The sequence below is a fragment of the Atractosteus spatula genome, chromosome 24 (assembly GCF_055471065.1).
Source record: "Atractosteus spatula isolate fAtrSpa1 chromosome 24, fAtrSpa1.hap1, whole genome shotgun sequence".
NCBI lineage: Eukaryota > Metazoa > Chordata > Actinopteri > Semionotiformes > Lepisosteidae > Atractosteus > Atractosteus spatula.
In genome coordinates, this window is record NC_142729.1 from 10,100,980 (window position 1) to 10,211,205 (window position 110,226).

Here is a 110,226-nt window from a genome sequence, read left to right on the forward strand (position 1 = left end):
ATTGTCAGTCAGGGGCATCTCAGGTATCGCCAGACAAAAATTTCATTACGAGCAAAATCCGTTGCTTGTGCACACAGAATGTACGAGTCGCACTATCTAGCTAGATTGTGTCACATGACACTGGCCACAAGTGTTTCATGTTTCTATGAGTGGACATTTAGTGAGTTTTTTGTTACATGATCACAATTAAGAGGTTTTTAAATTGTGAGTAAAAAACGTGAAGAACAGGAAGCCTAGTTCTAAAGAGAAACAGAAATGCAAGTACAGAAAGTATGACGACAGTTTTTTGAATTTCGGTTTCACATGCACAATTGTGGACACTAAAGAATGTCCTCAGTGTGTTGTCTGCCTTAAAGTGTTGGCTGTTGAGAGCATGCTCCCCAATAAATTGAAGCATCAATTGGAAACTGTTCACAGTAGTTTAATAAGGAAGCCTCATGAGTATTTTTCGTGCAAGTTTAATGACTGAACAAAAAGCTGCTTTTTCTAACCAAACTACAGTCCCCAGGAAAGTTCTTTTATCATCATACAAAGTAGCGTACCAAGTGGCACAATGCAAAAAATCTCATACTATTAAAATACCAAGGAATAAGTAACAGAGCTCTTTGAATTCTGCTTCCCTTTGCAATATCCTGTCTTTGTGAAGCTGGGTTTTCAGCACTTGCGGTTATCAAATCCAAGTTCAGATCAAGAGTCAATGTTGAGAAGGAGATATACGTTGCCATTCCAAAAATGCTACCCAGTATGCTACCAATTCTTTGGTGAATTATGTTAACATAATTTATTAAACAAGCCCACTTAGCCATTAAGAGGCACAAACAAAAATAAATTGTATTTCTCTTTTTTAAAAAAACATTGATGTTAGATGTTTTTATTTAGTCATTTTACCAAGATGTTGACTATTTTTTTTCAAATTGCTTGCACATTCAAATAATTTCAATAAAATGTGTTGCCAAGTATTTTTACTATTTTGATCAAGTCTATTGGATTTGAAAATGATTAAAACTAATAAAAATTGGATCAACTTTGTTTTTATTTTGACCCATCATTTCCTTTTCCAATGTATAATATTTTGTAAAGTATTGCACTGCCGTAGAACTTATTTTTGACACAGGGGAGGCATGTTGAAAATATGACAGGTCAAGGGAGGCATTGACCCAAAACATTTGGGAACCCCTGCTTTACCAATTTGATTCACCAGTTAGAGTGGGTCCATCGTACTGTGAGGGAACCTGCGAAAAAATGAGTGGATCGAAGAAGCAGAAAGTTGACAGTGAATGAAGAGCGTGCATATAAAATTGCTAAATAAAGTAAGCTGCTCTCTGAAGGGGAGCTTTTGAAAGAGTGTATGATAGAAACCATAGATATTCTTTGTCCAGAGAGCAAGAACAAATTTGAGAAAATAAGTTTATCAAAATAAAAAATAAGTGAAGACTTGGCTTGTGTGTTGAATGTCAAGTTTTATTCAGTTCTTATTTTTTTATATTTAAAATATTTTTTTCTCTCAGGTTAGCATTTTCCTTGAGCTAATAAGCCTATGTTGGATTCTAAACTTATATAGTGCATATAAGTGCATATATATAGTGCATATATACATAGGCTATCTGTAACAGCAGTGTGAAGTGGCCCGCTTTACAGTTTCAAAATTTGATGTGGCCCTTGGGCCAAAAAAGTTTGCCCACCCCTGGTTTAGATAGTTAAAAAAACACTTATTCGTTATCAGCTTAGAATCTCTGTGTATGCTGTACGTTTTTTTTTTAATTTTTAAATGTTTTGAACACTTTATTTTTGTAAACATAACACGTACGGGAAAATCACTTTCTCCTGTCTTCCTGTGGTGTGAAGCAGATCAGCAGGTCGCTGAGAAAATTGCCCCCCGCCCACAGAGCTCCGTTAGAGAAGAGGCAGAACTGAGAGAGGGAGGAGGAATGGAGCTCAGCGAGACAGAATGAGCCATCTGCAGCCTGGAGTGCTTACAGCACCGAGCGCATCTGCCTAAAATTAATCAAGCAACATAAATCATTTCTTTTAACTTCAAAATTTTAATTGGCATTAAAATAGCTTTCTCACCATTTAGTTTTATTTTTGAAACCATCGTTAAACAAAGCAGGTGCTTTTTGTACTTCCTCGTGACATTACACATGACAAAATTATACATTTTAAATGATTTTAATACATTTTAGAACAGTTTCATTTATACAAATACCACAAGCGATTCTCAATTGTATTTCTGAATGTTATGTCACACTTAGTTCAAATTTTCCTATACATCTAAATAAGAACGTCAGGTGTTAGCATGAACTATTAGTCATCAATAATTAATATGAACAATTTCAATGTAATAAATTGCTGCCCCTTTTCCATATCTTGAAAAAAATATTAATTTACAAGACTTTGTTCAAATATACATTAAATCTGACAATCAGAAAATAAATCAAATACAAAATTTAAAAATAAAGAAAAATGAGGATAAAATATAATAGGGTTAAATATAATTTAAAATATTTTTCTAATTATTACCTAAAGAATTACCTAGTATTACCTAAAGAATAGGGTTGGACACTGGTTAGCATGCTTTTTGTATCTTTTTTCAGAAATACAACAGGAGCACCAGAAGTCTCAGTGGCTTTCAAAATTAAATTATCATGGGTTTCCTCAGGTGATCTGATTTCCTCTCGTAGTCCAAACATACTGGCAGGTTAATAGGCTTCTGGATAAATTTGCCCTGGTGTGAATGTGTGTGTTTGTGTTGTGTGTCTGCCCTGTGATGGACTGGCGTTATGTCCAGGCTAGTTTGTTATTTAAACAAATTGCCTCTAAATATGAACATCTTAAGATGCTGGCTCCGTGGATCATCTGCATCTAACACACAGTTCAATGCTAGCTACTATACTACACAAAATCTAAAATATGTATTAATGTATTAATCTAAAATAATTTATGTTTAACACATTTTGATTAATTTATGATTAAAATATGCATGTTCACATGTTCTTTTGTAACACACGGCTATCTGTGATTGTTTTCTATATTTAAGCTTTTGCAAGTGTTTGTGCATTCCTTTTCTGCACTACGTCTGGTTCAGGTGCAATATGGACATACAGAAGAACCAGCAGTACCTTTCTACTGGAAAAACTGAAAATACATGTTCAACCCCATTAGTACCAGCTGAACCCAGAGTGAACCCAGTTTACGCAGTCAGTGTACACAGTCAGTCCAAATCCACATCCCTGCAGTGATGCCTTCATATAGACAAACTGTTCATACACATTCACCCACCCTAAATACAGAAAGACACTTATTACTGAAATTGTATGAGGGAGCAGAGCCTATCCCAGCAATCCATGGGCACAAGACAGGTACAATCGGGACGGGACTCCAGTCCATCACAGGACACACACTCACACCAGATTTAATTTTCCCAGAAGCCCATAATCTACCAACATGATTGTGGGAGGAAGCTGGAGTACCTGGTGGAAACACATGTAAACATGAAGAGAATATAAAAACCTCATGCAGATACAGTAGCATCCCAGAACTGAATCCAGGGTCCTAGTGCTGTTGGGCAGCAATACTAACCAGTGTGCTAGCATGCCGTCTTCCTAGGAATTAACTACACAAAATAAAAACTTGCATGTACGCAATATACAATTTTATTAAGACAAAATGTGCATGGAAAACCAACAGAACTAATTATATATTTAAGAGACAATCTTTTTTAATTCTAGAGATTAGAAACAAACTCATACTCATCCAATTACACACTGTCCAGACCCAGAGCAGGAGAGAGACCTGTCTCTACCTTCCACATATACTAGAGCACAATTGAAACACAGCCCTTCACACAGTCTGCCCAGAGGGGTTTGATCAGCAGGTCTGCAGTCTGTGGTGTTTGATGAACATCTGGAGGAGTTTGTTCTGTCTCTTTAAAGACAAAGAATTCTGCCACCTTGCTCCATTTAGGAATCTTCTTCAATGTTTAGCTTGTACATCCCCATGTTCTGTAAGAACAAAAAAACACAATGAAGGGATCTAAAAATTGAACTCTTGCAAATTGTCATTGTTTTATTATTATTGTTATTTATTTAGATTCAATTCAATTCAACTTTATTGTCATTAAACTTACACAGGTGCATAGTATAATGAAAAGTGTTTCTCATTAGTCACTCAGGTGCATTATATAAATAGGACAGAAGATAAGACAATAGACAGTAACACAATAGCAATAACAGTAAAATGTAATAACATAACATAAATAACATGTAATCAAGTAATCAAAACTGTGCAAAATTCCGCAAACAGAGAAAATATAACAGGACAAAAACATTGCAAGGTAATGCTTGGAACAGTGCAAAAATAGTATGGTTAAAAATAGTATGGTTAATTATTAAATATTAAATATTATTACGACCGGTACAGTTTTACTAGGCTATCGAGGGGACAGGACAATTTCGGCTTACATGTGTGTGTAGTGGTGTGGGAGTACAGTCATTGTGGGTACAGGAAGACGTTAGGAGAGATCATAGTATGGTGGGGAAGTATGGAAGGGGAAGTATAGTATGGAAGGGAAACTCTGGGGAAGAAGCTATTTTGGGGTCTAGTTGTGTGCGACTGGAGATTTGTGCATGACAGTGTTTATGGCTAATAATATTAATGCTTAAATCACATTATATTATGTCAGAGTACATGTATTCAGAAGCCACTGTCACAACTCTTCCAACAGACACTAAAACCAAGGACTGGAGAAATGGAAATGTAGTGCTAATCCATGTGATGGATAACAAAACTAAACCAAGCAATTATAGACCAATAAAGTCTGATTTTTATTACATGGAAGGACAAATTATAAAAAACTAAACTAGAAAACTAAACTACATGGAAAAGTCAACAGGGATTTAGAGAAGGTAGGTCTTACATAACCAAGCTTGGTAGTTCTTAACAAGCAACAATAGTAATTAACAAACAATGCATAGAGTATGATACCGTGTATTTACATTTTCAGAAGATTTTTAATAAAGTTCAATATAAAATATTTATTCTCAAATTACAGGCAAAGAGAATGTGTGTTTGTATTGAGAATTATTTAATAAATAGAGAAAGGAAATAAGATAAGAGTCAAACTGCAGTGATGTCATTATTGGAGTACCACAGAGATCTGTACTAGGACCACTGCTCTTCTTAATTTATACCAATGATCTCTTCATTATACCAAATTAGTTGGATTAGCAAACCCTGTGGAATCATCAAACAAAATTAAAAACATTAGAAATTAATGGACAAACACCTGGCAGATTGTGGTTGTTTGTTGTTATGTTTGGCAGATACTGTTGTGAAGAGAATGATTGAGCCAGATGGACAACAGACAAGAGAAAGAAAGAGACAAAGTAAAAGATGAGCAAGAGAGTGAGGAGCTGGATTAAACATGTCAGTCAAGGACATGAGAGGGGAAGCTTTTCTTACAAGATCAAGTATCTTATATTTCTCATCACAGTTGTGTTTGATGTGTTTGGATCTGTAGCCCTGTGTGGAACTGAATCCCACTTGCTCCCAATCAATATCATGATCCCTCCTGCAATATTGATCCACACCATCTAAAAGGGGAACTGCAGTCCCAAATTCTTAGACTGGGTTTTAAATATCCGTAACAAAATAAACTGATAGTATCTTAAAATTTCTAATTTCAAATTAAGTACACAATCATGAACTCTGTGGAAGTACTGCATGGTTGCCATGTTGTCGAAAGCAGACGAGAATCAGCTGGTCTCACCAAGGGCGAGAGCAAGATTTTGGGCAAATTGTGCCATAAACCCTGCCATTCCTGCTCACTAGTTGCTGCAAGTGAACAAAAAATGAAATGAAAATAAATATGAGTGTGTTTTAGTTGGTTGGCAGGTTTCTTTTTTGCAATACTTAAAGGAAACTAAAACATGTTGTCTTGTGTGTGTCGGTTTAATGAAATTATTTAGAATTAACATAGTAGCAAAACTGACTTGGCCTAGAGCATGCCTCATTCTGAATCACAGACAATGATGGCAATATGGCACTACACATACATTGACACTTCATCTGTTTTGTGATGTAAACTGGAGATTTTAATGATACATGTTAACTTGTACTTGGTAGTTTCCTTATGATTTGAAATGCACTCATCATTGCAGATTCATTATAATCCCAAAATGTAAAAAAAGCATCGTAGTTCCCCTTTAATATACAGATCAAGCCATTGAAAAAGTGCAGAGTATGCTGCGTCAAAACACGGTGAGCGTGGCGCATCATACCAGTACGATGCATTACTGGGGAGGATTGGGAGGCTAGAGGCACTCCTGAAAATGCAGAGGAAGGAGACAGTATGTTCCGGCAGTCAAACAGTTGAGCAGCTGTCTCCTGATAAGTGCCTCTCCCCGCCGCGCAGGTTGCAATGCCTGGCAGAAGCTCTGCCCCCCACAGAGCACACACCGCCTCAGGACACTCCATCCCGGCCTCTCCGCTCACCACCGCGCAGGAATTTGTTGATGCTGTCCCCGCTGTCTATCTCCCCCCAGGAAGCACCGTTCACAGAGCGGAATTCACAGACGCCAGTGGGATGAATAATTCTCCCAGATATCCAACTGCTACCCATCACTCAGGAGATGGAGGGGGGGTTGTACTTGCAGTGCATCGGCAGAGACGGGAAAGCAAGAGCCGACCGCTACGCCGCCCTCGTGTTTCGATATCTTGTGACTTTTGAAATTTACTGGGGGTGGACAACGTCTGTAAATTTCGATGGGTCCAGAGGCAAAAGTGCCTTGCCTTGCAATCTCCGGGGAAACCATTAGTCGCATGGTGAATTGGAGATTCTCAACTCTTACTTCGTGCGACTGGAAAAGAATTCGTGATCGGATCAACAAAATGCTTCGTACAAGGAGGCGCTCTTTTCCTCTAGTCTAACAGTCTGTCCACAAACAAAACATTCCTGTTAGACAAGAGGAATTGAAAAAAAAACAATTTTGTCAATGGAAACCGGTGTGTGTGTCTCTCTCTGCTGGATGTCCCTCTCACTCCCTGCTGAATGAATAAAAGCATTTTATTAAAAACGCGTTTGCGTTTGTCTGGTATTTACTTTGGTCCCTTTTAACTGTTTTTCGATCTACTGTATTGCTTTGAGATGCCACTTTTAAAGGTGATATGTAAAATAAAGTTTTTTATTATTGTTATAGAGGAACATGATCAGATTTTCACTGGTTCAGAAAAAAAGATCTAAAGTGCTACACCTAACATTCTTAATTCGATATATTTAAAGCAGTGAACTACTGTAGGTGTAACATAACATTCAGAAATACAATCAAGAATAGTTTTGTGGTGTTTGTTTAGATGAAACGTTCCTAAAACGCATAACGTAACAAAATTAAAGACGATTAAAATCTGTAATCTTTCCACTTGTACCGTATGTCATCGGAAAGTTTCTGCTTTGTGTAAGGATGATACCAAAAAAGTAATCTTAAGTGGTGAGAAAGCTGTGCTCAATGTATTTAAGGGACTTAAAAGTAAAAGGAGATGCTTCATATTGCTTGACTAATTTTAAAAACTAGGTTATAAATGCAGACGCTCCCTCGGTGCCGCGCCGGGTGTAAATATCAAAATATACATTCGTCCCGGGCACAGGCCGAAGAGCGCCCGGCTGGGGTGCGCAGGGAAGGGCAGGACACTAGTTTAGGAAGGCGTACAGTCTGGGCAGGTATAGATTACACTTTTCTAAAACGTATTACAATCTAATCCTTCCACGTTTGATCCCAAAATCCCAAGAAATATAAATCTAAACTGGTAGAAAGCTATGCTGAAAGTTTATTAAGATACTTAGAAGACAAAGATACTGTATCAACTTATGTTGCATTAGCCTGATTATGATTAAAAAAACACATATAATTAAACACGCGTTTGCGATTTAAATCAGAACACGATTTAAATCAATATAAATGTTTATATTGTAACGCATCCTGTCCAGCCTCCATTTCTCCTATAAAAATTTACTCTGTTGCACACACACACACAATAGAAGAAGGAAGCAGAAGCAGGGACCGTTGTCAGAAGGGAAGAAGGTGACTATTCATTGTTATCAAAAATGACTTAGAATCGATCATGTTGCGATATTTTGAAATATAAAAGTCAATTGATTGTCCATGATATCGCTATTCTATTTTTTCGAAGAAATGTTTGTTAAAAGAAAAGTCCAGCACCAGCGGGATTTGAACACACAACCTGCAAGTTGTTAGCCAGGCACGTAGACCAGTAGGCTACAGGACAACTCACATGATAGGGAGGCGAAACAGCCCTACGCAGCCCTGTCGCAGTACACGAATATAATCATATCGTTATTAAATTCTTTACTGTGGATACGCGATTCCATATTATATTAGCAGAAAAGCTTAAAACTACCACTTTTTCACACGCTATTTTACATGCTAGTTAAATACTTCGATGCTTAAAATCGTTAGGGAGAAATGGAATACCGGTGTGTATTTTTCCTTTAAAGTACCGATTCCTGGAATCTGACTGGCTGACACCCTTCTGAAGTGGTAACATGAAATCTGGTATACGGAAAAGAAAGCATTGATAAAAAAAAGCCTGGATTCTCATGTATCTCATACAAGTATCTTTTAATATAGTCTTTGCTGTGCTCTTGAGGATCCTTGTGGTATTTTGAGCTCTAGTTGAATGATAAGTGTCGGATTTTAAATCATTTTCGTAGTTAGAAATTATGAAACGTCCTGTTAAAAGCAAGGGAGTTTTTATGCCCTTTGAAGTAAAACAAAATGCCTGTATGGCTTGGACAGATTCCAAGTGCTTGTACAAATGTGCTAAAGAAATTTTACTTTGAGTATACAGCTTGTCCAAAGTCATCCATTATTAATACTATTAGTAATATCTTCGGTAAAGGCTTTGATGCATAAATATTTCTGATAAAGGTAGGTTGTGTACTTTTGTCCAACTGAGCAATCTTGCTTTCATAAAATATACCAACATTTTAATGACTGAAGATTAACATGCTGTAATACACTGTTCAAAATTAGAGGCTCAAATGTTGTACATGAGAGGTTAAGCTCCCCCTGGCGGTTTTACAAGGTGACGCCGGATAGTTTCCGGCAGAGCGTCAAATGACGCGCGATTAACCATGTGACACTGCGTGACACCGCGTGATACCGCGACACGCCCACCGGGGTATGCCGCAAAATAACTCACCCATTTTGAATGGCTGCATCTGTACATGGGTTCTGGTTTTAATGTGCTTGTTCTAACATTATTAAGTTTACATTCTATACTTCATAAAAAGTTATAACGTTTTATCCTTTTCTAAGAATAAGTAGTAAAAACACCACTTGCTGTTACTGTTAAAAAAAGTTGCTGTTACTGATTTAATACAACTTGATAGTAATATTAATATGGAGCCGTGTAACTAAGCAGCTAAAATATATTGGAAACATATTTTGGACATTTTGGCATTCATTTTTTTTAAAGCTTGTATTGTTCTTATAGTGGTGATGGAGAACATACTGTACAGTATGTGAAACCGTACCATGACAGTGAAGATGTGTTACAAGTAAGCCAGTGACTGTTGTTTACTATGATGAGACGAGGTTGTGTAACTCTGCGGAAATTATTGTGTACACTGAAGAGTTATAGAGCAGACACGTTGTGAATCGCCTCATACACTTGTTAAAATGTTCCAATTTTGATGCGATACGAAATATATTATTAATAGTTGTAATAATGAATGACCTTGGACAGGCTATAAGCTCAAAGTATTACCGTGGTCCACCTTCTTTGTAACTGTCTGCATCAGTTTAACTCATTCACCCGTGATTACGCGAAGACATTATGCCTGCTCATTTCAGCTACAGCTGAAGTTGTTAAGCAGCGCATTGGTGTATTGGGTTAGGCGTGTGCCTTGTATGCTGGAAGTCGGGGGTTCAAACTAGCTCTCCCTATGAGCTTTCTTTTAACAAATAAACAATTCTTTGAAAAACTAAAATAGGAAATATTGTAGACACTATATTGGCATTTTTGATATTTCGAAATATCACAACACTTTTTTAAACTAAGTGATTAATTAATAACAAATAATCATTTCAAACTGTTTGTATTTTAAAATTGTATTTTGTTCAGGGTGATTGGTCACTCACTGTTTTCACAACCTTCAGTTGTTACACCCCACTGTTTGTTATGTAAAATAGACAGTTCTGTTGTCATTGTTGCTCTATAACATAAGGCAACCAGTATTCAAATGTCCTGTTTTCTTAACACTATTTTTTCTGTACCGTAGCTTTAAAACTTGAACAACTTGCCACATGCATACAGCGTGATGTTGTATAGTTTTAAAGCCACTACAGTATAGCTTGTGGGAAATATATTTATTTGTCCTGCATCAAAGTTAACTCGTTCAGAGTGCCCTAAATTACAAATTCCAAACGTTTCATTTTGTCTATTGCTACAATAATCGACAGCAATGTTATTAAAACATGACACGTGATGGTTTTGTGTTTAAGCATTTCTTAATGGAAATCTTTAAATTAAACAAGGGAGGGGTGTCACGGCTGTAGTCCCTCCCCCTTAAGGGCGCTCCAGCCCTTTCATTTCGGACTTGATTTTGTGCACCTGTCCCCTGTTTCAGCCTGTTCCCAGTCCTCCTTAAAAGCCAGGTGCTGACATTAATCCGGGCTCTGCATCTGATCTCCGTATCATGCGAGTCCAGGACCTGGAAGCGCCTGGTCCCGTTAAGGTTTTATTCTCTGTTCCTGTTCCCTCCTCCGCCGGTTCTGACCCGGTTCTAGTTTTTATCTAGTTTGTTTTGGATGGACCGCCCGGTTTTGGACTTTTGCTTTCATTTGGATTCCCCCCTTGGATTTCCTCCCGGATTGTTTGCCTCAGTCACACCTCTCCCAAACACCAGCGGACCAAGGACACGGCCCCTGTTTTGATGCCCGTTTCCTGCATGGCTTTTCCCCCAGTGTTTCCTCACTACTCCAGATTGTGTCATCCGCATAGGGTCTCGAAAGAACTGTTTCCTTTCAATGGGGGAATGGTTATTTTTTTTTACAACTGCAGTAATCGGAGAACATCATATCATCACGATGGGCAAACGTTTTTTTTATTTTTAAAAATTAAATAAAAAATAAGATACAATGACTTGTTCCTGACTAACTCAAACATTGTGTGACTTTAAAAGCTGTAAGAAATGGTTTAGAAAGTTAAAAAACACTGATGATTGAATGATTGAATATCTCTTGATAGTAATATTAATATGGAGTCGTGTAACTAAGCAGCTAAAATATCACAAGGGGGACATTTTGGAAACATTTGACGTTCGTTTATTAAAAACATATATCTATTATCCTTATAGTAGCAATAGGCAATGGACTGTCATTTAGTGCGCTGAACCCAAGTGGTTCAAACCCCGATCAGAGAATTACTTTGTTTCTTACATAGCCGAATATATACAAAATGGTCCACTATTATAGCTTGTTGTTGGCTACGGTGTGAGTGTATTTGGATGAATTATTATAAGTGATGGTTTCGTGATTTAGGATTTCTTTAAGTTAAAGGAGGGAAAAAAGAGGGCTGTACTGTCACCGTGCTGCAAGGAGCTTGTACCATCTGTATGCCTGCCGTTCGTTACAATATAAATGACCGCGGACGAGCTGTAAACTGAAGAGTTAGAGAAAACACGTTGAGTCTTTTCTTTTCAGCTTGGAATTTAACCTTTACAGCAATACTTTGGCTATATTTTTTACATAGCTTGATGAGTAAAAACAGATTGGATTAATAACTGGAGTAAGAAAAGAAATTTCCCACGTACTTTGAAACCATACGGCTTTGGAACAGCGAGCGACGAGACCCGGCTGGGAGGGGGGGTGGTATTTTGCTTTTATTGCGTGAACTGTATTCGCCACAATACTATAATGAGTCCCTGAGGCATACCGTTCAAATTTCGGAATTATAAAAAAAAAAACCTTTGTTGAGTTTGCATGAGAGACAAAAGTACCTTTTGAGAAGTTGTGTACTGCTTGCAAAGAAGCTGATTTTGACAACTAATTTTGCTTGAAGAATTTTAAATTTGTCTGTACTGTAGCTTTATTTAATTGAGCAGAAAGTCACCTTGCTCTTACAAGCGGCTCTGTTAAGCAGAGTTTGTGTTAACACATAACTCCCTTTGAAATAGTTTTAATCAACTTGGTCTGTCGGTGAAAAAAATGACCGCGGGCACTCCCCCCTGTGCGAGGTGACAATGTGGGAAACAGGTTTTTTATTTTACTGGGAGTGTGCACATTGAGTGAGCACTGGGGCGTACAGTGAGACTAACAGAGTGAGATTACTGAGATGGATAGTTTTAGTAAATATGTTGACAAATATCTGAATTTTTGCAAGATCAAATTGTATCCAGCTGTGAATCAGCTACGTGACCTTGCCCCTGTGAAATTGTGGGGAAAAAGGTTTAGTGAGCAGTGTAGTGACATTAGAGTGTTTTAATACACTGTACAGTATAGCAGTATAAAGCAAGTATGTATTTCTTTAATGTTTGCTATTCTTACATTTTGTGTTCAGTTTGCTTTTGTGTTAGCTGGTGGGCAAACGTTCGAGGTGAAAATTCTTCCACAGGGAGTGTACCTTTAAAGCAGAGAAGACCGCACCAAACATTTTGGCTTTGTATGTCGCTCAAGCCATTTCTCTTTGACACTTTCTTTAGTCATAGAGATGAGTAGATGCCTCCCCCTTCCCTCTGCCTTCCTCACCTGTTCCCATTTTTAACCATTCTGTGTCAGAATCACAGCGGGTGAAAGAGAGTAGGGAGAGACAGAAAAAAGGTGAACCCTGGTGTTTGGATAGTCAGATTCAACATATGTTTGAACACAGTCTTACAAATTAATGTTTTTACAAGATGTGGAAGTGCAGCAATTTATCACAGTGTGAATTTAAATACAAATTATTGATTACTAATAGTTTATGCACCTGAAGCCTGACTTTATTAGATGTATATAAAATATTGAACTGTGACATAACAGTCAGAAATGGAATCGGCGCCGCCCCTTCTCTGACTGAGCTCAGTGGGCCGTGCACTGTTTTCTCAACCACCTGCTAATTCGTTTCAAACCACGGGAAGACAGGATAATGTGATTGTACTGTATCTGTAAGAAATGTGTGTTGCGTTTACAAAATTAAAGTGTTTAAGATGTTTAATTAAAAAGTTATAAAAAACACACGTCTTACACAAAAGAGAAACAAGGAAGAAAAATCACCCGATTTTTGTGGATTTCGTTTTTTATGGGTTTTAAAACCATGCAATATCTATTCGAGGCACACGTTATTCTTTCTTATTTTTGATTTTCTTAAAATTAAAAGAATCGGTTGCCTATCGGGCCACACAATATTCTGTTATATTTTTATGTTTTTGAGAGACTTCAGAAGGTTTCAACCGATGCATAAAAAATACAGCATAATATCTTCTCGCGTTATGAAGTCACTTGCACCTGGGATCCGCTTTATTCAAACTAAAGTTTCTAAAAATACAACTATGTACTAGATATTGTTTAAATAAAAGCTGTGACATTTTTCACAAATCGCGATCTTAAAACCTGTAGTTTGTTATTGACATCGTTAACATCGTGTCTCATAAATGGGTATTTTAATAAATGAAGCTTATGAAAACCGAAGAAGAAAATGACTCTGAAAAAGATACAAGAAATTATTATTATTATTAAATTAATACTGTTAATAATGACCAGACACATTATTATAGTTTCAGTGGTATTTTTAATACCGCTTTGTTATTCTCGTTTCTTATTTACAATATATACAATTTCATTTTAAGGCTTGAGGCATCTGTTAAATTGCCCCACTAAATAAAGTGTTTTGAATTAAACCGGTTGAACAGTTGACAATAATCACATTTGATAATTCACGTTTTTATTTCATTATCAATATAACTTAATATGGGATATGTTATAATATATATACAAAACAACATGTTATTATAGTGTACATAATACTTCATCATGCATGGATTAGTCAAATTAAAAATAAAACCTGTTTACAAAGAAAATGGATTACAGTTATACTACCAGCTATATAAATACATATATTTAGATCCTTAAATTAATATCGTTATTAATTTCTTTAGATAAGCGATTCCATATTATATTCCCTATTTAGCGGATTCTGAAAAGTATAGTTTTTTACTGTGATAACGAGCGCAAGTATTCATAGAAAAGGTTAATCTCTTAACTCACTTAAGTTTGAACATGTTGTGATATTTAGAAATATCAACAAATTCAATAGTGTTGATAATATTTACATTTTAGTTTTTCAAAGAAATGTTTATTTGTTAAAAGAAAACTCATGGTGAGAGGTGGGTGTGAACCCCTGATCTCTAGCATGTAAGTCAGATGCTTAATCCATTACACCGACGTACCACTTGGCACTTTAAGCTACTGTATAACTAAACAGGGGTGAGTTTCCTGAAAACGATGAATCTTAGAGACTAACGAGCAACTTTACAATGTACGTACGTAACGTACATGCTACTTTTTCGTGCGTTTCCCAAAACCCCTCTTAATCAGTCATTTAACGAGCGAGTATAAAGTACTTCTTTGTTAACCCCGCCCCTGAAGTCGCTTAGCAAAAAGCATCACAAGTCGATTGAAAAACAATCGATTGACAATACTTTCATTATATGGTGTCGGTTTTGGTCCTTCAGTGGGATTAAACAAAGTTGTGAAAAGGAATATGAAGTAAACATGACATCATAATTTAACAACCATTTCAGCGAAAGCGTATAGATAGGCACAAAATGGGACACTTATTGTTTCTAAGAGAAAAGAAAATAAATGACTGACATGTCGTAAAAGAAAACCAAGTTTAACTGCGTAGACAGTGTATGCATCCTGTACAACATCTTTGATTTAAAGCGATATCTTTTGTTATGCTGCCATCATTAAGAACCACAGTGTTTCATGAGAAAATACTGCTGTTATTTAAAGTTGTTGGGTGTGTTGGAACTCCATTTTAATTGGTCTTATTAACATGACATCTGGAAAAATTAACTACTAAGCTTGGCACGTGTCACTCAACAAGTACAGGACCTATAATGACATTTAAAAACAAGTAGGTCTAAGCTTTACCGTCAACAATCAAGACAGAACATAAAACAGTATTCGAACTTTAAATATTGTATCGACCGCGGTTTTCGATACGGAATGGAGCAGGCGTGGGACTCAGGGAATGGGGTTGAACAACACATTTATTAACTCGAATCAGGAAAGGTACACACACAGGGACAGGGGTTACAGCGCTGCACCTACACTAACACACACACACACAAAGGGAAGAGACTGTATCTCATCCTCTGTCCCACTATATACAGTCCGGTAGTCCCTAGGTGCTGTTCTCAGCCCGCCCTGCGTGGCGCTACATTCTAATACATGTTACATGTTTCACGTTCTTTATGGAATTTAAATACAATTTAAACCCCACCCCAAAAGTAATAAAAGAGGGATTATTAAAACATTTGACTTATGAATATGAAATTTACCCAAGATGACTAATAAATTCATTACTATGTAAATAAATGTTCTTTTTTCGAATTTCCTCTTATATACAACAAAATATCAAAATCCTTAATATAAAATCTTAGTATTCTATATTTCCAGAAAATTCACATGACATGAATTGAATGTGCTCTGTCTGGCGATCTCTGTCGCTAAGGTTGGCGCAAGAGGTAGCAAGTTTAAGAAGCACTTAGTGATTAACGAGTGATTCGGGAAGCACGTAGATTACGAAGGATTTAACGTTCTACTTTAGTTACGATAGGTTTTGGGAAACACTCGTAAATTAACAATCGATCTTAAGAGCGAGTTTACGATGTTCTTAGCGCTACAATGCTTTTGGGAAACTTACCTCAGGGCAGGCAAAAAGTTTCCAAGTAATCGCGGGTGAATGAGTGAAATTGATGCAGATGTTTACAAAGAAAGTGTACTACTGTGATAATTTAAGCTATATGAATGTAATTATATTGTTATTGTTTTCTTTAGATATGCGATTCCATATTATATTCCCTATTAATCAAATTCTAAAAAGTATGCGTTTTGTATGGCGATAACGAGCACAAATATTCATAGAAAAGAATAAAACATTATAACTCTTTATGACATATATAAACTTAACATAGTCAGAAGGAGCAAGTAAAAACTTTTCCAAAATAACCATAGTATGTAACCGAATGAAAGACTCTGAGGCTTAAAATGTTTAGGGAGAAATGGAATACTGGTGTGTATTTTTTTATTTAAACTACCAATACCAGCCCTATACAGTTTACATAATATGTTTATGTTCCTAAATTAATATAATTTACAGTATGACCTTCAGATGCGTTATGCTCCTCTTCTTTTTATGCTCAGCTACTAAAATTTCCCATTAGTTGTAAAATTCTATATTAATATTCAATATTAAGCGGATTTAAACATGCACAGTAAAGAGATTTAATTAAGCAATCGTTTCACTAACAACCAATGCACCACGAGTGCCACCTGTCGGTCATTTTGGCCAGCCAATCACGTACTGCGATATAATGCGTAGAACTGCAGACAATTTCGCATGGTACGGGGTTGTACCATGCATTTTGAATGACTGCATCTGTAAGTGGAATGGTTGAAAATGTTAACAAACCTTGGCATTTAAAAGATGTAAAACTATTTTGTGTTGTACATGATGAGTGTGTGGAAATAAACAATGTACCGCCATTATCCATTCTTGTGAGATACTGTGACTGAGATGGAATTTGAGAAGAGCTGTGCTGCCCAAAACCATTGTATGGAAGATGTAGCTAAAATGCTTATTTATCATTTTGAGGAAAGAGGAAATGACAGAAATGAAATATTTTCTGTGACGACAGACAGTGCCCCTGCCATGGTAGGAAAACGGATGTGATATATGATAAATCTTTCTAGTATTTCTCCAAAGCATGGATGTCAAGTCACTCAAAGCACTGGGGTTTAAGCCTCTAGGTACAGAAAACACATTTGCTGTTTTCCAGGGACAATCCTGCATGTCTGACAACTACTTTGTATCTAAGGTACTTTTTGGACCTTCTTCCTGAAATGTAACTTAGTTGTTTAAAATGTTAATGCTGTGTTTAACTTAAAGCTTTAATAGCTTGGATGAATGGCAGCTCCTCAGCAAAATGATGAAGAAGTATCCATCTAAATTAAAACATTACATTTTATAGCTAATATAACTCAAGGTATTATGAAAATAAGAAATTGCTACAATGTTAATAAATTAAACACATATAAAATAATTTGTAATGTGAAGTCATTTTGAGGGTTTGAGACATATAGAATGGAACCCTGACTTTAAACCAGTTAAAAGAGGAATGGTTATTCAGGTGCTTAAGATTATACTCTCAGCTAATATAAATGCATTGTAGAATTTAAACTCCATCAACATCACTGTACATAAACAATTATCCAATTCAGGGTCACAGTTACCCAGAGCCTGTCCCAAGAAGCACTGGATACAAGGCAAGATTGAACCCTGGACAGGATGTCAGTCCATCAAAGGGCACACACTCATACCAGTGCCAGCTTTCCCAGAAGTCTATTAACCTGCCAGCACGTTTGTGGACTGTGGGAGAAACCTGGAACACCTCACAAACATGAAGAGAACATACAAACTCCACACAGACAGCACCCCAGATTCAAAAGAGATTCAAAGATGAGAGATAAACAAATTAAGAAATATTGCAAATCTAACTCACTTCCATAGCTACTTCCTTTCAGATGTATATAAAATATTAGAAAGAATGGAGGAATATAAGAGATAAGGGTAAGATTCAAGTGGTAAATGGAGGCTGGCACTCCCATAGCAAAAGAGGAATCTAAAAATATTCAAACCTGCATAAATCCAATAATTCACCTTCCTGGAGAGAATCAATAAAAACTGGTTAAACCTGCACAGACCTAGTGTTCAAATCTGCAAGGACTATATGATTGAAATTTCTAGAAGAAAATTCCCTACAGAATTAAAAATCAACAACATATACTTTACATATTTTAAAAAAATGGGAAAGGTTGTGTTTTGACCATCTCAGTTATCAGATGTTTACAAAGAGCCCAAAGACAAGAACTTGTATAAAATTAGACAAAAAAATACTTTTTATATGTCACCCTTCTTTTTTGTTTTGTATTTTCTAGCTGTTACATTTTGATGCATGTGAAAAACAGAATGCTGTGAGACTTAACATATCTAAAAAAAACAATAAAAAGAAATCACCAGTGTTCACTTACTCTAGTTTTGTTAATTTACAGTTGGGATCCCTCTGAGCTGCAGATAGCAGTTCCACTCCTGAATCCCCCAGGTTATTGAAACTCAGATCCAGCTCTCTCAGACTGGAGTGTTGAGACTGAAGAGCAGAGGCCAGATCTTCACAATATCCCTCTGTTAGTCCACAGAACCTCATACTGCAGACAAAAAGACAGGAGCACAGCTGAACATCTGCACAGCTCATCCACATCCTTCTTTCCAAATCTTCACTCCAACACCCAGCTCAGCAGTAATATACAACATCATGTCATTATCATCGCAGAGTATCCATGGATGAGGATGATGAAGATAACAGCTGCTTCAAATTCTGGATTCCAGAAGGAAGAAGAAAGATTAGAAAAAACTGTCAGCAAGGGAGACAGTGGGAAACAGGGAGACACACAGAGCTACAATGGTTGGAATAGGAAAATAGAATAAAAGACTTTGACTTTTAGCCATAATAGAAATTGCTTCACATTTTATGGTGTCTTGTTAAAGTTATACCTTTGGTTGTTATTCTTCACATGGTGTAATTAATACAAAATATAAATTAACAACACTGGAGTTAGAGAACTGGAGATTTTGATTGCTATTTGTAGATGTGTTGAGGAAAACAACACTCTCTTTTGAAGAAAATAAATAATTTAAACAAAAACAAACAAGATTATAACTATAACAACACGTAATCAAAATGTGAACCAATAAACAATCTCAATCAAAATCTGGCAGAGGAATCGACCGTGTGACCGCATCCACTTTGTACAAGTCAGGAAACTGAACCTCAGTACAAAACAGCAGGTCAAGAGAGAGCAAGTCTGTATGAACCAGAATTCTGCCTCAGACTTTGTCTGCCACAGGGGAAATCTTTAGACTTGGGATCCATCTGTACATTTCACTTGAATACCATTAATATTAATACAGTTGGACTCCATTGTCAATAGAGTACTGTACATTAGTTCTGTTAAAATTACTATTATAATGTGTGAGAGAGAGTCAATTATGTTTGAGAAAACAAATCAACTTTATTAGGGAGGCAGAGGTGCACATTTGTATTCCAATTGGGAGGGGAAAGACAAAGAAAAGACCCTCCCCCGACAAATTAGCTAACTAAAAAAACAACTAGATAGGCTAGAACCGGAAAGGTGATCGTGCCTAACAATGAGGCCGTACCAAAAAAAAAGTCTTCCACCTCCTACTCATATCTACACTAACTAACCAAACCAAAAGCAAAGAAGAAAAGCACATAACATGTTTTTCCCCATCCCTAAAACATACCACTCAACTAACCTCATTCACCGTCTCTGATCTCTCACTATTCCCCCTTTTGCAGTCTCATTGTCCCCTTTTAAATGCTTGTGCCTCATTTGCTTAATTCAATATCTTAATTGACAGCACCCAGAGAAAAAGGAGAAAACAATTAGGGAAAAAAATAACTCTCCAGCTGAGGACCATAACAACCATTGATATAGATTCCAGGTTAGTTAGAAAACTAACCACATTTCTCCATGATACTGTGACGTCAAAGTGGTAGTGACCCCAACAAACAGTCGTGTCCACCACTCTAGACACACCCCTTACAGCCTGCTGGAGAACGTTTTCACATTTTTTGCAACCACTCTCCTTCAAGAATGGTGATGTGCTCACTCCCTCATGGCACCAGAGCATGGGGCACACATCCTCAGAGACCTCTGGGTCCCTGTCTCAAAGACTCTCAGGCCCTGAGTCTCCAGCTCACTGACTCCACTGGCCTTTCTATCGGATGTCCTCTGAGATCATAATGTAGGTCCCTCACCGAGCCAAGCCCTTCTGTCGCAGATTCCTGGACTCACTGAGCCTCACCTCTCACACGCCCTCCGGCTGGTCCCTTTCAGGGAGATGGCACCCTCTCCTCCGAGTCACCACAAGCAGCGTCCTGCTCTTTCCCTGATCTGGAGCCTCCTGCTCCCACATGACTCTCACTGGTCCCCTCACGGCCAGTCAGCGCTCCGACTTCCAGGTCCACCTCCAGCCTCTGACATCCTCACTTGAAGCCACCAGACTAAGTCACACACACAGTCTCCAGAGACTCACTCCCGCACTCAGACCTCTCACATTAACAACCCCGAGTCTCTCTTCATCACATCCCACTTGTGCTGAGACTCAACACACTTTCCATTATAAAAAACAAATACACAACCTCCCTGGCTCCTCACTCTGATGCCACTCTGTGTATAAGCTGCACAGGTCTGGCTTGTCAGTGTCACTCCCAGTAGTTTACTGATAATAATAATGGACATTTTCATAATTTTATTTTAATTTTATTTTTTATTTTGAAAGGCTAAGAAAACCTTGTCAGTTCAGTAACATCACCAATTGTACTGATGGAAATACAAATCAAGGCTACTAAGTTTACAGAAAAAGTGAAAGAGGTGTGTGACAGCTGTGGTGTATGAAATGAGGGTGTGTGCTATGCCTACTTATTGCTCATACATTTCAGGCACCTCAAACCTCTCAAAAAGGCCACATATTGGAAGAAATTGTGGACTACAAAGAAAAAAAAAAGTGGATTGCAAACTCTGATCTTTAAGAAATTTATAACTGAGCTGCCAGAAGATAACATCTTACTATTTGCTTATAAAACTATGACTGTGTGTCTATAACTGCCCATAAGTATCTGTATAATTTTAGATTTTGAAAAGGTTTTGAGACCCTTGGACCTGGCTTTATAAAACCTTCATGCAGAATGTGCTGTCTTTGTTCCCCCAGTTTCAGTAGAAGACACTGGAGTAGCACTGGAAAAGCACTGGAAAAAAATCTGGGTATTTTCATGAGCTTCAACTTTAGAAAATTGACTTTTAAAGAATGACAATCAAACCCCATTGTTTTGTACCCAATTACAGTGTGGTGCCTAGTGGAAAGACATATTAAAATCAGAGTACATGGGGCTCACACTGTCCAGTTTTTCATAAAAACTTGTATTTTATCTGATGGATGCCAGTTTCTTTTTCTTCAATTGTTGAATAAGGGAAATAACATTTGCATCTGCCATTGTTAGGGATAATATACAATTTTTTTCATTCTTTGTTACTTCCCTCTGCTGTGTGTTTTTATGGGGTTACCTGGGACATGGAGCTCTGGGTCAACCCTTATGTAAGATAATAGATGCAGGGGACACAGCTTAGTGAATAGTGTCCTCATGTTACTCTTTGTTACTTAGATCCTGATATAAATCTTTAAGGATCTATAACACCTGGAAATTGATGTGTCGCTCATGGATACACTTCTCATTGGACACTATTTGGAATGATTTAAATTTTGCTTTGAGAAATCCCAATCACCAGCTGATCCATTTTAACTTAATTCCTAGGACAACATCTATTGTCTTGGAGTCAGTTTCAATGCATATTACTGATTCCCCAAAGTGCACACTGTGTTCCCAGGGAGTCATAGGCACACTCTCTCCTGTAGTCTGGGAAAGCACTGATATTTTAGAGTTTTGGGGAAAGGTGTGTGCAACACTGTCCACACTGTTGAAGCAGAGTGCTCCTTACTCCCCTCTGGTCTTATTGCTGAATAACCACTTCTATACTGACTGAGCAGCACTACAGAAAAGGGTCTAGCTGGCATTACTGCTGTGAAGACAGTGATTGAGACAGATGGAAAACAGACAAGAGAAAGAAAGAGGCAAAGTTAAAGAGGAACAAGAGAGTGAGGAGCAAGTTTAAACCTGCGAGACACGAAAATGAGAGGGGAAGCTTTTCTTACAAGATCAGGCATCTTATATTTCTCATCACAGTTTTATTACGGGGAAGGTGAGACACAGTGGGATGAAGAAGACTGTAGAAAGATGTGTCTGAATACAGAGCACTGAGTGGAACTTTTCTTTCTATTTAATTCCCACTTGCTCCTAATCAAAATCATGACCCCACCTGCAATATTGATCCACACCTCACTCAGAGGTTCCAAGCTCTCAGACAGGGTTTTAACTCTTGGTATCAAAGTAGTATTGCAAAATTCTGCAAATTTCAGTTCAAAATCATGAACTAAGTGAAAGTACTGCATGGTTGCCATGTTGGTGAAGGAAGATGAGAATCTGCTGGTCTCACCCCTGGCGAGAGCAAGAGTTTGCGAGGATTGTGATATAAATCTGGCCCTTCCTGCTCACTAGTCAACGTAAGCAAACAAGAAGCCAAAACTTGAAAATGAATATGAGTGTGTTTTAGTTGGTTGGCAGATTGTTCTTTTTTTCAATACTGTATGGCCTGCTTGCTGTGAAGATTAAAGATCTCTCCAAGCCCATTGTTTCTCATTTCACCTCTGACGGCCACGACCACTCTAATCTCTCCGTCTGTATTCTCAAAGACGGTTTTCCGAATTCATACATCAGAAAGACTACCGAAACCAAAATGATTCTGCAGCTAGGATCACACCTTCTCCCTTCTCTTAACGACAGACTACTGTTCTTTTAAATTTTCTCCATTCATTTGAAGTTTCATTTCACACCTCTCTACACCTATTCTGACTTCACACCTCTTGATTGGCCTCTCTTTCTGTCCCCTGCTCCCGCCTCTCACTCCTCCTGCCTCCCAGCCTTTGCTCTCCCGCTACATTACCTTTGCCTACTGCCTTGTGTCTATCACACCTGAAGAAGGCTCCATGGCCGAAACGTTGTGTTCTCTTTCTTCTTTTTTTCAGCATGGAATAAACCTATTACTTGTGACTATATATTATGTGCTTGGAAAGATTGGACATGCTGACATAACACTGATGAAAGTGTACATACAGTATACACGTACACTACATTGCGGACAGTATATGTACGTGGTGTAAGTGTATATGAAGAAGGACACATCTTAATGTGCAAAGTTATTGGCAGGTGATGTTACAGGAATACCTGTAATTATTTGAAGAGGATTCAATCTAATAGACTCTTAGACTTATGGAGAACAGTAAACCCTAATGTTGAAGACTTGTCATGTTATTCTATATCATGTGGAAAGCTTTCTAGCAGGATGTGACACAACTGAGGCTCCAGCATCTGCTGCACACTAAAACATAAATTAATTTTAATCATAATTAATCAGGTTATTTTTTACAACTTACAAGTCACCTCCAATATCTTCTAAAACAAACCATGAGACCGAAACAGACAAAAAGTTTTCTTTCACCGTAGTACAGCATTTTTACTACAGATGCTGTTATCATAAACCGATAATAACAATGATCTCACACACCAAAATGCAACCTAAAAATCAAAAGCTGATGAAAACATATAAAATTAGACAATAATTAATAAGAATTGATTACACTTATATCACTTTTCTGGACACTCCACTCAAAGCTCTTTACAGATAATGGGGATCCCCTTAACCACCACCAATATACAACCTCCATCTGGATGATGCACCAGTACGCTCACAACACACCAGCTCTCAGTGAGGAGGAGAACAGGGTGATGAAGCCAATTCATAGATGGGGAGTATTAGGAGGCTATGATAGCTAAAGTTAAATGGGAAAATTGGCCAAGATGCCAGGGTAATAACCCTACTCTTTTCGAGAAACACCCTGGTATTTTAATGACCACAGACAGACCTTGGTTTTACATCTCATTCAAAGGATAGAGCCTGATTACAGTATAGTCTCCCCGTCACTATACTTGGGCATTAGAATACATACACATTGTGGGGTGAGCGCACCCTACTGGCCCCACTAACACCACTTCCAGCAGCAACCTTAGTTTTTTCCAGGAGGTCTCCCATCCAGGTACTGGTCAGGGTCACACCCGCTGAGCTTCAGTGAGCTGCCAGTTGTGATTTGCAGGGTTATATGGCTGCTGGCATATTCACTGGCATAATCTCAGCCATAGATGTTATGTGCACTGAGAAACAGGTAACACGCCCGCTAAACCATTGGGTCAATGGAAACCCAAAGAGTACATTTGTTTGGCTGACCACTACAACCAAGTCTGAAAAAAGTCTGAAAAAAGGGGATCTAATTGGTTCAAATTGCTGTCATTCATTATTGACCATTTAGAGCCCTAGGAGACATCACTGCCTCTGTAACATGACTCAGGAAAGAAAAACAAAACCTCAGCAACCGGTTTGTTTACTTAGCAACCAGGGGTCATCTATTGTCAACAACTCACCCCTGCTGATAAGCTGGCAGTGAAAAGCAATTAAAACTCCTCAAGCACTGCCCAGAGGATTAGTTCAAGTTCACGTTTATTTGAACAGTATACAGTAGAATGAAATGATATTCCTCCTGGTCCACGATCCAAATATAGGCAGGAGAGACAGGACACTGACATAGACAATGTAGATAGGATTGTAGTCAGGATACACATAGCGCAAAGTGCAGATAGTGCAAATTACAAGGCAATACATAATACAATATACACAACACACTGGGGGAGGGGGGTTATATAGTAATATAGCAGTAACTATTATAGCTTTTCATATTTTTGAATAATAATTCTGGATATGTGAACATTATCATTCCAGGTCCTGTATTCACAAAGATTATGTAATTGTATTTATATTTTCAAATTCATCTTGATGTTTTATCCAAGCTAGTACACATATGGTAACGTCTGCATTTTTAGCTGTCTGACAAGGCTACAACGTGAAAAATTGATCTTTTGAAAACCAAGAAAAAAATATTTTTGGTTTTTTTCATTCTGCATATATCTACCTGTTGAGAGGACACAGTAAGACATATAGTATAAGAAATCTAAGACTTCTACTGTATACTGTATAGTTCTACTGTATAATTATATTTTGTAATTGCAGAGTTATTATAAACTGTTTGAGAGGACATCATTCCAGGTGGAAATTGACTATTTGGCTAAACTAAATTCTTCTAAATTCTTCAAACACAAAAACCGAAATGAAAAATACGTGGATCCAGAAAAAGCATTTGACAGGGTATTACAACCTTTTGTATTTAAAACTTGTAGGTTTTCACAATGTTTTTTTTATATATACAACCAAAAGCACAAGAACAGGCTAATAGTATTCTGTCAGAGAGCTTAAATTCATACAGGTGAACAAGATGAGGAGATGCTTGTCACCACTGATTTATTCTATCAGAGCATAAGACAACACAAGGATACAGAGGGAGGTGATATAGCAGGAGGAACACACAATCAGGCTCTTTATAAAAATGAGATGTTATTATATACAGCCGAAATTCAACAACTTTTCCTGTTCTCACAGATGTAATCACAGACTACAGCAACTTGTCAGAATAGGGATTAATTCTGAAGCAATGTTAGTGGGGAATCTATATCCCTGGAGGTCAAAAACAAATTTAATTTCCAATAGGAGTGGGATAAGATAAGATGTTGAGCACTTTCAATACCCAGAAACCTATAGAACACATTAAAATGTAAGTAAGAGGTGCTAGAAAATCAACTCAAGCAAGACTTCAATAGATGGAAACTGTTGCTTGTCTCATTCCTGAGAAGGATGAAGACAGCAAGAATGAAGGTACTTCCAGGATTTCTGTCTTGTTCCAGACCTTCCTTATGCGTCTCAATGACCATTACAAAAACATCTATTTTATGTGGTTTAAAGTCAGGGTCCCATGCTATTGTGACCATCGCAGTTCCGTACGGGCTCGTGGCCTCTGCCGCTCCACCCCACCAGTTCGTCCTGCAACACTTGGGGCACGAAGCCGGGTCTCCAGCGTTATGCAACAGGGAACCAGCCATATGAGCTAAAGGAGACCTCCCTCAGCCCAGCCGGCTGAGGTCCCTGCTACGCGCAGGGAGGGCAATGACGTCACCATGTCCGAACTAGATCCGCTACACTATTTCTATAAACTCATCAAAATTACTATTTCTTTCTTTTTTTCAGAATACAACTTCTTTTCTATGTGATTACTGTATTTAAATTGCAGAATTTATTTTCAGAATGCATTGCTTTGTTCTGCTGGAAGCAAGCAGGGCAGGCAAGCGAAAGTGAAACTAGAGACGCAATCGAAAAGGCAGGGGTTGAGCTGAGAGGAACTGATTAAAGCACAAGGGAGAGTCTGAAAGAGAGTCTTTAACATGCAGGGTTCAAAGCACAGGGATCAGTCCAAGATGTGGTCAAACAGGCAAAGTCAAAGTACAGAGACAGAGGAGAAAACACTGGGGAAATTCAAAGCTGAGAAGAAGTAAATGAGACTCTAAGATAAGAGATTAAAAAATTGATAAATTTTGCATACCTAACTTATTTCCATAGCTATATCCTTTCAGATGTGTATAAAATATCAGAATATACAGGAGGAATACAAGAGTAAGACACAGGTGAAAAAAGGAGGTTGGCACTTCCACAGCAATTGAAGAATCTAATACCATTCAAATCTACATAAATCCAGCAATCCCCATTCATGGAGAGAATATGAGTAAAAAGTTTATATTAAATATTGAAAGAAACACCAATTACAAACAAAATATTATAAATTTGGAATCACAAATTGTTGGACGAATTGCAAGGAAAACCTGGCATATTATAAACACCTTTTGGTATGAAAATAAACTGGTGAAAAAGTATTAAAGAAATATAAAAAAAACCTCATTAGGAGTCCTTTTATTTCTTGGTCAAACACCAGATGAACTGCCTTCAGAGAAAGGAAGATACTTGTTTAGAACTGTCAGAACTGCAGCCATAAAATGAATCACTAGAAACTAGTTAAAGCTGGAAAGACCTTGTGTTCAAATGAAGAAGGACTCTGTGAATGAAATCTCATGAAGAATATTACTCACAGAATTATAAATCAACAACAACATACTGTATACACATGTAAAAAAGATGGGCGAAATGGGAAAGATTGCATGTCGAGTCTCTCAGTAATGAGATATTAACAAAGAAGCCACAAACAAGAACTTGTATAAAATTGCACAGCAGTTTTTTTGTCTTTCTAGATGCCCCCCTTCTTTTTTGTTCCTTACTTCCTATGTATTTCTTTTCTAATGCATGGGAAAAACGGAATGTTGTGTGTCTCAGGATACCTAAATAAAACAATAAAAAACTAAGAAACTAAGAAAACACTGACCTCAGTGTTGTTATTTTACAGTTGGGATCCCTCAGAGCTGCAGACAACAGTTTCACTCCTGAATCCCCCAGGTTATTATGACCCAGATCCAGCTCTCTCAGACTGGAGTGTTGAGACTGAAGAGCAGAGGCCAGATCTTCACAGCATCTCTCTGTTAGTTTACAGCTCCACATCCTGCAGACAAAAAGACAGGAGCACAGCTGAACATCTGCACAGCTCATCCACACCTTTCTGTTTAAGTCTTCACTACAACACCCAGCTCAGCAGTAATATACAACATCATGTCATTATCATCTCAGAGTGTCCATGGAGGAGGATGATGAAGATAATTGCTGCTTCAAAAGGGGGTCCAGAAGGAAGAAGAAACTGTCAGGAAGGGAGACAGTGGGAAACAGGGAGACACACAGAGTTACAATGAAAAGGAAAACAGAAAGAAAGACTTTGAATTTTAACCATAATAAAAATTGCTTCACAAATATTAGTATATTTTATTATTATGTTATCTTCTTACAGTTATTTTAATTAGTTATAGGGTTGTTGTTGTTTTCTTCAAATTAATCTCAATGTAAATTACCAACACTGGAGTAAGTGAACTGGAGATTTTATTATTATTGTTTGTAGATATGTTGAGAAAAACAACATTCCCATTTGAAGAAAAAAACAACAACAAGGGTTTTAAGTATAACAACACATAAAATAAAAATAATAAACAATAATAATGTTAAGCAATAAACAGCATACAGTACACAAACACAACCCCTGTGACTACACATACTCCCACATGTAATATAGTCAAAACACACCGACACCTTCAAACAAGAATCTCTACAATTTAAATGGAGGCACCATGGGCGACTGATTTTTTATTAAGAAAAAAAACAATGAATTGAATAACTTAGGAATTACATGACTTTTAAAAGCTATTAAAAACAGGTTTAGTTAAAAAACACTTTTTATGCGCATTAAAACGGATGATTTTTCTTCCTCGTGAACAGCTTGGAAACTTACGCTGTAAATTACTTTCTAATCAAACATTTAAAACACTTGAATTTCATAAACACAAAGAAAAAAAAATATATTCTACTATTTTCCTATGGTATGAAGCAGATCAGTAGGTCTTTTTTTCCCCAATCAGAGGCTGGGAAAATAGCTTCCCGCCCACTGCTCTGTGTCAGAGAAGCGGCGGCACTGAGAGAGGGAGGAGGCGCGGAGCTCTGTAATACAGAATGAGCCGTCTGCAGCCTGGAACGCTTAAGGCACAGATCGCGTCTGCCTATATAACTTAGTTTTTAAAATTAAGCAACGTAAATCATTTCCTTTGACTTCTAAGTCCTTTAATTATCAGTAAGGAGAACTACTTTCTCACCAATTATATTGATTTTTTAAACCATTGGTAAACAAAGCGGGATCTTATTGTACTTCCTAATGACATGACATGTGGAAAGATTATAGTTTTTAATTGCCTTTAGGTTTTTATAAATTTTAGCAAAGTGTCATCAAAACAAATACCACAAAACTATTCTCGATTGTATTTCTGAATGTAACGTCGAACTTTCTGGGGTACAGTATGTGTGGAGTTTGCATGTTCTCTCTGGGTTCATGTGGGTTTTCTCCAAGTACTCTACAGGTACCTACATACTGGTAGGGTTAATTGGCTTATGCAAATACTGGCCCTGGTGTGAGTGTGTGTGTATCTGTTTGTCTATCCTGTGATGTACAGTATTCTGTGTATTCTGGGTGTATTCAGCCTTGCGTCCGTTGCTTGCTGGGATAGGCTTCAGCTCCCCTGTACTTGATAAAGAGATTAGAATTATATATAGATTATAAAAAATATTTTATAGTGCTGGCTTAACAAAACAGCTTTTCTACTTCTCTGGCACATCAGTATCCATAACTAGTCTGTAAACAAATTGCCTCTTAATATAAATATCTTCAGATGCTGGCTCTGGATCAGCATCAGCTATGTTTGCCCATTCCTTCAATTTATGTGCACCCTACACACAGTTGAACGCTAGCAATTTCACAAAATCTAAAATACAATCCTCATTTCAGTATCTATGTAAACATACAGTCTGTTAACTTTATCATCTTCCTCTGCAGTCTGTAACATCTCCTGTCCATTTGTCAAAAGTATGCCTAACCCTTGTAGCGACAATGCTTGTTAATAAGACAGAATTAAGTGTTGCGGTGCTTTCCCAAATGAGGCCTCATCTCTCTGTTCATCTCTGTGGTGCAGCCACAGAGAAACTATTCATGCAGGCTGATTTAAAGATGTTTTCTTTTGATAAGGGACAGCTCCCAAAGGGGGATGCACTTAGCTAAGCCTGGCTATCATGATCAATGGTCATCCATTGGCGCCTATCTGTCTAGGGAGTGCCAGATGGATATCTGGACTGCCTTCCTAGGTGTCAGGAGTAAATGACTCATATCTCACCTTGATCAACCAATCAGGGACTGGTAGGGCCGAGTAACCCACGTGGGACTCTGATGCCCATGGAACTTTAAGCCAATGAACGAGCTGAAGTTCCTCCAGGTAAAAACAGGCAAAACAGAGCTCCAAGAGAATTCTGTGAACTTTTTCGGACAATTCAAAGGAGAATTCCAGGGCAGGACGGCCCAGGAGCAAAAGGCTCCCAAGGGCAGGACATTCTCGCAGCGCGCCTCCTGACCATCCTGAGACTCAGCCCGGACAACCACGGAACGGCCAGTGTGTCCAAGTGCCAGAACTTTGCTTTGTTCTAAGAGTCGAGAGCGGAGGTTGCCAGAGAGTAACCAGAGGATCCACCCAAGGTTAGCACCAGCAGGAAGCCTCGTGAACAGGTCGGAACTGTGGACAGCTGAATCACTATTCAGAACTAGCGCTTCATCAGGAACGAACCGGTCCTCTTCCTGACCTGCTGTGACCCACAGTTATCTTTTCTCCTGTGCACAAACTTTGCTAGTTAAAGCCAACACTAACTAGCCGGTCAGAGAGCGTCAGCAGCGCACCGTTGCAAGCCGCACAGCACAGCCTGGCACGGTGCCAGAGAGCCCGCAGGAGATCTGAATCCCCAGAGATTGGATGAGTATTCAACTTCAATGCATTACAGCTCGAGAATTCAATTGTTATCCCAACCAGTTGATATCAATTTAATTCCTAAGAGTTATGTACTTGTTTTCAGTATCTAATGTAGAAGTTGTAACCAAGTTCACTTTATGAAACGGTCTAAATGAATGATATACTGAACGTATGTCCTCTTGATATATGTAACTCTTTGTAACTGACTGAATATATATATCTTTTGTATTCTGATAACCCTCTCGATAAGATCTGTTAGGTTTACATGCATATTCTTTGTATTAATGTAATCCTCGTGTATTAGTACCTGTGTGTGTGCGTTGTTTGAGTTATGTCGCATGGTTGGATTCTAAAGCCATTAAAAGAATCATTTTGTGATTTACGGCTACAATTAATAATTGTCCCTGTAAATGCCCAAACCCTACAGAACTGGTGCCTTCAGAGAGCACACTACACCCTCTAAGGAAGTGTCCTTGTTATCAGTTGAAGTAAGAGACAAGATGTAAAAAGGGTTAATAACTTAAGTCAGTTCTGCCTGAAAATTAGACTTCTAAGCAACAGGGGTTTATGGCAGGAAAGGGGGTTAACTGATAAGGATTCCAGATGCGAGCAAGGAACCCCCTGGGGGCATAATCTTAAACTGACCATTTGGCCAGGGCCTCTTAACTGGCCAAATACCATGACCCCCCCCCCCCTTTATTGTTCCTTGCATGCAATAAACTCATCTGTTTAACTTCATCTCGGGATCCAGAACCTTATTCTTTCTGTTACAACACAGTGTATTCCTCAACTTTCCCCAAATTATCTTTTTCCTAAATACATCTTTAGTCTTAACATGCTCCATGAGAACTTACTTCTAACCTGTGCCTTTTCATCTAACAATGGCCACAAACAATCTTTGTCTAATTTTACTGTACCTGCCATTTTTTTGCAGCCTGCAGATAACACTTTCAGTTATTCTAGATGAAACCTTTTCTACTATTTTGAGAAACTGAAAATCCCATTGTAATTTTCATCCCTGTCCCAACTCCTCTTCATTCTTCATTTCAACTATACTGTTACTACTGTACAGGAAGTTTCAGGTCCACATTCCAGCTTCTCGGTTGTTCATTTATTTCTTCCTCACTGTCCAAAGCTCCTTTTACTTTCTTAACTCTACTGCTAGTAGATATTTTATCCATACATCCTCCCTTGCTTCTTTTTCAACCTTTCAACTTCAGTGTCTGCAACCTGGCATCTCTTATTCTAGCCATACCTTGAATATCCCTATACCTTGCATTTATTTCTAATATACCTGTATGCTGTTATTTTGCATACAGTATGTTGGTTTTTTTGCAAGAGCTCTTCAGACACGCTGTTACTAGCCTGCAAATAACTCCTAATTCTTTGTACCCTGCAATAACTCAGCCTAACTTAAATCCTCAAAAACTGCTTGTATTAATTGGTTTAAATCACAAACATCATATGTAAATACCAGCCATGTGGCATTAAAAAAAGCTGCATTATGGAATATCACACTGATTAAGCTTCTTTTAAAGAGAACTAGAGAAACCAAAATGGCTTCTTTTTCTAAATTTGATCTCTGCACATCTTGTTCAGGGTAATTAAATCCACACCGAGCAATCTCCAATATGTTCAGAATTTGACAGCTAGAATCCTGACCAGGTCGCAAGCAAACAATCACATTACACCTGTCTTCGAGTCCTTGCACTGACTTCCTATCAGGTTTCGAGTCAAAATCAAAATCCTCATCCTCATTCAGTACCTGTCTAGCTTATTACCTGTCTACTCCCCACCTTGCAACCTTTGTCCCTCTGACTCTGGTCCTCAAGAACATCTACATTCTGTGGGTGACAGGGCCTTCACTAGCTACACCCCAGGGCTTTGGATTTGTATCCCCAGTGATATCAGAGTCACTCACCCTGAGTGCATTGAAATCTAACCTCAAAACCTTTCTTTTTAGAAAGGCTGTTTTTTAGTGTCTGTATCTGCTTCATTTTCTAACTTCGGTAGCACTTCTAACTGCTTGTCTTTCTTATTTGTATTTACTTTGTAACTTGTGGTCCTTATAACTGTTTTTACACCTGCTATATTGTTTTGAGATACTTGGATATGTGCTATATTAAATTAAGTTTCTTGTTATTGTTATAGAGAAACATGATCAGATTTTCCCTGGTTCAGAAAAAAATAGGGTCTAAACTATACTGGTTTGTCACTCACACCCTGTTTGCTAAATGACTTTGCATACTGATCTGATCAATCTTACTGTACATATTTTCTGAGCTTTCCCCATCCTGTTAGATTTATAATTATAATCTTTTTCTCAAAAAGATTAATTTTTAAATATCTGTTTTCACTGTTATCATCTACCACCAACACAGTGACAAAATATATACTAATCTTTACTTGACAGCTGCCGAGTCCTAAATTCATCCTGCTACCAACATTGAATAAAAAATCTTTAGATCTCTATATTTATTTATTTTTTTAGTGGTTCCATTAGTAACAGGCTAAATTACTTTCTTTGAAAAATGTCTTTTATGTGTTGCAAACAAAACTGACTTGCTTTAACACAATATATTTACAAAACATTTCCCCTCACGATCTACCTGAATGCTCAACTATTTGAGAAGCCTTCCATGAAACTATGTTTGCTACTAATTCATATATTGTAAGGCTTTCTGATAAAATTACTGTTTTTCATATGTGTTAATTTTCTGACTCTTTCTGACCCATCAAACCTTCATTCTCACCCTGCCAGAAATGCACCTGATTATTCAAGCCCCTCACTCTCTGCCAAATCTGCATCATGTTTACATGTTCTTTGTAATACATGGCTTTCTGTGATTTTTTGTATATCTAAGGTTTTGCAAGTGTCCCTGCATCCCTCTTCTGCACTATGTCTGGTCATGGCTTTTTTCTGTTTGCTTATTTCAAAGTAACAATAAGCAAGGCTTATTAAATATAGGAGTTAAGTTTGCTGCTCCCTTGCCAGTCTCTCTCTCCCTCATCTTAGTGGTGTTGGACACAGAGAGGCCATTCCATTTGGTTCAGATTTAAAGTGTTTTTCTATCTTATAGAGTTTCCTGATATGGAACAACTCCCAAGGCTGAAATTCTCCATCCATCCTAATAAATGGTCATTCTGGCGCCTTACTGTCTGGGAGATTCCTTGGGAGAGTCTCATCCCAGATTGTTTAAAACCCAAATGTCAGAAAGCATGGTTACTCATCCTCCACCTCGATCAGCCAATCAGGAACTGGTAGGGCAGGGTAACCCCACGTGGGTCTAGAATGCCCGCAAAACTTTCAACCAATGAACAACCATAGTTTCTCCAGGAAGGAGCCCCTCCAGGACATTCTCAGACTCAGCTCGGACAATCACATGACGGCCAGTGTGTCCGAGTGCCAGGACTTTACTTTGTTCTAAGAGTCGAGATCGGAGGTCGCCTGCGCGTAACCAAAGGATCCGCCTGAGATTAGCCCAGCAGAAAGCCTCGTGAACCGCTGATACCCCACCGTGAATGCTCGCCTGATCAACGAGTGAACTACGGTCGGAACTGTCGACAGCTGAATCTCAGTATTCAGGACTAGAGCTACAAATGGAATGACCGGTCTTCTTCCTGTATAAAAAGTGTGACTTGCTCGCACTCGCAGTCACTTTTCATGTACACAAACTCTGCTAATTAAGCCAGGACTAACTAGCCGGTCTTCAGAGAGCCCACTGCCAGTGCACCGCAGCAGGAATCTCTCCCTCCTTCTCCCACACCTCACACCAGGACTGCCTGGCACCAGGCCAGAGGATGCCAATTGGACGCAGCAATAGCCTGTCGGTGTTCCTTTGCATCTGCGGGAGATCTGAATCCAGATAAATTGGATGAGTGTTCAACATTCTGCATTATAGCTTGAGAATTCAATTGTTACCTCAACCCCAGTTGATATCAGTTTAATTCCTAGGATTGACGTACTTGCTTTTAAGTATCTAGTGTAGAAGTTGTAATCAAAGCTCATTAATGAAACAGTATAAATGACTGGTATACTGAATGTATGTCTCTTGATTTGTTACTCTTCGTGATTGATTTTTTACCTTATGTATTCTGCTAACCCTCACTCTTAAAATCTGTTATGTTTATATGCACATTTTATATATTAATAATGTATTCTCGTGTATTAGTATCTGTGTGTGTGCTGCTGAGTTATTCCGCAAATAATCATTTTGTGACTTACTGCTACAATTAATAATTGTCCCAGTAAATGCACAAAACCCCTACAACCAGATCAATTTCTAAAACTTTTTGTATTTATATCTCTAACACTTAAATGTCCTAAATTTTCATTTGCCATAATTCTTTAGACTGAATTTTAGTTTGAGCCTTAAAAAGCTTAAGGTTTCTCTATCTTTTTTTCTTGTCCTACAGAGCTCTTTAATTGTGAAGTTTCCAGCATGTTTACATTAATCTATGTACATTTTAAACTGTTATTACTAATTACCAAATTACTGTATTATGGCTTAATTCACCCTTTCCTGAACTTTTATGGCAAGCAGTGTTGGTGCTGTCTCTGGTGCAATCTTTTGCAGCTGAAATTTCACTGTTTAAAAGAATAAGAAATTAGATTGCTCATAAATCCAATCACTTATTCCCATGGTTCTCAAACTGTGGTACGCGTACCATTGCTGGTATGTGACATGCCCCCAGGTGGTACGCCAGATGACCCTGGAAATTTGTTGTGTGCACTGACAAATTGGGTCAGGTTCTAATATTTTCTATTTCAATAAAAAGAGTGTCAAATACCCAGCCTACGTACTACGATACAATTCGTGCTTGTACTTGAGTGCCACTATGTGATTCTATACCATTGTATCGGAACGCATGTTATGAACGTAAGTGACCACTTGTATTTAAAAAAGTTATCTTCAGCAAATAGGGAGGTAGGAGAATGTGTGTGATTTTGGAACAATGTCAATCTTGTGAGCACAGGAAAGCGTAATAGATAACAGTAAAATATTTAAGGACTGTTCTAGGTTAATTTGAGAAAAATACACGAGCGTTTCTGTGTTTCGCTCCCATCCGCATGAAATAAAACTTCTTTTAAATTCTGAGACCGACTCCTGAAACAGAAAAGGGGGAAATGCAAGCTTGCGGATTGCTAAAGCAGGTAAGCCCCACACTATTGGTGAAGAACTTTGTTTACTGTTGGCAAAAGAGCTGTCAAATATTATGTGTGGAGATTGTAGCGGCGAGGCTTTATAATAAGGCAGAATTAAGTGTTTCTGAGCTTCCCAAATGAGGCCCCATTTCTCTGTTCATCTCTGTGGTGCAGCCACAGAGAGACCATTAGTGCAGGGTGATTTAAGGTTTCCTAGGACAGCTCCCAAAGGGGGATGCACTTAGCTAAGCCTGGCTATCATGATCAATGGTCATCCATTGGCGCCTATCTGTCTAGGGAGTGCCAGTTGGACATCTGGACTGCATTCCTGAGTGTCAGGAGTAAGTGACTCATATCTCACCTTGATCAACCAATCAGGGACTGGTAGGGCCGAGTAACCCACGTGGGACTCTGATGCCCATGGAACTTTCAGCCAATCAATGAGCTGAAGTTCCTTCAGGTAAAAACAGGCAAAACAGAGAGCCTGAGAGATTCAGGGAGATTCAACAAGATTCAGATTCAGTAAGATTCTGGAGAGGATTCTGTGGACTGTTCTAAAGGGAATTCAAAGGAGAATTCCAGGGCAGGATGGCCCAGGAGCAGAAGGCTCCCAAGGGCAGGACATTCTCGCAGCGCGCCTCCTGACCATCCTGAGACTCAGCCCGGACAACCACGGAACGGCCAGTGTGTCCGAGTGCCAGAACTTTCCTTTGTTCTAAGAGTCTAGAGTGGAGGTTGCCAGAGAGTAACCAGCAGCAGGCCTCGTGAACAGATCGGAACTGTGGACAGCTGAATCACTATTCAGAACTAGTCTTCATCAGGAACGAACCGGTCCTCTTCTTGACTTGCTGGGACCCACAGTCATCTTTTCTCCTGTGCACAAACTTTGCTAGTTAAAGCCAACAGTGAGCATCAGCAGCGCACCGTCGCAAGCCGCACAGCACAGCCTGGCACGGAGACAGAGAGCGCGGATTGGACAGCAACAGCCTGCAACTGTTTCTTTGTGCCCGCAGGAGATCTGAATCCCCAGAAATTGGATGAGTATTCAACTTCAATGCATTACAGCTCGAGAATTCAATTGTTATCCAAACCAGTTGATATCAATTTAATTCCTAAGAGTTATGTACTTGTTTTGAGTATCTAATGTAGAAGTTATAACCAAGTTCATTTGCGAAACGGTCTAAATGAATGATATACTGAACGTATGTCCTCTTGATGTATAACTCTTCGTAACTGATTGAATATATACCTTTTGTATTCTGATAACCCTCTCAATAAGATCTGTTAGGTTTATATGCATATTCTATGTATTAATAAATGTATCCTCGTGTATTAGTACCTGTGTGTGCGCGTTGTTTGAGTTATGTCGCGTGGTTGGATTCTAAAGCCATCAAAAGAATCAACTTTGTGATTAAGTGCTACAATTAATAATTGTCTCAGTAAATGCCCAAACCCTACAGAACTGGTGCCTTCAGAGAGCCACTATGATTACATATTTGGCGTCCCTGAACCGGTTTTTCCCTACATTATTTGGCGTCCCTGGCACGGGCGTGGCAAGACTGAAATGAGTCAACCAAGCGGAATAATTCAATATAAAACGCCGCGGGTTTCATACACGACAATACAGTGTGCTGAAAGCCGAAAAAAAAAGTTCCACTTGCTCTTTAAGCAGTGCTTGATTGTTTTGTGATTGTTTTGCGATCTACCGGGTTGATTGCATACTTGATCTTGTGGTTTTCTATGGTAAAACTGTGATTTCGTACTTAAAAGTAATACTCTTTAAGTTTAACGATGGTTGCTAAAATGTCTGAATTCGAGTCGCTATTAAGCACTCTCTCTAGCAGCGACAGGTCTGACCACGATCTCTTCCATATCTCCCTCAGCGGAGAAGCTAGGAGGATAAATCTCCATTCTCTGAGAGAGCTAGCGAAGGACATAGAGAGATTTGACCCCGCAGTGTCAGAGAATAATATCGAGAGTTATATTCAGGACCTCAGGTATACCCTGCAGTACCTGCCAAACGCCACAGAACAGGAGAAAGTGTTTCTGGTCAGGAAAACTACCAGCAGAGCTGTACATGAGTGGATGGCTATGCAGATGAAAGAAGTCTGTAATGACTTTGAGGAGCTGTGTCAAGCACTTATCGAAGAATACAGTGCGTTTATTGACCCGACTGCCGCGATAGCTGGCGCCCTTAACATTAAGCACGAGAGAGCAGAGTCCCCTCGCGAATATTACGAGAGACTTAGACAAACTTATTTTGCAGGGCGAAATTATGAGGGTTGCGAAGAGAACACACATTTCAAGGGTTTATTCATTGCGAATCTCCACCCGTCAGTCAGAAAGATGATCTTAATGCATACAGATGCACAGACCATGAAAATGACTGATATTAAGAGATTCGCGCAGAAAGCCTGGGAGTATGATGTCCAAAGTCGCTCTGAGCAAAAAGCGGCTAAAGCGACTGTGTTCGCCGTCAGAGCCAGCAGGGTTAACTCCCTCCTGCTCGAAGGAGCACAGGCTCCTGAGCTGGCTAAGCCCCGTTCCAAAGCATGCACACAGGACCGCACCCAGCGTCCTAAGTGTCATGAGAACACCGGGGGAGGGAAAGGGCTAGATAAAGCTGAACAAAAGGATTCAGTAGCCACCCGCCTGGCCAGGCTTGAACAAGCTTTATTAGGAAAGGGACAACCGCTCCCCAAGGCTGCCGGAAGCCTGAATGAGCTGATACTCTCCACTGGAGGAGGCGGAGACCCGCCCCCTCTCCCTCCCTCAGTCTATCTGATTGAGCGGGAGGGTTCCTGCCTGGATGAGGCCAGCCACTCCCAAGCGAGTGCTGACTCCACCCCTGAAGTCACAGAGCAGGCAGTAAAACACAGAGGAAAAGCAGGAAGCTTTTACCTCAAGGCTGCCATGGGAGATGTCTTACACAGTGAGACACTGATTGACACTGAGGTTGAAAGGTGTTTGATGTCACACGGCAAGCTCAAACGGGTAGAAAAAGAAAAGGGTATGCGACTCAGAGTGGAACCTTTGGTGGATCGCCAGAAAGGCAAAGTGTGGAAACAGGTCAAGGCTCCTAAGCCTTCTGTACAGAAGGAAAGGGGGGCCAAGAGGCAGACTGTGCTCACACAGTGCCCACCGAACACAGAAGCCTATGTGAAGATTCCTTCTGTTCCCTCTGGACAAGAAATAAAAATATTTCCTTGTTCCCCAGATATACAGGGAAGTCATGTCCCGGCTGAGGTCACAACAGCCTCCATGCCACAGGAGCGGTGCTCTGAGCAGCCGCCTGATCCACCAGGTAAAGCACACACCTTTTACATCCCTAAAGAGGAGCAGATCTCCCCACCTGGCGATGAAAAGGAGCTTTCCCTGTGCACCCTGGCACCCAAGAGGGGTCAGGACCACCACCCCGCAGGGGTGGAAGGGATCCAGATGGCAGGAGAGCAGGTTGGTGATGTAGCCCTCACCCTTAGCCATGAGAGGTCCTCTATTAGTGAGGATCTGCTTGAGCAGCTGTCACAGGGCCACCGCCAGGTGCCCCTGGTGCAACATTCACAGGTTAGACAGGAGGTCCAGCTGGACACTGAGACGACTGCGCTGTGGACACACCTGATCCCAGATGCCGATTCCCTCTGCTGTGACCCAGGGAACCTGCAGTCAGGTAACATTATTTCTCACAACTACCAAGTAGTGAGTGAGACTGACCTGATTGTTCCTGCCTCGACAGCAGGGTTTCCAACACACCCAGTCCCCCAGAAGGGACAGGGAATGAAAGCCGAGCCGGTTTTCTTACAGCCACCAGCTCAGTCTGTCAGTCTGAGTCTGACCAACAGTGGTTCACCCAGACTGGAGCTGGATGGTCAAGCCACCCGCCTGCCAGTGCAGGACATCGCAAAGAGGGGTGTCAGAATCCCCGCCTGCACTGACATGGGCCTGGTGGGTGATAGTAAGTTCAAAGACAATGAACTAGCTATCCCAATGCTTGGGCAGCTCCCTGAACCCCTAGCGAGGGAAGGAGGGAGCGAGCAGGTGTCTTACACCCACGCCCAGCTAACGATTGTAAACATGCCGATAGAGGGATTCCTCAATCAGGAAGTGTGCAGGGTGGACCTGAACAGTGAGAATGGGATAACAATCCCAGATCACTCAGGTGCTCCAGATGACCACTCAGCCGAGGGTCAGGCATGCTCCACCGCTGCACCGCCCCCTGCAGGTTTCAAAGAGCAAAGGCATGAACAAATCGAAAAAGCAGATGCCCTGGAAAAGGAGGAGCAGCATCAGCAGCTGCGTCAGATCTCCCCAGATTTCCAGGATGTTGGTGCCCAAGATGCCACATGGCATACTGAGAAAGACACCATGTACACGCTGCGCCAGCTTAGAAAGACAACAGTCACTCAGAAGGAGATGACTGGGGTCAGCCACCCGAAAAGACTTTTGGGAGGACTGATTGCTGCCGCCACTGTTGTACGTTTGCTTTTTCTGGTAGGTTTGTTTGTTACTGGCACTCTCACCCTGACTGCCCCAAGAAGGCAGGTGTCAGAGATACCAGAGGATAGTGACAGACTGTATCAACAGCAGCAAAAGTTGGAAAGCTTAAGGAAAACCCTACAGGCAACTTCCTATGCAACAGGGTTAAACCTTATTCCCCAAACAGTGGACATGATTGTTGGTGTTATACAGTGGGTTTATGCTTGTGTGCAACAGGCCAGAATGTTGACACAAGACCTGTTAAGGGAGTTTAGTGCCACTGTAGCCAGTCTAACCATGGCACATTCCCAAACCCACTTGATTCCACTCTTCTCAGTAGAGGAGTATGTGACATTAACCCCATCGTTCATAGCTCACCCAGAAGGCAAACCGAGATTGAATTCGGTTCCAAATCTTGAGATGGGTATGGCTACCAAAGCTATCCATTGGCTGTGTCTAAACGATTCACCAATGAAGGGTGTAAAGCTACTAACGAGCAGAGGGAGGTTAATGGACCCCATGAAGAGCAGGTGGGAAGTAAATGGCTGGTCAGCACACCACATTTAACTGTCAGTATGACTTGTGACAGGCATGATACAGCTACCACAAGGCAGCTACCTCATCAAACAGTTTCCTGTAAGTTCCCGAGGAGGCCATAGTACAGCTTGAACTTAATACTGTACGGTCTGGAACCAGACAATATAAGACCAAACTTGAGGTCTTGGATGCCTTCAGGTGCCACACTATTGAATTGGATAGAAATCCAAGAAACAGTAAGCCCTGAAGAGGTACAGGTAGTTGAGTTTGCTTTAATGGAACAAACATCCAAACCACCCTAGCAGATACCCAACACAGGTGTTGTGGTTTATCGGGGGGCTGGGAACAGGAACTGTTGTTATTGTAACACTACTGCCAGGTAGCTGGATCATGACTGACAGTGTACTCTGAATGATGTACTCTCACATCAAGATGTACTCTGGGTAGCATGAATGAGTCAAAGGTAGCATGTCAAAAGAAAGGAAGTGACTTCTCCCCAAATATCTACCACAGAGGTATCAGATATTGACAGTGAACTTCCTGATGTGTAATTCCTAGACTTAGATAATGTCTCCTACCGTGTTTATACATACTCCAGATGTTATTCATCCTGTTTGTATCCAATGCTGGTTCCGGTATGAATTCTCGAGGAGTAATGTAGACATTTAAGGTTAATGTTCTAATGGCAAGGGACATCACTTAACTCTGTTTTGTTTTGAAGGCAACAACGCCTCAGGACCTTGTGACCTTCAAAAAGGGGGGATATGTAGCGGCGAGGCTTAATAATAAGGCAGAATTAAGTGTTTCTGAGCTTCCCAAATGAGGCCCCATTTCTCTGTTCATCTCTGTGGTGCAGCCACAGAGAGACCATTAGTGCAGGGTGATTTAAGGTTTCCTAGGACAGCTCCCAAAGGGGGATGCACTTAGCTAAGCCTGGCTATCATGATCAATGGTCATCCATTGGCGCCTATCTGTCTAGGGAGTGCCAGATGGACATCTGGACTGCATTCCTGAGTGTCAGGAGTAAGTGACTCATATCTCACCTTGATCAACCAATCAGGGACTGGTAGGGCCGAGTAACCCACGTGGGACTCTGATGCCCATGGAACTTTCAGCCAATCAACGAGCTGAAGTTCCTTCAGGTAAAAACAGGCAACACAGAGAGCCTGGAAGATTCAGTAAGATTCAGTGGAGAATTTTGCGGACTTTTCTAAAGGGATTCAGAGGAGGATTCTGTGGACAATTCTAAAGGGAATTCAAAGGAGAATTCCAGGGCAGGATGGCCCAGGAGCAGAAGGCTCCCAAGGGCAGGACATTCTCGCAGCGCGCCTCCTGACCATCCTGAGACTCAGCCCGGACAACCACGGAACGGCCAGTGTGTCCGAGTGCCAGAACTTTCCTTTGTTCTAAGAGTCTAGAGTGGAGGTTGCCAGAGAGTAACCAGCAGCAGGCCTCGTGAACAGATCGGAACTGTGGACAGCTGAATCACTATTCAGAACTAGTCTTCATCAGGAACGAACCGGTCCTCTTCTTGACTTGCTGGGACCCACAGTCATCTTTTCTCCTGTGCACAAACTTTGCTAGTTAAAGCCAACAGTGAGCATCAGCAGCGCACCGTCGCAAGCCGCACAGCACAGCCTGGCACGGAGACAGAGAGCGCGGATTGGACAGCAACAGCCTGCAACTGTTTCTTTGTGCCCGCAGGAGATCTGAATCCCCAGAAATTGGATGAGTATTCAACTTCAATGCATTACAGCTCGAGAATTCAATTGTTATCCAAACCAGTTGATATCAATTTAATTCCTAAGAGTTATGTACTTGTTTTGAGTATCTAATGTAGAAGTTATAACCAAGTTCATTTGCGAAACGGTCTAAATGAATGATATACTGAACGTATGTCCTCTTGATGTGTAACTCTTCGTAACTGATTGAATATATACCTTTTGTATTCTGATAACCCTCTCAATAAGATCTGTTAGGTTTATATGCATATTCTATGTATTAATAAATGTATCCTCATGTATTAGTACCTGTGTGTGTGCGTTGTTTGAGTTATGTCGCGTGGTTGGATTCTAAAGCCATCAAAAGAATCAACTTTGTGATTTACTGCTACAATTAATAATTGTCTGAGTAAATGCCCAAACCCTACAGAACTGGTGCCTTCAGAGAGCCACTATGATTACATATTTGGCGTCCCTGAACCGGTTTTTCCCTACAAGATAAAGCTGCTAAACAGCTCGACCTGCTGCCCCTTTCGAATGACACTGTCACTCGTAGAATTATTGATATGGCAGATGATGTCAAAAGTATGCTGATAGAGCTCATTAAGATGAGCAAATGCTTTTCAATGCAATTAGATGAGTCTGTAGATGCCATTGATTTGGCCAATTTGCTCGTTTACGTTAGATATGATTTTTAAGGCACGTCCCATGAGTACTTTCTGTTCCGTAAGCCGCTACCACCAAAAACTACAGGAGAGCACATATTTTAGCTTCTGAATGAATTTATCGAAGAGAATGGCATCGACTGGAAAAAATGCATCGGAGTTTGTACAGACGGTACTAGAGTGATGACAGGCAGACACAGCGGTTAGTTGCACAAATTAGAGAGAGAGAGTGCTCCAGATATGAAGTGGACGCACTGCAGCATCCACTGCGAGGCCTTGGCTGTCAAGCAAATGCCAGAGGATTTAAAAACTGTTAGACTCTGCTGTCAAAGTTGTGAATTGTATCAAGGCTCAACCAAGGAATTCACATCTGCTTTGCTCCACTAAACAGGCTCATCCCTCTCACTGAAATGGTAAGTGCTCAGTGCTATTTTTATTATACAGTGTTGTGAAAAAGTGTTTGCCCCCTTCCTGATTTCTTATTTTTTTGCATGTTTGTCACACTGAAATGTTTCAGATCATTAAACAAATTGAAATATTAGACAAAGATAACACAAGTAAACACAAAATGCAGTTTTTAAATGAAGGTTTTTATTATTAAGGGAAAAAAAATCCAAACCTACATGACCCTGTGTGAAAAAGTGATTGCCCCCTAAACCTAATAACTGGTTGGGCCACCCTTAGCAGCAACAACTGCAATCAAGCGTTTGCGATAACTGGCAATGAGTCTTTTACAGCGCTGTGGAGGAATTTTGGCCCACTCATCTTTGCAGAATTGTTGTAATTCAGCCACATTGGAGGGTTTTCGAGCCTTAACCGCTTTTTTAAGGTCATGCCACAACATCTCAATCGGATTCAGGTCAGGACTTTGACTAGGCCACTCCAAAGTCTTCATTTTGTTTTTCTTAAACCATTCATCATTGTCCTGCTGCAGAACCCAAGTGCACTTCAGCTTGAGGTCACGAACAGATGGCCGGACATTCTCCTTCAGGATTTTTTGGTAGACAGTAGAATTCATGGTTCCATTTACCACAGCAAGTCTTCCAGGTCCTGAAGCAGCAAAACAGCCCCAGAACATCACACTACCACCACCATATTTTACTGTTGGTATGATGTTCCTTTTCTGAAATGCTGTGTTACTTTTATGCCAGATGAAATGGAACACACACCTTCCAAAAAGTTCAACTTTTGTCTCGTCAGTCCACAGAGTATTTTCCCGAAGGTCTTGGGGATCATCAAGATGTTTTCTGGCAAAACTGAGACGAACCTTTATGTTCTTTTTGCTCAGCAGTGATTTTCGTCTTGGAACTCTGCCATGCAGGCCATTTTTGCCCAGTCTCTTTCTTATGGTGGAGTCATGAACACTGACCTTAACTGAGGCAAGTGAAGCTTGCAGTTCTTTGGATGTTGTTGTGGGTTTTTTTCTGACCTCTTGGATGAGTCGTCGCTGCGCTCTTGGGGTAATTTTGGTCGGCCGGCCACTCCTGGGATGGTTCACCACTGTTCCATGTTTTCGCCATTTGTGGATAATGGCTCTCACTGTGGTTCGCTGGAGTCCCAAAGCTTTAGAAATGGCTTTATAACCTTTCCCAGACTGATAAATCTCAATTACTCTGTTTCTCATTTGTTCCTGAATTTCTTTGGATCACAGCATGATGTCTAGCTTTTGAGGATCTTTTGGTCTACTTCACTTTGTCAGGCAGGTCCTATTTAAGTGATTTCTTGATTGAGAACAGGTGTGGCAGTAATCAGGCCTGGGTGTGGCTAGAGAAATTGAACTCAGCTTTCCAAAGATGTGATAAACCACAGTTGATTTATATTTTAACAGGGTGGGCAATCACTTTTTCACACAGGGCCATGTAGGTTTTTTTCCCTTAATAATAAAAACCTTCATTTAAAAACTGCATTTTCTGTTTACTTGTGTTATCTTTGTCTAATATTTCAATTTATTTGATGATCTGAAACATTTCAGTGTGACAAACATGCAAAAAAAAAAGAAATCAGGAAGGGGGCAAACACTTTTTCACACCACTGTATGTGTATGTGAGTGTGTGCGCGCATGCGTGCTCATGTTGGTCACTGAGATTTTCTGTGGTTCCTATGAGAAGAAGACTTAGTAGTTAAAGTAGGTGGTAGTTGGATGCTTTGGTTTGATCAGGGGTGGTACTTGGTCCAAAATGTTTGAGAACCACTAACTTACTCTATATTCTATATAACACAAAGTAATTGCTCTCTGAAAATGCTATTTTTCTTGTTTGTTTTGGAGACCTTGATCGATACTGATTTACGATGTCAAAACCCATTTATTTTCTATTGGTACAGATGCAGCCATTCAAAGTGCGCGGCACAGACACGTACCGCTGGTAATTGGCTACGCCATCGTGATTGGTTGACTGACAGGGGCACTCGTGGTGCGTTGGTCGGTTGTAGAAAGATTTAAATGTCTTTACTGTGCCCGTTTTAGTATTGAATATTTATATGGAATTTTACCACTGAAGGGAAATCTTAGTAGCTGAGCATAAAAAGAATAGGAGCATAACGCGTGCGAAGGCCATAAACAATATTAATTTTGGAACATAAACATACAGTATTACAGTATATGGCTGGTCTCAGTACTTTAAAGAAAAAATACACACCAGTATTCCATTTCTCCCTAAACATTTTAAGCATCAAAGTCTTTAACTAACATGTGAAATAACGTGTATAAAAAGTGGTAGTTTTAAGCTTTTCTGTGTATACGCTCGATACCGGAGCCAACAAGCATACTTTTAGAATTTGATTAATAGGAAATATAATATGTAATCGCGTATCTAAAGAAATTAATAACAATATAATGATATTAATGTACTACAACACAATAGTACACGCTGTACAATGTCTGTTGATACTGTTTGTGTAGGGCTGTTTCACCATTCCTTATGTGACCTTGTGGGTGGTACTGTGGTCTAGGTGCCTGACTCATAAACCACAGGTTGGGTGTTCTCTAGCTGGAGCCATGACTTTTCTTTTAACAAACATTTCTTTAAAAAAAAATAGCAATGTTATGGACAATTAATTGACTTTTTATATTTCTAAATATTACAACATGTTTGAATTTAAGTCATTTTTTCAAATCAATCAGCAATTGATTTAAAGACGATCTGTCAAAGCGCAATGAAACCTATTACTTGATTCTTATGGACGCCCGGTTCCACCACGGATTTAAAAAAAAAAAACATGCAATCGCGTATCTAAAGAAATAACAGTATAAGTATGTTCATGCACAAACAGTATGTTACAGTATTAGTTTGGGTGTCTCCTCTTGCCAGAAAGCTCTAAATTGCATTTTGAGTGCGGTTTTTGACTTTTTTTAAATTACAACCCATAAATAAAGCTGACTTAGACTTTTAATTATTTTAAACTGTATTACAGCAGCACAATGCACAATGCAACGTAAATCGCTACCTTTGTCTTCTGCGTAATAATGTTCACCTCTCTGTCCAGCAAATGTATTAATGGTTTTTAATTATCATACTTTTATGGTACATGACTTTGCTAAAATGTATTTAAAAATAAAAACGATTACAAACGCCAGCAGGGAGAGAGAGAGACACACACAGTTTTTCATCGTCAAAAAGTAATTGTTTTTTACTTTGTCAGCACCCAGACAAACGCAAACGCGTTTTTAATAAAATGCTTTTATTCATTCTTAATTAAACTCACATTCCCGAATGCCCCCCGCCCCACTCAACAATCTTAGGAAGAATACGAAACAGCCTGTTAATAAAATTGTTGCAATTTTGTTCGGTCAGTTCTTCCTCCCATAATTTGTAGATCGCATTGATCAGTTCTTGCTTTGTGCTGGGTTTAGCAGTTTTCTGAACATAGTCTTTCAGCGAATGCCAAACCATCTCTATCGGATTTAAATCTGGGGATTCGGCTGGAGTTTTCACCCAGTTCACTCCTTCTGCTATAAGCCTCGCCCTTGCTGCTGTGTGTTTCGGATCGTTGTCTTGAAAGAGACAGTGCCTTGATCCAAAGTGCTCCCTGATATATGGGGTGGCATGCTGTTTCACCACGACTTCCTCGAAGAATTCACGATCCATAATTCCTTTGAAAATAAGAAGTGGTCCCGGGCCTCTTCTAGATATACCCCCCCAGACGTGAACCTTCAGTGGATGTTTGGGCTTTGGCTTGTCCATATATCTCCCCTTTTTACAAAATGACATAGTTGAAAACGTGTCTCTACCTACTGCTACTCGAGCATGGAATGGTTAAAGATGGCGAAAAGTCAGGCACCCAGAGGTGGGGGGTGCGTCTTTCCGCCTCCATAACATTAGCAAGTTAAAAAAAAATTGCGCCGAAAAGCCGGGCGTAACAATTGTTTCCTTTTTCTGATCACTCACTGTTTGGATACTCATCTCACCTGCCCTGTTCTTTGTTTCCTTGTTATTTGCTGTGTATGCCTGCTGCGATCCACTCCTGCCCTCACACCTAAAGAAGACTATTTTACATTTCTATGTGCGGTCCATAGTGCAATTAACCCTTGTTAATACATTTGCGGACTTTTGAAAGTCTGTGCTGTCCTTTGAAAGCGAGATGATCTCTGGTTCTTTGACAAAACAAGGCTCCCAAGATAATGTGAAAAAGACACAAAACCTGTTTTTATAGCTTTTAAAGTCGTGCAATGTGTAAGCAGGAACACATCATTATATCTTATATATGAAAAATACATAATATAGCTCCCAAACAAACGCAAACGTGTTTTTAATAAAATGTTTTTATTCATTCATAATCTAACTTGCATAACTCACATTCCCAAGTGCCCCCCACCCCGTCTAACAATTTTAGGAAGACTAAGGAAGGACTAAGGAAGTTGTCATCTGTTGTTGAAGCTCTGTGAGCTCGGTGACTTTGAGACCACTTGTTATCCCAAGTTATTTGAATCACCACAATTCAAATAGAGAAAAAAGAGCTGACTGACAAGATTTAAGATGTGGCTGTCAATGTTAGATTAAAAAAAACACATTGCCTGACGTTAGTTACATTGCTTGAAAAATAATTTTATTTAGAGAGACTGGATAAGTAATTCAAGTGTTTTTTAACTTCCTGAAAAACAAGTAATAATTTAACAATATGTGCAAATGTTTTATGATATGTCGCTGTTGTGAATGTCTGTAGAGTGAATCTTATTTGCCTGTCTTGACTGGTGGAACTCATCCAGCTGTGTCTGGATATCTTGGTCAAAGTGTGTATTGTCTGTTTAGGGTTCTGTAGCATTCCACATGGCTGGACAGCTTGTTCCCCCCTCCCGCCCCTCTCTGTGTAAGTAGAGCCTCCTGTCCTGGCTGCTGGAGCTCATACAGCTGTGTCTGGAGAGAATCCAGGGTATCAGCTCAACCACACGGCTGGGCAGCTTGTTCTCCCCTCCCGCCCCTCTCTGTGTACAGTAGAGCCTCCTGTCCTGACTGGTGGAGCTCATACAGCTGTGTCTGGAGAGAATCAGCTTGTGAGCACTCTGTGATTAAATTAATTCTCATTATATTATCATTCCCACTGTGCATAACAAGGAAGATTAATAAACACAGGGTTGTTTAATGACAATCTATTGTATATCTCATGGCTAAATAGTCAAGTCTAGCCAAAAGAGAAAACATCGACTTTATTTAAACCAAAGCGAAAGTATTAATGGTTTTTAATTACCATACTTTTATGGTACATGACTTTGTTAAAATGTGTTTAAAAATAAAAACGATTGCAATTGGCTCGCCTGTAGCTTTTTCACGAAACCTCCTAGGGTAACGAAATTCTTGTGTTGTACAGCTTTTCAGATAAATATACAGTATTTATTGCTTATGCCTGAAATTGGAGCTGCTCGCTGCGCGGTGAATAGCGACTAATAAGCAGTGAAAACATTTGTCTATCTTTCTGTGGGGAGAAGGGAATCTGATCTGATCTGCAATCACTAGAAGACTCGCCCCCTTCTACTTTGAAAATACCTGTGAAACCGGTTTAATTTGTCACAGCCAGCACTCCCGCAGAGAGTGATTAAAAACCATGCTGCGCAACTCCTATTTGGCATTTTAGTTATGGAGGCGGAAAGACGCACCCCCGACCTCTGGGTGCCTGACCTGTCGCCATCTTTAACCATTCCGTATTCGAGTCGCAGTAGGTAGAGACACGTACGAAAAAAAGTTCATTCCAGCTACTATATATATATATTTTTGTGGTAAGAGGGAGCAAAACACAAGTATTTACTGCTAATAATTAGTGTACGATTTAAAGTTGAAATTCTGAGCCTAAATATAAAGTTAAAATATCGACAAACGAAGCAATGTAGGAAACGCGCACACAGAAATACACAGAAAATAAATCCGTTCTGACATCTTAAATCAGTTTCGATCAAGGTCTTCAAAACGAACACGAAAAAGAGCATTTTCAGAGAGCAATTACGCTGTGTTTATGCAGAATAAGTGATTAGATTTATGAGCAATCTAATTTCTTATTCGTTTAAAACAGTGAAACAGCTGCAAAAGATCAAGGTAGCGATTTACGTTGCATTGTGCATTGTGCTGCTGTAATACAGTTTAAAATAATTAAAAGTCTAAACAGTACCAGCCTTATTTATGGGTTTGTGTTTGTGCATGAACATAGTTACAGTATACTGTTATTTCTTTAGATACGCGATTGCATGTTTTTTTTTTAAGCCCTGGCAGGACCAGGCGTAAGAATGAGTCCATAAGAATCAAGTAATAGGTTTCATTGCTCTTTGACAGATCGCTTTGACAGAAACCAAATTTCCCAAATTTAATATGTGCTTTTCTATATTTATTGTCAATTAATTGTCCATAATATTGCTATTCTATTTTTTCAAAGAAATGTTTGTTAAAATAAAAGTCACAGCGCTGGCTGGATTTGAACAAATCTAGTCGGGCACCTAGACCACAGTACCACCCACAAGGTCACATGAGAAGTGGTGAAACAGCCCTACACAAACAGTATCAACAGACATTGTACAGCGTATACTATTCTTGTGTATATAATTATATCGTTATTAATTTCTTTAGTGACGTGATTCCATATTATATTCCCTATTAATCAAATTCTAAAAGTATGCTTGTTGACTCCCGTATCGAGTGTATTCACAGAAAAGATTAAAACTATCACTTTTTATACACATGTTATTTCACATGTTAGTTAAATGGAATACTGGTGTGTATTTTTTCTTTAAAGTACTGAGATCAGCCATATACTGTAATACTGTATGTTTATGTTCCAAAATTAATATCGTTTATGGCCTTCACACGCGTTATGCTTCTATTCTTTTTATGCTCAGGCACTAAGATTTCCCTTCAGTGGTAAAATTTTTATATAAATATTCAATACTTAAACAGGCACAGTAAAGACATTAAATATAAATATACATACTGTATACAGTACAGTTTTGCATACAGCAATATGTTTATGTTCCTAAATCAATATCAATATCTTTAAAGTACTGAGATCAGCCATATACTGTAATACTGTTTGTTTATGTTCCAAAATTAATATCGTTTATGGCCTTCACACGCGTTATGCTTCTATTCTTTTTATGCTCAGGCACTAAGATTTCCCTTCAGTGGTAAAATTTTTATATAAATATTCAATACTTAAACAGGCACAGTAAAGACATTAAATATAAATATACATACTGTATACAGTACAGTTTTGCATACAGCAATATGTTTATGTTCCTAAATCAATATCTTTTATGAGCATGTGAAAGGCATGGTGAATCAGAGATTCTCAAAAATTACTGTACTTTGCGTGATTGGAAACAAATGCGTGATTGGATCAACGAAATGCTGTGGTGTTACTTTTACAAAGACGGTCAATGAAAAAAGGAATGTGGACCAGGGCAATACTTTGAGTTTACAGCTTGTCCAAGGTAATTAATTATAAATACCATTAGTAATATCTTCGGTAAAGACTTTGATGGCGACAGCTCAAACATGAGAGGTTGAGCTTTATTAGCTCCACCTTGCGGAAATTCCGGATACTATTATTTTACTTGCGGTACCACATGGTATTATGCGGAACTATGCGAGAATTTACGGTATTAATACCGTAACTTGCAGTACACCGCGTCAAGCGCACCACAAAATAATGCGGTATCGCCCGCTTGTTTTGAATGGCTGCATCTGTACATGTCAGTGTCAGATCTGTGGGAGGCTGCATCTTTGAACACACTCCAGTCTGTGCACTCAAAACAATCCTGAAGCATTGATTCTGCCTCTTTGGTCCATGTTTTTACAGTTATAACTGATGCCTTGGTGCGTATGAGAAGTTGTCTGTAGGCTGGGAGTAGGAACAATGTGGTCAGATTGTCCAAGAGGGGGGTGAGGTACTGCTTTGTAAGCACCGGGTACGTTAGTATAAACATGGTCTAGTGTGTTGTTTACTCTGGTGGGGCAGTCAATGTGTTGGTGGGAGCTAGGCAGGATTTCCCTGATTAAAATCGCCTGCAATAATTAAAACACCATCAGCGTGTGCTGATTCTTTTTTACTAATAGCTTTGGATAGCGTTTTGACTGCTTCCTTAGCATTAGTGTTAGGAGGTATGTATACAGCGGTAATAATGACCGAAGTTAATTCCCTTGGTAAATAGAAGGGTCAGCATTTTACCATAAAAAATTTCTAAAGCGGGTGAGCAGTGGCTCTGGCTTTCCCATCTACAGTATGCTGATGCACTGCAAGTCCCCGTCACCCCCTTTTTGATTTAAATCACAAACACGTGTTTAATTAAATGTCTTTATTGATTCACAATCTGACAAATGCAACGTAAATCATTGTCTTTGTCTTCTAAGTATCTTAATAAACTTTCAGAGTAGCTTTCTCCCCGTTTAGATTTATTTTTCTTGGAATCAAACGTGGAAAAATTAGATTGTAATTGTTTTTATTTTTTAAATACATTTTAGAAAAGTGTAATCTATACTAAAAAGCTGTATTTATTTAATACCACTTGATAGTTATATTAAAAGAGATAAGAATTCAAGTTGATACAGTTTAGACTTTTAATGATTTTAAACTGTATTACAGCATTGTACACATTAAACAAGGCGGTCTATTTTATAAAAGCAAGATTGTTCAGTTGGACAGTATAAAGCAAGTATGATTTTAATATTTGTAATCGCTATTCTCTAACATCCCAATGTTAATGCGACACTGAAGATATTATTAATAACCTTTTAAATCTGAGGGGAGATCTAAAGGGATCCACACGGTAGTGGTCCATGCTTGAAATTCAGAGGGAAAGACGGCGACGTCACAGTGCAGGCGAGCAAACACACCCTCTAATGTCAGACGTATGCGTTATATATATATTTAGATCTTTGAATTAATATCGTTATTGATTTCTTTAGCCTCACAGCATTGTCCAATAAGACTCTTCTTGTGTCTAATTTTTAGTTAAGCAGGACTTGAGCTACAGACCATAAAAAAACAGGATTAACTTTTTTCACATATTGATGATAATGATATCAGTAACAGCTTGAAACTATCCGTTGTTATTAATAAATGACTTAGATTCGAACATGTTGTGATATTGAGAAATATAAAAAAGTCAATAGAGTGCCCATAATATTGCTATTTTAGTTTTTCAAGGAAATGTTTGTTCAAAAAAAAAACCCGTGGCAATAGCTGGATTTGAACACCCGACCTCTCGCTTATAAGTCGGGCACTTAAACCATCACGCTACTGATACCATCACATGACAAGCAGTGAAACAGCTGTACACATATCAATAGATGTGTATATTCTACTGTTTGTGCTACAGTACATGAATATACTGTAATTATACAATTATTAATTTCTTTAGATATGCGATTCCATATTATATTCCCTATTAATCAAATTCTAAAAGTATGCTTCTGTTTACTCCGGTATCGAGCGCATTTGCAGAATAGCTTAAAACTATCACTTTTCTCACAAAGTACTGTACACTCTATAAACATACAGTAACATGGTCAGAAGGAGCAAGGAGCACGTAAAAACGTTTCCAAAATAACCACATGTAGAACTTTGATGCTTAAAATGTTTAGGGAGAAATGGAATTCATTAAAATACCAAGACCAGTAATGTAATGTAAAGCCTTTACTTTACATTACTGTATGTCTTGTAAGATGGGGCACAGACTACAGAGTTGGAGCCACTCAGAGTGGGCAGCAAAAGTCTTTCCTGCTTCAAGCTCATGGTAGCATATCACAGTATCACTCATGACACCGGTCTTAATGCATAGTAACAGTCTGGGGTTTTCTGGATGACCATAATGTTAGGCCTCTGAAATGCCTTGTTTGTAAATACTGTATATTAAGTAACTTCTGTGTTGTATGTTGTGTAGTATAGTTTGCGTTTTGTCTTTATAATAAATATTTGTTTTAACCAAGTGCGCCTGGTTTATTACTCCTCTTAACAAAGCTGTACCAGAGAACAAATAACTAATGTGCCTCTAATTATACCAGCCGCTCGGGTATATGGCTAGAAAATCACTTACAAGTTGGGGGGTCATGAGTAATTATTTCACTGATTGACTAAACTGCTTGGTCAATTGCTAATTTTAACCATTTTCATAACCCCCATTCTCTACATTCTAACTAACCAATGAAACACTTTTCCCGAGGCTGTGACGTTGTAAAACGAAAATGGTGAAACAAAGAGGCAGAAAACACACCGTTAACACAATGAATGGGAGCATTTTTTTTGCATTCAAATCTACAATGCTAGCGTCTGTGCGAAAAACAACACTTGAAAACTGCACATAAAACGTAAGATGTGGACTTTCCCGCTAAAAGTGAGTTAACGAAAAAAAAAGTGGAAAAATTAAACTCTTAACTAGCAGCAGTCAGTCTTCACAAGGCCTAATACAAGAGGGAAAGCAGCAATCATTGCATCATTCTGTACAGATGCAGCCATTCAAAACAAGCGGGGTATGCTGCAGTACAACCCTGTGGGCGTGTTGCTGTATGTCGCAGTATTCCGCAGTATACCGTATGCAAATTAGATTATGTTAATAGTATCTGGAATCACCTTGTGAAAGCGGCAGGTGGAGCTAATAAAGCTTAACCTCTCCTGTACAGCATTTGAGCTGCTCCACATTTTTTGTAACCGTCTTTGTAAACGAAATACAATATGGAATCGCATATCTAAAGAAATTAATAACAATATAATTATATTCATGTACTGTTGCACAAACAGTAGTAAAAAACTTTCCATTGATATGTGTACTTCTGTTTCAGTGTTTGGTGCATACCTGTGTCTGTGGCATGATGGTTTAAGTGACTGACTTTATATTTCTAAATATTACAACATGTTCGAAGCTAAGTCGTTTATTAATAACAACGAATAATTTCCAACTGCTACTGATATTATAACTGACTAAATATTATCAACACAATATTGAATTTTTTGGTCTTTCTAAATATCACAAAGCGTTCAAAGTGAGTTTAGTGATTACCATTAATACTTAAGCTCGTTATCACAGTAAAAGAAACTCATACTTTTCAGAATCTAATTATTTAAGCAATAAGGCACGAGAGGCCATGCTATATCATGGATATAGTCACAGTTAAAAGGTGTTATTAGGCCCGACGCGATGCAGAGGGCCGGCAAGCCTTTTAACTGTAACTATATCCACGATATAGCACAGGCCTTGAGTGCCTTATTGCTTTTATTAAACGGTCCCCAAATATGCGATTGCTGTTTAGAATTAATTTTTTTTTAAAAAATTTATTTAACACGAAAATCAAGCTGTTTACGTTCCTTGTTTTTTGTTTATTTCTTTAGCACATTTATTTGAACATTTCCATCGATTGTACAAGCACTGAAAAACTGTCCAATCCCTAGCTCATCCGGGATTTTCTTTTTCGCTGTGGCGCTGGTCTGTGTCTTCTAGGATATAACACCAGCAATTTGCAATATGGAATCATGTACCTAAAGAAATTAATAATGATATTAACTTAAGAATCTAAATATATGTATCCATATAGCTGGTAGTATTACTGTATTCCACTTTTTTTAAACTTGTTTTGTTAACACCTGAATCGCAGCGGGTGAGAGAAAAAAAATGGATTCCGATTTTTGTAATGTTCTGTAGCTCAAATCCTGCTTAACTAAAAATTAGACACAAGAAGAGTATTATAGGACAATGTTGTGGGCTCTGGCGGAATTTCACTGAAAACTGAAGAGTTATAGAGGAGACATGTTGTGTATCGCCTCTTTTTACACTTGTAAAAAAAAGCATAACAATGTTAATGCGACACGGAAGATTCCCCCCCCGGCTCAGCAATCTTAGGAAGAACAATTAATAAAATGGATGTTTTGGCTCTTCAGTGGATGTTTTGACTTTGGCTTGTTCACATATCTCCCCTTTTTATAAAACAACATGGTTGAAAACTGTTCTAGGGCCACTGTTGTTTCATCAGTGAAAAGTACATCATGAAATGCCTCTTCCTGTTCAATCCATTGAAAAAAAAAAAGGAGCATAAAGCGTCTGATGGTCATAAATGATATTAATTTTGGAACAGCATCAGAGATATATTTTTTAACTGCACTGCATCGGAGAGAATCAGTATAGCTTCTGGGAAATACATTTTTCCTGCATCAAAGTTTAACTCGTTCAGAGCGCCCTACATTACAAACTCAAATCGTTTCATTTTGAGCTGAGAATTAATAACGCCAATGTAAACGTTGTATTTACAATTTGTTGATAATAAAAATGTTAAGTTCTCTAAAGCTTTCTCAGTCAAGTATGATAATTTACCTAGGGAGCTGTGTAAGCATGCGTAGGCAGCAAAAGACCAGCTAAACTGGGAAGAAAGTGCTTTCAGAGAAAATGTTTCAGGTGTGAAGAATACAGATCACCAGTTCAATTTCAGCATAAACCTGTCCCCACACACCCTGCCCCCACTGCGATTAGAATATACACAAAGCACTGAAATCTTTAGAGTAGATGATCAGGTGTTTCGCAGACGTAGGCATAGTTTAATACAGGTGGGTAGCCGCGTACAGCCAGATGCTGTACAATGTATCGTGTTGATTTCCCGTTTCTTTTCATCTTAATTTTTGGTGTGAGAGAGTCTTTGTGATTTTGACCATAGTCCGTCTCCTTACCAAAGCTATAGGGCAGTAAGTTGTCTGTACCGACATGTGGTACAGATAAACGTGTACTATACTGATTAACTAATACTTGGGAAGAAACACTAATCTTTTTAGAACACAGACAACACAATATGCCAGGAAATGTGTTAGATGCATTAGCAAGTTAAAGCAATTCCATTGAAAAGCCGGGCGTGATAATTGTTTTCTTCCTTGATTTGCTGATCTGTAAGGCCGTTGGCGCAGTGAATTTGAATTCTGTCTTGCATTGTCAGATTGTGAAAAATAAACGTATTTTATGAAACACACGTTTGCGATTTTAATCAAGATGGGGGTAATGGGGTCTCTCTATTACACTCTCCTTTATAAAATTAACATGAAATAAAACAAACTAAATTATGGCCAGCAGCCATATCACCCTGCAACTCACAACTGGCAACCCACTGAAGATAAGCAGGTGTGAGTCTGGTCAGTACCTGGATGGGAGACCTCCTGGGAAAAACTAAGGTTGCTGCTGGAAGTGGTGTTAGTGGAGTCCATGTGCAGTCCATGTGGGTCCTAATGCCCCAGTATAGTGATGGAGACACTATACTGAAAACAGGCGCCGTCCTTCGGATGAGAGGTAAAACCAAGGTCCTGACTCTCTGTGGTCATTAAAAATCCCAGGGCGTTTCTCAAAAAGAGTAGGGGTGTAACCCCGGCGTCCTGGCCAAATTTCCCATTGGCCCTTACCAATCATGGCCTCCTAATAATCCCCATCTATAAAAAAATTGGCTTCATGTCTCTGCTCTCCTCCCCACTGATAGCTGGTGTGTGGTGAGCGTTCTGGCGCACTATGGCTGCTGCACATTGGTGGTGGAGGGGAGTCCCCATTACCTGTAAAGCGCTTTGAGTGTAGTGTCTAGAAAAGCGCTATATAAGTGTCAGCAATTATATTATTATTATTAAATATAAGATACAATCTACAGACATGTAAAAATATATCATAAAACATTTACATATACTGTTAAATTATTACTTTAAATGTATACTTTAAATTACTGTAAATATATTACTTTATTTTATATAGCACCTTTAAAAGTGGCATCTAAAAGCAATACAGGATTCTGGCTGTCAAATTCTGAACATATTGGAGATTGCTCAATGTGGATTTAAATAACCCAGTGGACAGGATGTGCATTTATTAATTCTATTGAAAAAAAGCCTTTCTTGATTTCTCTAGTTTCTAGTTCCTCTATGTTCCCTTTAAAATAAACTTTTATTCCACAATGCCGTGTACTACATGGCCAGTAGGCAAACTAAAGGGAAATTTCAGTAGCTGAGCATAAAAAGAAGAGAAGCATAAAGCGTGTGATGGTCATAAACAATATTAATTTAGGAACATAAACATATTATGTAAACTGTATATTGGTATGACGTAGTGAGTTGCGTGCAGTACGGGTGTGTACCTTGCACTTTGAATGGCTGCATCTGTATGTGCCACATCCTGGCTAAACACAAAAAGTCATTCAGGGATCAAAAAGTAATAACTGCTGAATAACCTGAATGTTGAGCTGCAGGGACAAAATAAAATGTCAACATGATCAGCAGAGTCTAAACATTAAAAAAAAATTACAAGTGTTCTGTAGTAAGCTTCTCAGTGCCAATGCTCACATTAAGGTAGGATATTCTTTTTTCTAAAATAGGGAAGATTACTTGTTCACTGTAGCATGAGTCACTTGCTTTTATTTGCCGTCATTTTAGTGATGGATATCCTTATTGTACTGATGTGTCCACAGTCTGTTTTCCCATATCAGAGCTTCAAATTCACACTGGTAGATCATGCTTGACTGGGAGAACCAAAAATGGTTGGGCACCCCTGAACTAGAGGATCACATACATGAAAAGGTCAATGATGGGGATTTAGAGAAGATAGTTCTTGTATAACCAACTTGTTTGCTATTTGAACAAGCAAAAGCAGTAATGAACACACAAAGCATACAGTGTATTTGCACTTTCAACATTTTTTAATAAAGTTAATCATTTATGTGGAATTCTCAAATCACAGGCAGAGAAGCATCAATTAAGAAATATTTAAAAAATAGAAAAAAAGAGCAGAGATAACATGAAGCAAACAGAGGTGATGTAATTATTGGAGTACCACAGGGATCTGTACTAAAACTCTCAGGTCCCGAATCTCTAACTCACTGACTCCACTGTCTTCTCTATCTGATCTCCTCTAAAATCATAATGTAGATCACTCACTGAGCCAAGCCCTTCTATCGCAGATTCCTGGACTCAACAAGCTTCACCTCTCACACACCGTCTGGCTGGTCCCTTTCAGGGAGATGACACCCTCTGCTCCTAATTACCAAAAGCAGCCTCCTGCTGTTCTCCTGATCTGGAGCCTCGTGCTCCCACATGACACTCACTGGTCCCCTCATGACCAGTCAGCGCTCGTCCTTCCAAGTCTGCCTCCAGCCTCTCACGTCTTCACTTGACGCCACTGGGCTGGGTCTCACACACACACACCTGTCTCCAGAGACTCACTCCCAAACTCAGACCTCTCACATTAACTATCCTGAGTCTCTCTTCATCACATCCCACTGCTGAGACTCAACACACTTTCTGTCAAAAAAACATACACAACCTCCTTGGTGCCTAACTCTCATGCCCCAGATTGTGTATTCACAGCTGATGGTACACCTCAAACCCGTGCCCAGTAGCCACTGTCTTTTGACCAGAGCTTTGCAGCCAGACAGACCTAACTCTCTCACCTGATACCCCTTATCATCTGGGGGAGGGTCCCTCTGTGGCACCTCAGATGCTGGCACATACACACTGACTCCAAACTCACTAAACACTCACACAGTGGGCTCCTGGACAGCCCTGATCACTAACACCAAAATAGGCGGCTGTCCCTTTAAGTGATTCAACCTTCCAACTCTGTAGGCTCTCCACCACAATCCCCTCCAGGATTTTCACTCTTCCTGGTCCCTTCTGTGATTTCCTTATTCTCCTTCGAGACTAAAGCTCTCCTTTCTCTCCCCTCATTGGGGTTCTTTCACTGTTCTATTCACAGTCTCCTCCCAGACTGTTCTTCTCACATTTCTTCCCCTTATCGGTTTGTAGCTGCACCCGTTAGTCTGTCTTCCCTGTCACAGACCTGTTCTTTCCTATCAGCTGTGGTTACCGAGGCAACAAGTCTATTGACAACTCTCTATTGACAACTCCGACTCCCTGTCAGACACACCCCGTTTATTTGTGAAAAACACCAGATGATTTTATTAACATCCATCTTTTACATCTTCTACACACTGTGGGAAAGTAATAAACAATGTAAACATAATGCTAGGATATATAGTCAAAAGTGTAATTATTCTGCGTCAAGGACGTCGGCAGGACAGTGTTGGAAAGTTAAATTTTACATCACCATAAACAACATATTCTGCAATTGGTATACAAAGTATTACACATGCAAGTGATCTCCCATATCCTCTAATTCCAGCAGCTGAATACTGTATGTCTTCACAGTAGTGAGAGGAGTATTTAGAAAAAGAACATATTAATGAGTCAGTGCTGTCCACGGGAATGGGAAACGACATGATGCTACTGGTAACTTTCATCAAGTTTTAGCAACCAAATTAAAACATAGCACAACAAACCCTATATCATAAGGAACAAGTCAATCTCTACCTTCAGGAGTGTGTTTTACATCCTAATCAGACAACATATAAGATAATTTTCCTGATGGTGCAGGAATAATGAACAGATACTTGAGTCCTTATTATAGTGGACATATTGTAACAAAAGCAATGACTTGTCCTAATGTCAAAACCCTGCATCCTTCCTATGAAACAATAATGAATTTTCCAAAAGCTCATCCCATGACTGAGACATCTGTCCTTTTTGCTGTGTCTCCAGTTTTTCATGGTTTGACAGAAACTGTGACAGATTGGCTGTGTGTTGCTGGTGAAACTCGCTGTAACTCAGTGAAATCTGACCATTAAGATTTTGCAGAGGTTGAAAACTGATAAAGATTATATTGTACATACTTGTCCTTAGTCTAATCCTGTGACTAGCTATTGTCTCACTTCAATGGAGATACCAAGAGCATCTCTCCATTGAGAAAGAAAAAATATTTCATGACACTTTATCACTTCCATTGCTTGGAAGAACAAAGACAGTGGCACGGAAGGATCAGAAAGAACAGAAAAAGAGAAGATTCTTGAAGTTTTGGAGGAGATTTACAAGAGTGACTGATCAGCTCTCCAGGCTCTCTCTCACGGTCTACATAGAAATACAATTTTAGCAAGTATTATCATCTGTGATGTATAGTAATGTGTTTAGACTTCCATATTACATTTCTATTTGAGAAATCTCAAAAAGCTAAGTCTTTTCCTTAGCTTTTCAAAGGCTGAGGTGTCCTTTTGTATACTTGTCAGTCTGATTGAGATCAAATAAACTGTGATGTTATCAGTGTGTTAGGAGTCTGGCAGCCCGATCTACAGGAGATAGCTAATACACAGTGTCAACAGTGGCACTGCCAGTAGCTCACTGATAATAATAATGGAAATTTTCATAATTTTGTTTCAATTTATTTTTTTATTTTGAAAGACTAAGAATATCCCTTATCTGTATAATTATGTTGTGGCAAATTAGTGTTCTGGCGCACTATGGCTGTCGTTGCATCATCCAGGTGGGGCTGCACATTGGTGGTGGTGGAGGGATCCCCATTACCTGTAAAGCGCTTTGAGTGGAGTGTCCAGAAAAGTGCTATTTAAGTGTAAGCAATTAATTTATTAAAATTAATTAATTAATCTGTATAAGTGAATTGAATCTAAGTTCATGTGAAGGGGAAAACAATCACAGGTCTCATTTGCTTCAACATGAGAAGTCTGCAGGAGGGTTAGCGAATTTCAAACTATAAAAAAAGTCTGGATACAGAAAAGGCACTTAAAAGAGTATTACAGCCTTTTTGTATTTGAAACTTATAGGGAATTGGGTTTTCATTATGGTTTTATTGATTGGCCACATGCAATGTAAAAAAAAACAGAAGCACAAGTGTAGGATAATCGTATTCCATCAGAGAGCTTTAATTCATAGAGGGGAACAAGGCTAGGAGATGCTTGTCACCACTGATTTATTCTCTCAGAGTATAAGATAACAGAAGGATACAGAGGGAGGTGATATAGCAGGAGAACACACAATCAGGCTCTTTATAGAGATGATGTTTTTATATACAGCAGAAATTCAACATCTTTTCCTGTTCTCATAGATGTAGTCACAGACTACAGCAACTTTTCAGAATAGGAATTAAACAAAGAAAATTCTGAAGCAATGTTATTGGGGAATCTATATCCGTGGAGATAAAAAATACATTCAATTTATGATAGGACTGGGATAAGAGTAAATGTTATTGCAGATTAAATTGCAGTACCCAGAAACCTAGAAAACATTAAAATGTAACTAAAAGGTGGTAGAAAATCAGCTGAAGCAAGACTTCAATAGATGGAAATTGATGCCTCTCTGGCTCTCGGGAAGGACTGAGACAACAAGATTGAATGTACTTCCAGGATTTCTGTCTTGACCTTCCTTATGCCTCTCAATGACCACTGCTAAAACATCTATTTCATGTGGTTTAAAGTCAGGGACCAATGCTAATTCTCTCAATCTCTCAAAAAGACTATTCCTTTCTACAGTATATTTTTTTCATAATACTCTTTTTCTTCTATGCGATTACTGTATTAAAATTGCTTAAATTATTTATTTTCACAATGCGTCGAGTTAAATTAAGTATAAAACAAGGTTTCAAGTGAGATGAATACCTCTTCACCATTTTGCTGGGGAGCTGTTGCTCAGGTAGTTGAAGCTTTAAGCTGAGCTCCACAGAAATAGGACTGTAGATAAATAATAATAATTGCTTACACTTATATAGCACTTTTCTGGACACTTCACTCAAAGCGCTTTACAGGTAATGGGGACTCCTCTCCACCAACACCAATGTGAAGCATCCACCTGGATGATGCAACATCAGCCATAGTGCACCAGAACACTCACCACACATCAGCTATCAGTGGGGAGAAGAGCAGTGCAATGAAGCCTATTCATAGATGGGGGTTATTAGGAGGCCATGATTGGTAAGGGCCAATGGGTAATTTGGCCAGGAAACCAGGGTTACATCCCTACTCTTTTCGAGAAACGCCCAGGGATTTTTAATGACCACAGAGAGTCAGGACCTCCATTTTACATCTCATCCGAAGGACGGTGCCTGTTTACAGTATAGTGTCCCCATCACTATACTGGGGGAGTAGGACCCACATGGACTGCAGGGTGAGCACCCCCCGCTAGCCCCACTAACACCTCTTCCAGCAGCAACCTTAGTTTTTCCCAGAAGGTCTCCCATCCAGGCACTGACCAGGCTCACACCTGCTTAGCTTCAGTGGATTGCCATTTGTGAATTGCAGAGTGATATGGCTGCCGAGGAGTAGGGATAGATTTGGGAGAGTTTGAGTGGTGTAGGTTTTACCTGAGATTTTCTTCCCTGCCAAATAAAATTAGAGAAATTTGACTTTATCTGACATTACAGGGATAAGTTTATACTATCACTTAATTGACAAAGAAGGCAGTGTGGCATTTGAACACCATCAATATCACTTTTATTAATCAGTTACCCAATTCAAGGTCACAGTTACCCAGAGCCTGTCCCAAGAAGCACTGGACACAAGGCAGGATTGAACCCTGGACAGGATGCCAGTCTATCAAAGAGCACACACTCATACCACACTCATACTCATACAGCTTTCCCAGAAGTCTATTAACCTGTCAGCATGTTTGTGGACTGTGGGAGAAAACTGGAACACTACACAAACATGGGGAGAACATACAAACTCCATACAGATAGCACCCCAGGTCTGGAATTGAACCCAGGGCCCCAGTGTGATATCTCCTGCAATGAGCTGATGGAAGCAGTAACCTGGAGACTGCATCCAGGTGCAGGCTCTACTGGACGCAAGCAGGGCAGGCAGGAGAAAGTGAAAGCAGAGACGCTATTGAAAAGGCAGGGGTTGAGTTGAGAGGAACTGATTAAAGCACCAGGGAGAGTCTGAAAGAGAGTGGTTTAAAATGCAGGGTTAAAATTCAAAGCTGAGAAGAAGTAATTGAGAATCTAAAGAGATGAACACATTGATCACAGAATGAAATCACAGAATGAATGCAAGAGTTAATATTACCATTCAAATGAGAAAAAGGACGTTGGCACTTCCATAGCAATTGAAGAATTTAAAACCATTAAAATCTTTATAAATCCAGCAGTTCACATTAATGGACAGAGTACAAGTAAAAAGTTCATATTCAATATTGGAAAAAAGACAAACTGCAATCCAAATATGATAAATTTAGGAGCACAAACTGTTGGAAGAATGGAACACCAGGCATATCATAAACATTTTTGGTATGAAAATAAACTGGCGAAAGAGTCTTGAAGACAAACAGGGACAAACACCAGATGAACGGCCTTCAGAGGCAGAAAGATACTTGTTTAGAACTGTCAGAACTGCAGCCATGAAATAAATCACTAAAAACTGGTTAAAGCTGAACAGACCTTGTGTTCAAATGAAGAAGGACTCTATGAATGAAATCTCATAGACAATGTTACCCACAGAATTCTAAATCAACAACAAAATAAACATATGTGTAAAAAGATGGGCAAAGTGGGAAAGTTTGCATGTCGAGTCTCTCAGTAATAAGATATTAACAAAGAAGCCAGAGACAAGAACTTGTATAAAGTTGCGTAGGAGTTTTTTTGTCTTTCTAGATGCCCTCTTTCTTTCTTGTTTTGTACTTCCTAGATGTTACTTTTTGATGCATGTGAAAAAGTGAATGTTGTGCGTTTCAGAATATCTACATAAAACAATAAAAAACAAAGAAATCACCAGTGTTCACTTACCACAGTGTTGTTAATTTACAGTTGGGATCCCTCAGAGCTGCAGACAGCAGTTTCACTCCTGAATACCCCAGGTTATTGTCACTCAGATACAGTTCTGTCAGACTGGAGTGTTGAGACTGCAGAGCAGAGGCCAGATCTTCACAACATCTCTCTGTTAGTTTACATCTCTCCATCCTGTAGACAACAAGACAGGAGCACAGCTGAACATCTGCACAGCTCATCCACATCTTTCTGCCCAAGTCTTCACTCCAACACCCAGCTCAGCAGTAATATACAACATCATGTCATTATCCATCTCAGAGTGAGAGTACTCTAGAGTACAGTTTTACTAGAGGAATTCAAGAGAAATCCTGCTCTTCACCAACCCCTCAAACACTCTCCGCTACAGACCCTCCACCTGAGACTGTGTTTATCCTGCTGTTGTAGAAGAGGAGTTGGACCCGGCCCAGCAGAAAGTGCACTGGGTACAAATCTCTTCTTATTGACATAACTCACCCTCAACACAACAGCAGGGCTGCTGAAGGCCAGACTAAGGTTAGAGAAGAGACTCAACATGGGAGTCAGACAGGAGCAGGTGCTATAGCAGTGAAAGTGTGCCTGTTTCTCAGCATAGAAGTGTAACCATAACCAGAAGTATAACATTAAATTCATACAGTATATAATACATGGGATCACCTAGGTTCTTGATGTAGCCGATGTTGTGGCCCACTTCAGTCAATTGCGCAAAAAATGAAACTTCTAATTTGGAAACAGCCATCAATTTGTGACTACATTAGACATTTCAGAAATTTCAGCTGTAATTCTACCAGTGATCACAAGATGACTTCACAACGTTTGTGTACAAAGTTTTATCTTTTACTGTGCAGGATATTACAATGAACAAATAACCTCTAAATAATTACCTTTTTTTGAAATTGAAACTTCAAAAACACATATAGACCATGTTACACTGTGAAATTTCTCAAACTTAACATCATATTTTGTAGTAGCTGTAGGTTATCCTGACCTGAAGATCCAAGGTCATTTGACCTGGGAACCAAATCTGTTAGTTATCCACCTACTGAACTCTTGTTATTCTTGTTGTAAGCAAGGAGACTGTACTGCCCTTTGCAAAGTTGTTGTAAACTATTCTTTAAATTACAGTAAACAGTGTTGGTTCCTTAAAGTGTGCTTATTGAAAGTTACAACATATAAAACTTACTGTTAGAGCAACAACAAAAAAAAAAAAATACTATAAAAAGGAATGCACTGAGTCTCTTAAACCAAAAAAAAAAATCGTTGGTGAGCTTGTTGAGAGGAGAGATGAATTCCCCAAATGTAATGATTTCACTTAAATGTTTTTCAATTTTTTGGAAGAAATGGTTTGTTAATACAGTATGGTAAAGGAAAATTCAGAAAAAAGAGTTTTGTCCACCGTAAGGCAATACAATAGATTGAGGCCTGAGTACAATAAATCAAACGGTCTGGTAAGAATAATCTGTATCCTGTGTCCACTGTTCTCAGCTGTAAATCATCAGGTTCACTCACAGCCTCTGATGAGAGAAACCCGCTGCCTCTTCACTGCGATCCGCAGAGCCCAAGTGTTTTGAGAATGAATGTGAATGCCTCGTACTATGTTCAACTACCCAGACATTTTTCCAATCCTAATCTAGTCCCTTCTTTTTCTCTCTTTTCCTAATAATCTTTCCCCTTTTCCTCCTGTCTATTGAATTTAAACTCACCCCACTCCGAGCTCACTAGTCGATCCATATACTCCGGATCTTTCCATAGTGCTGTCATGATACTTGCTCTCCAGGTTTTTACTCTCGGGACACATAGTCTCAGACCCCCTCCAGTTCAATGAGCACAGTACATGTGTAACAAGGTTGAACTACAATATAACTTGCATTTCACCTGAACATGTTTACATTAACATTATATTCACATACTGTACTAAAACAACAAAAACACACATTAAAACTACATAAATTCACACAGGGCTGCAGAAGGAACAGACAGACTCTGCTGGATCCAAAACAGACACAAACTACTTGACAACAATGGTAGCGCACAAGACTCCCCACTGTGGGTTGTCAGCCTTTTAGTGAGGTGAGACAATGCGGGGTATTGGGGAGTGCGCAGTCCAATAGTTTACTATCTGATATCTCCAAAGAAGATAAAGTGCCGGTGTAAAATCAATAAGTGGGTGAGGTAATCGTTTAAATATTTTAGGAGTGAGCCATAAAGCACGGTTGAGAAAAAAAAACATTTTTTCTCTAGTTAGAGGAAAAAATTGTGCGCCTCAGGGTATGGAGCTTTCAGCGAGGCTCTATGAGGCACCATTTAGTCAATCAAATGAGCATTTAATACAGGTCTCTCAATTAGGGACATTAGAGGTTCAGAAGTGAAAATTATTTTCATGGAGCTGTCAGGAAAGAAAGTTAGAGGGCTGTAATTGCTGGTATTTAGGGCCCTCTAGTGGTGATCAGCAATAGCACATTAATTCTTCCCTGCGGTGTCACAAAGATAAATCTGTACAGGCTTTCCCAGGCAGGCTGTTTCCCTACACAATTCAATTCAGTTTTATTTGGGCATTGTCACAAAGCTGCTTTATAGATTTCCAGGCGTAAACATAAGTTTCCAGGGAAACAGATGACGACAGACATCAATGCACAGCTTGTTCAGAGCTTTCCCCTCAGGTGTGTCCAGAGACCATTATTCTAAACTAAGAGACTACTACAGGTTCCAGCAGGCCAGGAAAAAAAGAAGGCACATCAGGGACATCACATCAGATCCTACATTATCAGAAACTCACACGCATCTGATGTGAAGCAAGACTTCAACAGATGGATATCGATGCCTCTCTCATTCTTGAGAAGGATGAACACAGCAAGAATGAATGTACTTCCAGGATTTCTGTCTTGTTCCATACCTTCCTAATGCCCCTCAATGACCATTGCTAAAACGTCTGTTTTATACGGTTTAAAGTCAGGGTCCCATGCTATTTCTCTCAACCCCTCAAAATGACTACCTTTCTATAGTTTTATAGTTTTATATAGAACTATTTTCTAAGTGATTAATGTATTTAAATTGTAGAATTTATTTTTATAATGCTTTGAGTTATATTAGATGTAAAACATAATAATGTTTTAAGTGAGATGACTACCATTTTGCTGGGGAGCTGTCACTCAGGTAGTTGAAGCTTTAAGGTGAGCTGCACAGAAGTAAGACTGTAGATTTGGGAGATTTTGAGTGCTGTAGGATTTACCTGAGGTTTTCTTCCCTCCCAAATAAATCTAGACTGAAGTTTGCCCAGAAATTTGACTTTATCTGTCATTACAGGGATATGTTTATACTGTCAGCTAATTGACAAAGTGGTAGTGCAGCATTTGAACACCATCAACATCACTTTTAATAAACAATTTTCTTGTTCAGGGTCACAGTTACCCAGAGCCTGTGCCAGTGTTATGACCCCAAGTGTCTTGGGGTAAAGGGGTGTAACATTTAGGATGGTTTTGGATGCAGGTGGTTTCTGGTGAGGGACTTAGGAAGCATGACAACAAGTTTAGGTGCAAAAGTGATTTATTTTGAAGTAAATAAAGTGACAGGTTCGTAATAGGACACAGTAACACACAGGGAAAGGGAACTAGAGCGGTTCCAAAGAAAAGAAAATAACAAACAAAATGGAGCTGGCTAATAAAGTGAGGGAAAGCTGACCTATCTACCAAAACAAAACCCGAAAGACTCGGTCTTCGTCGTCTTCTAACACCCTAGCTTACCTTCACTATCTACCAAAAACCATACTAGACAAAAGGCACTCACCCGTCCTAAACTAGTGTTACTAGAAGAGACCAACTATGTGTGCAGAATGTACCCAACAATCTAAACTAACCCTATACACAAGTTCACACAAATACACAAGTGAACTACAACTGCCAATATGGGAAAATGAGAGTAGACAGAAGTAATAGGATACAAAAGAATCTTCAAGATCTATCCGAAAACACACACACACAAAGAGAAACGAACGAAAACGGAGAAGCGAAGCCAAAGCAAAACAAAAGCCTAGCAGAACTGAGGTCAAGCAAAAGGCCCCTACATTCAGAAAACCTCCAAATTATATACCGAATAAGCTGCGTTCTGGTTGGCCAAGAGTTGACTGAAGATGATGTAATACAGAAACAATGGTGTAATGATGGACCAATGGGGGAAGGAGAACAATTAAAGCCAGGAAGTGTGGAACATAGCACATGGACCACACACTGCAAAGTAACACCCAGGAAACACTGGACACAAGGCAGGATTGAACCCTGTACAGGATGCCAGTCTATCAAAGGGCACACACTCACACCAGTGCCAGCTTTCCCAGAAGTCAATTAACCTACCAGCATGTTTGTGGACTGTGGAAGAAAACTGGAACGCCACACAAACATGGGGAGAACATACAAACTCCACACAGATAGCACCCCAGGTCTGGAATTGAACCCAGGGCCCCAGTGTGATATCTCCTGCAATGAGCTGATGGAAGCAGTAACCTGGAGACTGAGTCCAGGCGCAGGCTCTGCTGGAAGCAAGCAGGGGAGGCAAAAGTGAAACTAGAGACCCGATCAAAAATGCAGGGGTTAAGCTGAGAGGAACTGATTAAAGTACCAGGAAGAGTCTGAAGGAGAGTCATTTAACATGTAGGGTTCAAAGCTCAGGGATCACTGCAAGACGTGGTCAAACAGGCAAGGTTAAAGCACAGGGAGAGGAGAAAACACTGAGGACATTCAAAGCAGGGAAGAAGTAATTGAGACTAAAATAAGACATTAACATATTGATACATTTTGCATACCTAACTTGCTTCTACAGACAAATCTTTTCAGATGTATATAAAATAGAAGAAAAAACACAAGAGGAATACAAGAGTTAAGAGTAAGATACAAATGAGAACTTGGAGTTGGGCCTCCCACAGTAATTGAAGAATCTAAAACCATTCAATTCTGTATAAATCCACCAACTTGAACTCATGGAGAGAATATGAGTAAAAAGTTCATATTCAATATAGGAAGACACACCAATTACAAGCCAAATATGATAAATTTGGATCACAAACTGTTGGAAGAATGGCCGAAATTAGTGATTAGTGAAATGATTTAATCAATTAATCTCTTTACTGCGCACATTTAAATCCGCTTAATATTGAATATTTATATGGAATTTTACAACTAAACAGAAATGTGAGTAGCTAAGCATAAAAAGAAGAGGAGGATAATGCATCTGATGGTCATAAACGATATTAATTTACGAACATAAACATATCATGTAAACTGTATACAGATACAGCCATTCAAAATGCACGAAGTACGCTGCGGTAAAACGGCGTGGTGCATCTTAACGCGTCATACCGCAGTTATTATAATAGTATCCGCAATCACCTTGTAAAACCGCCAGGTGGAGCTAATAAAGTTTAACCTCTCATGTACAGCTATCACCAGAAAATGCCCGGTTACAAATCCTGGTCACTGCTGAAAGACGGTCATTTTCCAATTACAAATTTAAGTTGTATACTCTTTAGACTTTTAATTTTAAACTGTGTATAACATCATGTTAATCATTAAACATTAAAAAGTTGGTATATTTTATAAAAGCAAGATTGCTCAGTTGGACAAACGTATACAACCTTCCACCTTCATCATAAATATTGTAATTATGCATAAATATTTTATGCATCAATGCCTTTATGGAAGACATTACTAATAGTATTAATAATGAATGACATTGGACAGGCTGTAAGCATAAAGTATTACCCTGGTCCACATTCTTTGTAACTGTTTTTGTAAATGAAAAGACTATTTTTTCATTGACAAAAAGTAACACCAAAGCATTTAGTTAATCCGATCACGTATTGGTAAGTTTTGAATATCTCAGATTCACCATGCCTTTCAGATGCTCATAAATTATATTAATTTAGGAACATAAACATATTATGTAAACTGTATATGGCTGGTATTGGTATTTTAAAGAAAAATACACACCAGTATTCCACTTTCTCCCTAAACATTTTAAGCATGAAAGTCTTTAATGTAGTTATTTTGGAAATATTTTCACGTCCTCCTTCTGACCATATTAAGTTTATATACTTTGTGAAAAGTGATAGTGTTTCAACCTTTTTTGTGAATTCGCTCGTTATCAGCGTAAACAAAAGCATAATTTTAGAATTTCATTAACGGGGAATATATTATGGAATCACGTATCTAAAGAATTTAATATAATATAATTATATTCATGTACTGTCTGGTGGAATAAACTGAAGAGTTAGTTAATGAGACACAGAAGATAATATTAATAATGTAGTGCTTTCAGGCTCACACTCTACCAGCTGGGGAATTGAACCCAGGCCTCCAGCATCACTCAACAGTTGAGTTACAGTGAGATTCGCCTGCAACCCTGACGGACCAGGTCCCTCCTATTCATATGAAAGGCAGTGACGTCACTGTACAGAATGTGTGTTGCGTTTACAAAATTAAAGTGTTGAAAATGTATAATTAAAAAGTTTAAAAAAACTTAAAGCTTATGCAAAGATTCTAAGATGATCATGAAGAAGTGTATTGCATGTCTAATGGTCTTTCCCCATTACCCTTGTTTTGATTAAAATCGCATGTTTAATTACTTTTATTGATTAACAATCTGATAAAGATGGTGTGCAATTGCGCATCAATCAAAACCCTGTTTCCCCGATTGTCAGAAATAATAATTAGCTCACTGATACGTTTATGTAGAGGTTGTGGAATTTTTCAGAAGTTGTGGTCTTTAAAATGCATTTGGTTTGAAGGCTTTCTGTGTTTCCCTTGCGAAGATATGGACATAAGAATATTCGTGAGTGGTCAAAAAAAAGGCATAAAAATAAGCTTGGAAAATGATTTTTTAAATTTAAAAAATAAAAATAAAAAATGAAATATAATGTGTTCCTGTTTAACTTATACACCGCACAACTTTAAAACCTATAAAAACAGGTTTTGCTAGTTAATAACCACTTTTTATGTGCAAAAAATGGCTGATTTTTCTTCCTCGTTATCAGCTTAGAATCTCTGTGTATGCTGTAAGGTTTTTACTTCTTAATTAAACGTTTTAAATACACAAATTTCATAAAGACAACACACATTTCGAATAGAAAAAATAATATTCTGTTGTCTTCCTGGTATGTAGAACAGATCAGCAGGTCTTTTTCTCCCAATCAGAGGCTCTGAAAATAGCGTACCACCCACTTCACTCCATCAGAGGGGGGCAACACCAAGAGAGGGAGGAAGCGCTGAGCTCTTTATTGCACAATGGCTGTTCTGCGTCTGCATTCATAACTTAGTGCTTAAAATTAAGCAACGTAAATGTAAATAATTTTCTTTGACTTCTAAGTCCCTTAATTATCATTAAGCACAGGTTTCTCACCACTTAGACTACTTTTTGATACCATCATTAGACAAAGCAGGAACTTGTTGTACTTTCTAATGACATTACACATGAAAAGTTTCATCTTTACATACACCACAAAACTATTCTCGATTGTATTTCTTCATGCTATGTTACATTTAGTTCATTGTTTTGAATACATCTAATTTAGAAAGTAATGTGTTAGCATAAACTATTGGTAATCAATAATATTCAATTTAGCACTGTAATAAATTGTTGCACTTTTCCCCGCATCTTGTAATACCATATTTTTATTGTTCAAATATGCATTAAATCTGACTATCAGAAAATAAGTTAAATACAAAATTAAAGAAAAATAGGGTAAAATATCATTAAAAAATATTTTGCTAACAATGTTAACTGTTTATAAAAATAAAATGTATTAACTAAGGAATAGGGTGGCAAAGTTGTTAGTATGTTTTTTTTCATAAATACAACAGAACCAGATGTCTCAGTGGCTTTCAAAATTAAATTATGCATGCATACCTCTGAACTAGAATTATAACTAAGCAATCCATGCATTTCTAATGGTGGCCAAGTGGTTAGCGTTGCTATCTTGCACCACTGGGGCCCTAGGTTCAATTCCTGCCATCCTGTGTGTGTGGAGTTCGCATGTTCTTTTTGGGTTCCGTGTTTTTTCTCCATATGTGTGATATGATTTCCTCTCGCACTCCAAAACATACTGGTAGGTTAATTGGTTTATGGGAAAACTGGCCCTGGTGTGTGTGTTTGTGGCTGTCTGTCCTGTGATGGACTGGCACTATGTCCAGGGTGTATTCTGCCTTGTGTCCGTTGCTTACTGGGATAGGCTCCAAATCTTCTGTACTGGATAAAGAGATTAGAAAATGGATGGAAGTAAAGGCACTGTGTGGATGGAACTATACACAGTGTTAGAAACCCACTATGAGATGGCAGCATCTCACTGAGGATAAATTATTTTAAAGTGCTGGCTTAAGGAAACAGCCTTTCCACCTCTCTTGCACATCAGTATCCATACCTAGTTAGTTATTTAAACAAATTGCCTCTAAATATAAACATCTTAAGATGCTGGCTCTGTGGATCAGCATCAGCTATGTTTGCCCAATCCTTCATTTCATGTGCATCCAACACACAATTCAATGCTAGCAACTACACAAAATGTAAAATACAATCCTCATTTCAGGATCTACAGTATGTAAACATACAGTCTGTTAACTTCATCATCTTCCTCTGCAGTCTATAACATCTCCTGTCATTTTGTCAAAAGTATGCCTAACCCCATTAGGAAGTGTTCTTGTTATCAGTGTATTCCTCAACTTTCCCAAAATTATATTTTCCTTCCTACATCACTAGTCTTACATCCTGCAATAACTCAGCCAACACTTAAATCCCTAAAAACTGCTTGTGTTAATTTGTTTAAATCACAAATATCATATGTAAATACCAGCCATGTAGTACTCTGCATTTGGAATAATAGTTTCTTTTAAAGGGAACTAGACAAATCAAGAAAGGCATTTTTTCTAGAATTAATAAATGCACATCCAGTTCACTGGGGTAATTACATCCACACTGAACAATCTCCAATATGTTCAGAATTGGACAGCCAGAATCCTGATCGGGATGCATTATGTCTGTCTTCAAGTCCTTGAACTGGCTTCCTATCAGGTTTCGAGTTTCAATCCGTCTGACTCTGGTCTAGCTGTCCTAGAGAACATCTACACTCTGTAGATAAAAGGACCTTCTCAAGCTAAACCCTAGAGCTCTGAATTTGGATCTCCAGTAATATCAGAGTCACCTCCCCTGAGTGCATTTAAATTTAACCTCAAAACCTCTCTTTTCAGAAGACATCATGTCTGTATCTGCTTCATGTTCTAATTTTGGTAGCACTTCTAACTGCTTGTCTTTCTTATACAGTATGTATTTACTTTGTAATCTGTGGTCCTTATAACTGTTTTTACATCTACTGTATTGCTTTGAGATCCCACTTTTAAAGGTACTATATAAAATAAAGCTTTTTATTATTGTTATAGAGAAACATGATCAGATTTTCCCTGGTTCAGAAACAAATATACTAGTTTGTCACTCACACTTTGCTAAATCGCTTTTCATAATAATCTGATCAATCTAACTGCCTATTTTCTGTGATTTCTATATCCTGCTTGATTTATAATTATTCTGAAAATATTGTTATTGAAATTACTCATTTCTAAATTCCTGTTTTCACTCTTGACATCTTGCAGCAACTCTGCAACAAAATATACACTTAGCTCAAATATACAAGAGGGGGGGTTTGCTCTCATTGACAGCTGACACTCCTCCATACACTTAAGTGAAAAATTAATAACGCCAATGTAACAGTCATTTTTACAATTTGTTAATAATAAAAATGTTAAGTTCTCTAAAGCTTTCTCAGTCAAGTATGATAATTCACACAGGGAGCTGTGTAAGCATGCGCAGGCAGCAAAAGATAAGCTAAACAGGGAAGAAAACACTTTCAGAGAAAACAGTGTTTCAGGTGTGAAGAATACAGATCACCAATTCAATTTCAGCCTAAACCTGTCCCACACACCCTGCCCCTACTGTGATTAGAATATACACAAGGCACTGAAAGCGACACAGTACTGTAGATGATCAGGTGTTTCGCAGACATAAGCATAATACGTAATTTAGGCCTTTTGAACTCACAGATGCAGCCATTCAAAATACACGGTACATACAGTGCCTTGCGAAAGTATTCGGCCCCCTTGAACTTTTCAACCTTTTGCCACATTTCAGGCTTCAAACATAAAGATATAATTTTTTTATTTTATGTGAAGAATCACCAACAAGTGGGACACAATTGTGAAGTGGAACGAAATCTATTGGATTTTTGAAACTTTTTTAACTAATAAAAAAATGAAAAGTGGGGCGTGCAAAATTATTCGGCCCCTTTACTTTCAGTGCAGCAAACTCACTCCAGAAGTTCAGCGAGGATCTCTGAATGATCCAATGTTGTCCTAAATGACTGATGGTGATAAATAGAATCCACCTGTGTGTAATCAAGTCTCTGTATAAATGCACCTGCTCTGTGATAGTCTCAAGGTTCTGTTGAAAGCGCAGAGAGCATCATGAAGACCAAGGAACACACCAGGCAGGTCCGTAATACTGTTGTGGAGAAGTTTAAAGCCGGATTTGGATACAAAAAGATTTCCCAAGCTTCAAACATCCCAAGGAGCACTGTGCAAGCGATCATCTTGAAATGGAAGGAGTATCAGACCACTGCAAATCTACCAAGACCTGGCCGTCCCTCTAAACTTTCAGCTCAGACAAGGAGAAGACTGATCAGAGATGCAGCCAAGAGGCCCATGATCACTCTGGATGAACTGCAGAGAACTACAGCTGAGGTGGGAGAGTCTGTCCATAGGACAACAATCAGTCTTACACTGCACAAATCTGGCCTTTATGGAAGAGTGGCAAGAAGAAAGCCATTTCTCAAAGATATCCATAAAAAGTCTCGTCTAAAGTTTGCCACAAGCCACCTGGGAGACACCCCAAACATGTGGAAGAAGGTGCTCTGGTCAGATGAAACCAAAATCGAACTTTTTGGCCACAATGCAAAACGATATGTTTGGCGTAAAAGCAACACAGCTCATCACCCTCAACACACCATCCCCACTGTCAAACATGGTGGTGGCAGCATCATGGTTTGGGCCTGCTTTTCTTCAGCAGGGACAGGGAAGATGGTTAAAATTGAGGGGAAGATGGATGCAGCCAAATACAGGACCATTCTGGATGAAAACCTGTTGGAGTCTGCAAAAGACCTGAGACTGGGACGGAGATTTATCTTCCAACAAGACAATGATCCCAAACATACAGCAAAATCTACAAAGGAATGGTTCACAAATAAACGTATCCAGGTGTTTGAATGGCCAAGTCAAAGTCCAGACCTGAATCCAATCGAGAATCTGTGGAAAGAGCTGAAAACTGCTGTTCACAAACGCTCTCCATCCAACCTCACTGAGCTCGAGCTGTTTTGCAAGGAAGAATGGGCAAGAATTTCAGTCTCTCGATGTGCAAAACTGATAGAGACATACCCCAAGCGACTTGCAGCTGTAATCGCAGCAAAAGGTGGCTCTACAAAGTATTAACGCAAGGGGGCCGAATAATTTTGCACGCCCCACTTTTCATTTTTTTATTAGTTAAAAAAGTTTCAAAAATCCAATAGATTTCGTTCCACTTCACAATTGTGTCCCACTTGTTGGTGACTCTTCACATAAAATAAACAATTTATATCTTTATGTTTGAAGCCTGAAATGTGGCAAAAGGTTGAAAGTTCAAGGGGGCCGAATACTTTCGCAAGGCACTGTACCTGTACCATGGGAAACTACCCACAAGCCACCCCGGTGTACCGCGGTAAGTGATTGCCTGGCCAAAATGACCAACAGGGGAACTCGTGGTGCATTGGTCAGTAGTGAAAAGATTTAATCATTTAATATCTTTACTGTGCACGATTTAATCCGCTTAGTACTGAATATTTATATGGAATTTTACCACTAAAGGGAATGTTTAGTAGCTGAGCATAAAAAGAAGAGGAGCATAACACATCTGAAGGTCATAAACAATATTAATTTAGGAACATAAACATATTACTGTATGTAAACTGTACTGTATATAGCTGGTCTTGGTAGTTTAAAGAAAAAATACACACCAGTCTTCCATTTCTCCCTAAACATTTTAAGCATGAAAGTTTTATGAAACGGTACCCAAATATGCGATTGCTATATAGAATGAATTTTAATTAAAAAAATTATTTAACACCAAAAATTAAGCTATTTACGTTCCTCCGCCTGAGAATATAGTCACTTGTTGCTACGCAACGCAGAAACACAGCCACAGGTAACTAGCAAAGAGAAGACATTAGCTAGCCAATATGAAAAAGAAATAAATGATTTTTTTATTTCTTTTGCACATTTATTTGAACATTTCCATCGATTGTACAAGCACTTGGAAACTGTCCAATCCCTAGTTCGTCTGAATTTATTTTATGCTCCGGGCATTCTCCCGGTCTGGCTTCGGTCTGTGTCTTCTAGGATATAATGCCGGCGATTTTTGTTAAAACTGGGTTTCCAATAATGCCCCAGCAAACACTTGTTTTTATGTCCACTATAACGGACAATCTCCCTTGCTTTTAACCGAGCGTTTTTATAATTTCCTAAAATGAGAATGCGTCAGAATTCAGGGGAGTCCCTATACCAGAGATTACGATAGGCTTCAGAATGGTGATTAGCTGACACCATTTGATACTCCTCTGATTGGAGGAAAAAAAACTTGCTGATCTGTTCTACATAGCAGGAAGAAAACAGCATATGCTGCTTCTAGTCAAAACGCGTATTTTAGAAGTTTTAATTAGGAAGTAAAAACCTTACAGCGTACACAGATTTCTAAACAACTGATCAGGAGGAAGAAAAATCACCCTTGTTTCGCGCATAAAAAGTGGTTATTAACTATCGAAACCTGTTTTATTTATTTTATTTTAGATTAAGAGTTCCCGTCACCTCCATTTCCACTTAAATCACAAACCCGTGTTTAATTAAATATTTTTACTTCATTGCACTTTGACAGATTGTCTTTAAATCAATTGTTGTCAGAATATCCCCACCTCCAAACAAGAACAAAATTGCAACAATTTTATTAACTGGCTGTTTCAGTAACTTAAAGTATATATTTAAAGTAATAATTTAACAATATATGTAATTTTTTAAAGATATGTTTATGTTGTGAATGTCAGTAGATTGTATCTCATTTTTAGTTTTTATTTTGTTTCACGTTTTTATTTTATAAGGGAATCTTGATTAAAATGCTTTTATTTTTTCACAGAATCCACTTTCGCTGCAGCCAAATGGCCTTGCAGATCAGAAAATCAAGGAACAAAACAATTATCGTGCCCGGCTCCTCAATGGAATCGCTTTAACATGCTAATGCGTTGGTGTAACACTCTGTGTCTACAGTACATTGTGAACAAACCAGTTTCACAGGTATTTTCAACCCAGCCACTGTTGTTTCATCAGTTGTTATCCTGTAAAGCGCTTTGAGGAGCCACCTTTAAAGGCGCTATATAAAATAAAGTTTATTATTATTATTAATATTGATCATATTTTTCCTCCCAGAACTTGAAAATTGTTGTTGTTATTATTGATGTTATCCCGTAAAGCGCTTTGAGAAGCATACTGTCCAGCTTGTCAGGTGCATTCTCTTGTAAATTAATAAGTAGAGTTTTGGGGTTATTAGTGCTCCACTTACAGCAACCCAATGTAAATACATTTTGTCTCCAAATCCACCACCACTTGTATGAATCATAGCCCTGCCAAACGATGTAAATTCCACTGCAATGGTTGTGTGCAGGAATTATTCAGTATGGCAACTCCATGTTCAAGTAAACACTGCTCTGTGTGCAAAGGCAAATACATTTAAAAAAAGTTTTTTTTAAAGCCACCTTTAAAGGCGCTATATAAAATAAAGTTTATTATTATTATTAATATTGATGATATTCTTACTCCCAGGACTTGTTAAAGTGTTGTTGTTATTGTTGTTATCCCGAAAAGCACTTTGAGAAGCATACTGCCCAGCATAATGTATTTCATTGCACTTTGACAGATCTTCTTATAATCACCTGTTGTTAGAATATCCCCCAAGAGGTATCCAAGTAATAATAATAATAATAATAATAGCTTACACTTATATAGCACTTTTCTGGACACTCCACTCAAAGCACTTTACAGGTAATGGGGACTCCCCTCCACCACCACCAATGTGCAGCATCCACCTGGATGATGCGACGGCAGCTATAGTGTGCCAGAACGCTCACCACACATCAGCTATCAGTGGGGAGGAGAGTAGAGTAATGAAGCCAATTCATAGATTAGGAGGCCATGATTGGTAAAGGCCAATGGGAAATTTGGCCAGGACGCCGGGGTTACACCCCTACTCTTTTCGAGAAACGGCCTGGGATTTTGAATGACCACAGAGAGTCAGGACCTCGGTTTTACGTCTCATCCGAAGGACGGCGCCTGTTTACTGTATAGTGTCCCCGTCACTACACTGGGGCATTAGGACCCACATGAGCCGCAGGGTTAGCACCCCCTGCTGGCCCCACTAACGCCTCTTCCAGCAGCAACCTTAGTTTTTCCTAGGAGGTCTCCCATCCAGGTACTGACCAGGCTCACACCTGCTTAACTTTAGTGGGTTGCCAGTTATGAGTTGCAGGGTGATATGGCTGCTGGCATACACAGGTAACAGTTAAACGGGCGTACAGTCTGGGGAGATCGTTCGTCCTCAACGAACCCAAATTCATTACATTGGTGTCAGTAGCGGGAGGATGGACAGTGAACGGCCGATGATGTCGGATTCAGAGAAGTGCCGGTTCCCCCAGCAGCCGAGTGACCCCTTAAAGCACCTTTTGGGGGCGAGCAGCAGCCACCAGGGGCCGGGACGACCCGTCAGCACTGCCAGTGGCCACAGCCCTTATCAGGGCTACCCCACGGTGACCTACTCAGTGGAAGGGGGGGAGACGAGGGGAGGCGCCAGGACTGCTGCGGGCAAGGTTGGCCCAACGCTGCTGCCTAGTAGGAGAGCCACTGGGTCCATTCGCCGCAGACGTGGCCTACTTAGCCCGCCAGGGTTACCCTGCTCTCCCAGAGGATGCCCACCGGGACATAGCGCTCCGGGCGTTCCTCTGGGCCCTGGCGCCGATTGAGGTGCAACGCCACGTGATGCTGGCTGCGCCGGTCCTCTTGGAGCAGGCCGCTGGCTCTGGCTGAGCAGGCTGATGCCATATTCAAGGAGACCAGTGGGCACCAACGGAGGGGTGCACAGGGAATCAGATGGGGAGGAGGAGATGGCCAGTGCAGTGATGCTCGGGGAGCGACAACGGCTGGTCATCTGCCACCGCTGTGGGGAGAGGAGGCACATTGCCTGGGAGTGCCGGGCACTGGAGCCCCGGGGATTCCGGAGGCCGTCAGGAAACGGGAGCGGGGTGGCCTAAAAGGGGGAAGGCTGCCCTCGAGCGACGCTATTGGAGCTGCGAGTGTGAAACACCCCTTCTACCTTGCCCGTGAGGACTGTCTCCTGGGGTTGGACTGGTTGCAGCAGGTGGGTGGTTGCCTTGACTTGGGCATGAGGGACAGGGTGCTGCGCCGAGGGTGGCGGGTGCCCTCCAGCGGCGAGGTCAGGTGGCAGTTTATGGTGTCACGGTCGCTCCGTGGGGCAGTTCTCCAAGCGGTGCACGACCAGCCAGAGGCCGCCAAGCAGTGATCTTGCCGATGGAGGGCACCTGCCACCCCCGGTGCAGCACCCCGTCCCTCACCTCCAAGGTCTCCCACAGTGCACAGAGTGCCTTACAGACTTCGGGTAGGGGCAAGCTTATCTCACCGTTCTGGGAGTCAGCTCTGGTACGCTCGCCCCGACACCCGCGGCTTCGACAGGCCCAGGTGACGCCCGCCGCTGACACCTCCGCTTCCCGCTCCGGTCAACCTACACACCCTGGACACCTCCCACCCTGCCCACCGCAAGACTGATTCATTCCCACTGCCCCACCAACTCTCGCTGGTCCAAGTCAAGTTAACTACCCACTTGCTGCAACCAGTCCAACCCAGGATACAGTCCTTGCGGTGAGCGCCTTGGGGTCCGGCTGCCTCGGTGCCCGGCAGGACACAAGGCCGCAGCAGGGTGATGGTCAAAGGGCTGTCAGCACCAGCATTGCTAAGAAAATGGTAAACCTCTTCACCAGATTTGGCTTACCTAGGAAATATTAACTGATCAAGGGACTCCACCTCATGACTGATGCAGGAGATAGCTAAACTCGTGAACATAAAATTCCTGAGAACTTGTGCAGCATCCAGAAACAGACAGGCTGGTGGAAAGATTTAACAAAAGCCTGAAGCAGATGATGAAAAAGGTTTCACAAACCAACAGAAGAGATTAGGACTCAATCCTCCATCTCCTGATGTTTGCCATCTGAGAGGTACTCCAAGCCTCTACAGGGTTCTCCCCCTTCAAGCTATTATACGGGCGACAACCTTGGGGAATCTTAGACGTCGCCCGGGAGTCCCAGCGCTTGTCCTCCCACAATGTGCTTGACTATGTCAATTCCTTTCAGGATAGGCTTGCACAGCTGAAGCCCCTAGTGGAGGAACACCTACAGCAAGCGTAAGACAGACAAAAAGGTACTATGACAGTTCAGCGTGGCAAAGGATCTTCCACCCTGGGGATCTCGTAATGCTGCTACTGCCCTCACTGGAGTGCAAACTTTACACAAGATGGCAGGGACCTTACGAAATCCGCAAACGGACCAGGCCAGTCATCTACAAGGTATACCATCCGGACCACCGGAAAAAGGAGAAGATATATCACGTGAACACCCTGAAACCTTGGAGAGATCCCCCTTTGGAAGAGGCCGTCCCTGCATTGTTGTCCAGCGATTCTTCCTCTTCCACCATGGATCTAGTCTCTCTCTCTCCAAACCTCTGCCCCCCACAGGTAAAGGAAGCCCAGACTCTCCTGCACCAGAACCTTGATCTCTTTTCAGATCTGCTAGGGCGGACACGGTTGGTATAGCATCACGTAGAGATGCCCCCTGGAGTTGTTGTATGGGTGCTCCCTTACTGGGTACCCAAAGCGAAGCATGAGGAGTTCTAAAGGAAGCTGGACATCATCGAGGAAAGCCACAGCCACTGGTCCAGCCCCATTGTGCTCATACTGAAACCCGACGGCTCCTGGCGCTTCTTCAATGACTTCAGGAAACTCAATAGCGTCTCCTGTTTCGATGCCTACCCAATGCCCCGGATAGATGAGCTTCTAGAGAAGCTTGGAAAAGCCAAGTTTATCACCACCTTGGATCTTACGAAAAAATATTGGGAAATCCCCCCTTCGAACCCGACAAAGCCGAAGACCCCTTTTTCGGCTCCCATGGGGCTTTACCAATACAAAATGCTGCCCTTTGGACTCCATGGAGCCTCCACCACCTTTCGACACCAAATGGACTGGCTTCTGAGACCCCATCTCCATTATGCGGCCACCTACCTGGATGACTTAGTAATTTTTTGTGAAACTTGGCCGGCGCATTTAGAACATTGCCAGGCCATTCTCTCTTCTCTGGAGGAGGTGGATCTGCATATTAACCCGAAGAAAAGCCGGTTCGGTTTGCCTCTACAAAATACCTTGGGTACATTGTGGAAGAGGGAATAATACGGCCTTAGATCAACAAGATAGAGGCCATCCTAGACTGGCCGATACCAAAAACAAAATCCATAACTGAAGCATACTTGGAATTGTTAAGTTATTATGAACGATTCATTCCTCACCTTGCAGAGAGGGCTGCTCCTCTGACAGATTTGACGTGCACAGCAGCTCCCCAGACTGTGCGCTGGACCCAGGAGGCAGCTAAAACCTTTACTGACCTCAAGGTTGCTTTATACCAGGATCCAGTCCTAAGGGTCCCAAACTTCCAACAAAGGTTCATCTTACAAACACATACCTCCAAAAAGGGCATTGGGGCAGTCCTTTCTCAAGAGTTTGACGGCGAACAACATCCTGTCATTTACTTAAGTAGAAAGCTACTGCCCCAGGAGCAAAGATATGCTGTCGTGAAGGAGTGTCTCGCAGTAAAGTGGGCAATGAAAACATTGAGATATTACCTGTTGGGCAGGGAATTCAATGGATTTGGATCATGCACCGCTCACCTGGATGAAGCCTCATAAGGAGAAAAATGCCCAGCTGACAAGGTGGTTACTTGCCCTGCAGCCTTAACGTTTCGTGGTACAACACCGGGGGGGGGACTGCCCACCGAAACGCAGATGCCCCCTCCCGACAACACCAATTGGATGCTTAGGTGATCCCCTCTAAGCTGAGGGGGAGGGTATGTGACAGTGGAGCACACCTCCCACTGCACTCCCTACTCTGCAGCACATTTGAATGCGCAGCTACAGCACCTGAGGCTCATCAGGTTTGCTATTTAAGATCCCCACGAGATCGCAGACGTTGTTCAAGCTTGGAACCAGAACAGTAGCAAAACAGCTACGACAGGATTGTTTTTTCCATTTAAGAAAATACCCATATTGTATATAACGAAGAAGGACTGCCTTACGACATGGCTACACACTGACACGCCGCTCACTCCCTGGCTAAGGATAGGAAACGCTCTGCCAGTGCTCTGGCAGTACTCAATAACCCAACACTATTACAATGAAATCATAGTTCCCTAAAACTACAGTTAAAAAAAATGATATTTATCTCCAATCTGTTTTTAGAGACTGAAGTTCAGAAACACTAACTTTGGTTGAACTGTCTGAGGGTCTATCCCAGCAATGCCAGGCCAAGCTCTCTTTCTTTTCTCTGCAGGCAGATCACTCTGCAACACAGCAACTGCCAAGCTCTGTCATATCAGTGGGAAGCTTAATGCATGAAGGACATTTGACCAAGTGATCCTTGAGTATAAACCTTCTTTATTCACTTTATAATTCTTAAGAGTTCAACTACAGTATTATTCCAAACACATTTGAGGTTTAATTCATGATAGTAAATACACATAACTTTACTAGTATCTGAGAATAGAACAACTAATATAATGTTTCAGTCAGTATATTTTAGCACTGAAGTTATTCATTCTGCTCTTATTAATCCCTGAGTGAACGATCAGCAATTTGTATCACAGTAGGTTGTTACAAATGTATTCTTTACATTACATTTGTTATGCATGTTTTGATGTTACATAAATAAGTTGGGTTTTGTATATGTAACAGGAGCCAGTCCAGGCTCCCGTGAAGCGTAGTTCAGGACCCAGTACAGACAGTATAATTCAGAAGTGGTGAAGGACATCAGAGGAAGGTACAGCAGGATAGGATGGGTTGACAGACAGGGGGCGGTGACGGCTGTGGTCCGGTGCTCGGGGGGCGTGGTGAAGGCAACTAGTCCAGGGAAGTCCAAAACGGGAAAACCGAGGTGCAGTGCAAAGACCAAAAACCGGTTGATCCATTCAAGACAAATCTGGGTTAAAATCCGGAACAGGAACAAGAAGTTAAAAGAAACGAAGCCAGGCACTCCGAGCCCCTGACTCAGACGGTCAGGACGCCATGAGGAAGCCTATGCCGTCGGGTCTGTCCTGGACCTGCTGGTACGCGGACTTCCGAGCGTCTATCTTCCAATGCTGAGCCAGGAATAGCGAGGTTCAAATAATGAGAAACAAAACAGAGGGCAGGTGCACATAATCAACTAAATACAAAATGGTTGGGGCACCTTTAAGAGGAGGGATCCTTATTGTGACAGTATATTTTGATTCCAGAAATGAGTCTATAAATGATTATACTTGATAGATTCCTAAAAGTTGTCAAGTACACTCATGATTTACCATGACAATTATTGATAGCTATAGTAAATTAAAACACCAAATTACCTACAGTAGTAAATGTACAGCAGTCAGGGTGTAAAAGCTGGATTCAAGGGCAGGTTAATGGTGGATACAGGAACTCTCAAGAAACTGGATGAACAGGAAATTTACATGTAGATTCCTTTTGTAACATTTCTTTTCAGAAATAACTGGATGTCTAAATTTTTAGAAGTCAAAGAAGTATTGATATGAAAAATTACTGTTTTAAATCTTTTTTAAATCTTTTTTTAAAGATTGTCTTTTTTTAAAAGCCATTGAAGCTGTGAATCAATAGAGGAAATATTTGATTTGAACGTGTTTCAGAAAAGTGGTTAAATAACATCATAACCAACAGACATATTCCTGTCACTCTGTTGACAACAGAACACTTTACAGTGAGGAGTGATAAATTGATAGTATGACTGTCACTCTCGGGTGAAGACTTCATACTCTCCTGTAGGGAGTGCATGAGACTAATGGACAGATGGTTATTCTCTGGTGAAAAGGGCACACACTCAGGTAGGAGGTGGATAAAACTGAAGGTAAGGCAGTCTGTTTTGAAGAATATACTGTACACTCTTGGGTAGGGGTGTATAAAGTTGATGGTCAGAAGGTCACTCATTGATTAAGAATTTATGCTGTATGGTGGAGTGTGTCTAAGACTGGAGGTGAGACTATTACTGTATAGAAAAATGCATGTTCTCCATTGGAGGAAGGAGTGTACATTTGCTTATAGGTACTTTAGGGTTTTTACAGGAATTCTCAAGAATGTAGAAGAACAGGAAAGTTTGGATGTAGATTCTTCTCATAACCTTTTAAGCATGTGACAGGCAGTCAGCTCTTATAGCCATTACAACACGACTCTCTTTTGTTATGAGACTTGAGCACATCATGATAGTCCACAAAGATATGTTTTTATCTGCGATTAAAGGCTGAAAAAAATGTAGTAGTGCATTAGTAGTGTTACAGGAGGCACAGAGCCTGGGAGTGACTGCTTTCATAGTAGAATATATTGGAAAGGAAATATTTGAAAATTAAATCAAAATTAAGTTATACTTCTTCTTCATTCATCATTGTATTGCATTCAAATTGTTCAGGTATCCCATAATATTTGCTGTTATTTGTATACTTTGACTAAATTAAATAGCAGGGAAATTATTAATTACCCTTTACAGTTTCCAGTTAACAATATGTCTCAGGTGATCTTAAACTCCTCTAGCGGAAGACAGAAAATAGAAGTTACACCAGGAAAATGTGAGCACTCCAATTACTATTTCTGTCAGATTCAATAGAAATCAAAAACAGCTCATTTATACTAATTAATTAATGTGAATAATAAATTAAAATCACTCCAGTTTCAGCTTTTTTACTTAAATACACTTAATTAAAATCAAACAGTTTTACATTGTCATTCACATGTACAAACTCACTTTTAGACCACTGCAAATTTAACATCTGTTAATACTTTTTACTGGTGTGCTCAGTGTATTCATTAAAGAAATCTTATTAAAGCATAGAGGTCTTTTTTAAAGCTTATGCAGATATATTGCATTATATATTATATGTATAATATACTACCTATATATACATACAGTACATAATATGTATATACAGTATATGTTATATTATACATTATATATTATGATTTGTAATAGAAAAATAGCTTCCTGGATATTGGAATACTGAAACTTAATTGAATTTTCCACAGCCTTTGTAGACGTAGTAGCTTATACTCCCCCAACAAATTCACTTGGAGCAATTACAACCCAGCAAACTGCCACAGTATGATTGCTGCAGAGCACACACTTTCTGTGGCTTTTATACATTTTGTATTCAATTCCATTCCATTTCTGTTTAAGCTTTCTTAAGGTAGATCTTAAGGGGATGGGTACTGTAAATCTGGAGTATTGATTATATTAATACTCCAATTACTGCAATTTCCCTCACAGGATCAATAAAGTATCTATCATATTACCATGGATTGTGTAATCTTCTGGCTTCTCTGGTTAGTGCTTTAACACTCAGAAACATGAATACTTGAATTAAGTCCCCCTTGCAGTCTTCTCTGTTAATAACCCTGGTAAAACTGCAAAGTCTGAGTTCTTTCAGCCTGTCAGTATACGATAATTGTGAGATGTTTGTCCAATCCTGAATTCTATCGAAAGTATTTCTAAAATTTCCTTTACTGTTTACACATTCTGCGCTTATCCTTGTTTTTTAATGTTTGCAAATGTGACTAATTCTTTTAACTGTACTTGAATCTACTATAGACCATTGCCACCTATATAAATTAGGTAGAGCAACACTCCTTATCCAAATCCCTCTGGTACCTCACTAATTACACTTCCTTATTTGTACTCAGTTTCTTCCATCAACTAGATGTTATTCCAAAAACACAAACTATCTTGAATACCTACAGCCTCTAACTGGAGATCTAAGCTCCTGCAATGTATTTCATACAACTTCAGCGTTTCAATAAAAAAGCACAATAAGACACAATAGGCTCAAAACATTAAATTAAATCTTAAAGTAGATAAAAGTAAAAGAATATGTACACCACATCTAAAAATACAATTGCTGTTAAATTACATCATATTCTGTAGCTGAACAGCAGGATTAGGAAGCTGTAGGAACACTGCAGTGACTGAGAGAAAAGTAATTCAGGGCTCACATTTCTCACGAGGATATTAGAGGATATCAGCTTCAGTATCATCTGATTTCACACTATAACAGAGGTCAAGTAGAGATTCATTCTCAAGTTAGAGGTTATGGCATTCAAGATTATCTGTGCTCCTCTTACAAGGGAGGTTGTCTGATCAAAGTGTAGAACTAGAGCTGTAAAATTCTCCTGGTGAGACTCTGTGGTTTTAATCTATTCAGTTTCTGAAGTGATACTAAAATGTTGAATTTGATTTGATTATTTGTCCCTGGCAAAGCTGGATCAGCCAATAGAGAACAGGGAAGTGGAACAGTCAGTAGGCAGAAGAACAAACCAGGAAGGAAGGTTTGAAACTTCAGCCATATACAGATGTCCAGTCTCGGCCTATTAACTATGATTTACAGTATTTGAACAATCAGACAAAATATAAGATCAATATCTGCCCCCAATATAAAACTTTTATAAAATTATAAAATATAAATGTTTTTTATATACATTTGCAAACTAAATCTCATTTTCCACATTGTCCTGCTCATTATAATAAAACCATGTGCATATTTTGCATCAAACTCCATCCTCATCTGAATAAAATATAAAACCAATTATTGCATATATAGTGTATGTTCTCACAGCTGGATGGATGGACAATGAGGAACACACTAATATAGTAATCAGTGCAAACAATTCAAGGTTTATGGTCTTTATTGAAGGAAATGGGTTGAGTTCAAAATGAAATAAATGAGTTTTGGATGACAGAAAAGACCATTTGAATGAAAAAAAAAACTTCTTGTACTTATTGGGAACTAAAACGTAGAACAAAATGGTTGTCAGCAGGACCACTGACTCGTTAGTGGCACTGACACCACTTTAATCCAGGTGACATCCTGGCTGCCCCAGGTTGATAGTGCCTCTACATAATCAGTCGTGCACACTAACAAGTGTCTACAACAGTCCACAATTACAACACAAGCTGCTCAAGTCTTGGAGAGGGGTAACCCAGCAGACCTGAAAAAAAAAAATCTTATCAGGCCCCCATGATCACAATTTTGTCATTTTAGTAAATATCCAAAGCCCAAGACCATTGATGTGGATGGAAACAGAGTGGAAAAACCAAGATCTTACTGTAAGGATCTGTATTCTATTGTACCCACAGGGACTGGACAGAGATAGTGCAGCACTGGCCAAACTCACACTCCTGCAACGTACACTATATATGAGTGCTTCTGAGTGATGAATTATATATAGTCTACAAACAAACATTTGTACCTAATTTTTACACTAATGATATTTGATTTACAGTAGATCTTTTTTAGTTTGTTACCCAAACGTTAATTAACTTATTTCTTGTACTGGTTTTATTAAAATACATTTCCACAGAATACAATGAGAAACAAGTGTTGAATCTACACATTTATTATTGAGGATAAAATGAGGATAATGGTAAACAATATTTGAAAGTGGTGTTTCAGTACAGTTATACATTTTACTAATTTCCTGATTTTCCGGATACCCAGGAACCCTGTGACCAGTGAGCAGTGCAGCCTGATGACTGGAGAGTGGTGCAGGGTGTTGACCAGTGAGCAGTGCAGGGTGATGAATGCTGAGGAGTCCTGGGGCCATATATTTCCGGTTCACTCTTTCCTCCTGGCTTAACACCAGGTTGTCTCCTCCGCGGTCAGAGGGCATAGGTTTGTACCTGACATTGTCTGACCAGCTCAACCCGGGCTAACCCCCATCTCGCCGCTATGCATAGGGTCTTTTTTCGCTCTCCTGCCATTCCACAGCTTGTCCCTTCCGACATCCGTGACACTGTATGGTGAAGGCTGCTTAAGTGAAGAAAAATGAGGGTAGTAGGCAAGGAGCCCTGGGGTCAGGATGCTTACTGGCTCCATCAACACTGCAATTTTTCCCAAGTTGCTCCATTACTGTCTCTTATGGACAGAGTGAGTCCCAGCTTATTAGTCTCTCTCCTCTCTACCCCAGTTCAATCAGTCTAATCCCCCCTGTGTATTTCCCTGTCACACTGGGCCTATTTTAGCTTCTTATACTTTTACCTTTTTAACTACTCAATTTCCACATTTCAACTATCACAGGTCATAGTACAGAAAAGCAAATCTTAGCTATGATAGTCCTTAAATAACTGATTTATTCTGTAAATGATATATCTGCAGCAAAGTCTGTACTTTTGAGAAATGACATACTGTATATTGCACAGTGAAAATGAAAATAGAATGAAGCAACAATTCTTTGAATCTAATGTTGGAGAGGCAGATGACTCACCTGTAGAAACACATGAGTAGAAATTTCAGGTGTCTGGTTTCTCGTCACAATGCAGGTAGAGAGACAGGTCTGACGAGACCAAGGCAGGAAGCAAAAATCTTATCAAGTGACGTCAGAGGCATATCAAGACAGAGAAACAAGGAAACTACAAGTAAATTTAATGTGTGAAAACCCAGCCTTCTTGAAGGACACTTCAAGTTTTAAAATTTGAGTTTACATGGTGTGTAAACCTGCCTGCAGAAGGACACAAAGTGACACCTCTTTCAATTTTAAGAAACTGTTTTGATACATTAAAAGGTAAAATCATTTTCTTGTCCTCCGTCTTGGACATTATGTATAACATTTTGTTTTTAAGGAATATTTTTAATAGTGATGATAAACGTACAGTGCTGGAGACCTGGAATGGCTGGTTAAAATTTTGATCATGTTCTGTTGTTCCAATCTTAACACACTCCCACACAACTTTTATCTCACCCATCCAGTTCACAACTACACTTGTTAGGGAAAATCAAATGAGAAATCCTTCTACCTGGTGTCTGTAAGGATCTAAATATATAGTATGAGAGATGCGCTGGTAACAACTCAAAAAACAAAAGTATCCCTGACTCCCCAGACTGTCCCATAGTATAAATAAAACACTGATTGGACACTGAACTCATTGCGTGTTTCTGGGGCTAAGTATACAGAACACACTTAAATTAATAAAATCACTGAAACTAAAATATGACACAGATATTTCATAACTGATGATAATCAGATAATATCAAGTGCTCAAGTCTCATGACAGATAATCAGATGAAATAATTCTTAATCTGAAAATGTTTGCAATAGTGTGTTAGAATTTATTATTGCAAACATTATTGGTGTGTTAGATTTTCTAGACTGGGAACTGGACTATGACTATGCTCTGGGAGTGTTTATAGACCTGTGAGTTTAACACTTCATGACTGAGAGCTGCCCTTCATGGCAACGGAAACCACAGCAGCAATGACTTTCATCATGATCTGGACACTCCTCATCTCTGCTCAGGGCCAGGATAAGATTTTTTCAGGGGGATACAAATTAAGTATAATACATTGAACATTGTAAAATTATAATGCTTGCAATTAAAATTAACAATAGAATAATGTTTTTTTTATTTATGTTTAGAATCCAGTGGTGATGTTACTGTGACTCAGACTCCAGCAGTGAAATCTGTAACTCCAGGACAGACAGTTACTGTGAGCTGTAAAACAAGTAGTGAAATACATAGGCCATCTGCTATTCAAGCAATGACTGCCTAGCTTGGTACCAGCAGAAACCTGGAGAAGCTCCTAAACTCCTGACCTATGGAGTAACTAACCACTGCTACAGTAACTAACTGAAACTGGGATCTCAGAGCATTTCAGTGGCAGTGGATCTGGAACTGACTTCACTCTGACCATCACAGGAGTCCAGGCTGAAAATTACAGATTATCACTCTTTAAGTTAACACTACATTAGCAATAACAGCCTGTTCACACAGTGCTACACAACTGTTTAAAAACCTCCCTCAGCTGCAGTACATCACTGCAGCTGTGATTTACTGTAGGTGCTGAGGACGAAGGCAATTCAATTAGCTAGGCTCCTGAAACAGTATTGAGCTCAATAATGAGACAGATTTACAGTACCTTGGAAATGTATTCACACCTTTCCAATAATGTCACACTTTGTTGAAATACAAATGATATGTAGGCACATTTTACGTAAATATATTTAATCAAATCTTGAATGTCCAAAGTGATTACTTTTAGACTGTTTGTAAAAGAACCTACAAGTCAATAAAAATGCAAAGAAAAAAAAATGCTTATAGAAAAACTGAAATTAGTTTATTTCAAAAGTAATCACCCTCGTAAATCATTAGTTGGGGAAGTACATATAACGGCAATAATAATTTGAAGTTTTGAATTTGTCTTATTTATCCCTGCACACTGATATGGTATGATTTTCTTGCATTCTTCTTTATAAACTTGATCAAGATCTGTGAACGTTATTGGCATGATGACGGCATAGCACTCAGGCAAGTCCTCCTTGGTTTCAAGGGACAGAGTGATCCTGTTAATGTGGTACATTTTCCACTTTTCAGAGGTCAACTGTTACGATCCCTGCCTCTCGGCAACGGAGGAGGCAGAAGTAGGCCTAGCCCCTATCCATCAGTTCACCTATCAGTTTTCCCATTCACCACCACACCCCCGTCTCATCCTACTTAAACACCTGTCCTTCCCTACCTCGTTGCTCAGTATTGGTTTTCCCTTTCGAGCTTCCTGGTTGCGCTTCATCTACACTGTGTTTGTCTTGGTTTTCGGTTTGCGGTTTTTCCCTTCGGACTTCGGCTTTTCGGATCTCGGCTTGGATTGGTACTTTCGCTCTATTTTGGATCACTGGCTACCTCTGGATTCTCGGATTGCTTTACGGACTACGACTTGGGATCACCCTTCGGCTTCGGTACTCGTTCCCTTCGGATATCTTGCTTCCCCAGGACTCTCGGCTCGTTCCTACGATTACGGTTTGCTTACGGATTACGACTTGGATTTGTTCGCTCCTGCAAGTGGGTTCATTCACTGGTTCGGTCCCTATTACCGAACCCCTAACATCAACTTTACTGTGCTCGGATGAAGACAGTATTTTGAGTCTCTGCCCCACTAACAGAATAACTTGGAACTTGAAGAGATGTATTAGCCACTCCACCAGATGTGTGACTTGTAAAAGGAATTTGGGGCACATGAACTAATGCAGGTGTGCCATAGGAAATGGGTAAATAACTCTGCATTCAATATATTTTGTTTTTTGATTATGTTTGCTGTTTTGGAGACAAATAAGTTCTTTCACCCATAAAAGTATTTAATTTGAAATTCTAAAATTATTTTAAATATTGAATTAAAAAATGTTTGCACTGTCTATACAGGTATTTCAACAACATAGGACAGTATTGCCATCGAATAGTATATAGTAAATAGAATATCTATGTACAGTTAATAAAAATCATCAGTGTAAAAGGCCAGGTCAGAAAATACATACAGAGGTTATTACAGGAGACTTATACCCTCAACAGGTCAACAGAGGTCATCATTCGCCATGAATCACAGTAAATAGACATGTTGGATAAACAATTTATTCAGTACTTGGTGAAGGGCTCAGATGAAACATTCTAAAACTGTCTTTTTTTTTTTTAATTGTATAATGTTAACATGCCCAAAGGGGTTTGACCCCTAGAGGTTTTTTTCTCCTTACTAAGGAGTTTTTGGTTCCTCTCCTCCATTGTCTTCTGGCCTTTTCTGTTTCGTATTCACAACATAAGATAAGAACTTTGTTGGATATTTACAATTTCTTGTATTAGGAAACTGTCTTTTCACATACCCCAGCTTGCTAAGACAGACAGGGAGAGAAGCTTGGTGTCAGAGTGGAGTTTTCTTGGCACGCCCTGCACCTATCCACCATATCCCGGGCAGGCACGGCAAACCCCACCCCAGTCCAATGCCGCATAAAGCGCTGAGTCATCTGTGTGGCCCCTGCATGTCCCCCAGAATATATCTGCCTTGCAACAAATGGCATGAGGAATTTGGGGCAAGCAAGCCTCCCCATGCCCTTACGTCGCCACAAACCACCATCTCGCAGCCCAACACCCAGTTCGAGCCAGGTCCACTTCTCCTCTGTTGGAACCTCCTTCTGTATATCCTGTCTGCTTATTCTGAGCAGTCATCCTGAGACATATCTCTGGTTCCCTCCCTGGTCCCCCATATTTCATGACTGTCTGTCTAGCTGCTGCATCAGCCAACGCGTTTCCCTTAGCTATTAGGGAGTCTTCCTTGTTATGCCCCTTACATTTTACAATAGCTATTTGCTTCGGAAGAGATAAGGCCTCTAACAGTTCTACCACCAATTCTGTGTTTTTTACTGGTGTCCCAACAACCGTGAGAAAGTCTATATTTTTCCACATTCATCCAAAGTCATGGCACACCCCAAAAGCGTATCTCGAATCCATATATATATAGTAACAGTTTGATCTTTAGCATATTTACAAGCTTCTATGAGCGCTTTCCGTTCTGCCTGCTGTGCTGACTTCCCTCTTGACATGCTGCCTGCATATATGATCAGGTTATCAGAAACCACGACCCAGCCCGTCTTCCTTTCTCCCTCATGCATAAAACCTGAGACATTTGTGTAGAGAACCAAGTCTGCATTCTCGAGGGTTTGTTCTGAAATATCAGAATCTGTTCCCCCACCCCCCCATGACCCAGTCTTCACATGACCCAATCTGGATGTGCTCCAGTATGTATTGGCCGGTTGGGCATCAGGGAGGCTGGATTAAGAGCGTCTTCCCTCTCTATCACAATGTTGGGAGCCTCTAAAGGAGCCTGCTTTTTAGCCCAGCAACTGGTCCTCACTTGACTCACCCTATTAAGTGACAGCAGAGAGTGTATAGCGTGTGGACACCTTACAATCAATTGTTGATCCAGCACCAGGCTGTTTACTGCTTACATGGCCAGACTGATGGGTTGTAAGGCTCTTAAACAAGGTCTCCAACCTTTGGCTACTGCATCCAATTGTCCAAAGTAATATCCCACCAGGCAGAACCTACCTCCATGGTCCTGGGTCAGCACAGCAGTCCAAAACCCATTATGCTCACTTACATGTAAGTAGAATGGCCTTTCCTGTCAAGGGAAACCCAAAGCTGGAGCCTGAAAGAGAGCTTGTTTCAAGTCATTAAAGGCCTCTTGTGCTTTGGTAGTTAATAAGATGGGGTCATCAGACCGTCCCCCACCTTTCAACAGGTCTGTTAGAGTCTGGGCTCTTCCTGCAAACAAATCTACCCATGAGCGATTGAAGTTGCATAGTCCTAGGAATGCCATGAGTTCCCTAACAGTACTAGGAGGGGCAGAGTGACTAATTGCTTGAGCCCGATTTCCTGTGAGTTCTCGTTTCCCCTGGCAGATCTTCTGGCCTAAATATACCACTGTGTCTAAGCATATTTGAGCGTTTTCTAAACTAGCCTTGTGTACCCTGCTGGCCAGATGATCTAGAATGAGCAATAACCCTCACTTGTGGCAGTCGTGTCCAGGTACTGTATATTGATCCCCGTCAGCCACAAACACAAACCAGTCCTGTACATTCTGTACATACATTAGCCATATCTACAACTGAGAACACACTGTGGTCAGGTTGCAGTAACTGGAAAATAGTAGGTGTCAATTTATCAATATATTGGTTTAGCACCTGGTAGTTGACAGTGATTCCCCAAGCCAAATTGGGCTTTTACTTTTACTTCGAGTGTTCTTGACAATTCCTTGTCCCAGCAATTCCTTTGCCTCAGGACTAATCCTATGTGGTTTCGTATAAGGAGGCTGACTCCCTGTAAACGTAACAGGTGGCATAACCAAAAGCCAACACTCATCCTTCTCTTTTGACCATATACTGTAGCATGCCCTTTTATGTCATCTTTTTGCAGAGACCAAATGTTAACTTGTACGTTACTTCCTTGTACTAGCAACGAAACTCCCTGTAAATATTGCAGGGCATCCCTTCCCAGTAGATCTGGAATGTCTCCCACACACATGGGAAATTGAAACTGTACATCGTCCCCCATACAAATGGTAACAGCTTGTGTTTCTTTCAGACACTTTCTGCTCCACTACCCCAGTAGCCTCCAAGCGTTTCATAGTGAATTGTATATGACTTTGTTTTGCAGTTTTAGTAGATAAGCAGGATATTTGAGCTCTGGTGTCCCATAACAGCAATACCGGACAACATTTACAGTACATTGCAACATTAATTCCCTTTTCCCTAGGCTCTGTGTCAAACTTAGGGAGGCCACAAGGGGGCTGTTTTGTTTAAATCAAGCACGTCTCTTAAAGCCCTTTTTTCTGCTTCCGTCATATTTTTCAACTGAGACAACAGTCCCTTCTGTCCTTCCTTGTCTGTTGGATTAAAAGCTAGGTCTCCATCTTCTCTCCTGCCGTTTTTACCAGCTTCTGCCCTCTTTTTGAGGCAATACCTTGCAATGTGACCCAGTTTACTGCAATAAAAGCACACCATTACTGTGCCCTCAGGGCCTCCTTTGCCCTTACTTTGAGAAGCTACACTACTATCCCCCATTTGCATAGCCCTGACTTTGGCAAAATTTCTCCGCTCTACTCTGCGGGCTTACCTGGTAACCATTTCAAATCGTTTGTCTCCTTCTTTTATATCGGGATGGCGTAGAATAATGGTTTTAGCTATATCTGGCTTCAAACCGCTCAGATAAATCTGTCTTATCACTGATGAGGGATCATTATTCACCTCCTCTTCATCTGCTATCCCTGAATATTCTATCCATAATGTAATGAACCTTTCAGTAAAATCTGAAACGTCCTCACTTTCCTTCTGTTGACATGCAGAAACCTTTTTCCAATCTGTCCGGGGTGGGTAGTGTTCCTTCAAGAATGCCCACACGATTTCCCCATCCCCTTTTCTCACTATGATTGTTGAATGACATTCTTAGCTGTCCTGCCCTTTTCTCTCCTACTCATCTCAATATCATTGCAGCTTCTATGAGTTTGATACCATACATGTCTTTTAATATGGTCTATAACTTCAGGCTTAGGTTTATATTCTTTAATGTAAGATCAGTCTCGGACATTTCCTCCTCTACGTCTGATTTAGTGTCCCCGCTCCTTGTTGTCGGGAACAATTTTACACCGGGTGGGTGCGACCCATCCTGGTCTCTGGTGTACCAGGGTTTCATCCCAATCTGATCCCCCATCAGGATAAGGCCAGTTGGAATATAAATTGGGTGTTATACTTATGTCACGGAATTTTCCTACTTCCTTATTTAGCTTATCAACTTCTCCCTTAGCTTTTTCCTTTTCTGCAAATAGATTCTACCTAATCTAATAACCGATCCTCCACTGTCCTGCAATTGCAGGCTAACAGGCGGAGGTCTTCTGTCCTGCACTTGCAGGCTAACAGAGGTACCGCGCACCCGGTTACGACCCTGGGTTTACTGCACGTCCTGAACGGACCCGATGAAACAGCTCCTCTTGCACAGACACACAGGCTCTTTGTTCTTTATTGTACTCGCTACAGCATTGGGAAAATACCAATCAGCACTGTGGAGAGGAGAAGGGACTGTTTACAAAGAAAAGTCCTTGCCTCATTCACAAAAGCGGGGCCTATCTTTCACCTCAATCGCCAGATGGAGTCCCCTCAGCCAGGAGAACCCTGCTCGCAGTGCCAAAATTGTTGTGTCATATAGATGACAGAGTCCTGCTGTCTGTGAAAGAAGAGTCGTTTATTTCGTATGCATACGGGAGAGCAGCCTGCACCAGCCAGTCTCTCAGAACGGTTATAAAGTAAGTCCTTTTATACAGTGTAACAAACAAAGTTTGGCGTAGACTACACATAACGCAATATCCTTTATAAATGGGTTAACGGAAAAAAACATTCTATATATGGTAAGTTTTAGAGCACAGCTTCAGAAAAGAGGATGTGGCCAACGTTTCATAAGGTGTTGTGCTCATGTTATTCTTAGTCATGCTGAAACAGCACAAATCCTGTGGTGCTTGCAGGGGCACAAAAGTGAACAGTTTAATTCTTTGCCAAGAAGCAAGAAAGATTAAAGAAGAGTAGTTTAACATTTCTTAATTCCCTCAATACACAACCCCATTCAGAAAGTGAAGAAAAGATTGATGCTTTTTTGGAATCTCTCTGTTTACCAACTCAGAATAATATATTAAAAGCAAGGATAACACCTGAAGAATTGAATTTAGTAATTACGAGCCTCAGAGCTAATAAATCACCTGGTACTGATGGTTTTAATTAGGAATGGTATAAAACCTTCCAAGTGGAATTAATACCAAAGCCTCTTTTTGCTTGTAACTCAGCATTAATTGATGGAAGAATGCCCCCTATGGAGAGAGGCTATCATCTCAGCTATCCCTAAGGAGGGAAAAGATAGATTGGTTTGCGGATCGTTCAGACCAGTCTCAGTCCTTAATGTGGACTATAAAATATATACAGCAATACTGACTAAATGAATCAAAACAATCCTCCCTCATTTGATACACTATGACCAAACAGGGTTTATTCAAGATTGACAAACCCAAGATAACTTTTGATGCACTTTGTATATCATTAACCACATTCAACAATATAATTTAGAAGCATCTTTGATGAGCCTTGATGTTGAGAAAGTTTTGACTCCGTTAGTTGGAAATATCTCTATCGGGTCTTAGGTAGGTTTCATTTCTGTGAAAATATTATCAAAGGTATTCAAACCTTATATGATAGACCAATTAAAATAAGTGGTTATTTCTGTGATAATATAACTTTAGAACAAGGGACTAGACAAAGCTGCCCTTTGTCTCCATTGCTCTTTGCTCTATATATAGAGCCACTAGGCCAGTGGATACAACAAAATAGCAAAATGAAAGAAAACAATTTTATACAAGGGAATGGACACAAGATAGCACTGTACGCAGGTGAAGTTTTGTTATATCTGGAGGATCCCACTGGTTCATTTCCAGAACTAATGAAACTTTTAGATAGCTTTGGTTTGCTGGCAAGTTATAAGTTAAATGTTAAAAAACACAAGTTCTAGCCTTTAATTACAAACCTCCTGATTTTTTAAAAAGCAAATAACACTTTAAGTGGCACCAAAGTTCAATGAGATATTTAGGAGTCTATTTACCAAAATATATTTCTACATGAGCAACAATTAATAATGGACCCCTCATAACTAAAATTAAAGCAGATATGGAACATTCTCCTTTATGAGTTGTAGCTCTAGAATTGAATCTGTAAAAATTAATCTACTGCCACGATTACTCTTCCTGTTTCAAGTTCTCCCTATACAAGTCTCAAAACAACTTTCAGAATGGGATAAGATGATTTCTAGGTTTATATGGCAGGGGAGAAAACCTAGAATTAGATTCAAAACATTACAACTTTCAAAAGATAAAGGGCCTTACCAAATCTGAAAGATTACTATTATGCATCTCAAATTAAACCTCTCATTAATTCTTTTAATCCAGAATGTCAAGACAGGTGGAAAGAATGAATTATGCATTGTAAATAACCCCCCAATTCAGGCATTATTAGGTAATGGGAATTTTGACAGAATTACTGAAAAAATATTCAATCTATGGATACAGTTTCAACTAAGGACATGGAATACAATTACAAAAGAGTATCACTTAGGTGAGGCAGTAAAGATACTCAGATGGTGTGCTTATGATAGAGTTTAAGCCAAATAAAGTGGATAATAGATTTAAATTTGGATTACAAAAAGAATAACTGCATTTTGTAATATAATGGATAATAATCAGTTACAAAGTTTTCAGTATTTAAAGGAGAAACACCATTTGGAGAATTCCAATTTTTATATGCATCTTCAAATGTGCCACTATTTTAATACTGAGATTATGAGGGGAGATTAAGATATTGTTAATGGAGTAGTGAAAGTAGTTACAGAAGCCTACCTTGTCAAGGATAGTTCCCCATGTACTCATGAGTAATTAGCATTGAAAACATTTGCAATCTGTAGATAAATCCTGAATCACAGAACAAACACATTTTCAGGTGACAGACTCAATATCAGAACCCTGAGCAATACTTCCCCAGGGTTTAAATAGTGTGCAAGGTTCTTAATGAGGCTGATAAGCCCGCCCTGATCTCATTAACCATGGCCCTGATGAGCTCCTTCTACGTGTGGAATTCTCCGTGGTGATTGAAGGTGCTGATGTAGGAGCACTGGAGCTCGTTATGGCATCACAAAAATATCCACAAACCCTTCATCAATAATCTTACAGATTAACAAACAAAGAGGCTATTCACTGATCAGAGAGAGCATTTGGTGACCTCTAGTGGATACTTTTCTGTTATCACAGTTTCTTTCTAGGCCAGGCTGCTGCATAATACAGCAATTTCATCTTCTTGTGCAGTTGTGATGAATAAATGACTCATTTGTTCTTTTTACTTTGAACAGAAATGTGCAGAGATGGTGCTGCCAGTATTTGGAAGGGGTCAGAATTATGTTGAAAAGTGACACTATATTTTGTGAAAGTGCACAGGTCTCTTCAGTACAGCGTGTATTATTTTTTCCAGATAAGATAAAATGGCAAAAAATACATTATTGGGAGAGTTCAGAGTTACCCCAAAGACTTTATAGCAGGACGCCTCATTTATAAAAAAAAAAACATTTATTTTTTTTTTAATCATGAATTTTGGATGGCAATAGATTTATTATAGATGGTAACTGAATAATTAAGCCATTTTTTAACAGCTCCTGGTATTTTCTTTTGTAGAAACAAAAGAAAACAGTAACAGCTACCAAACTTTAGTTATCCCCACAAAATGTACAGTAATGGTTTAAATCTCATTCAACTATCTGTGTTAAGATTTGAATACAGGTAGTACTTTGCATAACTGTGCTGCCTCACTGCTCCAAACACTTTAAGAATCACTGAGTGTGGATCAGTCACTGTTCAGCCCTTTCAGAGTCACTGACACACACAGGACTATAATGCCTCTGATTCTACTGCTGGGGACACTGGGGTTCTTTGCTCAAGGTGAGGATTATACATTATTCTTGCATTATCTTACATTCTGCAATTAATAAAATTACCATAGCATACAAACGGTAAAAGTTGCAAATAAAAATGTATTTGAAAAAAACAAAGTTCTCTGTAATTTTTCTCACATGAATTTTTGTAATTTAAGTTGTAATTTAAGAAGCTCTTGCAATGTCCTGAAGGAGGCGCTCATTGGAATCTTACAGCTCTTCCATTTCCTCATGGACCGTCTGTGTCATCCTCCCTCCCCTCCCCACCAGCTTGATCAGTCTAATACCCCAGCCTGTCCCCCTTACACAGTGGACTAAACACAGTTGGAATTGTACATTCTGTTAAAATACCCCGTAATAAAGATGTATATTAATTTTATATTCTGTCCATCCAGTTTCTAATTTTCAATTCAATCAATGGTCACAAGGAAAGATACACCTGGATGGGACACCAGTCCATTGCAGAGCAGACACAAACACAGACACAGCTATCCCAGGCCACACACAGACATAAACACACACACTAACACCAGGATCATTTTTCCCAGAATCCAGTTAACCTTTTGGACTGTGGGAGGAAACCAGAGTATTTGAGGGAAACTTTACACAGATAGTACCCCAGTTCCAGAACTGGTTCCAGAATGACTGCACCACCTTGCTGCCCGTGTAATATTGCATGTTGCAATAAATTGTAAATAAAAGTAAGTAAGCTGAAAACAATTTGAAGATTAAATATATATAATCCTAAATAGTGTAATTAAAAAAGTCTTATAAGAAAAGTGAAAATAGCTTTTTAGATTTTAAAACGTCAAATGTGTTATCTTAAAATGCATTTTGTAAAGTGCAATAATTAATTCCATTCCCATAGAGCACAGAAGTAATACTAATCTAAGTAGCTGTTCAGGCTGTAAAATTAGTTTCTAAATGATATGTGGAATGTGCCCTTGCACAGGTTAGAATGATCAGATGAAGTAGAAACCTGGAAACACTCCAGCTCTGGATGTTTCTTGTTCCGGTACATTTATCTTCATTTTGAGCTAAAAGCAAAATAGGCTGCAGTTATTAAAGCCTACCAGAAGAGAGAGACAGATAACCTCAATCAAGGAAAAATTAACAGAGTGAGAAACAAGTGAATGACCTGTCTGTAGAGAAAACTGAGGAGGCCAGGGATGGTAGGGACAGCAATTCTGCCACCCTGCCTAGGGAATGGGGGACTTAGTTAGTCAGGAGCAGGAGAGTTCTCCCTCGAGATTATTCTCTCAGGCAGCATCTCTGACCGAGTCAGAAAGGTTCCAGCCACAGAGCCCTGATCAAGATGCCCTGGTGTATCAATTCAGGCTCTGTCCTTCTGCCCCGCTCATGTACCTGATCCATTTCATGGGGAAGATAGCAAAATTAACCTTCATTCTCGTAGGCAGCTAGCAAAAGACTTAGAATTGATCTATCCAATGTAACAGGTAGTAATGTCAAGACTTATACTGAGGAGCTGAAGTATACACTCCAGTTTAAGGCTGAAGCTACAGGACAGAAGAAAGTTATGTCAGTAAGGAAAACTACCAGCTGAGCAGTAAGAAAGTGAATGGCAAGACAGGGACCGAACATTCATAACTGCTTTGTTGGGTTATGGTTAGCTATGATACATAATGTTCAATCTTTATTGATCAGATACAGTGCCTTGCGAAAGTATTCGGCCCCCTTGAACTTTTCAACCTTTTGCCACATTTCAGGCTTCAAACATAAAGATATAATTTTTTTATTTTATGTGAAGAATCACCAACAAGTGGGACACAATTGTGAAGTGGAACGAAATCTATTGGATTTTTGAAACTTTTTTAACTAATAAAAAAAATGAAAAGTGGGGCGTGCAAAATTATTCGGCCCCCTTGCGTTAATACTTTGTAGAGCCACCTTTTGCTGCGATTACAGCTGCAAGTCGCTTGGGGTATGTCTCTATCAGTTTTGCACATCGAGAGACTGAAATTCTTGCCCATTCTTCCTTGCAAAACAGCTCGAGCTCAGTGAGGTTGGATGGAGAGCGTTTGTGAACAGCAGTTTTCAGCTCTTTCCACAGATTCTCGATTGGATTCAGGTCTGGACTTTGACTTGGCCATTCAAACACCTGGATACGTTTATTTGTGAACCATTCCTTCGTAGATTTTGCTGTATGTTTGGGATCATTGTCTTGTTGGAAGATAAATCTCCGTCCCAGTCTCAGGTCTTTTGCAGACTCCAACAGGTTTTCATCCAGAATGGTCCTGTATTTGGCTGCATCCATCTTCCCCTCAATTGTAACCATCTTCCCTGTCCCTGCTGAAGAAAAGCAGGCCCAAACCATGATGCTGCCACCACCATGTTTGACAGTGGGGATGGTGTGTTGAGGGTGATGAGCTGTGTTGCTTTTACGCCAAACATATCGTTTTGCATTGTGGCCAAAAAGTTCGATTTTGGTTTCATCTGACCAGAGCACCTTCTTCCACATGTTTGGGGTGTCTCCCAGGTGGCTTGTGGCAAACTTTAGACGAGACTTTTTATGGATATCTTTGAGAAATGGCTTTCTTCTTGCCACTCTTCCATAAAGGCCAGATTTGTGCAGTGTAAGACTGATTGTTGTCCTATGGACAGACTCTCCCACCTCAGCTGTAGTTCTCTGCAGTTCATCCAGAGTGATCATGGGCCTCTTGGCTGCATCTCTGATCAGTCTTCTCCTTGTCTGAGCTGAAAGTTTAGAGGGACGGCCAGGTCTTGGTAGATTTGCAGTGGTCTGATACTCCTTCCATTTCAAGATGATCGCTTGCACAGTGCTCCTTGGGATGTTTGAAGCTTGGGAAATCTTTTTGTATCCAAATCCGGCTTTAAACTTCTCCACAACAGTATTACGGACCTGCCTGGTGTGTTCCTTGGTCTTCATGATGCTCTCTGCGCTTTCAACAGAACCTTGAGACTATCACAGAGCAGGTGCATTTATACAGAGACTTGATTACACACAGGTGGATTCTATTTATCACCATCAGTCATTTAGGACAACATTGGATCATTCAGAGATCCTCGCTGAACTTCTGGAGTGAGTTTGCTGCACTGAAAGTAAAGGGGCCGAATAATTTTGCACGCCCCACTTTTCATTTTTTTATTAGTTAAAAAAGTTTCAAAAATCCAATAGATTTCGTTCCACTTCACAATTGTGTCCCACTTGTTGGTGATTCTTCACATAAAATAAAAAATTTATATCTTTATGTTTGAAGCCTGAAATGTGGCAAAAGGTTGAAAAGTTCAAGGGGGCCGAATACTTTCGCAAGGCACTGTATTGGCTGTTGTTGCTTCCCACAAGGTTAAGCGAGAGAGGTCCAATTCTCCTCATGAGTTGTACAAGAGGCTCAGATTTTTTTTTGTTGAGAAGAACTATTGTATGTGTGTGCTTAACAGAGTGTTAATTTCAAGGGTTTGGTCACTGAAAACTTTTACCCTTCAGTCAGATGTGATGCGTGCTGATGCACAAACAATGAGTATTATTGGCTGACATTGAAAACTTGCACAGAAAGTCTGTGAGAGTAAGATCCATAGTCCTGCAGAGGTAAAGGCAGCTAGGCTGCCTAAGTTCCCTACTAAAGCCGATCAAGCTGACAAAATCCCTTCAGCTGGAAGGAGAAGAAGCTCTGAAGCCATCTAAGCCCCGACGGAAATCATGTCAAACTGACTGTACTAAGAGTCTTAGTCGCAGTAGGAAAACCAGGGTTGGGAAAAAGTCTGGTAATGCTAACCAGAAAGAAAAGCAAGAGGGTTGAACAGTCATTCAAGGGTGAATATTTCAGGGAGGATCAGTAACTCAGACTTAGGTGCTGACTCCACTCCTGAATTCATCTACTGAAGTCACCCCTGACACCACTTACCCTGGTTTCAAACAGTTTTTAGGAGACTTGTAGCAGAGAGGCCAGACAAGAAACATTTATATCTGTGTCACTATAGAATCGTCTTATACACTTATAGTGAGACACAGCTGATACTGGGGCTTTGGAGTTATTCAAACTGTCTTTGGAGTTATTCACCAAGCTCAAACTATTAGCAAAGGAAAAGGGCATAAGACTTAGAGTGGAACCTTGTGCATTAAACTTCACCAGCTACATGCAAGACCAGGATAACACACTGAGTGTAGATGGAGCTCAAGATCAGAGCAATGATCTCTAGATAAAAAAGAACCACTGTTTATCAGACAGGACTTGCTTGATAGATTGCCCCACTCCGTAGATTCCCAACAAGGGAAATTGTGGGCTCAGGTTAAGACCCCCAAACCCATTGTACATAGTGGAAGAAGGAGAATGGGTATACCATACTTGGACAGGACCCACAGGAATCTGTAACTGAGGTGCACTCTCACTCTGGTCTCCCCAGACAAGAAGTGCATGTCTTTTCTTGCTTTTCAGATATTCAGGGAATTCCTGTCCTGGACTATGTCCCTATGGCCTACCCATCACACCCATTTTTAATTCCTGAGGAGGAGTGGATCCCTCAACCTCCAAATAACAGGGAATCCTTCTTACACAACTTAAGGGGATAAGGACTATCACTCCCTAGAGGTGGAAGGGGTTCAGATGCCAGGAGTGTAGGCTGATGATGCAATCCTCACAATTAGTTCTGAGAGGTCCATTTATTAGTATGGATTTATTTGAAAACGTGTCACAGATCTGTGCCCAGGCAAGCCTGCTGCAACAATCACCTTAAGTGGGCACTCATGCCTCACAGTCTTGTGGTTCCCATCTTCATATGGAAGAGGACACTTGTCCACTATTTTTAGGTGACACCCCAGCTGATTCATTCAACTTATATTGGTGCAGACCTGTTGGTGAGACTGGGGGCCCAGAAAGGCAATGTAAACAGTGTGTTGTGGACATGTGCAAACCCAGATACTCACCCCATCATCTGTGACTCAGAGAATCTGCGATCAAGTAAGACCATTCGTCAGGACTGTGAGGTAGTTAATGAGGTTAACCTGATTGTTCCTACCTTGACTGCAGGGTTCCCAGTATGCCTGAATCTAATGAAGGGACAAAGATTGAGAGGCGAGCAGGTTTTCTTCCTCAGCTCCTTCAATGGCAAGTGGTTCTGTCAGCCATTAGCTCAATTTGTCAGGTTGAATCCGACTGTCTGCTTTACCTCCAAACTCGAACTGAATGGCAGAGCCACCTGCCAATTAGTGCAGAATCTGATGAGGATGGGTGTCAAGACTTCTGCCTGCTCTGATATGGCCCTGATGATTGACAGTGAGTTCCATGATTTGATCTAGCTATCCCAGTGCTGCGGTGGCTCCCCAGTCCCCTGGTGAAGAAAGGGGGGAGCAACCAAGTATATTATACCTAGCCCCAGCAGATAATTGCAATCAAGCCTGTTGATGGATTCCTTATCCACGAAGTTTGCAGAGTGGATCTGAGCAATGAGAGTGAGATGGTCGGGTCCATTTAAGGCTCATGAAAAGTAGGCTTCACTGCCACTCCACCGCCAGAGGGGCTCATGGAGCAGATGCAAGAACAAATAAGCAAATCACATGCACTGGAAACAGAGGAGCAGCACCAATTATTGTAGCAGGTCTTCCAGGATTTCCAGGGAGTTTTTGCAAAAGATGCTTATGATTGTGGTGTAACTGATCTGCACACAGTGCATATTCCCACAGCTTCTGGTTCTCAGCCAGCATGTGTAAGGCAGTATAGCAATCCTCTGATGGGGTATGAGTCCATCAAAGAAATATTGGCTCTGTCTTACAGCAGCAAATTTAAAGGGAGTGCAGCTCCACTTTTAGTGGAGGTAGAGGTACTCAGAACAGAGAATGTAGCTGGGACAGGACCTGGTCTTGAGCGATACAGACAGGGGAGTGCTTGAGACTGTCACCACTGCCTAGATGACAAATAGACATCTGTACTATGATAAAAATGTAGGTCAAGGTCTACCCATGGTTTATTTGATTGTTGCCCCTTTCAACATGAACAGCAGGTGCAAGCAGAGGCAGGGTTAACCTGTTGGCCAAACTCCTACAAGCTGGACTCAAAGCCTAGACAGTGTGCAGAAGTGGAAGGATTTCCAATTACATTCCAGTAGGCTCTGGAACATGGTATCAAACAATTCATGATCTGTACTTACGCAAACTACAGTACGCCCAACGCAGTTTTGTGTCGCATCTTCCTAATTGGAAGAGAAAAAGCATTAAAAATGCCCAGGGCAAAGAAGTCAGAAACAAGGAATTGTTTTTGGCTAGTGACAAGCTCACCATGGAAGCCAGTATGACAGTCTACTGGAGAAAGTTCAAAGGATACTCAGAGATCCAGTTGCAAATGATGAAGCCAACAGATAGGACAAGTCTGGCATCTTTCACAACAAGGTTATCCCAAGTGACTTAACAAAGCTGTGTGACAATACATGACATTTCAATACAGAAAGATAAAAAGCCAGAAGATAATGGAAGAGAGGAACCAAACTCTAGGGGTCCAAGGTCAGCTGGCTGCCCAACCCTTCCGGGCATGCTAAAATTATACAATTATACAATTCTAAAAAAAGTATTAAACGTGGAGTATTAGAATGGTGAATATGAAGAAACAGGACCCAATAATCAGGACTGTGTATCGCAGACCATCAGTTGCAGATAGACTGATACTTGTGAGGAAATATTTCCTCAATTAGAACTTTTCCAACTTTTGTTTGTATAATTTGATATTATTTGATACTTGTATAATTTGATGTTAAATAAAAGCATGAAAAAATATTAGTTTTCCAGAGAGAACGAAACTTTGGAGATCATCAAAGCCCCTTAAGTTTGCTGGTAATTTTTATTGGAAAGATACTGTTTTGGCAGCTTTACTTTCACAATCTCTTAAGACCATACATTATTAGTACTGCTTATAGTAGCTCAGTGTTAAAAGAAACTCAAACTCTGTTCATAGGGCTGAGATTCCTGTCACAGATGTCTGAAAAAAGGACGAACCGTGGCGAGGCAGGAGAGCGAAATAGACCCTATGCATAGCGGCGAGATGGGGGTTAGCCTGGGCTCAGCTGTTCAGGAGTCGTATAGAAACCAATGCCGTCAGGCAGCGGATGTGGGGCGACCTAGTGCTAGGCGGGTTTCAAGACATCCGAATGTCAGTGCTGAGCCAAGACAAATGAAAGAGCCAGAAATATATAGCCCCAGAGAGAGACACACCGGAAAGACAGCAAAGCACCGGAAACAAGAGACAGGACAGAGAAGGAGCACCCTCTGCCTGCAGAGGGCGTGACAGTACCCCCCCCTCAATGGGTGGCTCCTGACGCCCATACAAATAAATGAGCTGCACAGCACTGGGGGGAGGAAAAACCTCATTTAACTGAAAGGAAACCTCCGGGGGTCCACAGCTGAGCGCTACACCCTCCTCTGGGGTAAAAACCTTTATTGAGTAGAGGAAGGGGGGGTCAGGTAGAGCTCTGGAGGCTAAAAAAAACAAAAGACGTACACAAGCACAAACCACAAAAACATAAAACCTGGGAGACCAGGGAGACAGACTGCAAAAACAAGCAGGAACCAAAAGTTCCAAGAAACAGGGAACAGGGGGGTCCAAATACAAGCAAAAAGCACAAAAACATGAACCAGGGAGAACAGGGAAACAAACTACAAAACACAGCTAGGAACCAAAAACATAAATAGGCACCAAAGTTCTGAGACACAAGGAGCAGGGGGGACCAAATAGGAGGGGAAAGCAGGAAGAGAAAAATCAAAACAGGCAAAAAACAAGAATAAAAAACAAAAAACCAGGGGAAAAAAATACAGCAGACTGGACAATGGGCACGTTCACATTCCAACGCTGATATCGGAGTGGGCAACCTGAGGAAAGCCAGACCGTAGTCTGCTCACAGACACAGATGCCCGGATTGATATCCAGTGAAAAGAGTGGAGGAACGGCAGAAAGATTACCATTCTATCACTGATATAGAGAGAGCAAGACCAGAAAGAGCCAGGCACGAAAACCTGCTGCAGACACAAAAGCTCGGGGTGATATCCAGCAATAAGAATAGGAAAGCCAGCTCAACATTCAATCACTGATATCGGAATGAACAAACTGAGGAGTGCCAGGCACGAAAACCCGCTCACAGACACAGATGCTTGGAGTGATATCCAGCGATTAGAATAGAGAACCTGAAAAGAAAACAGCCCAGAGAACAAGAAAAAACTGCGGAAAAACAAAAGGCGCCGCTTCCGGGGTCGAAACAAAAAAGGCTCAGCATTCTGTCACGGATGTCTGAAAAAAGGACGAACCGTGGCGAGGCAGGAGAGCGAAATAGACCCTATGCATAGCGGCGAGATGGGGCTCAGCTGTTCAGGAGTCGTATAGAAACCAATGGCCTCAGGCAGCGGACGTGGGGCGACCTTGTGCTAGGCGGGTTTCAAGACATCCAAACGTCAGTGCTGAGCCAAGACAAATGAAAGAGCCAGAAATATATAGCCCCAGAGAGAGAGAAACACTGGAAGGACAGCAAAGCACCGGAAACAAGAGACAGGAAAGAGAAGGAGCGCCTTCAGAGGGCGTGACAATTCCTTGTGACTGGTGCTGTTCTTTTAGTTAAGTGACAGTGTGTCCTGCAATGAGTAAAGTGGTGTTTGCACTAAAACAGTTTTGTGTGCTTTCATAACTTTTCCTTGGCCATGCATTAGTGAATAATATCAAACAGAATTTACATGAAATAGCTAGTAATATTCTCTCAATAATCATTCTCTCAGCTATAATTGTAGCTTCTGGTACCTGTAGCTACTGTATGCACTGTAGCGGCAATGCTTGTTAATAAGACAGAATTAAGCGTTGGTATGCTCCTAAAAGAGGCCCCATCTCACCCTCCATCTCTGTGGTGCAGCCACAGAGAAAGAATTCATGCAAGCTGATTTAAGATATTTTCTTGTGATAAGAAACAAACTCCCAGACGGGGATGCAATTAGCTAAGCCTGGCTATCATGATCAATGGTTATCCACTGGCGCCTATCAGTCTAGGGAGTGCCGAATGGACATCTGGACTGCATTCCTAAGTGTCAAGAGTAAGTGACTTATATCTCACCTTGACCAACCAATCAGGGACTGGCAGGGTGTGGTAATACCACGTGGGTCTCCAATGCCCGCCAAACTCTCAACCAATCAGCACACATCTGGGTCTTGATCAAAAAGGGAGCGCGAGCTCAGTTCTGAGCTCTCCTTGACCATTTTCGCGCATCCTCAGAGACAATCACGTGACAACTGCTGTTGTCTGCAAAAGGACTTGGACTTTGTTTTAGGCGCGAAGCCGAGGATCCCGTACGTACTCAGAATTCTACCAACGTGAATGCTCCGCTTGATCAACGGCAGCCTACAGTTGGACCCTCGTCGACAACCTGAATAGCTGATTCAGAAGCAGCGCTGGACCGGGAACGAACCAGCTTCTTCCCAGGCAAAAGAGTGACTTGTGAGGACTCGCAGTCACACTCTGTGCATAGAGACTTTCTACTAGCCAGCCGGACTGCTGGTAGATCCCCTCGGAGCAACGACTGCCCTGCGCGCCGCAGTTAGATTCCTCCCCCCGTCCTACTCTGAGCTGCACCTCGACTGGTTGGCCGGTAGCCAGAGGACGCCGACACAACACCCATTGGACAACCGCTGGAACAGAGGCTGCAACAGAGCCTGTCAGCTGGTCTGGTGTTCGTGCCGGGAAATTCCAAATCCAAACACAGTGGATAAGTAAACCCCATGTTCTACATTGCGTCTCGAGAATTCAATTGTACCTCAACACAAGTTGTTATCAATTTAATTCATGAGTAATGTATTTACTTCTGAGTTTAGAGTAACAGTGGGTAATAACACTGATTAGCGATTTGGTAACCGAACGATATATATTGACATATATTCTCTGTTGTGTATCTCTTTGTGTTTGCATCTCTTCGAGATTATATACCTTGTATATTGATAACCCTCACAGTAAGGTCTGCCGCTCGTATCCAGGCAGACTAGTATAATTTTGGTGCACAGTTTATATTAATAAATGTATCCCGTGTATTGAACCCGTGTGTTTGCGTTGTTAGTTGTTCTGACGATTGATTTTCTAAAAGCCCCAACGAACAACCTCGTGATTACTGCTACAATTAATAATTGTCTCAGTAAACCCATCAAACCATTACAGCACTGTGATCTTAACATTTATTGCTGTGTTTCCTAATATAATAGATGCTTCAGACTGAATGGATGGCCTCATTAAAACCCCACAGGGCAAAATGAGAATGATTTCCTTAACAGAAAATCAATTGACAGCATGAAAATGAAATGAAGACAAGCATGTCCACAAACTTTCCCAAAATAACCACAGCAAGTGACAGAGTTAAAGAACTTTATGCAGAAAGTACTGGAATATTTTTGTGTACTTTATTTTGTATTTTCAACTATTAAACTAAATTTAATTTATAAATGTATACATATACAATTATATTTTGCACTTATATTCCTAAATTAATATTGTTCATAATATTCTGAAATATTGTTATTTTGTTACTTTTATTTTCAACCACTTTAATTTCAATTAGTTACATGATTACATATTAGGTGGATTTAAATAAGGAGTACAACAGATTAAATTAAGCTAGTGTTTCACTAACATTGAACACACCACAGATGATTTCGGTCTTCTTTGGGGCAGTGAAGTGCTAAATTTGGCATGCTGAAACACACTACAGTATACCTCAACTTGCTCACTGTTGAGGCAGGTTTTTATGTGCATGTTGGATGGCTGCATCTGAACCATGAAACTGTGTGACATGGAGTGGTTTATACTGCTTCTAATATGGCTACTTGTGACTTCTGAAAAAAATCACAACCTCTTTTAAAAGAAAAAAACTAGTTTACATGTATTAATCATTTGCAATGTCCTGTTAAAATCAATATTAGATATTTTTCAACAATATTTTTCATTGCTCAGTCAAGTTACCTCTA

General features: G+C 39.9%; 1 protein-coding gene across 1 annotated transcript; it reads right to left on the reverse strand.

Annotated features, from left to right (window-relative positions):
* Nucleotides 1-2,022: 2,022 nt before the first annotated feature.
* Nucleotides 2,023-65,798, reverse strand: LOC148815874 (uncharacterized). The gene is made up of 5 exons (XM_088904720.1): nucleotides 65,704-65,798; nucleotides 63,983-64,156; nucleotides 27,346-27,519; nucleotides 18,312-18,485; nucleotides 2,023-4,001 (listed from the first exon to the last, which is right to left on the reverse strand). Exons 1-5 carry the CDS (start codon nucleotides 65,796-65,798, stop codon nucleotides 3,980-3,982), a joined length of 639 nt encoding a protein of 212 aa, XP_088760846.1. The 3' UTR covers nucleotides 2,023-3,979.
* Nucleotides 65,799-110,226: the final 44,428 nt, after the last annotated feature.

What these genes read in the sequence shown, in the direction of transcription:
- LOC148815874 (XM_088904720.1), bottom strand. Translation starts at nt 65,798, where the DNA reads ATGTGTCCCGAGAGTAAAAACCTGGAGAGCAAGTATCATGACAGCACT. An exon ending in TGTAAAATAACAACACTGAG is followed by an intron (nt 18,486 to 27,345) that starts GTCAGTGTTTTC and finishes TTTTGTCTGCAG; the next exon opens with TATGAGGTTCTGTGGACTAA. An exon ending in TGTAAATTAACAAAACTAGA is followed by an intron (nt 4,002 to 18,311) that starts GTAAGTGAACAC and finishes TTGTTCTTACAG; the next exon opens with AACATGGGGATGTACAAGCT.